This window comes from Lygodium microphyllum, chromosome 6 (genome assembly GCF_053477565.2).
Source record: "Lygodium microphyllum isolate KBCC chromosome 6, Lygodium_microphyllum_v1.1.10, whole genome shotgun sequence".
Taxonomy (NCBI): domain Eukaryota; kingdom Viridiplantae; phylum Streptophyta; class Polypodiopsida; order Schizaeales; family Lygodiaceae; genus Lygodium; species Lygodium microphyllum.
The window spans coordinates 155,688,430-155,832,608 of NC_141140.1; positions in this window are offsets into that span (position 1 = coordinate 155,688,430).

The following is a 144,179-nucleotide window of genomic DNA, read 5'->3' on the forward strand; positions in this document are numbered from 1 at the left end:
GAAGACATTGCTTGCACTCTTAAGTGTGCAAGCAAAATACGGTTGGAGCGATACGAGTGTGACTGAGTTATTCAGGTACCTTGCACATAGGCTTCATTGATTTTTTTAAAAACAGTATTATTGCAAACATTTGTGTTTTTTCAAGGTGTTTTATGATTTTCCAGGTTATTGAAATATCATATATTACCACCCGCAAATACCATGCCTGAGTCTCGTGATGATGCACGACATGTTTTACGGAAGCTTGGCATGGACTACAATAACATCCATGCATATATCAACGACTGCATATTGTTTCGAGATGAATACGAGACTATGGAGACATGTCCAAAGTGTGGTGCTCACAGGTATCGACAGGACTTGCAAGGGCAAACCATCCCTCAAAAAGTTCTCAGACACTTTCCGCTCATCCCCCGCATAAACCACATGTTTCGCACGTCTGCCATGGCAAGCTTGACATGGCATGTGCAGAATAGGTCCACGGATGGAGTTCAACGAATATTAGCGGATTCGCGCGCATGGAGCCACATTGACTCTACCTTCCCAGGCTTTGCGCGAGAGCCAAGGAATCTTCGGCTCGGTCTCGCCATGGATGGTGTGAACCCATTTGGTCTGCGCTCGACTTCTTACAGTGTGTGGCCTATAGTGCTTGTCAACTACAACATTCCTCCATGGCTTTCTACGAAGAAATGACATCTCATCCTTAGCTTGCTCATCCCGGGCCACTACAAAGTAAAAGATATGGATGTGTATCTTCGTTCACTACTCGATGAGCTTAAGATTTTGTGGGAGGAGGGGGTCATTGTGCAAGATATGAGCAGGCGCAATGGTCGGCGGCGGTCAGCCAACATTCGAGCCATTCTCATGTGGACGATGCATGACTTTCCGGGATTGGGAGAGTGCTCAGGTGAGCAGACCTTTGTTCTCGCTGGTAATATCTATATTTTATTTCATTCAATCAAGTATTCACTAGGTCATGGCTCGCCTTACAGGTCTGGTTACCTCAGGTTATCATGCACGTCCATTATGTGGGCCACAGTTAGACTCCCGAAGGTCACGAACCATGAAGAAGATGGTATATCAAGGACACACCGCTTTCTTGCCGGAGGATCATAAACTCAGGGAAGGTTTTCTTGGACGACCTCCAGCACGTATGAATGCTGCAAGGTGGTATGAGCTGAAAATGGTAAACCCGGAATCACATCCAAATGGAATGCGACGGTTCTCAGTTTTCTACCAGTTGCCATATTGGACCCACTTACAGGTCAACCACTTGTTGGATTCCATGCATATTTTCAAGAATGTGGGCAGCTTGCTATGGGACCACATCACAGGAAAGAGAGACATTATAGGGTCACGAATGGATTTAAAGGAGGTAGGTAAGATGGAGGCACTTTGGTCCCGCAGTCGAGTGCTGAAGGGGGAGTGCAGCTTCCTCGCGCTCCCTGGGTTTTGTCTACCAAAGTAGACGCATTGTGAAGCAAGTAATCAAGTCTATCCGCACTCCGACGGGTATGATGCATTCTCTCAGGTCCGCATTTTCTAAAGATGACCAAATGTCTGGGCTAAAATCCCATGATTGGCATAAGATATGTCAGGTTTGTGAACAGAATAGATTTTAATTAGCGTGGACATTTTGCAATTTGAAAAGTGACCATTATTCATAATGCTTTCTCATTTGTGGCAGTTTGTCCTACCAATCGCGATCGCAGGATACCTTACTCCAGAAATTCGCGGGGCCATTTACAAGTTGTCGACTTTGGTGCAATGAATCTCACAGAAAGAGATTAAGACGTCCTCTATTGAATCCGCAAGGTGGGGAGCAGTTGAGACGGTCTGTCTCTTTGAGAAATACCTGCCCACTAGCATGCTCACGATACAAGTTCACCTTCTTGTGCATCTTGTGGACGAAGTGGAGATTGCTGGACCTGTCCATACGCGATGGATGTTCTTCCTAGAGAGCTTCATGAAAACCCTGAAAGGCTTTGTGCGACAACGAGCTCGTCCAGAAGGTAGCATGGCGGAAGGTTGGTTGGTGTCAGAGGCGTTAGTGCATATCTCACAATGGCTACCAATGGTGGAACCAGACAATGAAATGCTATGGACGCTGAAGGACAATGATAGGTTGACTGGAGATGTGGTGGTTGGAAATGGGGTAGAAAAAAGAATGGGATCCGAACACAGTTGTGGATGAGATGGAGTATTTTGGAAACTTGCAAAGTATTATTACGGTGGATTACGGTAGCTTCTCCATGATACTATTCGATGTGCAGTGGTTCAAAGTGGTACTTGGAAGACCTAGAGCAACAGTTCAACGAGGTCCATCTGGATTTCTCGAAATAGATTCCGAAAAAAATGGACGGATTTGCATGACACCTTTGTGTTGCCAGATGTGGTGGTTGGAAATGGGGTAGAAAAAAGAATGGGATCCGAACACAGTTGTGGATGAGATGGAGTATTTTGGAAACTTGCAAAGTATTATTACGGTGGATTACGGTAGCTTCTCCATGATACTATTCGATGTGCAGTGGTTCAAAGTGGTTCTTGGAGGACCTAGAGCAACAGTTCAACGAGGTCCATCTAGATTTCTCGAAATAGATTCCGAAAAAAAATGGACGGATTTGCGCGACACCTTTGTGTTGCCGGCCCATTGTGAAGAGGTGCAAATAGTCATTTGCTTGCTAATTGTAAAACGACATGGTTTATGTCACAATGGTTTGAACTCGCTTTGTAAGTGTTTGTGAACAGGTAATCTTCTATCCAAACCCCCGACAACCTCGATGGTGGTATGTTATATCTTCAACTCCTCGAGGTGCGAGAGTATATGATCAAAGCGATGTTCTAGGCATAGATGAAGAAAATATGCAAATAGAGGGGTCGATATTACAAGGGGTGGAGGCCACCGCAAGCTTGGAGCCCGCATCGGCTAACAATGATGGAAATATAGAAGTCGTAGAATTTTTTGAGAACGAGGCAAACTCGTTCTTTTGTGGTGACATGTATATCGACCTTCCAGTGTATGCAGAGTTGTGTCAGGAGATTAATATGGGACCATAGAATACTTCATTCTTGGAGAATTGTATTACTCAATTCGTTGTTTTGATCTTCCATAAAGGTAGATAAGATATGCATTTTAAGAGGGATTTTTCAAAAATGATTTATATTATTGTGCTTTGTATAGTTTAAATTGATTATTCTAATATCATTTTTTATCTGTGCAGGTGACATTTTCAGGATGAGTCGAGGGATGAGCGATGAGGAGTTTCAGGACATGATGGCATGCATGTCTCCAGATCAGCTCATGAGATTCAGAGAGATGGCAGACGAGGAGCTGTCTCGTTCTTCGTCAGGGCACTCTGCTAGATCTGCTTCAGTGCGATCAGATTCTTCAGCTTCGAGCAGACGATCTCGACGCTTACGACTTGGGCCAGAGGGAGGGACTGCAGGAGGATCAGGGGGGTGCAGCTGTGGAGACACGGATGTGGTGTCTCCGTCTCGTCATTTAGCTGGAGCTGCATCACCTCCAGGATTTGTCACACCTGTGGGGACGTCTACTCTAGTTACTCCGGCTTTTGCACAGCCGTCGGCAGGTGGCACGCCTTTTGGTGGCACTCCTTTTGGTGGCACCCTCTTTGGTGGCACCCCTTTGCGTGGCACTCCGGGAGAGGGTACCCCCGTCGGTACACCAGATGTATAGGGGTCTCCTGGATATGCCCAGGAGCGTGGACAGAGATGGGAGAGGGCCCATCTTAGGCAGACTCCTAGGGGTTATGGATACCTAGTGGATAGTAGGTCAGGAGCCATCATCATGAATGATGAGGGGAGGAGGGTGATGGCTCACATGAGGGAGTTGTGCCAACAAGTTTTTCGGCACAACTACTTGGAGCATTGGAGGAACATACCGGAGGGGAGCAAGGACTACATAGTAGCATCCTTGTACAAGGAGTTTCCGGTGCCAGCCGCAGTAGATAGATTCTCTACGGGCTGGATGATGGATTGCATGCGTGCATACATGTCACATAGACGATCCGACGCACGCAAGGCAATCAAGAGTGGGGCTCCAAAGCCCGAGTGGTTAGATGCAGACGATTGGCGCAGACTAAGGGAGGAGGCTACAGATTCGCCAGGATGTTGGAGTCAACAGAGCGGGAGGCAGCGAGGGCACGAATCGAGGCCGGTGCGGTGCATCATCTTGGGAGTGGCGGCCACAGGACATATTTGGAGGACTTTGTAAGTTTCTCTTTTGTTTTGCTTATTTGTTTTTTTAAAATATTCTTTGTACTGACAATCATGTTTCTAACAGTTAGCATTTTGTTTTCTTTGTAGCACTCCATTACAAATCGCGATCCGCAAGGCCTTGAGACTCGATATGCAGAGAGGGACGGTCTCAGGGCATTGATCGATCGATTGTATAGACGCATCGGCCCTGTAAGTCACTCATCTTTCTTGTCCGTAGTTACCATGAGATATTTGAATGCATTATTGTATGGTGGATTGATATGTTGTTTCTTTTTCTGCAGAATCCGTTTGATGCTCCTTTGCGGCGGGACGAGCTTTCGGGGGACGAGGATTTGTAGCTCGCCCTTGGATCCTTAGAGCTCACACACCTTTAGTTTTTAGTGGCATGATCTATGTAGACAGTTTCTATGTATTAGTGATATCGTTTCATGATTGTACCAATCGCATTTTATGAGATCATGTATTTATTTCATGTATCAGTTTTATGATTTCAGTATACATTATTTTTGTTTGCAAGCGCTTTGTATGCAGCAGTGCAAAAACTATTTTTTATGGCTCTCATACAGCACACAGTGCTATATGCAAGCTGCCCTGCCACAATTTTTTTTTTCTCTGTTACCGTCGCTATTTGCGTCGCAAATTTTCTGCTTGCGTCGCTATTGGCGTCACTATGAGCGTCTTAACTTTACTGGTTGCGTCGCTATATGTGTCGCTATTTGTGTCGCATTTGCGATGCATATAGCGATGCAAATAGCGACGATTCTATGGCGTCGTCAATAACGACGCTTTTTGCGACGACGACCAAAGATGTCGAAGGGTTTGTGAAAGCAATGTCGCAACCACAGAGGATCTTGACTAATTTCAGGATAGAAGATCAATCAAGCAAATAATCAAGATGAGAAAATGATGTCAACTCTGTTTTACTTTTTGTCAATAATTGAAGATGAATAGAAAGCCAATTCAGTTTACAGTGGCAATCTCCACAACACGTTCTTCACTCTCTAAAGTTTCCAAATTAACCTGTTATGACTCCAATGACCTGTGAACACACTGTTTGATTTTCTTGCTGTATTTCTAGGATTGATGACATCAACAGCTCTGACATTGTTGCTGTGCCATAATCTTAATTCTTTAGACCAAGGCCTTCCGTGTCTTTCCACAAAAAGGTCTTTATTCTTCAGCAAGCCTGACAATCAGCCAATAATGGTTGCATAAAAGGGTAACTGTATAACAGCAACATTCAGAACTTTCTGATTAAGCAATTCAAGCTTTTCCACTCCACAAGAGCTCAAAACAGAGCTCATGCAATATCAACATGATCCAAAATCCATCCCTCCTGAATAGAGCATGGGATGGCATCTTCCTCTGTTATACCCAATAAGTTTGCAACATCATTAACTCTTATGAATGATTATGCTGTAGATAGCAGTTTCAAGATCTTCAGTGAATAAAATCCCATGGACATATTTCCACACACATTTCCAATTTCCCACACAGTAACAAGTTCTGGACTGTTCTGTATTATAGTTATGGGTTTATGCTTCTACAAATACCCTGCACTATTCAGTTCAGAGACAAGTAGATAGACCAGACAGAGAAGTACAGGTGTGTGCTCTTGAGTTAAAATATTTATCTCATTAGCTACCACAAATGGGAAAGCCCTGTTCACACCAGTAAGTAGAGCAGATAACAAACGTGAGTCCGTCTCAACTGCATTCTCAACATTAGTAACAAGCTGTTTCTGATTTTGACTGTCAAGACTCTTGGTTTTCTTCCTCTGTTTCCCATCCTTTCTTTCACATATTACTTCACGATACTTTATGTTGCTTGTGACAGATACATCAGGCCAGCTTAATGTAGTAGTAACACAAAACATCCATCACGGAGGGTCTGCCATTATGCTGAACTGCACAGCAAATCAAGCCGATTTCCTGTACATGATTGTGCCATCGTCATCACACGCTCTTGATTTAAACAAGTGGTGTTGTAATCATCAATGTGAGGCTTTTGCAGAGTCAATCGTCCTCGTTGCTTCCAAAGAAAGATTTTTCATATCCTCGCCAGACCTGTCCTCCATCTCTGCGTCTCTCACGTATTACTTTGTATTGCCTTTGAGACCATGTAGCTTGTGCAATTTTGTCCTTCAAGTCAAAGGCCTCCTTTGAGAGCCATCTGAGAGGCTCAGCCTGTTTCCAACAACAGGTAATGAATCACCATACATTCTTCTAAATTCTTCATCGGTGTCTGATTCCCAGGGAGACATGCCAATCCCATATCTTCATCCTTTCAGTTCATCACTTGACTAACGTCAATTCAGTTTCAGGTCGACCAGGCAACACTCCTCCTTCATCTTTTCTAAGCTCGCCAAAGTTCTTCTGTTCTCCGTTTTCACTTTCGATCCGTTTCTCCTCAGTCGCAGCAGCGTGTGCACTTTATAATTCCTCTGATTCAACAACAATGGTTTCATTGCAGCCTTCTGATCTCCTTGTTCTGTCGCTCCTCCTCCGATTTCCTTCTTTTCTGTTAATCTCCTCGAAGTTGCAGAGTTCTCTGAGAAAACCAAGCTCTCAACAAGGGAATTGGGATCATCCTGATAAAATCCTGCTTCATGTTATCGAAGTTACCACAGTGCTGTGCCTTTTTTCGGCCATGGGAAGACATTCAATGTCAGCTGCAGATGAGAAGGCTGCCATGCTCCCACCTCCCTCATCAAAGGCATAAATTAACTCATTTATCACTATGACTGCCTCTGCCGTCGCTCGAGTACCTGCAATCTGTGGCCATGATCATCTTCTTCCGCATTCTCATTCCCAAAAAACGCCCAAAAAAAAACTTAATGTCCTCTTTTTTTAGTCGATCTTCCCCCCCCAAATTCACCGAGAAAAATTCTCCCTTTTCTTTCTGTCGCATTATGTCCCTGCTTTCCAAAGCCAGCTGAAACTGATCATATCCTGAATACAAATCACCCAAAGAATAGATGGCACATCCAGCAAATGCCTCTGCAAACTCATCCACAACTGGACCTATACCAACATTCCTGATAGTAACTCTGTTCACTGGCTCAATATCCTGAATAAATCGAAGAGTACCATTCTTCTTTGGAACTGTAAACCACCTGTTTGAGTATGGTGCAGATGAAGGCTCAAGGATTCCCATCCTGATTTTCTCATTCAATAAATCAATCAGCTTTGGCAAGTGTGCCTTAGGCACTGGAATAGGTCGGAGATTCCATGGAATATGAGGAATAGTAAAAATGACCATAGGAGCAACAATATCAGGATTCACACATCCAATCTCATGTGGGACAAAAGCAAATCCCCTTCCATGACGCTCAAGCATATCCTGAAAGCATTGCTTCTCTATGGGTAGCAAGAAATCACAATTTCCAATTTTCAATTCAGCAAGAGTCTCTGCTGAAAATTTATGACCAATATGCTCCGGATTCCTCAAAATTTGCTGTTTAGCAGCCCTCTCTATTTGCTGATCACTGTCAGGTGGAAGCGGTACGGCAACCAGCTTCACCTTCTTATCCACAGTTTTGTATTTCGTGTCAACCCTGGCTTCATTATGCTCTTCTGCATTACATAAACCTTGCTGTAAATCAGCAATTTTGCACTCCAATGGCTGAATATTCTCAGCCCTCTGCTCTATGGACTGCACAGAAACAGCCCCAAACTCTGAATGCTGAAATATTTCAGCAGTAAACTCAGTTGGCTGAAAATTTTCAGCCCTCTGTCTCTCTGAAAGCTGATCATAACCAGTTGGAAACTCTTTTTGCTGAATTTCTTCAGCACTCAACACTCTTTGCTGAGTTACCTCAGCCTCTGACTCAATCTGTGACATAAAATCTGCAATTTCATGAAACATATCCAGGGACTGCACTAATACATTACCATGACAATTCAGCATATCAGTTTTCAGCATATCTCCCATCTCTGTCATCGTATCTGCACAAATCACACTGTCATACATCCCATCTATGTGCTCATCATCCTCCAAAATTCTTGCATTTTTCAAAATTTTCTCCTTCCTGCATATATACTGCCTGGCAGCTCTAGACAACCTAGAAGTCTTCTGATAACTCATCAAACTGTTTGCTGAAATTCCAACATAACCGGAGGAGAAAACACCGCTGCCAGGAGGCGAGAACTCCAATCTCCTCTGCTCTGTACCACCGTCGTCTCGCGAAATGGCGGTACCTAATGAAAACCCGAATCTCTCACAGTGGGCAAAGGTGCATCTCTGAGAGTATCCCTGTTTCTAACATGGTTCACACATACAGTCATAAACTGAACTGCTCTCATACCATCTTTACTGCGAATCCGTGCATAAGCAGATCCATCATCCATGACCTTTGTTTCCATGCGCATCTCTGTAATGAATGGTTGACCAAGAATTATGGGATAAGAGCATGAATCCTGCACAAAGAAATGAAAATCCTCCTCTACATCACCAATAGAAACCCTGACACTAGGGCATGCAGCATACAAATCACCTGCAGTATTATTGGCGGCTCTCATACGCCACCCATGCTCTACATCCATAGGCCATCTGTTACTCTCATAAACTCCACGAACTATGAGATTAATCTCTGAACCATGATCAACCAATGCAACATAAGGCACCTGTTTCTCTCCAATCTTTACCATCGTCTCTGTAGTTGCCCTAGCCCAATGGCTCCGCGAAAAGTGACTACGCGGTATCATGACAGGCTCATCAATTTCAGCATAATGCATAGGCTGAACCCTCTTCTCTACCTGCGGAAAAACAGAAGCATTATCAACCATAACCTCATCCTCATCCTCATCCAACTCTCCAATCAAAACTCCCTGTGTATCAGTGGTAGCCAATGCATGTCTTTTCCTCTTCAGGACCTCCTGAAACTGATCCTGAAATTCTCTTTTTGAGATGCCCAAAATCTCAGAAATAGTGAAAGTCACCTCACTGCCAAGTATCTTATCATTAAAGATTTTCTTCATGTCTGTAGATGTCTCAATATCGGACATCAATCTGAATCCTGGCTGCTTTCTCTCTCTAGGCTCTTGCCTCTTTTCTCTCTTTTGAGCATCCTCCATCTGTCGATCTGGCCCTGGTCTTGAAGACGGTCTTGCAGTAGGTGGAGTAACAAACTCACCCCCTCTAGTCTTCTTAGCTGCACTTGGATTTTCTTCATCCCTCTTACGCTTCTCCTCAACAAATACATCTGCACCATGAGATTTAGCCAAATAAGCATAAATAGAGTACCTGTCAATAGGCGAGTCCCAATCTGTCTCTGATCTGATGCTAGAGCCTGCACTAGTCAAAACTGTTTGCTGAATTTTCCCCTTGTTTGCAGTCTCCATAGCATAAGTCCATAGCATTGAGTGAGTCTCTGATCCCTTCTCAATCTGTACTCCATATGCAGAAGCATCACCTCTAGCTGTCACATAAGAAGTACGCGCAGCCATGTCCTCCACTAACTTCTTCATTCCACCTTTACCAAAGTTGGTAGCAAGTGGAGCTCTTGTCTCAGTCAACCAAATCTTACCATCTTGCCCCCAATATACCAAATTCTGCCTCCTTGCATCCTGGAAAGAGTCACAATCCCTGCAATGCTGATGCTCCGTACTATCACACCAAATACATCTCCGATCTCTCCTAGGTGCACTAGGAGCACTCCTAGGTGCAGTAGGAGCACTAGAAGAAGTAGTAGGCACAGTTGAAGCAAACTGCTCTTTCAACTTTCCCACTAACTCCGCTTTGACTGACTCAAGTGTCAAATCTGTGATGCCTTTGATTATGTCATCAAGAGAGGTAGGCACCGATGGAGCGGATGGTTTTGGAGCAGAAGGTGTAGGCATCGGTCTTGGAACAGGAGGAATAGGTGGAGTGGAAACAGTAGGCACTGGCATAGGCCAAGAAACTGGCTGAGGAGGAGAAGAAATAACAGGGATAGAAGTAGGCATAGGAGCAGATGATGGTGTAGGTGTCATGGAACCATTCTGTAGGCGAGTCTTCCATATCCTCCTCTTAGTCAAAGTCGAGACTGCATCTTGAGCATCCTGCCAATCAGTTTTAAGACCCATAGGCTTCGTGCGATCTTCAAGAAGCTCACCCAATTCTTCTTGAAGAGCAGGATCTGCAGCTTGCAAGAAAAGCTCAACTTTTTCAACATCCAATGCTCTTTGTTCAATGGCATCAAGCTGACTATACCTTTCCTCAAATTCTCGAATCAACTCCGAAGCAGCGAGACCTTTGTTTGGCATGTAGACCCACTCTCGGAATGACCGCCGAGTAGCCATACCAAAGTCCTCAAGAAAGTATTCTTCTTTTAAGGCCCTCTTAAAATCTTGCCAATGTGTATTTTGAATAAAAAGATCAGTCACTTTTGTCCTCAAAGCAGGTGTGACAAGACGAAGGAAGTACTTACTCATAAGTCCAGCAGGAACTCCAAAAAACCCCATCTTGATCTCATATGTCTTCAAATATGCTGAAACATTACGCCCGTCAAATAGCTTCTTCTCACTCTCAACTGCTTCAATAGCCTTAGTCACGCTGTTTGCATTCTCCTGCTCTGAATAGAGTTGCCTTTGCTAAGACAACTGCTGTTGATGCAATTGTTGTTGCTGCTGCATATACAATTGTGTTTGCTGATTTTGGAGCTGCATATACATGGACATATTTTGCAAAATCTGTTTTAGATCCTCCGTTGAAGTACTTGACGCAACAGTCATTGATGGAGCTGAAGTAGACATAGCTGGAGTTGTAGAAGAAGCTGAAATAGATGCTGAAGTATCTCCCATCCTAAAATTTCTGCGACGCTTTCACGTCAGGTTCACCAAAGATGTCGAAGGGTTTGTGAAAGCAATGTCGCAACCACAGAGGATCTTGACTAATTTCAGGATAGAAGATCAATCAAGCAAATAATCAAGATGAGAAAATGATGTCAACTCTGTTTTACTTTTTGTCAATAATTGAAGATGAATAGAAAGCCAATTCAGTTTACAGTGGCAATCTCCACAACACGTTCTTCACTCTCTAAAGTTTCCAAATTAACCTGTTATGACTCCAATGACCTGTGAACACACTGTTTGATTTTCTTGCTGTATTTCTAGGATTGATGACATCAACAGCTCTGACATTGTTGCTGTGCCATAATCTTAATTCTTTAGACCAAGGCCTTCCGTGTCTTTCCACAAAAAGGTCTTTATTCTTCAGCAAGCCTGACAATCAGCCAATAATGGTTGCATAAAAGGGTAACTGTATAACAGCAACATTCAAAACTTTCTGATTAAGCAATTCAAGCTTTTCCACTCCACAAGAGCTCAAAACAGAGCTCATGCAATATCAACATGATCCAAAATCCATCCCTCCTGAATAGAGCATGGGATGGCATCTTCCTCTGTTATACCCAATAAGTTTGCAACATCATTAACTCTTATGAATGATTATGCTGTAGATAGCAGTTTCAAGATCTTCAGTGAATAAAATCCCATGGACATATTTCCACACACATTGTCCAATTTCCCACACAGTAACAAGTTCTGGACTGTTCTGTATTATAGTTATGGGTTTATGCTTCTACAAATACCCTGCACTATTCAGTTCAGAGACAAGTAGATAGACCAGACAGAGAAGTACAGGTGTGTGCTCTTGAGTTAAAATATTTATCTCATTAGCTACCACAAATGGGAAAGCCCTGTTCATACCAATAAGTAGAGCAGATAACAAACGTGAGTCCGTCTCAACTGCATTCTCAACATTAGTAACAAGCTGTTTCTGATTTTGACTGTCAAGACTCTTGGTTTTCTTCCTCTGTTTCCCATCCTTTCTTTCACATATTACTTCACGATACTTTATGTTGCTTGTGACAGATACATCAGGCCAGCTTAATGTAGTAGTAACACAAAACATCCATCACGGAGGGTCTGCCATTATGCTGAACTGCACAGCAAATCAAGCCGATTTCCTGTACATGATTGTGCCATCGTCATCACACGCTCTTGATTTAAACAAGTGGTGTTGTAATCATCAATGTGAGGCTTTTGCAGAGTCAATCGTCCTCGTTGCTTCCAAAGCAAGATTTTTCATATCCTCGCCAGACCTGTCCTCCATCTCTGCGTCTCTCACGTATTACTTTGTATTGCCTTTGAGACCATGTAGCTTGTGCAATTTTGTCCTACAAGTCAAAGGCCTCCTTTGAGAGCCATCTGAGAGGCTCAGACTGTTTCCAACAACATGTAATGAATCACCATACACTCTTCTAAATTCTTCATCGGTGTCTGATTCCCAGGGAGACATGCCAATCCCATATCTTCATCCTTTCAGTTCATCACTTGACTAACGTCAATTCAGTTTCAGGTCGACCAGGCAACACTCCTCCTTCATCTTTTCTAAGCTCGCCAAAGTTCTTATGTTCTCCGTTTTCACTTTCGATCCGTTTCTCCTCAGTCGCAGCAGCGTGTGCACTTTATAATTCCTCTGATTCAACAACAATGGTTTCATTGCAGCCTTCTGATCTCCTTGTTCTGTCGCTCCTCCTCCGATTTTCTTCTTTTCTGTTAATCTCCTCGAAGTTGCAGAGTTCTCTGAGAAAACCAAGCTCTCAACAAGAGAATTGGGATCATCCTGATAAAATCCTGCTTCACGTTATCGAAGTTACCACAGTGCTGTGCCTTTTTTTGGCCATGGGAAGACATTCAATGTCAGCTGTAGATGAGAAGGCTGCCATGCTCCCACCTCCCTCATCAAAGGCATAAATTAACTCATTTATCACTATGACTGCCTCTGCCGTCGCTCGAGTACCTGCAATCTGTGGCCATGATCATCTTCTTCCGCATTCTGATTCCCAAAAAACGCCCAAAAAAAAACTTAATGTCCTCTTTTTTTAGTTGATCTTTCCCCCCCCCAAATTCACCGAGAAAAATTCTCCCTTTTCTTTCTGTCGCATTCCACCATCGATTTTTCCTTCATTACTGCCCCAAAGCTCTCTCCTTTTTCGAATCACTTTTTCCCTCCCAAAATTAGCTTTTTTGCTTTTCTTCCCTTTTTAGACCCTGTTCCTCCTCCGAAATATAGGTTGAAGGATAAAAACAAACAAGCACTGTCATATGAGCACGATCCGAACCAAATCTTTTTGGATTATCATTACATCACAAGATGGTGACCAAAGGACCAGTCGTCAACCAAATCATTATCCTTTGCATCAAAGCAATTTCTTAGTCACAACAACATATAACAATGAACTTTGACAAGAAGCAGCAGAACCACGATATGACCAATTGGGTCACAAGTGAGGTTTTCTTCTATATCTTCCTCGGACTACCCTGTATCCCAACTTCATTAAGTTTACCTACATGTATGACATTCAAAACCAAACTGGCTTCGTTCCCCTATTTCGAAAGTCTGTCAAATACTTGATAAGCTTCATCCAGTTGTAGACAAAGCCTATAATCGACATATCTTGAAATAAGTGTAGCCATGAGATTGCATCTCAAGCCCAAAAACTCCTTGATCTTCTTCGTCTTCAGCATAAAATAAAAGAGCAAACATAACATCTAAATATGTACAAAGTATCAAATCACACACACAACTTTTGGGTGGTTTTCACACCTCGAATGCGCAGCAATACGACAACGGGGGAAAATTTTGTTGTTTGTATTTTTGTCGCTTTAAACGTCGGTATAAGGTCTATATCTTGTAGTGATGGTGCCTTACTACCCCATCCAACGCAGTCCTCCTTCTTGCCACCCCACCATGACCTCCCCCCCAAGCCCCTTATCACTTTGGCAAATAATTTCTAATACCTAACTATACTAACCATTAGTCTTGGATCATTTTACTCTTCTCTCTACTCTTCTTGGTCTTCCCTTTGCTCTTTCAACTCTTTTCATTCTTTCTTCATGATATTTTCAAATTCATGTTAGAATATCAAGCTCCTATTACTCTTTAGTCAGTCTATCTTTATGCATGTGACCGACATTAGCTGGATACAGTTGTACATGTGTGTGACATTCAATAAATCGGTGTAGTTAATGACTTAACCACAGTTAGTCTTGGTTAGTTATACTTATGTGTGTAAGTCTCTTTTAGTGAGTATGATAGAAGAATAATGGAAGAAGAATAATATTGAGCTGAAGCTCATCTTCTACTCCACTCTGTCTCTCTCCCTCTCTTCCAACATGGTATCAGAGCTTGAACGCCTAAAGCCTGAAGGGTTGGCAGTGGCCATTTGACATCAAGGTATCAGATCTAAAGAAAACATGAACAAAGGAGACTGTGCCTGCAGCCCATTTTTTTATGCAAGATATATATTGCTATAGAAATGGTTTTTGGAGAAATGGTCTGCTAGTCCTAACTGTTTCGACGTGCTCTACAACTTTGCAGAAGAAAGTTTTTTCAAATTCCTTAGATTTTGAGATATTCAGCATAGACACGTGTAGACTGGTTGTTTACTATAATAGACAGCAGGTGATAGCATCATTGCTTGACTAAGAGCTTGACTAAGAGCTCGTCTGGGAGCTAGAAGAACTGATTACAGATCTGAAATAATAGTGGTCTGTTGTATATAGTCAACCTACAACATGTATGCACCTCTGACATGAGCTTGGAGCTCTCAAACTTGTTTAGGAGTACCATTAGGAGGAACATGATGATCTCTCAATCGATCTCTATTCCGGTGATGATTTACACATATAGTAAAAAATTGGACAGCTTTGTCATTATCCTTACTTCTTATCCGAGCATATGATGAACCATTATCAAGGGCCTTTGTCTCTAAACGAGAGTCATAAATAAAAGGTTGTCCAAGAATGATAGGATAACTGCAGGAATCTTGAACAAAGAAATGAAATTCATCTTTTACATTACCAATAGTAACTTGTACATAAGGGCATGCTGCATAAAGATCGCCAGAGGAGTTATTGGCTGCTTTCATGTGCCATCTTGGGTCCACATCAATGGGCCATCCGCCATTCTCGTAGAGACTTCTTGATATGACATTAATTTCCGAGCCATGGTCTATAAGGGCAATGCATGGAGTCTCTTTTTCTCCAATCTTAACAATGGTTTCGGTGGTCGCCCTTGCCCAATGGGTACGAGAGTAGTGACTACTAGGAATAAAGTGAGCATCACTTTCTTCTTGCATCTTGTGAAGATGAGCTTCTTTCTTATGCACGGGCTGCACTTTGGATTGAGAAGACCCCACCATAACATTTTTTGCAATAGCTTCTTCAGTTTCTGCTTCATAGCTGTCTTCATCTTTGGCTTCTATGGATGCAATCAATTCTTTGATTGCCTCCAATCGAATCCCTTAAGTTTTTAGCTTCTCTTCATCCTCCAAATACACATGAAGTGCTTGCAAAAAAGCATGCACGGATTCTTCAGTTTCCTCACCAACATATTGTCTTTTTCGTTTAATTACATCAATTATTACATCATGAAATCCTCGTTTTGCAATTCCGAGAATTTCACCTAATGTAAATTCAATTCTACTTCCAAGAATCCTTTCTTCTAGGATCCGCTTAAGATCCGTTGTAGTCTCTATGTCAGACTGCAACTTGTAGCTGGGATGCTTGCTTTTTCTTTTTCCTTCTATCTTCTTTGCTTGAGGGGCATCTCGCATATCAAGCTCTGGCGGTGGTGGATTTTCAGTAGCCTTTTGCTGATCTGGTTTACTTCTTGTCACGTGTTTAGTTGGCCCCGAAGAAGAGGAACCAACAACATCTTCATCTCTTCTTCTCTTTTCTTCTATCATAGCTTCATGATTATTAATTTCAGCTAATCGAGCAAAAGCTAAAAATGAATCAACTGGCTCAGTCCATCTAGTTCTTCCTCGGATGCATTGACTGGCAGTAGTTAAATAATCTTCGGTTGCCTTGCCTTGCTCCATGCGATCTAAGGCCTACATCCACACTTTAGATTTTGCATCAGTTTTACATGCTTTAACAATTTCATTAGTTGGCTCAATTTGCAGCCCATAGGTTGCTACATCAATAGCTGCATAGGATGTTCTTGTTGCCAAATCCTATAGTCTTTTCTTCATGCCACCCTTACCAAAATTTGGCTCAAGAGGAAGCCCGGTTTCGGTTGCATGAATTTTTCCATCCTTCCAAAAGACTAATTTTTGTGCTTCAGCTTCATGGAATGCACCGCACTCCCTCTTATCATGTTGTAGGCTATCACACCACATACAATGTCTTTTGAAGCCTTCTCGTACGGGTCTTTGGGCAATTGACCGTCCCCTTTCTTTCACTTTCACATCAAGTCTTTCCACCTTGGAATTAATCTCTGTTAGATTAAGATGGAGATACCACATGCTCTTAATTAGCTCGTCCATGACATCCTTCTTTGGAGATGGAACAGCAGGATTTCTTGGTTGCTCAACCATAGAGATAGGAGGTCGACATACAGGAACAGGCTCCTTCATGGATTCAGTTGGTGCTGAGGTAGATCCCCATCTTAGGCGCAACCGCTCTCTTCGAGCGATCATATTAACTGCTTCAGTGACATCAGTCCAAGAAGTCTTCAATCCCGTCTGAGAGTCAGGATCTTCAAGCCGATTAGTTAGCTTCTCTTGAAGGAAAGGATCTGCAGCCTTTAGAAATAATTCAATCTTCTGGCTTTCCATACCCTGCTAATTGTCAGGATCTAGTAGAGAAAATTTGCTTTCAAATTTGCCGTGAAGAGCAGAAAAAATTCTTCTCGAAGAGCCTTCTTGAATGCCGACCATCCCGCGTCTTTTTGGAAAAGACTATGAATTCGGTCCTGGAGGCCATGGACGGCCAAACGAGCAAAATATTGGCTCCAGGCATGATGAGGAACTCCGAAGAAGACCATCTTGTCACTATAGAGACGGATAAAAGAGGACACATTTTGCCCATTAAATTGCTTGAGCTCTTGCCCTACTGCTTCTAAAGCTTTAATTGCGGCGGCATCATTCCGCTCTTCTTCTTGTCTCCGTTGTTGTTGCAATTGCAATTGGTGCTGAAATTGCAATTGTTGTTGTTGGCTTTCTTGCATCAGATGAACCAACTATTACAAGGCATCTCCTCCCGAACTTGACGATTCTCCCATTGTACTTCTTCCGCAACGGACCTTCACATCGGGTTCACCACTGTCGTCGTGTTAGGGGCTTAAGGTCTACCAAAGGGCTTAGAGCAGAAGAAGAGTGTGGGATTCAAGGTTTGGAGAAGGGGAAAAGAATGGGGTTTGACGAGATTCGAGTTTTAGAAATGACTTAGTTGAAGAAGAAGATATCAAGCTTTTTCTTTGTTTTTAGCATACATGAATGGAATGAATGACTTTGACTTGATCACATCAAATGCATTTGAGAAAAATATGCCATTACATAAGGGATAATCTTAGATTTAATCCAAATGCATATACCAAATGCAAGCTCAAATGGTTTTTATTTCATGTACATGGACAGATTTCAACTCCAAGAAACAAGTATTTGGATGTTAGACTCAAGTACATTCAAGACATAGATCAATAGCTCATGAAATGCATTGATTGAGCATAAATTTAACTTCAGCCCTGTTTTAAAACAGAAATTTCCAGCCCATAATCAAGCTCAAAAAGTGTACATAAACTCAAGAATAAGCTCCTCTAATCATTCATGAGTAAAGCCCTGATGTTAAGAGGTCAATTTCTTCTATTACAACCACATGGATCACTTGCTTACTCATCAAAATGGACAAGAACAGTGGGCTGGCCTGTTTATGACTGGTTTTTTCAGCCCATAACAGCCCATACACCTTCAAAATCCTCCCCCTTTGCTTGCCCCAAAGCCACTCAAGTACTTGGGTACAAGACGGGCTTCATTGGACCATGAATAATGTAAAAAGATGAGAGAAGACGTACATAAGAGTAGGCTGAATACTTTTCTCTCAGGTTTCCCCCTTTTATAGACTGTCATACCATTCATTTTCATCATACCAAATGGACGGGTAAGAGGAGCTCTCACCTTTCTTGTTTGTATATCCTTCTTTAGCTCCAGTTTGCCTTCAGTTTGCATACTTTGGAGCATGCACCATAGCTCACAGTTCTTCTTCAGTTGCTATAGGTATGCAGGCCCGCTTTTTGCATCGAAAAATGGGGCTGCATCCTGCTCAGCTCCCACTTATCTTTTTGACCTACTTAGGTCACTTTCAGGTCACTTAAGTTTATTATTTCTGGTCCCCCATGAACCTAGTAGACTTTTGGCATTTTTCTTGAGTTCTAACCGTATTTTCCACTTGAATCAATGTGGTTTAGCCTGCAGACTGTCAATTACTTCCTGCTGATCAAGTTGTAATTCCCATAGACTTAATTTTTAATCAATATACATGGTACAACTGAAAATTGTATGCCAAATACAAAAGAACTTATGTAACTAAGTGATATCTAAACTAGTTGTTGGGTAACAATGACTGAGTTATGTATGCAAATTCCTCATATAAATCCTAGTAAAGTTCTGTGTTCATAAGAATCCCATAATTTATATTATGAACAATAAACTCTTTGACAACACGTCATTAACGAAATAATAAATATCACGAAATAAACCATAATTACGATATTTTCTTCATGATAGGCATATAATCCTTTTTCAAGTAAAAGAGTCTTTTCACTAAATAGTTTATTATTATATTACTTGGGTCATTCTCCTAAGCAATAGTTCATATGCATCTTTAAAATGTGTTTATAATCATTTTCAGCAAAATATAGCAATAAGATTATAAAAAATTATTTTTTTCCAAACCGACGAGATGTTACCTCTATCAATTTTGTAGTAACAGGGGTTTTGCCAATTCCTACCGTATCATTTTTTCTATCGACCGTGTTTCTTGCTTCTTTTGCTTCAAATGAGCTTCTTGAATTTTTGCGACCTCGTGGAGCCATGGATGTCAAGGCGAAATTAACATGGTAGATCAGGGAGAGTTGGTGGTCGTCTAGAAAAATTTCGCCAACATTTTGCTTAGTGACATGGCTGTATGGAAGAAAGGCGTAACAGGGGGTAGAGAAAATGGAAATGAGGTAGAAGAGGGGTATTTTCCTTCTTCAAGGCTCAAGCTAGAATGAAAAAGAGATGTAGAGAAAAATTTCCATCATCAAGAGGTCTTCCTTCTTGCTTTCTTTGTGAAGGAGAGGGGTTGTATTTATAGCCATGAGGGGGAACTATGCAGTCACACATTCTTTTGGCTACTTGTCAAGAGGTAAGTAAGCTTGATAGAAAATGATTTTTGATTGCCTACCTATTGGATGGTGGCATGGGGATGATTTTAAAATGCTTTCTCTCCCTCTAGACGTAAAAAACGTCATGATTTTTTTCCCTATTTTTTCAAAAACGTCTTTTTTTTCATCAAAACAACTTCATCTGGTAGTTCATGGCTAAGTTACCTCATGACTTATCTAGTTTATAAAGTCATGCCATACTCTTTGATACTTAAATTAATCAATATCATGCTTGTTCTTGCGCGTTCTTTGTCTACCGATTAAGGCTTTTGCGATTTGTCTTGCTGTTGCGAAATCAATGCGATCTTTGATGCTAAATCAAATATAATACGAAAAATATTATGATGAAGCCGTTGTAATATTATTTACGAGAAGTATTTGCTTTTTTATTGGCTGGGTTCATTGAGGCGTCTTCTTGTGTCAGATTGTAGAATTGTGTAACGTGTCCACTAGAATCATCTAGGACACGTCTTAGTAGTCCATCGGGAAGAATGTCTAGAAAACTCCGCCCGGCACTCCCTTGGAATGTTACGGGTTTTGCAATCTAGGTCTTCTCGCGTCTACCACGTAGCGGAAGTATCCTGGCCGTTTCCCACTTAGGATCGACCGGAATTAGGGTTTCCCTGTTTGGTCATTAGCTAACAGCAACTAGCGTCAGACCCGAGCGAACTACTTTACGCAGGAACACCAGGTCCGAAGCGGATTCACGCTGCACTTGGTTCAAGAAGAATGGGAAACGAGAGGGATGCAAGGCTCAACCTCTCTGCCATAAAGCATAGTCCCATTCCGTTCCCCTAAAACAGCGTAAATCGGGTAGGATGTAACTCTAGGTCATCGTTCTCATTATTAGCTTTGATGATGATGATCATCCCGCTATTCGTCGAGTGATTTTGAGAAAAGTTCCCGGCTAACCGGGACCACCCATCCATAGGACGGACCCATGGTCCATCCTCTGCACTTTCCTCGGTTTGTTTTAGTTATGTAATTACCTAACACATTAATTTTACATATATCAAACAGCTTCTTTGATTAGCCCTGTTAAGCACTGGTTCCTTCACGTAATCTTATCACGTGACATAGAAAAACAATATCAAACAACTTCTTTATTATCATATCATCATTTTATCTTTGAAATACAGAGGGTCCCGCCCGTAGGCTTGTTCATAAACCGCCCGAAGGCTATCACTGATCTGCTAGGGATCACTATTCCAAGTTTCTGCCCGTAGACTAGTATACGGGCCTCGAGATCCAATCCCGAGTCACGTTAGTCTCTTGTGCAGGACTCGGAAGGCGAGGGATTTACGGCCAGAGCCCCCCCTGGCACCCAAGCGTCCTCCTGCTCCAAGTAGAGCTCAACGGAAAGAGCTCTCGCGGCGGGTTCGGTCCACGTTCCCGGCGCGGTCAACAACCCCCTTGGTTAGGGTCAGGCAGGCAGTCGGGGGTAACTGAAGCTGCCCCTCCCTTCAGGCCTTCAACCTGAGGCATTTATATATCTTTTCATCCTTTAGTTCCTTGAACAAATAATGCAAACAGTGCCTTCTAAACTGTTACAAGCACAATCAATTCCAGTGGTCGTTTATTTGGCAAACAGTTAAGGAGTGAATTCTTCTCTCCGAATGCATCCAGCATTCGATCCGGAATCAGTTGCAACTTGGCAAGTTTCCTATTGTCTTTGGGTTAGGGTCATACCCTGTTAACCCAACTTAACCAATGCTTTAGGTTTTGTTAATAGTAAATCCTGGCGGCCATGTCGCTTTAATTTATTGATTAATCATTTGTGTCCGAGAAATTACTTAACTTCCCTTAACTTGGCAAATTTTCCCTAATGAGGGCGATGTAACAGGATGACTAACCATCCCCTTGCAAGTTAAACTTGCGCAAGAACCTGCCAACCTCATTCCAAGGAATGGCAAAACTTTCTTGCGACCAAACCACAAGGCTATGCGACGTTGCAACTTGTTGCACAAGTGTCGCCTCCATTCCAAGAGATCATTTCACCTATTGAATGGCGTTTTCTGGTCACGGAATTATCTTCAGACGAGAAGCAGGGTTTAGGGTGTCTTTTTACCCAACCCATCCCTAATTTCACTAGATCGACAACGTTTAGTCCTAGGGTTCCAACTCAATTCGAGTTTCATCATTTTGAACGATTGGTCCTTAGGGTAGGAACCCTGGATTATTGTTTGCATGAGCACCCAATTGACTCAACATTTCGGGAATGTGGTTAGGGCCATTGGGCATGAAGGTTTCGACTTAGCGACAATTGGAAAACTTGGCCGAATCCTTAACGTGCTAATACCTAGTTAGTGTTTGGGGTATCTATCGTATTGACTGAACCATGCCATACGAATCCCTTGCGGCCAGGTGATTTGGGTAATTCACTATGCTTGTCTCGCGACAAGGATGAATCCTTCCCTAGAGATAATAAACTAGATCTAAAGAAGAAAAATAGTTTCGACTATCACCATACATGTAAACATGCGACTCACTCTATCTTTCATTGGTAAAGTAAAAATACATGATAAGCTGGATACCAACTTTCTTAGGACCTACTAGGACTTACTTCAAATAATCATGTCTACTACCTTGTTATCTACACTTTAGAATCTCATGCTTTGTTTAAATCCTGCAAACTTTCCCAAATGCAACACTTGATGAATGAATTTTATGCACGATGAAAGTGCAACATGCAACCCTTTCATAACTACAACGTAGTTAAATGAGGTTATTGTAGAGTTAGTGTTGGTATATTCTTTCTTGCAAGCACATGCCACATGCCAATCCATAGATTCATTTTTGATACACCACCATTACTTTTCGGATAACCTCCTACGGGTGTTGACAATTTTTCCCCATGAACCATTACAATAAAGATTTTTCCTAAATTGCGACATAAGCTTATTCTTTCCATGTCTAGTCAAAAATACACTTAATAACTTCAGCCTTATAATGATAGGCGGTAGGTGTTCTAGGCTCGTCACTTTGAAATGCATGTTAAGGCAACTTAATACTAAGGTCGTAAGACGGATAGACAACTTACATTCATCATATTGAAAATGCTAATAACTCCATTTCATGTCATGAGATAATTCTAGTAATCGATCAAATAGACAAATTTTCCTCAATTGCCTTTTAATTCGGCTTGGTAAATTTGAACATGCATAGGTGCTTTCATTTCATAACTTTATAGATGCATGATATGCACGGACCCTTTATCTATATTTTATCGAATGTACTATTAACACTACCCATGAATTAATGATAACGTAGTATGAATTTCCCTATGGAGTTAAGCGTATTTAAAACATCTCTTCATGTGGAAATATATTTACGGAACCTGGATTTGTGGATCCGCGGTGATATCCACGTGTAAGTCCGGGGAAGAACCTCCGGTGGGTGTGCCTTGCGTCTTCTTGGGAGCCATTGTAGACGTGATTACGGACTCCACGGATTCCTTCTAGCCTTTGTTCAGGCTCTGCAAGGTTGCGTGTAGGTCGATACCTTTCCTCCTTGCGTAGGAGATGGAGCTACGAGTGTGGGTTTTCAACACCCGGGGTGCAACCCGTGTGCACAAGGCCTAAAATAGCCTTATCCTTAGAAGGTTCTAAGGGAGATTCTTCAGCATGTCACAGACGTGACGTGGGAGGAAAAAGGGGGTAATGATTAGAGTAGAGGTCGACGACAGAAAAGGGGGGAAAATTAATCGCTATAGCGATGATGGCAGGGAGTATGGATGGCAGCCCAACGCCGTAGACGGACCGTGGCACAGCAGGCGGCGGAATGGCAATGGCAGCGGCAGACACGTCTGATCCTTCCCCTTTCCTCACAGCAGCGTTCGGCCTCTCCACTCAAATCGTGCCTTCCCGTGCCTTTGTTTCTCAGAGCGGCAGCCTCCTCACCCGTTCGTCTGATCCTCTAGCATGCAGCCTTCCCTCTCCCTTCGTCTGATCCTCCTCTCAGCACGGCGACGTGTATCCGAGCCTCCTCCTCCTTAGCACGTAACGGTTGTTTATATAGGCATGGGGGGGAGAGAAGGGCTCCACCACGTGGCCACTGCATGGGTTCCCCCCCCCTCCCATGCAGCCCACGACTCTTCCTTGACCCATTCCCCCACACTCCCTCTTCTCCAGCCGTGCATTGGCTGGGGAAAAGGGATAAAAATAAAAAAATTTGCTTTAATAATAACTATTTTGCCCCTCCAATACGCGGGAATTTCGGTTTTGAACCCTCGGCTCGCTTTGCCAATGCGAATGGTCTCGATTTCTCACGTGCAGGTTACACATTATACTGCCGGTAAATCCAATATGTGGGATAACCTTTGTACAAAGTTTACGCAGTGTGCGGAAAGTCAATGTTCACGGGTGGGAATATTACATTCTCTCCCCCTTAGAAGAATCGAGATGTCCTCATCTCGAGATAAACTGGGGATATTGATGATTGAGAGAGCTTTCATCCATCCAGGTAGCATCCTCTTCGGGGTAATCTTTCCACTGGACGAGGCATTCCTTCAAGGTTCTAGATCTTAATTGTCTCTCCCTGACATCTAAAATCTTTTCCGGTCTTAGTTCAAGGGCTCCTTGACTAGGCATTACAATTTGTTGGTCATCGAGTACATGATTAGGGTTGGGCACATATTTTTTTAAGAGACTAATATGGAATACATTGTGAACTTTTAGGTTATCCGGAAGTTGCAATTTATAAGCATTGGGTCCCAGGCATTTGAGGATTTTATACGGCCCACAATACCTTGGACTTAGCTTCTTGCATTCTCCTAGAGATAGAGAACTCCTTTTTGGGCGTACACGAATGAAGACCATGTCTCCTTCTCTGAAGACCCTCTCCTGGCGTTTCAAATCTGCATATTCCTTTTGTCTATCTTTGGCTGCTTGTATGTCTTGTCTTATTGACCTTATTTGGTCATCCATGTCCTCCAACATTTGTTTTGAAGCTTCCACTCTTAGGGTTGGATCAGAAAAGTTTAGGGGACTTCGACAATCATGACCATACAATGCTTGGAAAGGGGTCATTTGAATGCTCTGCTGGTAAGAAGCATTGTAGGCAAATTCTACTAACGGCAAGTACTGAATCCACCTCTTCGGCTCCCGACAGCAGTATGCCCTAAGCATATCCTCAATGATTTGATTTACTCGCTCTGTTTGTCCATCCGTTTGGGGATGGTAGGCGGTGCTAAAACAGAGTTGAGTTCCAATAGCTTCAAAGATAGCTCTCCAGAAGTGTGAAGTGAAGAGAGAATCTCGATCGCTAATGATCCTTCTAGGTAACCCATGTAGCTTGAATATCTCCTTGATAAACACTCTTGCAATGTCGGAGGCTTTATAGTTTGTCTTCACTGGAATCAGGTGTGCCACCTTAGTAAGCATGTCAACTACAACCATAAGGGAGTTATATCCTCCTTGGACTTGGGGTAAGCCCACCACAAAATCCATACTGATGAATTCCCATTTCATTTGGGGAATGTCAAGTGGTTGCAATTTTCCTGGCATCATGACATGTTCAGCCTTGATACGTTGGCAAGACAAACATTCAGTGACATATTTGAGAACGTCACCTTTGAGCCTCTCCCAATGGTAGCTCTTCCTAACTGCATTAAGAGTTTTTGCATAGCCAGGATGTCCTGCGAAAGGGGAATCATGAGCTTCCCATAATATCTTCTGCTTAAGTGACTGGCTTGTTGGTATACATAGCCTTGTTCTGTAGTAGACAAGTCCATTATCAATGGAAAATTCCCGATACTTAGCTAGTGACTTCAGGTTCTGCTCCTTGGTAGATATTTCTTTTATCATGGTTTGGTAGGCCAAATCATGGCATGCTTCCTCTCTAGCTAGTTCGAGTATAGGGTTGCTTGGCATAGATACCTTTGTAGCCAGAGATCTGGCCGTTGATGGATTCTGCAAGATTAGGGAATTTAGGAATGCCTTGCGACTGAGTGCATCGGCAACTACATTCTCTTTCCCTGGTCGATACTTGATTTCAAAATCATACTCCTCCAATACTTCAATCCATCGACGTTGCCTCATGTTGAGCTCGTTTTGGGTAAAAATCCATTTGAGACTCTTATGATCGATTACTAGAGTAAACCTGTTACCCAACAGGTAATGTCTCCAAAGCTTTAGAGCATGGATGACAGCTAATAACTCCAGATCATGCGTGGCATAATTCTTTTCATGACTCTTCAATTTCCTTGAAGAATATGCTACTGGATGACCTTCCTGCATAAGTACACACCCCAAGGCAAGAATGCTGGCATCAGTTACTACCTCGAGCTCCTTATTGAGGTCAGGAATTTTTAGAATAGGTGCTGATACCAAACATTGCTTCAATTGGTCGAAGCTATTTTGTTCGGGAGTTGACCATGTAATAGAAGTCTGCTTCTTTAGTAAGTCGGTAAGAGGTGCTGCGATCAAAGCATAGTTTTTGATAAAGACCCTATACCATCCTGTCAAGCCAAGAAAACTGCGTATTTCTTTGACGGATATTGGTATTGGCCATTCAAGCACATCCCTGACTTTGACTGGGTCTACTGATATCCCTTCTGATGATACTATGAATCCTAGATATTCAATCTGACGTTTGAAGAATGCACACTTCTTCATTTTTGCATACAGCTTATGAGACCTCATTGTTTCAAGGACAATCCGAAGTTGAGGCTCATGATCTTCTTCCTGTTTAGAATAAACTAAAGTGTCATCGAAGAATACAAGCACGAAATCATCAAGATATGGTCTAAAAATATCCTGCATTAATCTATTGAAGGTGGCAGGTGCATTTGTAAGCTCGAATGACATAACCAAGAACTCGAAGTGCCCATATCTTGTATTGAAGGCCGTTTTTGGAATATCTTCATCCTTGATCCTGATTTGATAGTAACCTGACCTGAGATCAATTTTGGAGAAGATCTTTGCACCTTGAAGACGATCAAGAAGCTCATCTATTCTAGGAATAGGATACTTATTCTTGACTGTTGATTGATTCAGCCCACGGTAATCAATACATAGTCGAAGTGTCCCATCTTTCTTTTTCTGGAATAGTACTGGAGCTCCCCATGGTGAGTTGCTAGGCCGGATGTAACCCTGATCTAACAGTTCCTTGAGTTGTTCCTTCAACTCAATAGCTTCTGGTATGGACATTCTATAAGGTCTCTTTGCAATTGGCGCAGCTCCAGGCATTAGCCTTATTTCATGATCAACTTCTCTTGGAGGTGGAAGTTCAGTTAATTCCTCAGGGAATACGTCAGCGTATTCCTTTAGCCAAGAGGGTCCCTCATGAAACTCTTGCCTTTGATCTAATTTGTTAAGTTTGATCAGGTAAACAGGTAAACCTTTTCTAACCCCTTTTATGATCCGCGATACTTTGGCTAACTGGATTCTTGGCACTCCTGCCTCACCTTGAGTCGTAACAAACTCTCTTTCAGAGTTTCGAAAGGAAACTTGACCCTTCCCACAGTGGATGTGAGCGTCATTAGGCTTAAGCCAATCCATCCCGAGTAGACTCTCATGGATTCCTAAATTCATGACTCTGAATTTGACTGAGGTTTTCTTTCCTCCCAGATAGAACTCCTCCTTAGCAGTTTGCCTGGTACAAGTTACCTCACGACCGTTTGCCAATTCCACAAGTAGGGTAGGAGCTTCTACTGTGGCTATTCCTAATCTTTTAGCACACGCTGGTGAAATAAAGGAATGTGTACTGCCACAATCAATCAAGGTTTTGAAACCTTTACCTTGATAGTCCGACGGTGTTTGAATCACCGAGAACTGGCGATTCGGCCCCTTCTTGTGTAAAGCGGCATGGACTGTCGCTCTTTCGAATTCCGCTTCCATAGTCGGATCTTCCTCTCCTTCTGCATCACATCTTTGCCTATTGGTAATGCAGGCAGTTCTCCCTCTTCCACGGGTGGCGGCTCCTTGACCGCGGCCTGCACCTTGACGATGTCCCTCGCTGAGCTTGGGACATTGCCTTTTGAAGTGACCGAGTTCATTGCAGTGGAAACATCGGAGGTTTCGGCCATTACTGTGAGTAGGAACAAAGTTATTGACATTATTTGTCCTTGCTTTCTTCCTTTGTCCCTGATTGTGGCCTTGAACTCTCTTAACTTGGGGTCTGAATGCTCCTCTGTTCGGGTCGCTATAGGACCAATTCTTAATACCCCTTGGTTTAGCTTGCACTTCCTGAATTATAGGTGCCGCTCGAATGAGTGCATCCTGAAGATCTGATGGTCGCATAGATTCGAGACGAGTATTTACAGGTGGATTTAAGCCCGCGCAAAATTTGGACACCTGCTGCGTCGTGTCCATTTGTGGCGCATACTTTAAGAGTGAGACAAATTTAGAGTAGTATGCGTCAAGGGTGAGTCCTAACTGTTTTAGCTCATAGAACTCATTCATTTTCTGTGTACGATATGCAGGTGGCAAATATCTCCCCTGCACGGCTTGTTTTAACTTCTCCCAGGTAACGGACCCCTCTGAAGTCCCTTGATCCCTGCACCATTGTTTCCACCATAATCTAGCTTCACCGGTGAGTTTTAATTTGGCGAGCATGGCCTGATTGGTGGGAGCAGTACCAGCTGCTTCGAAGTAATCCTCCATAGATTCAATCCAAATTTCAGCATCAGACTGGACGAATCTGCCTTTCCCGTCAAACTCGGGTGGCTTTATCTGCTTGAGGAGGAACTTCTTCTCCTGGATCACATCAGTACTTGATGTAGGGGGCGAATTTGGAACCTGTACCTGGGGTTGTGCCTGAGTAAAAATTTTCTTAACATTATTGTATGATAATTGACATTAGCTTATCTTTAGTTCAGCTATCTCGTAAATCATGAAGCTACTTAACTTTTCGTAACAATCCCTGATGCACAATCGGATATTGATAAAAAAAGTCCTTATTTATATTTACATGGGCGTAGCCTTATACAACATCTCGTGCAATGATAATCCAATCATTACATTTAGTTTGGGGAGAACAACATTGTATTGGACTTTTCTACAGGAACTGTGTAATAGTAGGGCTTTGGGTCATGGATCTTTAGGAATCGATACTTCATTGGAAGTTCAGGATATCCTTTCCGCTGGAATCCATATTTCCCATGGCGGCCCAACACCTTAATCCTGTCGGCTGGGATTACACGGGTTACTTCCTCATATACATATGAGTTCAATTCAACCCTCCGACCTTGAATATGCAGAGTCAAATTTACGTGAGCTTCCACAAAAATGAACAGCTTCACGATTTTCAAATCTTCCAACCACTTGATCCTCTTTAGGTTGGTTTGTAGATACGCGAACCGGTGGGCAGCTATGTAGTAGATTCCTGAAGACCCGGTCCATCTTCGTTCTATAAATAAAGGTGATGGATTATAAATCTGCTCCAGGATGTTCATCATTTCAATTCTCTGCCTATAATGCGGAGAATGCATTGCAGTCATAAACATGATCCGGAACACCAAAAACTTGTTCCACGCTTCATAGTTCTGCAAGACAGTATTGAAGATGAGGAAATGTTTGGACAGCAACAATTTCTTTACTTCATTTTTATTGAGATCTCACGAAGACAATTCCGTTGTTGGTCGGCTCTGATACCAACTGTAACGTGTCCACTAGAATCATCTAGGACACGTCTTAGTAGTCCATCGGGAAGAATGTCTAGAAAACTCCGCCCGGCACTCCCTTGGAATGTTACGGGTTTTGCAATCTAGGTCTTCCCGCGTCTACCACGTAGCGGAAGTATCCTGGCCGTTTCCCACTTAGGATCGACCGGAATTAGGGTTTCCCTGTTTGGTCATTAGCTAACAGCAACTAGCGTCAGACCCGAGCGAACTACTTTACGCAGGAACACCAGGTCCGAAGCGGATTCACGCTGCACTTGGTTCAAGAAGAATGGGAAACGAGAGGGATGCAAGGCTCAACCTCTCTGCCATAAAGCATAGTCCCATTCCGTTCCCCTAAAACAGCGTAAATCGGGTAGGATGTAACTCTAGGTCATCGTTCTCATTATTAGCTTTGATGATGATGATCATCCCGCTATTCGTCGAGTGATTTTGAGAAAAGTTCCCGGCTAACCGGGACCACCCATCCATAGGACGGACCCATGGTCATCCTCCGCACTTTCCTCGGTTTGTTTTAGTTATGTAATTACCTAACACATTAATTTTACATATATCAAACAGCTTCTTTGATTAGCCTTGTTAAGCACTGGTTCCTTCACGTAATCTTATCACGTGACATAGAAAAACAATATCAAACAACTTCTTTATTATCATATCATCATTTTATCTTTGAAATACAGAGGGTCCCACCCGTAGGCTTGTTCATAAACCGCCCGAAGGCTATCAGTGATCCGCTAGGGATCACTATTCCAAGTTTCTGCCCGTAGACTAGTATGCGGGCCTCGAGATCCAATCCCGAGTCACGTTAGTCTCTTGTGCAGGACCCGGAAGGCGAGGGATTTACGGCCAGAGCCCCCCCTGGCACCCAAGCGTCCTCCTGCTCCAAGTAGAGCTCAACGGAAAGAGCTCTCACGGCGGGTTCGGTCCACGTTCCCGGCGCGGTCAACAACCCCCTTGGTTAGGGTCAGGCAGGCAGTCGGGGGTAACTGAAGCTACCCCTCCCTTCAGGCCTTCAACCTGAGGCATTTATATATCTTTTCATCCTTTAGTTCCTTGAACAAACAATGCAAACAGTGCCTTCTAAACTGTTACAAGCACAATCAATTCCAGTGGTCGTTTATTTGGCAAACAGTTAAGGAGTGAATCCTTCTCTCCGAATGCATCCAGCATTCGATCCGGAATCAGTTGCAACTTGGCAAGATTCCTATTGTCTTTGGGTTAGGGTCATACCCTGTTAACCCAACTTAACCAATGCTTTAGGTTTTGTTAATAGTAAATCCTGGCGGCCATGTCGCTTTAATTTATTGATTAATCATTTGCGTCCGAGCAATTACTTAACTTCCCTTAACTTGGCAAATTTTCCCTAATGAGGGCGATGTAACAGGATGACTAACCATCCCCTTGCAAGTTAAACTTGCGCAAGAACCTGCCAACCTCATTCCAAGGAATGGCAAAACTTTCTTGCGACCAAACCACAAGGCTATGCGACGTTGCAACTTGTTGCACAAGTGTCGCCTCCATTCCAAGAGATCATTTCACCTATTGAATGGCGTTTTCTGGTCACGGAATTATCTTCAGACGAGAAGCAGGGTTTAGGGTGTCTTTTTACCCAACCCATCCCTAATTTCACTAGATCGACAACGTTTAGTCCTAGGGTTCCAACTCAATTCGAGTTTCATCATTTTGAACGATTGGTCCTTAGGGTAGGAACCCTGGATTATTGTTTGCATGAGCACCCAATTGACTCAACATTTTGGGAATGTGGTTAGGGCCATTGGGCATGAAGGTTTCGACTTAACGACAATTGGAAAACTTGGCCGAATCCTTAACGTGCTAATACCTAGTTAGTGTTTGGGGTATCTATCGTATTGACTGAACCATGCCATACGAATCCCTTGCGGCCAGGTGATTTGGGTAATTCACTATGCTTGTCTCGCGACAAGGATGAATCCTTCCCTAGAGATAATAAACTAGATCTAAAGAAGAAAAATAGTTTCGACTGTCACCATACATGTAAACATGCGACTCACTCTATCTTTCATTGGTAAAGTAAAAATACATGATAAGCTGGATACCAACTTTCTTAGGACCTACTAGGACTTACTTCAAATAATCATGTCTACTACCTTGTTATCTACACTTTAGAATCTCATGCTTTGTTTAAATCCTGCAAACTTTCCCAAATGCAACACTTGATGAATGAATTTTATGCACGATGAAAGTGCAACATGCAACCCTTTCATAACTACAACATAGTTAAATGAGGTTATTGTTGGTATATTCTTTCTTGCAAGCACATGCCACATGCCAATCCATAGATTCATTTTTGATACACCACCATTACTTTTCGGATAACCTCCTACGGGTGTTGACAATTTTTCCCCATGAACCATTACAATAAAGATTTTTCCTAAATTGCGACATAAGCTTATTCTTTCCATGTCTAGTCAAAAATACACTTAATAACTTCAGCCTTATAATGATAGGCGGTAGGTGTTCTAGGCTCGTCACTTTGAAATGCATGTTAAGGCAACTTAATACTAAGGTCGTAAGACGGATAGACAACTTACATTCATCATATTGAAAATGCTAATAACTCCATTTCATGTCATGAGATAATTCTAGTAATCGATCAAATAGACAAATTTTCCTCAATTGCCTTTTAATTCGGCTTGGTAAATTTGAACATGCATAGGTGCTTTCATTTCATAACTTTATAGATGCATGATATGCACGGACCCTTTATCTATATTTTATCGAATGTACTATTAACACTACCCATGAATTAATGATAACGTAGTATGAATTTCCCTATGGAGTTAAGCGTATTTAAAACATCTCTTCATGTGGAAATATATTTACGGAACCTGGATTTGTGGATCCGCGGTGATATCCACGTGTAAGTCCGGGGAAGAACCTCCGGTGGGTACGCCTTGTGTCTTCTTGGGAGCCATTGTAGACGTGATTACGGACTCCACGGATTCCTTCTAGCCTTTGTTCAGGCTCTGCAAGGTTGCGTGTAGGTCGATACCTTTCCTCCTTGTGTAGGAGATGGAGCTACGAGTGTGGGTTTTCAACACCCGGGGTGCAACCCGTGTGCACAAGGCCTAAAATAGCCTTATCCTTAGAAGGTTCTAAGGGAGCTTCTTCAGCATGTCACAGACGTGACGTGGGAGGAAAAAGCGGGTAATGATTAGAGTAGAGGTCGACGACAGAAAAGGGGGGAAAATTAATCGCTATAGCGATGATGGCAGGGAGTATGGATGGCAGCCCAACGCCGTAGACGGACCGTGGCACAGCAGGCGGCGGAATGGCAATGGCAGCGGCAGACACGTCTGATCCTTCCCCTTTCCTCACAGCAGCGTTCGGCCTCTCCACTCAAATCGTGCCTTCCCGTGCCTTTGTTTCTCAGAGCGGCAGCCTCCTCACCCGTTCGTCTGATCCTCTAGCATGCAGCCTTCCCTCTCCCTTCGTCTGATCCTCCTCTCAGCACGGCGACGTGTATCCGAGCCTCCTCCTCCTTAGCACGTAGCGGTTGTTTATATAGGCATGGGGGGGGAGAGAAGGGCTCCACCACGTGGCCACTGCATGGGTTCCCCCCCCCTCCCATGCAGCCCACGACTCTTCCTTGACCCATTCCCCCACACTCCCTCTTCTCCAGCCGTGCATTGGCTGGGGAAAAGGGATAAAAATAAAAAAATTTGCTTTAATAATAACTATTTTGCCCCTCCCAAGAGGGTGTTTACGCGGGAATTTCGGTTTTGAACCCTCGGCTCGCTTTGCCAATGCGAATGGTCTCGATTTCTCACGTGCAGGTTACACATTATACTGCCGGTAAATCCAATATGTGGGATAACCTTTGTAAAAGTTTACGCAGTGTGCGGAAAGTCAATGTTCACGGGTGGGAATATTACAAATTGATTTAATGCAAGATTTGATATTACACGGTCACTTATATGATAACTCAACGAGTAATTTTTAAAACATTTCAAGCCTGAATTTATTTTATGAAGTGTTATGACAATAATATTACATCACGCGAATCTTTTCATTTAGAAAATCCATTATCTTTGGTAATTTATAAGCTTTAGGCAGCACTCAAATAGGCCTCAAGTTCCATGGTACATGTGGCACAGTAAATATTACCATAGGAGAGACAACATTCAGATCCACACAATGTGTTTGAGTTGGCTGAAATGCAAATGCTTTTCCATGCCTTGCCAATATCTACTTAAAATAGTCTCTTTCAACATGTAAAAGAAATCCTTCTACACCAACTTTCAATTCCTGTAATGTTTCAACTGTAAACGGATGACCTATATCTTTAGGATCCCAAAAGCTTGATTGCCTTGACACTTTTTCATATAGACCCTCACTTTCTGGTGGAACCGGCAAGCAACAGGTTTCACCTTTTTTGTCAACTATCTTATACTTTATCTCCACAATTTCTTCAATCCATTGTAATCCTTCATGTTGAGCAAACAATGCTATAACATCATACATGTCTAAAGAACATACTGATAACACTCTATTTTTAGCCTCATTTTTTGCATGTATAGTTGTTGGAATTTCAATCATTGTGTCATTAACATTAAACCCACAAAAGATGCTTGAAATGCCTTCATTTTCAACTGAAAATCCTAGTACTCTCAGTTTCTTAGTAGCCCATTTCATAGATATGCGTTCATCCTTACACATAGCTTCCATAGGCTTAAACCACATGAATTGTTTGCTATAAATTGAGAATAACCAATAGTAAATACATGCTTCTTTCCATCAAGAGGTGCGTACATCCTATGAACAACACTACTATAGCCCCACATTACAAGAATGCTTAGTGGGAATCCAAGTTGTTGAATTCCCTTGCATTTGGAGGCAAAGGAAACTCTTGAAGCATATCCTGATTCCTAGGATGATTAACACAAACTGTAAGAAATTAGACTGCTTTTCTCCCATTCTTACTTTTGACTCTTGCATAAGTAGAACCATCATCAAGCACACTTGTTTCCATATGCACTCCTTTAATATAGGGTTGTCCCAATATCATTGCATATGAGTAACTATCTTGCACAAAAAAGTGTTGCTCTTCTTATACATCACCAATTGTCACTTTTACAGTAGGACATGCAGCATAGAGCTCCCTCAAAGAATTATTTGCAGCCCTCATATGCCAACCATGATTAGTGTGTCCACAGGCCATGCACCATTCTCATACAATCCATGCTCCATGACATTAATCCTAGACCCATGGTCAAGCAAAGAAACATAAGGAGTTTCACACTTTTCTATTTTCACTACCATTTGAGTGGTAGCCTAGCCCAATGATTTCTTTTGCAATGACTTTGAGGAATAAATTCTAGATTCTCTTATCCATATTGTTTCATATGCCTTACTCCACCATGCATATTGCTACAAGACAATGCATTTTCATCCACTTTGTTCTATTTTCCACATGCTGTCCACTGATTAGTAGCATCCTACATAGATAATCTAGTACTTGCATCATGCTCATATTCAGCCCGAATACCCAACCAACTAGTTTCCTCTTCAAATTGTAGCAATGCATTAGTGGTATCACCAAGAAATTGATGTTTCCTCAATGATTTCATCATGAAATTCTTGCATGGCAATGCCAAGAACCTCTCCCAAGGTGAATTCCACCCAATTGTTTAAGATCCGTTCTTCAAGAACCTTCTTAAGATCTATGGTTGTCCCAATATTAGACTACAACTCATATCCTCATTGCTTGCCCTTCTTTTGCCCTCTTGTTTGCTATTCTGTTTTTGCTCCTTAGTAACATGTTCCATAACCTGCTCAGTAGGTGGCTGATTTGTAGTCTTAAGGATGATCCACACTTTTTCTTGTCACTCTTTTAGATGTCCCTGTATTATCTTCATCACTCTTTTGTTTCTCTTTCACAAGTATATCCGTGTTTTTATACCTTTACTAACTATGCATACACTGAATATGCATCTACCGATGATTCCCAACCAGTTATGTCATGAATGTCTTGCCTTGCATGAGATATTTCACTATCAGTAACATTTCTCTTTTCAGTTGCATGCAAAGCATGTGTCCATATTGCAGCCTTTAGACCAACCATCACTTGGCCATGCATTCTATCCAACTATAGACCAAAAGTAGAAGCATGTATAGCCACATAAGCATTTTGCATAGCTAAGTCTTCCAACAACTTCAACATACCTCCCTTGAATTCCAAAATTCAAAGAAACAAGAAATCCTGTTTCTTATGCATGGATCTTGCTATCTTTCCAAAAGATGAGCTATCATGCCAAGGCCTCCTGATAAGTAGCACAATCCTTTCTCTCATGCTGCAAACTATCACACCACATGCATATTTTCCGTGGTTTAGGGGTTGCTACCCATCCCCTTTCCTCTTATTCTTTTTCATCCAATTTTGCAACCTTCAAGTGAAGATCACGCCTGCCTTTGACCAATTCATCTAATACATCCTCCCTAACATTGGGAACAATAGGTACATCCATAGGTTTAGCCATAGAAGTGGGTGGCCGTGCAATTTTTCTCTTCTTCTATTCTTTTTCACTAGTGCAGTAACAACTTCCTTGACATGCCTCCACTCTGTTTTAAGCCATGTCTCTATAGTTTGATCCTCTAACAAATCATCAAGATTCTTTTGAAGCTCACGATCTACTGCTTGAAGAAACAATTCAATTTTCTAACTTGCAAGGGCTTGTTGTTCTACAAGATCTAATAGCTCAAATTGACTTTCAAATTCTCTTAATAACTCTGTAGTAGTCACAAGACCCTTATTGGGTTGTAAAACCCACTCCTAGAAAGTCTTTCGGGTAATCAAGCTGGTGTCTTCAATGTAAAATTCTTCCCTGAGTGTCTTCTTAAAAGCTACCCAGTCAGTATCCTGCATGTATAATTCCGTAACTCGAGCTTTCAATTCATGTATAATGATCCAAACAAAATATTGGCTCCATGCAAGTTGAGCCACCCCAAAGAATTCCATCTTTTGAGCATAGGTATATACATATACAGATACATTCCTACCATTAAACAACTTCATCTCATGCTCAAATTCTTGCAGAGCATTCATCACAACAATTTATGTTTGAGTAGAAGCTTGCATCACATGTTGTTGTTGTTGTACTTGCATAAGCATGTCCATATTCTGCACTAACTCTTGCAAAAAATCATTGGAAATTATACTCAAAGGTTCTCCCATCTTGTATTTCCTTCTGATGACCTTTCACATTGGGTTCACCAATGCAGAGGAATTTTAGTTGAAAGGTCATATCCATCGAGGATCATAGATAAATTGAAGTAGAGAATAGGAGATGAAAGAGAAGAAAAATAATAGACAAGAGGCACACAAGATAAACAAAAAGCACAATGAATCAAAGCACTATGTATTGATAGAACCTAAAATTCCTTGTCTAGTACTAATTAGAAGCAATCTCCAAGCATTAGATCTCCTAGAGCTCCCTTGTAGACTAAAAACATGCACCAAACAACAACTTCTTGTCGACTACTCAGACCAAAAATTGGATGGCTCCATTGGATCCGAAAGGGGGGTAAAAATGCAGGACACCTATTCAGAAATCTCCCAAATCACTCCTTCTTCCCCCAGTTCAGAGTGTCGTTTGTTGCCTATAAACTGTGATTGCGACATGCATTTTTTCGCCAATCCTCCTTTTTGCATGAAATCTCCCAAACTAGCAAAAAAAGGCACTTTCTTTTTGCATGCCACCCTATTCTAGAATTTTTCTATAGCTTTTCAAGATATTTACAAGAAATAAGATCAAAAATAGGCTAAACTTGTCCAAAAATCTAGTATTTTTGAACCATCCATACTATAGACACTAGCACTAATGACTAAGATGACATTGACTCTCTAGATCATTAAGAAAGTCAGATGATGATGCACTCTAGAGTTTTTCACACTCTATTCATGTAATGGCACAATAGTGTATAAGCACCTAGTGAAACAAGAAGGTTCTATGGATGAAAATATATTCGTGTGCAAAATAGATAGCAATGGTGGATTCCAATATATAGATGATTGAGCTTGATTATGTAACTTATGTAACTTATGATGTTTTGAGGAAACTTTGGGATATATGCATGAGGAATATTGCAGTGTATAATTAATAACAATGGGTGAAACATGAAGAGGAACAACAAAGGATGTGGGAAGAGAAACAAATAAGGATGCAAATGTAGTTAGAGTAGGATGAACATTGTAACATGTCCACCTGTTATCTTCAGGACATGTCTTAGCAGTCCATCAGAAAGGATGTCTAGAAAGCTCCGCCCGGCACCCCCATGGAATGTTACGGGGTTTGCGATCTAGGACTTTCCGCGTTTGCCATGTAGCGGAAGTATTCCGGCCGTTCCCACTTAGGACCGACCTAAATTAGGGTTTTCCCTATTGGTCATTTCCTAACGACAACTAGCATCGAACCCGAGCGAACTACTTTACGCAGAAACGCCAGGTCCGAAGCGGATTCACGCCGCACTTGGTTCAAGGAGAATGGGAAATGAGAGGGATGCAAGGCTAGACCTCTCTACCATAAGGCATAGTCACATTCCGTTCCCCTAAAATAGCGTAAATCGGGATTATTGTAACTTAGATTTAGGTCAACGCTCTTGTTGTTTGTGTTCTTTGAACGATCTTCTTGTTGTCCATCATGATTGAGAAAAGTTCCCGGCCAACCGGGACCACCCATTTGTAGGACGGACCTATGGCCACATCCTCCGTACTTTCCTCTGGTTGTTTTAGTTACTTGATTACCTAACACATTTAGTTGGACATGTATCAATCATCTTCCTTAATTAGCCCGTTAGGCACTGGTTCCTTCATGTAATCATAGCACTTGACATAGAAAAGCAATGTCAAACAAGTTCCTTTTAAACAGGTTATCATATTTATCTTTGAAATACATAAAGTCCAGCCCGTAGGCTTATCCATAATCCACCCGAAGGCTATCCAGCAATCCACAGGGATTACTAATCCAAGATTTCACCCGTAGACTAGTATGCGGGCCTTGAGATCCAATCCCAAGTCACATTGGCCTCTTGTGCAGGGCCCTGAAGGCAAGGGATTTAAGGCCAGAGCCCCCTTTGGCACCGAAGCATCCTCCTGCTCCAAGTAGCGCTCAACGGAGAGACCTCTTGTGACGGGTTCAGTCCACCTTCCCGACGCGGTTAACAACCCCCTTAGTTAGCGTCAGGCAGGTAGTCGCGGGTAACTGAAGCTGCCTCTCCCTTCAGGCCTTCAACCTGAAGCATTAGATATCTTTTCATCCTTTAATTCTTTGAGCAAACAAAGCAAAACAGTGCTTTGAAAACTGTTACAAGCACAATCATTTCCATTGGTCGTTATTGTTTTTGCCAACTGCTAAGGAGCAACTCCTTCTTTCCGAATGCATCCAGCACTCGATCCGGGACCAATTGCAACTTGGCAAGATCCCCAAGGGTTTATTTGTTAACCCTATATCCTGGGTTAGGGCCATACCCTATTAACCCGACTTAGTCATTACCTTAAGTTCATATATTATTCCAATTTATTGATTGGTCTTTTTCTTCCAAGAAAATATCTCATCCCCGTATCTTGGTCACTTTACCCAAGAAAGGTACTATATCAGGACAATTATTCATCCTCTTGCAATATAAACTTGCGTAAGAATCTGCCAATCTCATTCCGCAGAATTGGCCATTCCCTTGTGATCAAATCACAAGATCATGCGACTCTGCAACTTATTGCACAAGTGTCACATCAAACTATGGGACTATTCTACCCATCAACGGTGTCTTCTAATCACGGTATCATGATTAGATATAACAATCCGTTCCTGATTGCATTAGGCCGACATTGTCGGTCGTAGGGTTCCAAGTTTTATCTTTTTAGCGAGAGATTCTTAGGAAAAATCCTAGATCACTTCTCGCAAGCATGTTCCAATGTCCCTACATTCCGTGAATGTGGGCAAGTCTTTAGGGTATAGGAGTTTCAGCTTTGGTAATATGAGCGACTAGGTAATGTCCTCAACATGCTAACCCTAGTTAGCTCTTTGGGATATATTGAATTGAATTAACCCTTCCTAAACGAGTACTTCACGGTTTTAGGTGTTTAGGTTTAAAGCAATTTAAGTTGTCTATTCTTGAAGATAATTACGCTACCATTTCCGTAACCACATGATTCATTGTCTACGTATAAGTTGAATTACAAACCCTAACTTTTCGGGTTAAGATCAAAGCATAGGTTGAGTTATAGCATAATTCCAATTGATCATCCTATAACATGCAAACAAGATTCATGCTACTAAGGTTTAGGATTTTATGTTTAAACATGCAGCCTTTTTCTACTTTCTTTTCTGAATGGATTTGTTGTATGCTGAACTTACCATCTTTTTGTTGATTTAAGTTTTTAGGCCAGTTGCCTAAAGTTAAATCTTCTTCATGCAGCCCTAGTAATCTCCTACGGTTGCTAGCAACTTTCTATAACGAATCATTTCGAAGAAAATATGTTCAATAATGTGATATGTGGTTTATTCCTTCCATGCTGAAGTGTACTATCATAATTCTGTTTTGTAAAGATGGGCATTAATTAATCTAATTAATGCATAAATCCCACTTGCTAGAAATGCATAGAAATCTTATGCTCACTTTATTTTGTTCGTTTTATTGAAAAATACTAATGACCGAATCCCTCAATTGTGATCTATTAGCCATAGTATTTTCAAAAAACATGCATCCTTATTCCTCAAATGATCCATGAATAATTGAAATATTATGATGTTAATCAAATTTAGGAAGAAGAACCTGGACTTGTGGTGAAATGTCCACATGGATGTTAGGAGACGATCCTCCTACGGTTGCGCCTTGTGCTTTCTTAGGAGCCATCACGAATTCGGCCTTTCCACCTCCGACGTTGATTTATGATGTTGGGCCATCTCCTTTGCATGCGAAACTCCCTTTTTGATTCCACCGTCCTTCAAAATCGAACCTTAAAAATGGAACTTATTAATTTCTTCTTCCTTTCGTAGAAGCTTCGGGGTGCAAATTGTCTACACGGGAAGGGGTTTAGCACTTGGGCTAATTGGGAGATTGTAGGAAATCCAAGGGGAAAAAAAAGAGTTAACGAGCCTTTTTTAAAGGCCTCGGGTAGGACCCACGGGAAAGGGGGTACTAACTGGACTTTAGTGGATTGAAAAAGGGGGCAAAGGGTATAAAAAACCTTAAAAAGGGATATTTCCGTGGAGGGGGGGAAGAATCCCACGTGAATGGGGTTTAAATCCCGGGGAGGGGATAGTTTAGGACGCACTTGGTGGACAAAAGGGGGGAAAAGGGGAGTATGAGAACCACAATTGGACCTTCGGATTCCGGGGGGGGGGGGGGTTTATCAAGCCCGCATGAACAAGGGCTAGGAGGAAGCCCACAAGGACAATTTTGGGGGGGGGGACAATATGAAAGGGGACTTATGGCAGCCCGCTTTCAAGCTTTAAGAAGCTTCCAAAAAGGCACGTGGAAGGAGTATGGCGGCAGCTGGCGGTTCGATGGCGGCAGGGCAAACTGGCAAATGCCAGCGGTGGCTTCCTACTCGACAGAGATGGTGACCTTCAGCATCTTCTTCCCTCCATTCTCAATGGGGCGTCCGTCACGAAGATTATCGCCTCCTCCTCTCTGTCAATTGCTAGAGTGACGGCTCCCACTATCCTCTTTTTCTCCTCAAGTCCCCCCACACGGTTTATATAGGTGAGGGGAGGGGATCCTTCCCGCCCCCACGCGGCCATAATGCATGGCCTTCTCCCTTCAACAAGCTCCAATAAGGAGATTGCTCACCCTTGCTATTCCCTTCTCCTCCAGCACGACAGTTGGCTAGAGGAGAGAGTGATAATTAATTTTTTTAATAAAAGAAATTGCCATTATTCCCCCATGCATTATCCTTTTGGCCTCCTAAGAGGCAGTTCATATTAAGAATGCGTGATTTTTTGAAATCGAGAATGTTACATTCTCTCCCCCTTGGAGGAATCGAGATGTCCTCAGCTCGAGATAAACTGGGGATATTGATGGTTGAGAGTGCTTTCATTTATCCATGTGGCATCCTCCTCGGGATAATCTTTCCACTAGACGAGGCATTCTCTCAAGGTCCTGGATCTCAGTTGTCTCTCCCTAACATCTAAGATCCTGTCAGGCCTTAGTTCAAGGACTCCTTGACTAGGGATTACAACTTGTTGGTCATCAAGTACATGGTTAGGATTAGATACATACTTCTTCAATAAGCTGATATGGAATACATTATGAACCTTTAGGTTCTCCGGGAGTTGCAGTCTATAGGCATTAGGTCCTAGGAACTTGAGGATCTTGTATGGTCCACAATACCTTGGACTTAGCTTCTTGCAATCTCCTAAGGATAGAGAACTCTTCTTTGGACGTATAGGAATGAAGACTATGTCTCCTTCCTCAAAGATTCTATCTTGACGCTTCAAATCGGCGTATGCCTTCTGTCTATCCTTGGTGGCTTGGATGTCCTGTCTTATTGACTTTATTTGGTCATCCATCTCTTCCAACATCTGCCTTGAAGCTTCAACCCTTAAGGTTGGATCTGAGAAGTTTAGGGGACTTCGACAGTCATGACCATACAATGCTTGGAAAGGGGTCATCTGAATGCTTTGTTGGTAAGAAGCATTGTAGGCAAATTCAACCAAAGGCAAATATTGGATCTACCTTTTTGGCTCACGACAGCAGTGTGCCCTAAGCATATCCTCGATAACTTGATTGACTCGCTCTGTGTGACCATCAGTTTGGGGATGGTAAGCTGTGCTAAAACAGATTTGAGTCCCAATGGCTTCAAAGATGGCTCTCCAGAAGTGTGATGTGAAGAGAGAATCACGATCACTAATGATTCTTCTGGCTAGCCCATGTAGCTTGAATATCTCCTTGATAAACAACCTTGCAATGTCAGAGGCTTTATAGTTTGTCTTTACTGGAATAAGGTGTGCGACCTTAGTTAGCATGTCAACCACAGCCATAATGGAGTTGTATCCTCCTTGAACTTGGGGTAGGCTAACAACAAAGTCCATACTGATGAATTCCCATTTCATTTGGGAAATATCAAGTGGTTGTAACTTCCCTCACATCTTGACATGTTTGGCTTTGATACGTTGACAAGACAAACACTCAGTGACATATTTGAGAATGTCACCTTTAAGCCTCTCCTAATATAGCTCTTCCTAACTGCATTGAGAGTCTTGGCATAGCCAGGATGTCTTGAGAAAGGGGAATCATGAGCTTCCCACAATATTTTTTGCTTAAGTGAGACTGGCTTGCCGGTATATAGAGCCTCGTTCTATAGTAGACAGGTCCACTATTGACAGAGAATTCATGATACTTAGACTATAGCTTTTGATCCTGGTCCTTGATAGAGATCTCCCTTAGCATCTTTTGATATGCTGGATCATGGCATGCTTCCTCTCTAGCTAACTCAAGTATTGGATTGTTTGGCATAGATACCTTTGTAGCTAGAGATCTAGCTGTTGATGGATTTTGCAAGATTAGAAAATTAAGGAATGCCTTGCGACTGAGTGCATCAGCAACTACATTCTCCTTTCCAAGTCGGTCCTGATTTCAAAGTCATACTCCTCTAGCACTTCAATCCATCGACGTTGCCTCATGTTGAGCTCGTTTTGGGTAAAGATCTACTTGAGACTCTTATGATCAGTCACTAGAGTAAACTTGTTACCCAACAGGTAGTGTCTCCAAAGCTTTAGAGCATGGATGATAGCTAACAATTCTAGATCATGCGTAGCATAATTCTTCTCATGACTCTTCAGCTTCCTTGAAGAGTATGCTACAGGATGACTTTCCTGCATGAGCACACATCCTAAGGCAAGTGCGCTAGCATCAGTTACTACCTCGAACTCCTTAATGAGGTCTGAAAGCTTTAGGATAGGTGCTGATACCAAACTTTGCTTCAATTTGTCGAAGCTAGTTTGTTCGAGAGTTGACCATGCAATGGAAGTTTGCTTCTTCAGTAAGTCCGTCAGAGGTGCTGCAATCAAGGCATAGTTTTTTATGAAGACCCTATACCATCCTGTCAATCTAAGAAAATTGTGTATTTCTTTGACAGTTGTTGGTATTGGCCATTCTAGCATATCTCTGACCTTGGCTGGGTCCATTGAGGTTCCTTCGGCCAATACGATGAGTCCCAGATATTAAATCTGATGTTTGAAAAATGCACACTTCTTCATTCTAGTATACAGCTTATGTGACCTCATTGTATCAAGGACAATCCGAAGTTGGGGCTCATGATCTTCTTCCTGTTTAGAATAGACTAGAGTGTCGTCGAAGAAGACGAGTACGAAGTCATCAAGATATGGCCTAAAGATATCCTGCATTAACCTGTTGAAGGTGGCAGGCGCATTCGTAAGCCCGAATGACATAACTAGGAACTCAAAGTGCCCATATCTTGTGTTGAAGGCCGTCTTTGGGATATCTTCATCCTTGATTCTTATCTGATAGTAACCAGACCTGAGATCAATCTTGGAGAAGATCTTTGCACCCTAAAGACGATCAAGAAGCCCATCTATTCTAGGAATAGGGTACTTATTCTTGACAGTTGATTGATTCAACCCTCTGTAATCAATACATGAAGCGTTCCATCTTTCTTTTTTTGGAACAGTACGGGAGCTCCCGATGGTGAACTGCTAGGACAGATGTAGCCCTGATCTAGCAGTTGCTTAAGTTGTTCCTTCAGCTCAATTGCTTCCGATATGGACATTTTCTAAGGTCTCTTTGCAATTGGCGCAGCTCCTTTTGATCTCATGATCCACTTCTCTTTGAGGCGGGAGTTCTGTCAAGTCTTCAGAAAATACATCCGCATATTCCTTTAGCCATGAAGGTCCTTCACTAGACTCCTGCTTCTAATCTAACGTATTGAGCTTAATCAAGTAGACAGGTAGTCCTTTTTTGCCTCCCTTTATGATCCAAGATGCTTTGGCCAATTGGATTTTTGGATTTCCAATTTCCTGGTACAAGTAACCTCACGACCATTTGCCAATTCCACAAGCAAGGTAGGTGCTTCTACTGTGGCTATTCCTAATCTTTTTCCACAAGATGGTGAGATAAAGGAGTGTGTACTGCCACAATCAATCAAGGTCTTGAAACCTTTACCTTGATAGTTCGACGGTGTTTGAATCATTGAGAACTAGCGATTCGGCCCTTTCTTGTGAAGAGCGGCATGGACTGTCGCCCTTTCAAACTCTGCTTCCATGGTCGGATCTTCTTCTTCTTCACACATTTTCCTATTGGCAATGTAGGCGGTTCTTCCTCTGCCTCAGGTAGCAGCTCCCTGTCCATGGCGTTCCTTGGAAAGGTGCTTGGCGGTGTCCTCCTCCAAGCTTGGGACATTGCCTCTTGAAATGACCGGGCTTGTTGCAGTGGAAACAATGGAGGTTTCGGCCATTGCTTTGAGTAGGAACAAAGTTGTTGACATTATTAGTCCTTGCTTTCTTTCTTTATCCCTGATTTTGACCTTGAACTCTCTTCATTTGAGGCCTAAATGCCCCTCTGTTCGGGTCATTATAAGACCAAGTTTTATTACCTCTTGGTCTAGCTTGCACCTCCTAAATTATAGGGGTAGCTGGAATGAGTGCGTCCTGAAGATGTGATGGGCGCATAGATTCGCGACGGGTATTCACTGGTGGATTTAAACCAGCATAAAATTTTGACACATGGTGTGTCATATCCATCTGTGGCGCATACTTAATAAGTGAGACGAATTTAGAGTAGTATGCGTCAAGAGTGAGCCCTAGCTGTTTTAGCTTGTAGAACTCATTCATTTTCTGCGTGCGATACGCAGGTGGTAAGTATCTTCCCTGCACAGCTTTCTTCAGCTTCTCCCAGGTAACGAATCCTTCTGTGATCCCTTGATCTCCGAACCATTCCTTCTACTAAAGCCTGGGTTCGCCGCTGAGCTTTAGCTTGGCGAGCATAGCCTGGTTGGCGGGTGCAGTACCAGTTGTTGCAAAGTAATCCTCCATGGATTCAATCCAAATTTCAGCATCTGCTTGGATGGACCTGCCTCTCCCATCAAATTCGGGCAGCTGAATCTGCTTGAGAAGAAACTTCTTCTCCTGGATTACGACAGTACTTGATGTAGGAGGCGAACTGGGATTCTGTGCCTGGGGTTGTGCCTGGATAAAGGTTTCTTAATGTTATTACTCGTTAATAGTTACGATTTACATTTCATCTCCATTTCAACTATCAACCAAGCAATCTAATCGCTTAACTTCTTATCAATTCTCATGCACAAACAGTCATTGATAAAAAGAAGTCTTATTGTATTTATATGGGCATAGCCCTTTCGGAATACAACATTTCTTGCGATGATAAGCCAATTGTTTACATTTAGTTTGAGGAGAATAATGTTGTATTACATTTATCTATAGGAATTGGATAATAGTATGGTTTCGGGTCATGGATCTTCAGAAATTGGTAAATCATTGGAAGGTCAGGGTATCCTTTCCTTTGGAACCCATTCTTCTCATAGCGCCCCAACACTTTGAACCTATCGACGGGGATTACACAGGTTACTTCCTCATATACATATGAGTTAAACTCAACCCTCCAACCTCGAATATGTAAGGTTGAATTCACGTAAGCTTTCACAAAAATGAACAGCTTCACGACTTTCAGGTCTTCCAACCACTTGATCCTCTTTAGGTTGATTTGGAGGTATGCAAACTAGTGGGCAGCTATATAGTAGATTCCTGAGGCACCCGTCTATCTTCGTTGCATGTACAAAGGTGATGGATTATAGATACGCTCTAGGATGTTCATCATCCCAACCCTTTGTTGATAATTCGGGGAATGCATCACAGTCATAAACATGACTCGGAACACTAAAAACCTGTTCCATGCTTCGTAATTCTGTAAGACAGCATCGAAAGTAAGGAAATGTTTGGAACAACAACATTTGCTTCACTTCATCTTATTAAGATTTCATAAAAACAAATCCTTTGTTGGTTCACTCTGATACCAACTTTAACGTGTCCACCTATTATCTTCAGGACACATCTTAGCAGTCCATCGGAAAGGATGTCTAGAAAGCTCCGCCCGGCACTCCCATAGAATGTTACGGGGTTTGCGATCTAGGACTTTCCGCGTCTGCCACGTAGCAGAAGTATTCTGACCGTTCCCACTTAGGACCGACCTGAATTAGGGTTTTTCCTATTGGTCATTTCCTAACGGCAACTAGCGTTGAACCCGAGCGAACTACTTTACGCAGAAACACCAGGTTCGAAGCGGATTCACGCTGCACTTGGTTTAAGGAGAATGGAAAACGAGAGGGATGCAAGGCTCGACCTCTCTGGCATAAGGCATAGTCCCATTCCGTTCCCCTAAAACAACGTAAATTGAGATTATTGTAACTTAGATTTAGGTCAATCTTCTTGATGTTCATGTTCTTTGAATGATCTTCTTGCTGTCCATCATGATTGAGAAAAGCTCCTGGCCAACCAGGACCACCCATCCATAGGACGGACCTATGGCCACATCCTCCGCACTTTCCTCTGGTTGTTTTAGTTATTTAATTACCTAACACATTTAGTTGGACATGTATCAATTAGCTTCCTTAATTAGTTAGTCAGTCACAAGTTCCTTCACGTAATCATAGCACTTGATATAGAAAAGCAATGTCAAACAAGTTCCTTTTCAACATGTTATCATATTTATCTTTGAAATACATAAAGTCCAACCCGTAGGCTTATCCATAATCCGCCTAAAGGCTATCCATCAATCCATAGGGATTACTAATCCAAGATTCCGCCCGTAGACTAGTATGCGGGCCTCGAGATCTAATCCCGAGTCACGTTGGCCTCTTGTGCAGGGCCTGGAAGGCAAGGGATTTACGGCCAGAGCCCCCTCTGGCATCCAAGCGTCCTCTTGCTCCAAGTAGCGCTCAACAGAGAGACCTCTTGCGGCGGGTTCGGTCCACCTTCCTGGTGCGGTTAACAACCCCCTTGGTTAGGGTCAAGCAGGCAATCGAGGGTAACTGAAGCTGCCTCTCCCTTCAGGCATTCAACCTGAAGCATTAGATATCTTTTCATCCTTTAATTCTTTCAGAAAACAAAGAAAAACAATGCTCTTAAAACTGTTACAAGCACAATCATTTCAATTGGTCGTTATTTTTTTTGCCAACTGCTAAGGAGCGACTCCTTCTTTCCGAATGCATCCAACACTCGATTCGGGACCAATTGCGACTTGGCAAGATCCCCAAAGGTTTATTTGTTAACCCTATATCCTGGGTTAGGGACGTACCCTATTAACCCGACTTAGTCATTACCTTAAGTTCATATATTATTCCAATTTATTGATTGGTCTTTTGCTTCCAAGCAAATATCTCATCCCCGTATCTTGGTCACTTTACCCAAGAAAGGTACTATATCAGGACAATTATTCATCCTCTTGCAATATAAACTTGCGTAAGAATCTGCCAATCTCATTCCGCGGAATTGGCCATTCCCTTGTGATCAAATCACAAGATCATGCGACTCTGCAACTTATTGCACAAGTGTCACATCAAACTATGGGACTATTCTACCCATCAACGGTGTCTTCTAATCACGGTATCATGATTAGATATAACAATCCGTTCCTGATTGCATTAGGCCGACATTGTCGGTCGTAGGGTTCCAAGTTTTATCTTTTTAGCGAGAGATTCTTAGGAAAAATCCTAGATCACTTCTCGCAAGCATGTTCCAATGTCCCTACATTCCGTGAATGTGGGCAAGTCTTTAGGGTATAGGAGTTTCAGCTTTGGTAATATGAGCGACTAGGTAATGTCCTCAACATGCTAACCCTAGTTAGCTCTTTGGGATATATTGCATTGAATTAACCCTTCCTAAACGAGTACTTCATGGTTTTAGGTGTTTAGGTTTAAAACAATTTAACTTGTCTATTCTTGAAGATAATTACGCTACCATTTCCGTAACCACATGATTCATTGTCTACGTACAAGTTGAATTACAAATCCTAACTTTTTGGGTTAAGATCAAAGCATAGGTTAAGTTATAGCATAATTCCAATTGATCATCCTATAACATGCAAACAAGATTCATGCTACTAAGCTTTAGGATTTTATGTTTAAACATGCAGCCTTTTTCTACTTTCTTTTCTGAATGGATTTGTTGTATGCTAAACTTACCACCCTTTCATTAATTTAAGTTTTTAGGCCACTTTCCTAGAGTTAAATCTTCTTCATGCAGCCCTAGCAATCTCCTACGGTTGCTAGCAACTTTCTATAACGAATAATTTCGAAGAAAATATGTTCAATAATGTGATATGCGGTTTATTCCTTCCATGCTGAAGTGTACTATCATAATTCCGTTTTGTAAAGATGGGCATTAATTAATCTAATTAGTGCATAAAACCCACTTGCTAGAAATGCATAGAAATCTTATGCCCACTTTATTTTGTTCATTTTATTGAAAAATACTAATGACCGAATCCCTCAATTGTGATCTATTAGCCAAAGTATTTTCAGAAAACATGCATCCTTATTTCTCAAATGATCCATGCATAATTGAAATATTACGATGTTAATCAAATTTAAGAAGAAGAACCTGGACTTGTGATGAAATGTCCACATGGATTTTAGGAGACGATCCTCGTGTGGTTGCACCTTGTGCTTTCTTAGGAGGCATCGCGAATTCGGCCTTTCCACCTCGGACACCGATTTATGATGTTGGCTGTCTCCTTTGCATGCGAAACTCCTTTTGTGATTCCACCATCCTTCAGAATCGAACCTTAGAAATGGAACTTATTAATTTCTCCTTCCTTTCGTAGAAGCTTCGGGGTGCAAATTGTCTACACGGGAAGGGATTTAGCACTTGGGCTAATTGGGAGATTGTAGGAAATCCAAGGGGAAAAAAAAACTTAATGAGGCTTTTTTAAAGGCCTCGGGTAGGACCCACGGGAAGGGGGGTACTAAATGGACTTTAACGGATTGAAAAAGGGGGCAAAGGGTATAAAAAACCTTAAAAAGAGATATTTCCGTGGAGGGGGGGCAGAATCCCACGCGAATGGGGTTTAAATCCTAGGGAGGGGATAGTTTAGGATACACTTGGTGGACAAAAGGGGGAAAAAGGGGAGTATGAGAACCACAATAGGACCTTGGGGGGGGGGGGGGGGGGGGGCGCGGTGCAATATGAAAGGGGGCTTATGACAGCCCCCTTTCAAGCTTCAAGAAGCTTCCAAAAAGGCATGTTGAAGGAGTATGGCGGCAGCTGGTGGTTCGATGGAGGCAGGGCAAAATGGCAAATGGCAGCGGTGGCTTCCTCCTCGATAGAGATGGCGACCTTCGGCGTCTTCTTCCCTCCATTCTCAACGGGGCGTCTGTCACGAAGATTATCGCCTCCTCTCTATCAATCGTCAGAGTGACGGCTCCCACTATCCTCTTTTTCTCCTCACGTCCCCCCAAACAGTTTATATAGGTGAGGGGAGGGGATCCTTCCCGCCCCCACACGGCCATAATGCATGGCCTTCTTCCTTCAGCAAGCTCCAGCAAGGAGCTTGCTCACCCTTGTTATTCCCTTCTCCTCCAGCACGACAGTCGGCTAGAGGAGAGAGGGATAATTAATTTTTTCAAAAAAAAAAGACATTATTCCCCCATGCATTATCCTTTTGGCCTCCTAAGAGGCGGTTCATATTAAGAATGCGTGATTTTTAGAAAATCGAGAATGTTACAAACATATAAAAGAGGCACAATATTTTTTCGAGGTTTCATTACTTCATATACTAAGGCTCAGATTAGCCATGCTACAGATGTTTCTAATGAAGCTACTAAGGTTATGAGTTCTTATGCTGCAAATGCTTATGTTGAAAATACTAAGGCTATGATTAGCCCTACAAAGAGTGCCTATGCAAAGGATATGTATCCAATCTTGCTTATCATTTAGACAAAATTATATATTGTATGAGTAGGTCACCTTTCAGCACATATGAGATGGCATCTAGGTTGATGATGGAGTTCTTTTGCATGTCAATCTTGATTCTAACTATCTTAATGCGACTACCAAATTATATCAAGCCATTATCCTAGTCATCCATTACATATACATTCCTAATCCATAGTTTACGTAGGAGAATGTCATAATCAACTTCCTTCAGGAAAGTATAGTTCACTAAGAATTTGGATACCTATGAACTTGATTGGCCAAGCCTTCAACACTTCAACTAGTCTAACTTTCATCCCATTGGTCAATGTGACACGAAAGTGATTAGTTTTCAACAAGTGGGCTATCCCATGCCTATAAAACTATGTGGCTAAGGATGTTAACTCCCACCCTAATGCTAATAATTTTCTTTCTAGTTGTGACACCTAACACTAGGAGGTCTGCATGCATTTTCGTTCCTTCCTAGAAGGCGTTTACTTGCAAGGTTCCTAGCATAAAGTTAGGAGTTAGGCTCAATATGTGTGTTTCAACTTCATGTCCTTGCATTACTCCTACTACATTTGCCCTTCCATCCACTCATTTAGTACCTTCCAAAGAATAGGACTTTCTTTTAACAAATATTCAAGTGGTAGAGAGACCAAAGTTGAGATTAGAGTGACTAGCAAATTCACGCCTAGTTTTTCACATTTGTTCCCTCTAATGCCCTATCACCATTATTCAAGGCATAGAGCTACATTAATGCTTGCCTCTTGATCAGGCTCATCAAGTGATCAAATTTTCTCTGATCTAATGTAAGTACGAGAGGAAATTGGACATCATGCTTGTGAAATCATATAGTTTGTTGTCCCATTATCAATTCAACATCTTGGAGATGTACTTGCGCTTTTTTTACCCAACTTCTAGCTTTTTCTACTCACAACTCCAACTACTACAATAAGAAAAGTACCCGCTGCAAAAACACAAACCTTTGCACTAGAAATCAAGGAAAAGGGAAGTTTTGAAGTTCCAGAGCAGGATAAGGAAGGTTTTGCGAACATAAGTTTCTAGATTCACTCAGACAAGGAAGAGGAGAGAGCACTACTACAATGACCCCCCTATAGTGAGGCATAAAGCGACGGATTGTCGTCACATAAGTGATGTAAAAAGACATCGCTTTCCTCGTCGCTACTATACATCGCTTATGCGATGAGTATAGCAAGGATATTAGCGATGAAAAAGTGTCACATAAGTGGCTTAAAATTTTCAACATGACTTTAGTTGCTTAATCGAGGTAAATTTTTTTTGCCATTGCTTAAGAAACCATACCATGCAGACAAAACCCAAGCTATCTGTTTTCATCTCCTTTTTTTCTCCCCCACCATTTTTTTCTACACCCCCTCTCTCCCTCTCTTTCTCTGTCATGCATCTCTCTCTCAATCCCTCTTGTGCTTACACACAAACACACTCACTCACACACACACACACACACACACACACTCTCTCTCTCTCTCTCTCTCTCTCTCTCTCTCTCTCTCTCTCTCTCTCTCTCTCTCTCTCTCTCTCTCTCTCTCTCTCTCAGAAATTCCTTCCTTGCACTCGCTCTAGACATTGTGCACTTCTGTCCCCGGTCTATGCATAGCTGATTCTTTTCAAGATTTTCGGGCTAATCACAACTTATCACGAACATGGATTATGGTACACAACTATCTCTATTTTCTTGATAATTTATAAAATAAAATTATTAAATAGAATGAAAAATGAATCTTTGTGTTTTTTAATTGATTATTTTAAAAATAACATAATTGAATAAGATTAAAAAATAGAATTTTGTACTTGTTTTAATGATCAAAATTCTTAATACATGTATATGTATATAAAGAGAGAGAGGAGACTTGCCATGAAGTCTTGAATTACCTTGAAAAGATTTTATTTTTCTAAATGTTGAATTACTTTTAAGATTCATTAAGTTGTTGTATACATTCACAAAGTGAATTTGAGAGGTAGGACTCATGATGCTTGTGCTATTTTTCTCAACCTATTCCTGCCTGTAAAGATTGTTGTTGCATCTAGTAGTTCTTCAACATTTTTATGAAGGAGAGTGTGGTGCTTAGTGAAGAAGAAGTAATATAATGTTAAGAATAGTGCAGAACCATGAGGTTTTTTCCAAAGGATTGGGTATTTGTGTGATCCTTCTTGGGTGCATATGAGATTCGAACTAGTTTTTTGGTATGGAGTGGGTTCCTTGTAGCTTGATGTTTATATGATTTAGTATACTATCTAGTTATATTTTCCCATTGGTTGCATAAGTGGCTCTCTTTGGAAAAGAAAAGAAGTAAATTCATGTGAAGCATCTAGGGTCTTCTTAACTCTTTGTAATTGGTGAAGGAAAACATGGTGCGCAGATCGGTCGCAGATAGCTCACGTAGTGAATCCCTGAAGGTCCCCAAGAACAATGAACTCTACCTTTTTGCACAAAAAACAATGTAAAAGCATGCACGACAAGAAGTAAGAGACAAATTGGGTTCAATCTCCCCCATGCCTTGTGTGAGCGCTTCACAAAGCATGTATTTTATGTATATTTCAATCTTCATGCTCAATAATAGCCCAATTTACAAAAATATGACAAACTTTTAGCTTTTGAGTTTGCTTTCTACAAAAATAGGAAAATAAAGCTAATGGACGGTGCCCATAGAGTCTGGCACGCCCAATCTCAATGTCCAAATAGAAATAACATATCCATGCGCATAGGCGCATACAAAATAATAATCAATAATCAATGTCTCAATAGACATAACAAAATATAGGCGTGGCGCCTATCAAAATATAATCCAAAGGTCGAATACTCGCTAGACTCCAATGCTTTCCTCCGCCACTGCTGCTATCTCTACACATCAATTGAAGTATTCACAATCGTTAGTAAAATAATACAATTAAACCGACAAAAGTGAATACCTAGCAGTCTTCAGCTACATAAATAAATCAACTGGTTAGAAATAAATCCTAACCTTAATTTATTACGAGTGCGCACTCTAAACTCATAAACGTTTATTAATTTAGTATGCATTTTGCGGAATCACCCGCTATGGAATCACCCACGTACACACTAAATTAATGAAACGCCCGAAAAGGACAGGCGTCCCCATCAACTTCTCGCACAAAGAATCCTCTTTGTGTATGAGCCCCGGTCATCTAAGTTTACGGAATCCACCGTAAAACCTCACGGAATCCACCGTGGCACGGAATCCACCGTGGAATATGCCTCCTGGCATCATACCCCCGGGGTGGGATAGCAATTGACCTCAATTGCTATTAGCTCAATGTGGAGCTAACAGAGTGGGGAAAGCATTTAAGTCTCTAGCGTGCATCCATTGTGCTTCCTCTACAGGATGGTTCTTAAATTTTACTAGATATCTAGAATACCTTCGGCCAGTTCTAGTGGTCGTGTAATCAGTGTCTATGATGGCTTCTGGTTCAAGTATTTCGGTCTCTTCCTCTAATAAAGGTGGGTTTTCATAAACAGGGTGGATAGGTAATTGGCCTCTAAATGGTCTCAATAAACTAATATGAAATGTATTGTGAATTTTCCAATGAGATGGCAATTCTAACTTGAAGGCATTGTCATTAATCTTATGAATGATTCTAAATGGTCCATAAAATCTAGGAGCTAATTTGACAACTGGATGTCTATTTACACTTTGTAGTCTACGCTTTTCTATTCTAAGCCAAACATAATCATCAACTTTGAAATTCATGGCTTGTCTTTTCTTGTTGGCTTGTTTGGTATATGATTGTTGGGCTTTAGCAATCATATCCTTAACCTCATCAAAAATACTGTTATGCATAGTAGCAATATCATCAGCACTCTGAATTCTATTAGACAAAGATGCAACAGGTGTAGATAATCTATATCCATAAATGACTTCAAAAGGTGCTTTCTTTGTAGATGTGTGCGGTGTATTGTTATATGCAAACTGTAATAAATGCAAATGAGTATCCCATGTCTGAGGTTTAGAGATAGTATATGCACGTAAAAGATCTAAAATAGTGCTATTTGTGGCTTCTGTTTGTCCATTTGTTTCTGGATGAAATGCAGATGAGAAATCAATCTTTGTGCCTAGATTTGCAAACAGTGTGATCCAAAAATTATTACAAAATCTAGAATCTCGATCTGAAATAATCACTTTTGGCAATCCATGGTTAGTAAAAATAGTTTTCAAAAATAACTGTGCTGCTTGTGATGCTGTTAAAGTTTTCTTACATGCAATGAAATATGCTTGCTTACTAAATCTATCTACAATTGTCCAAATCATGTCATGGTTAGATTTAGTATTTGGTAAACCAGTAATGAAATCCATAGAAATATGTTCCCAAGGTTTAGATGGAATAGACAAAGGCATTAATAATCCATACTGTTTACCATGATGTCTCTTTATTCTTTGACAAATCAAACATTCAGAAACAAAATTAGATACATCTGCATCCATATGCGACCAATAAAAATCTTCAGTTAACATGCGTAATGTAGATATGATACCTCGATGACCTTGAAATGGGGGACAATGAATTTCATTCAAAACAAAAGATCGGAATGGAATAGGAACACACAGTCTCTTTTCAAAAAACATAAATCCATCATTATATGACAATGAATCAACACGAATGAAATTATTTTGAACTAATTTTTGCCAATCAGAATGAAAAGTAATATCCTGGTGATATGTGTCTTTCATAGCATTCAAAGAATCAAAAGATATGATAGAAATATTATGAATTGCAGGTCTTCTACTCAATGCATCATGAACTACATTTTCTTTTCCAGGTTGGTATTGAATGATAGGATGAAAACTTTGAATGAAGGAAGCCCATTTGATATGACGGACAGAAATTTGGGGTTGGCTAAGTAGATGTCTAATGCTTTGCTGGTCGGTCTTTATCATGAATTATGAACCCATTAAATAATGCTTCCACTGTTTTAATGCTTGTACAACTGCTAATAGTTCTTTGTCATAAGTGGAATATTTGAGCTCAGAGGGTTTCAGCTTAGAACTAGAATATGCTATTGGATGATTGTCTTGCATTAATACGGCTCCTATTCCTGATCCGCTAGCATCGGTCACAACTAGAAAGAATGGTCTGTTAAAGTCAGGCAATTGTAAAATAGGGGGCATTGGTTAATGCACGTTTCAGTAAATCAAAGGATTTCTGCTGATTTTCAGTCCATTGATAAACAATTCCTTTCTTAAGAAGTTTGGTTAATGGTAAAGCAAGTAATGAAAAATTACGTACAAACTTCCTATAGAAACTAGCAAGACCAAGGAATGAGCATAATTCATGTACATTTTTAGGAATAGGCCAATGCAATATTGCATCAATTTTCTTAGGATCAACTTTAATTCCTTCTTTTGATACAATATGACCTAGATATTCTATTTCTGTCTTAAAGAATTCACTCTTTTCAGGATTTGCAAACAATTGATTTTCTTTCAGTAATTGAAAAACTAATGATAAATGCTCATAATGCTCTTTTTCACTTTGATTAAACACCAAAATATCATCAAAGAAAACAATCACACAATACTGATATTTCAAAAAAATACGGTTCATCATTCTACTGAGAGTAGCAGGTGCATTGGTCAATCCGAATGGCATAACTAAGAATTCGTAATGGCCAAACTGTGTTCTGAATGCGGTCTTAAATATGTCGGTTCTATCTAACCTCAGCTGATGATATCCAGACTTAAGGTCAATTTTACTAAATATAGAAGATCCTTGCAGTTTGTCCATAAGGTCATCAACTCTAGGTATAGGATACCTATTCTTTACAGTGATCTTATTTAATGCTCGGTAGTCAATACACATACGATAGGTATTATTCTTTTTCTTGACTAAGAGTACAGGTGCACCGAATGGATAATTGCTAGGTCGAATTAAGCCTCTATTTAGTAATTCTTCAACTTGACTCTGGATTTCTTTTGCTCTATTTGATTGTGCCTATATGGTGCTTTGCAAGGTGGTTGTGTGCCAGGAATTAAATCAATCTTATGGTCTTCTGGACGTGAAGGTCGTAAAACTGGTGGTAGGTCTTTTGCAAAACAGTCCTTAAAATATGCAAGAAATTCCTTATGCCTAGGGTGCATATGATTTTCCTTTGCGTGCAATTCATTCACCCAAATGAGATATGATTTAGTATTCTTGCGTAGTGCACGTTTTGCTTGAGTATGCGAAAGCAGTGGAAAAATATTAGATGCATGCATACCATATAATGTAATAGATTTTCCTTGAAAATTAATATTCATTGTGTGCGTGGAATAATCTATATTTGGATTATGCTGGTGTCTCCATGGCATTCCTAAAATAATGTCGCTTGACTGTAATGGGACAACTAAGAAATTTCTTTTTTCAATGTATGCACCAATTTGAATTTCTAAATTTTGTACTTCTTGTGTGCCATTGTACCTAGTGCCTAAAAATGCAGCTTTTATGCGATAATGCGTAGGTACTGTATGCAATTTCAATTCCTTTACCAATTTTGCTGAAATAAAGTCATGGGTACTACCGTCATCATGCAAGATAGTTCTTTCCTTTCCATGCACCATACATCTCATAGTCAATAATGAATGTGGAGTAGGCATACCTGGTAAAGTGTCGGAAGTAGTAGTAAGATCATCCTCATCTTCAGTGAAATCTGGCATATCCTCATGCTCGTCTTCGTCCATGGCTCCAAGATAGTTGATATGTGTTGGTGGCTTCTTTGAATGACAATTTGCTGCGAGATGCCCTGGCTGGTGACACTTGTAGCATACTATTGGCTTGTCTTTGGTCACATTATTTGCAATGGCTGGAAGTCTGGGTACATTTGGATTTGCTTGTGGAATAGGCTTTGGATTTGGATTGACAGTGGATGGTAATGCAGGTGGTTTAGGCCAATTCTTGCGGAAAGATGGTGATGAGAAACGACCTGGATTAAACCTTCTAAAATTGGAATTGAATTGTTTAGATCCATAATTACCGTTGGCTTGGAATTGATGTGGTCGTCTGTCTCTTCCGTGTAACTTATCTTCAGTGTCGTGAGCTAAGGAGATGGCGTCTTCAAGGGTAGCAGGCTTGAACATGTTCACTTCAGCGTAGTAATGTCCAAGAAGTCTAGACATATACTTCCGCTTATGTGTCGTCTCTGGTACGTCTTCAAGCATGCGTAACTGTAGGAGTGCATTCCAAAAACGCTCTGTATACTGTGGAATAGGCTCACGATCCCGTTGTTGAAGTAAATCCCATTGCTTGATAGCCTTCTCATGAAATTGCGGTGGAAGGAAATTCTGCATGAACTTCTTCTTGAAATCTTCCCAAGTAGCAGGACATTCTATGCTCTTGCGGACTACAGTCCACCATAGTGATGCTCTGTCTATCAGATGGTTAGTAACACACTTGATTTTAACTTTTTCTGGATAAGTTTCCTTATGGAAATAGTCATCAAATTGGCTAATGAATGATAAAACAGTCTTTCCTTCTCGTATGCCATTGAAAGTGCGAAACTTGAAACTTCGTTTACTTATCTTGGATTCCTTGCGAATGGTTTGTGCTTCAAGAGTGGCGTCGATGGTACGGCGAATCAAATCTTCAGCTTGAGGTTCTTCTTTATTGGTGGACGCTCTTTGTAGTTTTGTCAATTGCGCTTGCAATGCTTGCCTAGCCCTTCGCTCTTCTTCCAATTGTAGCATGATTAGATCCAGCTTTTGTTCCATGGTAGGCTCAGGTAAGTCGTCTTCAGCCATAGGATCATCCATATGTGGGGTCGTCATCCTGTAAAACTCAATAAACCTTTCTCACTCAAAATCAGGTTAGCGGGATGAGCGTAGCTCAAATTTGGGGTTACAAGGCTATGTATTTTTGGGTATTTCTTTGTATATTTTCAGAAAATCTGCAATATTTCTGTATCCATTTGCTGAAAGTACTTCAACAAACTTGTAGGTAGGTAGAACAGCTTGCTGCGAACAACTTTCCAGTTCAGAATTTTTGCATACGAACAAGTCTTCTAGGAGTTTTAAGCATTAGTCAGTTCTGACTTGCAGAGTTGCAGACTTAGCGACTTGCAGAGTTGCAGACTTAGCGACTTGCAGAATTGTTGACTTGCTGAACTTAGGGAACTTGTAGAACTTAGGCCAACTTATGGAACTTGCAGTACTTCAACTTGATAAACTTGCCAAATCTGACTGAATGTGTGTGACCTGTGTAGCTTGTGACTTAGTTTGATTATGGAACTTATGGCTTAGTAAGCCCAATGTGGATTTGAGGTATCGCGGTATGTTGACGTCGCGATTGAACCCGGTGAGAAGATACTGACACCGCCCGAGATTGAATTTGTGAGGCTAAGCTTATTAAAGCTTAAAACTAAGCTTTATAACTTTTGATTTTTTTGAAGCTTTTAGGCTTATAGTCATGAAACTTAGCTCTGGTTTTTTTTTGACGACTTGTATGTGAGAATGTAGGAGTGGTCCTCCGCCTGTAGAGCCTGGTCCTTCGCGATCTGACAGTGGAAACAGGGGTTCTTGATCGCCAGAAGTCTGCCTGTATCGACGGTTCGCGACGAGATTGACTGTAGAGCCCGTTTGTTCCTGGAGCTCCGCCTTCGCCCGAGATTGATAGCGATTGGAAGCTCTTGATCTCTGCTCCGCTCTGATACCACTGGTGCGCAGATCGGTCGCAGATAGCTCATGTAGTGAATCCCTGAAGGTCTGCAAGAACAATGAACTCTACCTTTTGCACAAAAAACAATGTAAAAGCATGCATGACAAGAAGCAAGAGACAAATTGGGTTCAATCTCCCCCATGCCTTGTGTGAGCGCTTCACAAAGCATGTATTTTATGTATATTTCAATCTTCATGCTCAATAATAGCCCAATTTACAAAAATATGACAAGCTTTTAGCTTTTGAGTTTGCTTTCTACAAAAATAGGAAAATAAAGCTAATGGACGGTGCCCATAGAGTCTGGCACGCCCAATCTCAATGTCCAAATAGAAATAACATATCCGTGCGCATAGGCGCATACAAAATAATAATCAATAATCAATGTCTCAATAGACATAACAAAATATAGGCGTGGCGCCTATCAAAATATAATCCAAAGGTCGAATACTCGCTAGGCTCCAATGCTTTCCTCCACCACTGCTGCTATCTCTACACATCAACTGAAGCATTCACAATCATTAGTAAAATAATACAATTAAACCGACAAAAGTGAATACCTAGCAGTCTTCAGCTACATAAATAAATCAACTGGTTAGAAATAAATCCTAACCTTAATTTATTACGAGTGCGCACTCTAAACTCATAAACGTTTATTAATTTAATATGCATTTTGCGGAATCACCCGCTATGGAATCACCCACGTACACACTAAATTAATGAAACGCCCGAAAAGGACAGGCGTCCCCATCAACTTCTCGCACAAAGAATCCTCTTTGTGTATGAGCCCCGGTCATCTAAGTTTACGGAATCCACCGTAAAACCTCACGGAATCCACCGTGGCACGGAATCCACCGTGGAATATGCCTCCTGGTATCAAAACATAAGAGGGGAGTCAAAGCACTTGAAAGTTCTTGGAACTCTTAATTGAGTGGATCATTTCCTATGGTGATATTTGGAAGGGTCTTAAGTCAGGATATTGATAAGGGTCTTAGGCTAGGACATCATCCCTAAGTTGACTAAAGGTACCCTTTGATTGTGAGTTTATATGGTTGGGTGTTGAGGTAAAATGGCCATGCATAACAATACATATTGAGACCCTAACTTAAAGTCAATATTGACCTACACGACCCTCTCTCACCCATCCATCTTGCCTCTAACCTCGAGATTTCTAACATGTAATGGTTTCCCCAATGTAATGGTGTGCGTGCTCATTGAGGGTGCTCGCTCATCAGTACATGTGCAATTAAAAGTTATCAAAAACATTACTCTTTTGAATAGTACTCTATGTTGTTATCGTGAGACAAACCTTTTTATCTCCTAGATACCCATCTTTTTGGTAGCCCATAATACCTTCTAGACACCCATCTTCTCAACGCACTATACAACAATCTAAATTATAATAAGCAGACTCAACTAATGACTGAATGTTTTACCTTGATACTTGGGTACAAGGTGCTTTGGAACTTGATACTTTGCAAACCGGTAGTCTTATGGAGTCACGTACTTTTGAACTTCGCCCATTGGACCTTCGTACCTAGGAACGAGTTGTCACATAGTGTTGAATTCGATACCTTAGGAAATAACATTGAAGCCACAAACTTGTTAATATTAGAGCGTGACATGGAAATAAGATGGGTAGGGACTTCAATCTAAGAAAGGGGCTTTGCGAGGCCTCAACCCAAATGTCTAACTTTGTTAGCTTTGTACCAATGAAATAGGTGCTTTGGAACTTGATAATTTAAAACCAAGTACTCTTATGGAACCACGTACTTTCATACTTCATTTAGGTTCTTGGTACTTGGGGACGAGTTGATACATAGTTTTCAATTTGGTATCTTAGTGAAAAACATGGAAATTGTGAACTTGCTGACGTTAGAGCCTAACATGGAAAACCACAAAGTTGTTAATGTTAGAGCATAACAAGGAAATAAGGCAGGTAAGAAGTTCAACCCAAGAGAGGGATTTTGCGATTTCTTGATCCAAATGTCTAACTTCATTATCTTGGTACTAATGAAAGAGGTACTTCAGAACTTCATTCCTTAAAACCAGGTACTCTTATGGAACCACGTACTTTGGAACTTGAAACCGCGAGGTTGTTGGCGTTAGAGCCATGTGTATCCTGCATAAAGGGGAAGCAACATAGGGATGCAATTCCCAAGAAGACTTCTAGGCAGTCTACTTCACCTTTGAAGATGGTGTCTACCAATCTTTGTGGGCCAATGCGGATGGAGTCCATAAAGGGGAGTCTTTATTTTATGCTCATTGTTGATTGTTTTAGCAAGATGGATTGGGCCTACTTATTATAGCTGAAGTCAGAGGCATTATCTCACTTTAAGGATTGGTTGCTCTTTGAGGAGTCTTGTCTTTTGCAGGATTAGGATCCCACCTTCGTGAAGAAGGCTTTGCAATCTGAGCATTGGCAGAAGGCAATGGAGTGAGTGACCATGCACAAAAGTTCAAGGAGACAAAGGTAGCTTTGCATGAGAAGTTCAAGATGACAAACTTGGGACTTCTTTATTTCTTCTTGGGCCATGAGATCTATCAGACACATTGAGGGGGATTTTCATCTCCCAACAGTGGTATGTGGAGGAACTCTTGGTGACATTTGAGATGGAGGCATGTCAGACCATTTCTACTCCTATGGATCCGAACTGGAAGGCCACTTTACCCTCCAACTCTCCTTTGGTGGATGCTACCCGCTACCGTCAGTTGATTGGGTCGTTGATTTGGCTCGCCAACACCCATGTTGATCTATGCTATGTTATAGGGCTCTTTGTTGGGTTCATGAGTGAGCCCAAGATGGTGCATAGGTAGGCTGCTCAAAGGATACTGTGGTTCTTGAGGGAAACCTCCAATCTTGGGATTTTTTATCTAGTAGGTATAGGTAGTTCAGCCTTGGTACTCACAAGTTGGAGTGATTCAAATTGGGCTAGTGATGTGGACCACTGGCAGTCTACTACAGGATATTGCTTTACCTTGGGTGCTGGTGCTATTTCAAAAGGAGCAATAAGAAGTAGCCCATGGTTGCCCTATCTTTGACAGAGGTTAAGTATTGGACTGTGTCTTTCACCACATGTGAGCTTTTTTGGCTTCAAAGATTGTTGGAGGAGCTTGGTTGCCCGCAGTCTACTACATTGCGATGAGATAATGAGACTTGCATTGCCTTGGCACGAAATGCAGTGTTCCATGCTAGGATGAAGCATATTGAGATCTACTACCACTTCATTAAAGAGAAGCTTCTAGATGAGATGATTGATGTTGTGTATTGCAAAACGGAGGACAATCTTGCAGATTTGTTTACAAAGGTGCTCCCTCAAGCTTTCGTCAACATTCCAGATCCCTCAGCTTGATGCCTCATCCAAGATGATCTGAGAGGGGTTGTTAGAGGTAGAGTCATCCCCTGGAAAGGCTAAGTTAGGGTTTCTACACAGTTAGGATTTGATACAGCAATTTAAATCATTTTTTCTCAGCCAGGCAGTCATTCAAGAGCATCTCGATGTGTGAAGCAAGTGGGGACATCTGTCATTCTTGACATATCTGTCCAGTGATGCCACGTTAGTAGCTAGGTGGTACATGTGCCATGTCAATGGCCAGACATGTCAACAAGTTGACTACGTAGAGTGCCATGTGGCAGAGGAGTAGTCCATGTATATATCTACATTCCTTTGTATTCAGCATTCTTCATACATCAGATCTTCTTGTTCTACTGTCTCTTTCTCTCTCTTTCTCTCTTCTCTCTGTGTTCACCCTACTGTCTTAGTCTCATGCCATATGCTTCTACATTGCTGCACTCTCACAGAAATGTCAGAAGATATGGTTCAAGAGGAGCAACCTAAAGTAGAGGAATTAGATGAGATTCTAGTTCCTAAGCAAATTCTGGCACACAAGGATAGGAAAGTGAAAGGTAAAGTTGTAAGAAGATTTTTGGTGAAGTTCAAGAACTATTCACCAATGGGTGCCAAATGGATGGAAGAGACTGAATTGGCTAATTCACCTCAGTTATTGTAACTTTATAGAGATGCTTTCTTGCTGGAACCTACAGTGGCATAGAATGCTTTTTGTAGCAATGAATATTCTCTGTTGTACAGCTAAACAGTGCATCTCATTGCGTAATGCACAAGGTATGGTTTACACTTAGAATTGACATGTGTATCACTGAATGAAATGCCCTCTAGTTAATTTTCTTTCTCTAAGTAGAAATGCCTTACATGATGGGCTGATTCAATCAAATGAATAGTTCTATGTGTACTTTGCAAATGAAGTCTAAATGATTCAATCAATGGAACTAGGCACCCAAGACAACTTGTCTAAATGAAGTCTTAAGAGTTATTAGGCTGAAGTAGAGAATTATTTATACATACCATATAGCTGAATTTGTGATAATTTATAAATTATTTGTGATTATACATGTCATATAGGCTGAAATATTCTCTCTCTTTCACCCACCAGTGCACAATTACAAAGTTCTACCAAGCATTGACTACCATCCCTACCAGTGAACCCCATCCAGCCCTGTTGGTCCCCCCATCACCATGGGGGACCACTCTTGACATAGCCACCGCAAGGTTCCAAACCTGGCAACTGCACCCAGTGGGCCCCTACCCCCGTAGGAGACACATGGTGCAGATCCAAAGGATACTATAATGCCACCGGGAGGCCATACCCGGATGCTTCAGCCTCTCTTCTCTATGCTAGAGAGGCCCATGCGGGACATGTTAGGATGACCACACTCCATTAGTAGTTCCACACTACACTTGAAGTGCATCGAGATTGTATATAGTCCATATAACATTTTGTACCTACCTACTCACTTAGTTTACCATAGCACTAGATAGTTGCTTTATTGGACTTGGAAAACTTTCTAGACATTCTATATGTAACTTTTTGGACTCATTGGCCAACTTGGCCATTTCTAGACATTAATATAACTTTCTTTGTTCTTTCTTTCTTTCTCTCGCACACATATACACACTCACATGTTCATATCAAATCTTCTCACTATGGATGGTTGTGTTGATGGTCCATAAGAGTAGACATCTCCCCACAAAGCCACTTATGGCTCCATCCTGTCCCATACTCTGTCTCTAGTATGCTAATGACATATTTCTTGTCATCCTCACGTTGATCACTGCATTGAAAAAAAAGGCCCATTAGTAGTTTTAAATAAACACAATTTATCATTTTATATTAATTAATACTCACCCCCATGAAATGTGGACGCATGGCATATAGGAGTAGCATAGCTCTCCCTCCTCGGGGAAGTTACTATATGTATATCCTCTACATCACGTGCATTCAAGTTCTATTTATAAATATCCTTACTTGTGAATTTTTTTAAATAAAACATAACCCTTTTTTATTCAATCTATAAATAACCCCTTTATATTGCACCCTTCTATATGTAAATGCACACATATATTCATGAGTAACTTACCCAAGATCTCTCCCATCGGACATTGAAAGGCAATGCCTGCTCCTAAGTAGTCAATGGAACTGTCAGGCACAATGTAGCAGGTAACACCTCGGGTGCTGGTACAAGGTTGCGGCAGGACTCCAATTGCGGATAGCAGTGGCTAAGACTACTGGGCTCCGTCATCGCCTATCAAGCGATCAGGTGGTGTGCTACTCTATCAACACCTGCATGCAATAGAAAAATAAGAGAGTGAATTCCTAATTATTGAAAAAAGCACTTAACTTCATTCATGATCGTTATAAAGGATATACCTCTGTGTCTTTTGAGTAATAGTAGGTGCACCAAGAGGTACAGGCTAGCTCGATGGCCCTAGAAAAGGTATAGGAAACCTAATGTATACACAAACATCAAGGAGACATTAAGATTTATAGATTAATATTTTTATTGTTTGAGATGCTTTCTATTTTATCGTTTGAGATGCTTACCGATATGCTCTAGCGATACCTCTAGTGGAAGAGGTGCCTCCTCCCGTAGGTGGGTGAGACAACGTGCCCTCCCCAGGCCGCATAGGTAGCAATGTCCTCCCCACCAATAACTCAATCCCAGTGTCTAATTCTCCATTGGACAACTCCTCGCTGTCCGCCATGGCCACGTGTAGATCATCACGTGACAATCCACCAACTGGTAGCATAGTCTTTATGGTCACTAGCCTTGCTCTACAGCCACGGTCACTCATAGTGCCTGCATATTAAAACAACCATTAATAAAAAATAAAATAGATTGCTCTCTTCCAATAAAATTAATGAAATACTATGAGATAGCATGCTCAATATTATAGGTAACACTTGTATTGAGTGCTTATTGCTCATTTGATAGGCTTATGTGATACTGATTTGATGCTAACATATTGATAAGTGTTTGGTCCTTGCTTGGAGTTTCTTTCTAAGCTATGTTGCTCACTTATTTATATGTGCAAGTATATGCCTATGGCTACTTGATGCTTCTTGGTCACTTTGGATGCAACATAGGTATTTAATGTATAAATCACTTATTTATATTTTGATTGTATATAGTTTAGAGAGCAAAGATTGTTGTTTGTATGATCCTCTTACTCGAAATATTTATCTCAATGGAGAAATCATTTTCGCTGAAAATGTTGCTTGTTCTCAGGATCAATTTGAGATGCCAGCCACCTATGAGTCTAGTGATGTCTTTGAGGGTCTTTTGCCACTTGTATTGGGATCTGAGCCTGCTATAAATGCAAAAATAGATGTAGTACAGCAAGCTGTTGCTGCTCCACCTGCCCCAGATCAGCCCTTGGTTGATCACGTTTTTGCCTGCAGCAGTGGACTAAGTAGTTGGGCAAGAAAGGGATGTTATAAATGCAGCAAAACAGTCCTGAGATGGTTATTACCAACTAGCAAGAAGGCTATTGGCACTAAATGAGTTTTTAAAATCAAGCACAAGGTTGGTGGTTAAATGGATAGGTACTATGCACTTGATCTTGAAAACTCTACCTTCCTGATCTTGAAAAATCTACCTTTCTCATCACTATGCTTGCAAAAGAGACTGACTTGATATATTGAGAAACCTTCCCTTTTTGCATTCAAATAGCTCCAGTAGCATTTGTCCCCATTGCAAGATTCACATAAAAGTATTTCTTTCAATTTGGAGTTTGAAAATTATCCAAGTTTTCCAGTACCTCTTTCACCAAGGGAAACACCTCACACTCCATCCACACAAATGCCCAAGTTTGAAATCAATTTTAGATGTTGATGCCTCTTCCTCATCCATTTCATCTAAAACAAAGTTTTAGCTTTTATTTTCTTCCTCCTCTTCCCTTTCATCCTCCATTGGTTTATGTACATCCGACAAAGCAAACAAAAAACATATGAGAGTAACAAATGCAATACCCAAATGACATCGAAGATTAAAACTAGAGGGGGTGATTGGTCTAATCGAGAGTAGTCTCTATACATTTTGCTATGGGTGAATTGTTGGAAGAGAGGGAGAGAGACAGAGTGGAGTAGAAGATGAGCCTCATCTCAATGTTATTCTTCTTCCATTATTCTTCTATCATACTCACTGAAAGAGACTTACACACATAAGTATGACTAGCCAAGAGTAAGTCACTGACTACACTGACTTATTGAATGTCACACACGTGTACAGTTGTATCGAGCTAATGCTGGTCACACACATAAAGATAGATTGACTGAAGAGTAACGAGAGCTTGATATTTTAACACTCCCCCTCAAGCTCAAACCATCTAATAAACTCCAAGTAGTTGTCTGAAGTATATGAACTTTTCTTTACCAAGAGATAAATATGTCTACTATACCTGGTCTTCAGTCTTCACATGAATCAAGTCAATTTATCATGTAAGAACCATTTCTCTCATGAAATGGTAGTGAACCTCAATATGTTTGGACCTACCATGGTAGACAGGATTGCTAGCTAACATAACATTGTTGAGGTTATCACAATGCAATCTCACTCTACTTTCTAGCTATATTCCCAAGTCTTTCAGCAATTTTATCAACCAAAGTGCTCCGCAAGCCGCTAAGGAAACTCCTATGTACTCAGCTTCTATACTAGAAAATGCAACAATAGGCTATTTCTTACTTTGCCAACTGATCATACTACTGTCCAATCCAAATGCAATAGCATTGGTTGACCTCCTGTCATAGGCACAACCATTCCAATCAGGATTAGTAAACCCTATCCAGTCAAGAGATTTTTCATATGCATAAAACAGCCCATAATCTGTAGTACCCTTTACATATCTCATGATCCTCCTCACTGCATGTAAATGTGGTTTGCGAGGCTTCTGCATGAACTTACTAATCAGCCCCATTGCATAACACAAGTCAGGACGGCGGGTAATAGTCAAGTATAGCAAGCTGCCCACCATCTGTCGATACATGGTCACATTCTCTATGTCATTCTGAACATTAATCTACAGCTTCACATTCTGATCAAGGGGTGTCTTCATGGGCTTGCATTTAGCCATGGCATACTTCTATAACATGGCATGAGCATACTGCTTATGTAGCAACCATATACCTTGATGGGTAGATACTACCTCAATTCCAAGAAAATACTTGAGCTCACCAAGGTCTTTAACTTTGAATTCAACATGTAAACATGATTTAATTTCAGCAATGCCCTCTTCATCATCTCCAATGATTATAAGATCATCTACATAAACCATTAGAAACACATATCCATGATCTATCTTCTTCGTGAACAGACTATGATCTGCATCACCCAATCTAAATCCATGTTGTTGTAAATAATTGTTGATCCGAGCATTCCATGCTCTAGGTGTCTATTTCAGCCCATATAAAGCATTTTTCTGCTTATATACATGTGTAGGAAAGTCCGGGTGAACATAGCCTTTAGGCTGCTCCATATATATACTTCCTCAACCAAATCACCTTTCAAGAAAGCATTCTTGATGTCCATTTACCATAATTTCCAGCCTTTGCATGCTGCCAAAGCAATGAGAGTTCTAACTATTGCCATTTTAGCCACACCGAGCTAAAAGTCTCCTCATAGTCAAGGCCATATTGTTGTGCATACCCTTTTGCGACCAACCTTGCCTTATGGCATTCTAACAAACCATCTAACACTTGCACTTAACCTTGTATATCCATTTTTAGCCAATGGGGACTTTACCTTCAAGAAACTCAACCAATTCTGATGTCTCATTTTTCAGCCAGGGCTGCATACTCCTCATCCATGGTAGCACAATAGTTATCATCTGTAACTGCATCATCAAACTCTGTAGGTTCTTTGTAACCTATCATACTAGCCATATATGCATAATGGCGGGCTGAATAACCAGTGTATGTAAACCTGTCAGTTGGTTTTTTGACTTTCTCAGATCTCCATAACTGTGGCTCACTTTGAGCTTGCCTCTCATGAGGCGGTACATAACGACTCTGCCTTTGCTCCAGGTGTCATAATAGACGGAATGCCCAACTCACTATCCAAACTATCACTACTCGATGACTCATAACCTGCTATAAGTGGGCTTGTCACATCCTGAAGGATGGATTTTAGGGCCCGGAACATGCCTAAAAATAGGAGAAAAATATGGAAATGCGGGGGAAAATGCTCAACCACGAAGGCGGCAGCTCGACCTAGGACGATTTTAAGCATTAAGTGCTTGACGGGCGCCCATGCGACACTCCGTGAATTTTCATAATTTTTCCGTGCGTCCGTGCCAGTCAGTGAAGCCGCAGGCCTGTCCGAGGGTCCGAGACGAACTCACAGAAATTTCCAGAACTCAGTTTTGATGCCGGATGCTCAAGATTGCCCAAAACCGGCCGACCGCCCGCAAGAAGGGCCAAAATTTGTGGAATGAAAAGGCATAGTAAGTGGGGGGTGCCCTTTGGGGGCTCCCCCCCCACAAAATTTCGTGTGAGGACGAGAGGAGGTTGTCGACCTGCACGCGCCGAAAAAAACGCGCCCCCCCCCCCCCAATCGATTGCAGGGCTTGTAAAGAAGCCATAGTGATGAACCTCCAGGCCTGGTCAAAGCATCATGCAGAGTGAATCGCCGGTCTCCGCTCCCGCAATGGTGGACTGGTTGGAGAGAGAGAAAATCAGTATTTCTCTCTCCTCTCTCTCTCTCCTCTTAGCCCCCGTTCGTGCTTGAAGGAATAGGATGGAGATGGACGGCCGGATGGATGCCGATTCTTGACGGGATGAAAGAGCAATGCAAAACCATTGTAGATTGCTGATTCCAAGCAGAATTCATGGCTGGAAATCAATCGTGGGACGTGCCAAATTTAATGAAAAAACCCGCAAGACACGGTAATAATTGTTTTTACAAAGAAAATGGTCTTTTGATGCAAATTTGGTTGATAAAAATGTGTTCATATGGATTGAGTTTTGAGTATGTCGTGCTTTGAGTTGGTTTCTAGCTGTTCATCAATTAAAAATCAGGAAGACATGTGTGGGTTAGCAGAAAATAGGGAACCGAGACACGAAAAACCATAAAAATGAAGGAAAATAGGGTTTTTGGGCTAAAATGATGCAATAAATTAATCCACACCTACTAAAATTTCTGTTTCTGCTGAAATGAACTAAGGGACACAGCCCATAAACTGAACTTAATTTTTAGCAATTAAAAAATGGGAGAAAATGGAGAAATTTGCAAGAAAATGATAAAAACACCATGAAAAATAGGGGAAAAATACATTTGGGGCTACGAAAAATATAGAAAAATAGGATTTATGTTTGTTGATGTATAGCAAGGCTGGGGCATGAAGTTATGCTTCAGTTCAGCCTTGTTTATATGTTTTAGTGCGTGTTTCCTTCCTTTCTCCACATAAAATGACAAGGAAACCCTAAAAGAACTGAATGCAATGATGCACTATCAACGGGGAAGGGTAGAGTTGTGGAAAAAATGGTTAAATGCCGCTGAGCATGAGGAATAATTTGCTGATTTTATATGCATCGCATCTAGGACGGAATAATAATGATAAAAATTAAAACCTAGTAGCACGAAGATCACTTCGGTGCTAGGTGTTGCAGCGAAGCACAAAGCGGTTAGAAAGAAAAGCATGAAAGAGATGTTTTGCACTTGCACGCTGCTGGTTTTTTAAATGTTTGAGCACTAGGCATCCACCTCTTTGCATGATCATTTAGAGGAAATTAAAAGTATCAGAGTCAGCTCCTGGATACGCATAGCAATTGTTTTCAGTAGGCCTTTGACCCACCGTTGAGAGCGTGAGGTTCCTATGCTGTAGGCTAGTCGTGGGATCATAAAGGGGAAGTCAAGTAAGGACAATGGTACATTCCTGGATACGTTTATTTGGTGCCTTGAGCGACGTTTGTGCGAAATGTCTAAGTGTTGAGCGACGCATCGAGGGGCCAATCCCCAAGGTGTAGGAGAGTCGCAGAGGGTTGACGGCATTCAGCCGTAGGAGGAACCCCATGTGTATGTGATTCGAGCCTTTTGGCTATGTGAAAGGGACTCCCTCTGAGGAGTAATATTGGGTTAGGATCAGTTGGACTACAACGTATTACAAACGCAATGTTTAGGAAGGCAGAGATTTTGATAGACGCTCCTGGCCGCGAGGCCGAGGGGTTGTCTTGTGCATAGTGACGAGGTCCGGCTAGTGCATGAGCCAGTGCCGGCCCGTTTTTAGGTCCATCAGTGGTGCGTCTGCCGGGAGCTGCTCAAAAGTGGCGGTTCTCGAATCCTGGTTGTTTAGGGACCAACTAGCAGTTTATGCCAAAGGATACTGAGATTGATCCGTTATTTATTGATAAGCATCGTCTAGCAGAAATCCAAAAGCAAGAAAGAGACGAAAGAGCTAGGCGACGTGCTGAAATTTTTAGGAGATATTCCCCTAAGCGTAGCGGTGCTGAACCCTTACGAGGGAGTGGATCTAGTGGTCTTAGGACCACAAGCAACAAGTTAGGAGAAGGTGGAAGCTCTAGTGCTCCCCTTCCTTCTATAAGCCAATCCACGTCAAGTACGGGAGGTGTAACCCCACCGGTCTTTATTCCTAGTGCAAATCCAATCCGCGTCATGGCGCAGCCTATTGCAATTCCAGCAGGAACGATGGATTTGCCGGCTCTAGGTTACCCGCTACCCATTTTTAATGGGCTAGTTGAGGAAGAAGCGGAACTCCACATTAGGGAGTTTCAAAAGCTGATGTTTAACTGTCGCATTCAAGAGGAAGGACATTTAATGATGTTCTTCAACATGACTCTCAAAGGAAGAGCCGCTATATGGTATCATGGTTTAGAAGACGGAACCATATTGAACATTGATGCATTTTATGGAGCTTTTCGAAGGGAGTTTGCCCCTGAAAGGGGTGGGCAATATTGGTTGCGTGTACTCAACGTGACCCGCCAAGATCCACACGAGGATATTCGTGCTTATGCGAAGAAGATAAAAGAGGTCTTCCGTAAGTTGGACACCTCTATTCCTATCCCCGCAGCTGCCCAATTGCAATATTTCCTACATGGGTTGGACTTCAATATCCAATTGCAGTTGAGTAGTGTCCCCTTGGGGGATATAGATACTGCCATTACACGAGCACAAGAGGTGGAATCCCGACTACAAGCAGCCTATGCTTCTAGAGGCAATTCGAACATGGGTTTAGTATTGGGAAACAATATGGCAATAGCCAATGGCAGTAGTGGCCAAGGGATAGCGATGGCTAACCCTAATGGGAGAGGGAACATGATACAGAATGTCCCTTTATTACCAGCTCCCCCTAGCATGTCGATGCCTACGGGCAGTCAAATGGCTCCAAGTAGTGGAGGCCAGGCGGTCAATTCTAATACCATGCCTCTAGCTCAACAGCCTGTGCCTAATCGGATTGTTAGGCCGATGGAGCGACATGGTAATGACCAAGGCTATGAGTCGAGTTCTTCCAATGTTCTTGGCGAGGTTAAGGACATGATGAAGCATTATACCGACATGATTACGGAGCAGTATCGACAAATAGCCGTTGATGTCAACTTCCTTAAAAAACAACAAAATTTGATAGGAAGTAGATACCCAGAGGAGGGTGCACCGTCGAGGTTTAGTTGTAAATGGTGTGGCGGGCAGCACTATCCAAGAAATTGCCCAAATGTTAAGTGCGACATTTGTGGAAAATCTGGCCATCTAGCAGCTACTTGCTGGAGTAAGATCAGTTCTCTCCAGCGTGGTAGTCGGCAACCAGGGCCTGTTAATCATCGTGCCCAAGGAAATGATTCCCAGCCAGAAAACGGGCCTAAACAAATACTTCAACGACCAAAGACTACAGTGGAAGAGCTACCAAGTGGTAGTGGGGTTAGTTTGATTGAGCTGTACGTGTTAATGATGTTGAAACCTCTAATTTGCGTGCTGTTCTTACAAGGGGTCAAAAGGGTAGAGAAGCCGACAAGGATAAGCCTGTCGACGGGAACCCTAAACAAGGCGACAAAGGAACGCAAGTTTTGGATCCTGCCCTAGAAGGGGGACCTTTGAAGCCCGTAGAAAGTAAAGCCGATAAGGAAGCACCAAAGAAGAAGGTGAAAGTTAAGAAAGAGGCAATAAAGCCAGTTCAGCGACCTAAAGAGCGGATGGTTTGGTGTGAAAAGCGAGCTCTATCGAACTATCATGAATTCGATTTGGCAAGCTCTCTTTGCGAAGTCAAGCCGGATGTGAACCTCTTACAGCTTATTAAGCTTTCCCCAGGAGTACGCAAGGAATTTAGAAAGATCCTACGTACCGGGTATATTGTAGAACCTTTGGGTATTGCGCGAGTTGGTGATGACTGGTTCGAGCATGCTGAGAAGCATTGCCCAAGGGTTGCAGCCTATGTCGATGGGATATTAGTAGATTATGCTATTGTCGACACGGGATCATCGGTCAACATTATGAGTTCTGAACTGATGGAAAGGTTGGGTCTTGCGATCCAGAAAGATACCTCCACAATTCTCAGAATGGCAGATGACAGTTTGAGACAGTCGGAAGGCTGCATTACTAAGGTCCATGTCACTGTTGCAAATGTAGAATGCCTGTTGGATTTTAGGGTGATTCGTTTTGCAGGGCGGCCAAGTTACCAAGTATTACTTGGACGACCTTGGATCTTGCAAGCGGATTGCCAAGTGGATATACCCGCCGGTCGATTGATATTCGGCAGAGGTGCCCAGCGTGTGGTGGTTGATGCTTACCCTGAGTCCCTGCAGAGTGAGAGAGCTCCTCTATCTTCTACAGAATTGGAGACATTAGAAGATTTATCTGCTAGTGAGACATCATCGAGTGATGAGTCCAAAGAGGGATCCACCACGGAGGACATCTATCAGATCACTTTGAACGAGCCGATAGAGGCCCAAGATCGTATAAGGGATGCAGATGTTATCGAGCTAGACCTTGGTACGCTTGGTGATTCGCGGCCAATCAAATTAGGCTCTATGCTCAGCACAGCAGAAAGGGAGGACTATGTGGCCTTGATCCAGGAATTCCGTGATATTTTTGCCTGGAGTTATGATGAGTTGAGAGGCATTCCTCCTAGTCTTGCTGTTCATACAATTCCGTTGAAAGAGGGCAGTCGTCCTGTATGGCAGAAAGTAAGGCGTATGCCTTTCGAATTGAGGGACGGGCTGTTTGAAGAGTTACAGAAGCTTCGAAAAGCGGGTTTGATTTTTCCTGTGCAACACACGGAATGGTGTTCGCCAGTTGTGATTAGAAAGAAGAAGAATAATCAAATCCGTTTATGTGTAGACTTTAGGGAGCTGAATAAGCAGACAGTTAAGGACTACTACCCATTACCATTTATTGACCAGATTTTGGATCAATTAGCGGGTAGGGAGATATATTCGTTTATGGATTGCTTTGCAGGATACAACCAAATGGCAATTGCAGAAGAGGACAAGTTGAAAACAACTTTTATCACTGTATTTGGCACTTTTGCTTACCACGTGATGGCTTTTGGTTTATGCAATGCGCCTGGTTCGTGGCAACGAACAGCCGATAAGACATTCGGTGACATATCCCCTGAAGAGTTGAGGGTGTTTATTGATGACTTAGGGGCCGCCACCGTGAGAGAAAGGCAGTTGATCATTTTGAGAAAATGCTTTGAGCGCTGTAGACAATTTTGCATCGCCCTAAACCCACGGAAGTGTGCTTTTGGAGTACCTTATGGGCTATTGTTGGGTCATGTGGTCAGTTCGGTAGGAATTGCGACAGACCCCGAGAAGGTCAAAGTTATAGTTGCCATGGGTCCACCACGCACTCCGAAAGAAGTTCATAGCTTTCTGTCTTCGGTTGGTTACTACCGTAGATTCATTAACGCCTTAGCAGAAAGAACGTTGCCACTTACAAATTTATTGTCCTTTAGCTGTTCGTTTGTATGGGGTGACCCTTGCAAGGTAGCATTCGAGGACGTGAAACAAGAGCTAGCAAGAGCACCCGTTTTAAAAGCACCTAAAAGAGGTGAGGTGTTCTATATATTTTCAGCAGCTACCATGTATAGTATCAGCTGCTGTTTAGCCCAATTTTGGGAAGAGAAGTGGTACCACCCGATTGCTTTTGCTAGTCGGAAGCTGGGGGTATCCGAAATCAATTACACCTACATGGAGAAGCTGTGTCTAGCGATGGTCTTTGGGACCAAGAAGTTCAGGCATTACATTCTCTATGAGAAAGTCGTGCTTTATACGAAGGCGGAGGGACTTCGACTATTGATGAATAAGTTACAGCCGCCTGATCGTTTAGCGAAGTGGTTGATCACTTTGCAGGAATTTGATTATGAAATCAAGAGTAAGCCACTAAGGTTGCAAGGCATCGTGGAATGTCTAGTGGACTTTGGGGAGCCGAAAGAATCTGTGGCTGAAGGTAGTGACATGGAGATGATATTTAAAATAGATACGGCATCTATTTCCTCCTGGTATGCTGCAATAACGCATTATTTATCAACGGGAGAGGCGGGATCCGAACTATCTAAGGCTGAGAAAAGGAAAACTAAGCAGCAAGCGTTAAAGTTTGCCTTGATCGCAGGTACATTATATCGGCAAGGGGTTGATGATATCTATCGCCGAGGTGTGACGCCTGCCGAGGTGCCATTCATTTTGGAAGAGTGCCATGATTCTGCTTGCGGTGGCCATTTTGCTGGACGGCTTACAGCACAGAAGGCTTTAAGAGCAGGTTATTGGTGGCCTGCCATCTTCCAGGATGCGTTTGCGTATGTTAAGCGATGCGATATTTGCCAACGACATGATAGTCGAGAGAATAGGAAACGACCACTCACCCCTATTATGGCGATACTTCCATTTGAGAAGTGGGGAATAGACTTTGTGGGTCCTATTACTCCGTCATCGACTACGCAAAAGCGATACATCATTGTAGCAACTGACTACTTCACAAAGTGGTCAGAAGCACGAGCAACAAGGAAAGATGATGCTAAAGAAACTGCTAGTTTCCTTTTAGAGCAGATAATATGCCGGTTTGGTCCGCCGAAAGAATTAGTGTCGGACCGCGGAACCCATTTCCTGAATAAGGTGATCAAAGGTTTGACAGAGTTGTGGAACATCAAGCATAACAAGACAACCCCATATAATCCGCAAGCCAATGGGCAAGTCGAAAGTACCAACAAGCAGCTTGTGGGCATCCTGTCCAAAATTGTGTCAGAAAAGAAATGGGATTGGGATAAAAAGTTATATGTGGCAGTGTGGGCTTATAATACGACTTTCAAACGAGCCACTGGCCATACCCCGTTCAAGTTAGTATATGGGGAGGAGTGTGTCTTGCCTCTAGAAATCGAGCTGCCGACTATTCGGTTTGCCATCAATCATTCTTTGAGCGATGAGGACGCTCTTTTTGAGCGCTTGACGACACTGGCACATTTAGATGAGCTTAAGTTGCAAAGCTTATTGCACCAAGAAGTGGCGAAGCGCCGAATGAAGAAGCTACACGACCTTAAAGCCAAGAAATACACCTTCAAGAAAGGACAGCTTGTTCTGTATTATGACGCACGACGAGAATTATTCCCAGGCAAGCTAGAACCCAAATGGGATGGGCCTTATAAGATCGTTAGAATAGGAAAGAATAAATCTACAGTGTTGTTAGCTGACCTTGAGGGGATAGAATTTAAAAATAAGGTTAATCTTAATAAGATTAAACCTTATTACTTCTGATTTTTCTAATGCTATGACTGCCTTGCAGGTCTAGGCAAGATTGATCAAACATCTGCAAGGAAATCGTGATAGAGGTTGATGGGTCGTCTGATCCCTTACTTAGAACACCCATATTTGGAACAGAGATATCATCAGGGAAAGCTCATTTGGTGGAGCAAAGGATACAAGGTGATTGAGCAAGAAGGCGGGACATTTATTTGGGAAATCAAGGTCTTCTGCCATCACTGCCTACAAATTTTGACGAGCATCCCTGTTGAATTCAATGATGAAGGAGGGATGGAGCCTACAGTCCACCCGTTGAATATGCTGAATTTCGATTACCAAAATTACGAGTAGAGTCCGGGATGGCGGGATATGTAAACCCTTTATGGACGTACACCTTGTACTTTGATGGGGCGTCCAGGGGTGCATCCAAAAAAGGAAGTGTAGGAGTTGTCATCCGAGATCCCCGACGACACATTGTCATGAAGTTAGCTGCTTATCTCGGGGTGAATTTTACCAATAATATGGCAAAATACAAAGCCCTGATTATGGGTTTGAATATTGCAAAGAAGGGTGGTATCCGCCAGTTGTTGGTGAAAGGGGACTCTCAGTTGGTTTTAAATCAACTCAATGGGACGTACATGGTACGGAACCCCATCCTTTGTATGTACCATCATACTGCCATAGCCCTGCTAGACGAATTTGATAGAGTGTCTTTTCAGCTGATTCCACGGAATTGGAATCAGTTTGCCGATTCATTGGCTAATCTTGCGTATGAAGAGGACCTCTTCTTTAATTGTGGCCCTTGTCCCGATATATCTATTGATGGTGAGACAGGACCTGGTCGTTTGTGGGGTATGCTTTCTGAACATGCCCTCTTTGGCAGACGATGGTTGATTTGGGTGATGCAGAGGGTAAGCGAGACTCATCTATCTTTATTATCGGGGACCCATAGACTGATTCGACGCCATGTGATGCGAACACCTCTTGCGATATACGCAGGAGGGATAGGTCATAATTTAATGCACCTAGTTTAGGGCTATGCGCCTTTGTTCCCCTGGGAATAGTATGCTTTGATGTCTATCATGGTTGTTTCCAGGTGGATGTTCTGCATAGTATTGTTTGATTTCATTAGGCCAAGAGGGCCGATTCAGTTTTGTAGAAAAGTCATGTCTGAATTCATTAGGCCAAGAGGGCCATTTCCCTGTCTAGTGCGGGTGCGTTTAATTGGGTTTTTGTTTAGTGTTGTGTTGGACAGGTTTCGCGGGTTGTGGAATTTTGAGGAGCCTGGAGGAGCCTTTGCTGCGATGGAAGCTTCTTGTGGCCACTCGAGGTGATATTTCTCCTTTACGAGTACCTTTCTTTCCTGTTATATGTGTATTTGTACTTGTCGAGGGGATCTATTTTTTTTGGGGACCGGCAACCAAGGCATGAAGTCCCAGGTTTAGGCTAAGTATGTTTGAGGGAGGTCGGAGTAGTCATTGCCTCCTGTAAAGACATTGTTAGACATTGAAAGACCTGTTTTAGAAGGAAGCCCTAGTGGCTCTGTTCTGCTAGCCTGCTAGGCAGCCGTTCTAGGAGTTTCTGTTAGTAGTGAGGCAGCTAGAGAAGCCTGCCAGAAGATAATAATGATGATATCAAGAAATCCTGAATATCCTAAAAGATGAATATAAATGCGAAGGTGTGTAAAAAGGGGTTCTAACCCCTATCAAAGAAATGAAATGAAATAAAAAAATATATATAAGCAGTTGCGCATTGCCTTGCGAAGGCCTGGTAGGTTCCTGGGGACGAGTCAGACCCGGGGCCGATACCTTGTCTTCCTAGGGGTGGCTTCTTGCTGGAGAAAATTGACAAAACAAGGAAGGTTGGAGCGAAAATAAAAGTGAGCATTAGAAAAGGATTAAGTGTCGCCTTGCGAGGGCTTGGTAGGTTCTTGGGTGCCGAGACAGGTCCTGAGGCCGATGCCCTGTTCTCCTTGGGTCGCTACGCTCAGCTCCCTCCTTTTTACATGCCCAAGTATGTTCATCCAATAAAAACCCTAAAAGAAGACATGTACTGAACGAAAATATTCCTTGATCAGGCTATAGGAGTCCTCGCCTTGTAGGAGCTCCTAGTTGTGTTGTCTTTAGTTGGTCAGTAGTTCAGACTACTACTTAGGGCAACCTCTTTGACAGTTCTTTTTAGTTTGGCTGTGTTGGAGCAGCTGGTTAGTGACTCGCTTCGGATCTTCTATTAAATGATGCTAGGCCTATTCCTTGTGGATGTCATGCCTTGGTTCTGTCCAGGGGTAGGGGGAGCATTGTGCTGAGTTTTATTATATATTTGTTTTGTATCAGTTTGATGCTTCTTTGGTTGTTTATGTGCAGATATGTTCGTGGGTTCGACGGACTGAGTCGTCCTATCCCGTGGTCGCCAATGAAGGATGGATTTTAGGGCCCGGAACATGCCTAAAAATAGGAGAAAAATATGGAAATGCGGGGGAAAATGCTCAACCACGAAGGCGGCAGCTCGACCTAGGATGATTTTAAGCATTAAGTGCTTGATGGCCCGGAACATGCCTAAAAATAGGAGAAAAATATGGAAATGCGGGGGAAAATGCTCAACCACGAAGGCGGCAGCTCGACCTAGGACGATTTTAAGCATTAAGTGCTTGACGGGCGCCCATGCGACACTCCGTGAATTTTCATAATTTTTCCGTGCGTCCGTGCCAGTCAATGAAGCCGCAGGCCTGTCCGAGGGTCCGAGACGAACTCACAGAAATTTCCAGAACTCAGTTTCGATGCCGGATGCTCAAGATTGCCTAAAACCGGCCGACCGCCCGCAAGAAGGGCCAAAATTTGTGGAATGAAAAGGCATAGTAAGTGGGGGGTGCCCTTTGGGGGCTCCCCCCCCACAAAATTTCGCGTGAGGACGAGAGGAGGTTGTCGACCTGCACGCGCCGAAAAAAACGCGCCCCCCCCCCCCAATCGATTGCAGGGCTTGTAAAGAAGCCATAGTGATGAACCTCCAGGCCTGGTCAAAGCATCATGCAGAGTGAATCGCCGGTCTCCACTCCCGCAATGGTGGACTGGTTGGAGAGAGAGAAAATCATTCTTTCTCTCTCCTCTCTCTCTCTCCTCTTAGCCCCCGTTCGTGCTTGAAGGAATAGGATGGAGATGGACGGCCGGATGGATGCCGATTCTTGACGGGATGAAAGAGCAATGCAAAACCATTGTAGATTGCTGATTCCAAGCAGAATTCATGGCTGGAAATCAATCGTGGGACGTGCCAAATTTAATGAAAAAACCCGCAAGACACGGTAATAATTGTTTTTACAAAGAAAATGGTCTTTTGATGCAAATTTGGTTGATAAAAATGTGTTCATATGGATTGAGTTTTGAGTATGTCGTGCTTTGAGTTGGTTTCTAGCTGTTCATCAATTAAAAATCAGGAAGACATGTGTGGGTTAGCAGAAAATAGGGAACCGAGACACGAAAAACCATAAAAATGAAGGAAAATAGGGTTTTTGGGCTAAAATGATGCAATAAATTAATCCACACCTACTAAAATTTCTGTTTCTGCTGAAATGAACTAAGGGACACAGCCCATAAACTGAACTTAATTTTTAGCAATTAAAAAATGGGAGAAAATGGAGAAATTTGCAAGAAAATGATAAAAACACCATGAAAAATAGGGGAAAAATACATTTGGGGCTACGAAAAATATAGAAAAATAGGATTTATGTTTGTTGATGTATAGCAAGGCTGGGGCATGAAGTTATGCTTCAGTTCAGCCTTGTTTATATGTTTTAGTGCGTGTTTCCTTCCTTTCTCCACATAAAATGACAAGGAAACCCTAAAAGAACTGAATGCAATGATGCACTATCAACGGGGAAGGGTAGAGTTGTGGAAAAAATGGTTAAATGCCGCTGAGCATGAGGAATAATTTGCTGATTTTATATGCATCGCATCTAGGACGGAATAATAATGATAAAAATTAAAACCTAGTAGCACGAAGATCACTTCGGTGCTAGGTGTTGCAGCGAAGCACAAAGCGGTTAGAAAGAAAAGCATGAAAGAGATGTTTTGCACTTGCACGCTGCTGGTTTTTTAAATGTTTGAGCACTAGGCATCCACCTCTTTGCATGATCATTTAGAGGAAATTAAAAGTATCAGAGTCAGCTCCTGGATACGCATAGCAATTGTTTTCAGTAGGCCTTTGACCCACCGTTGAGAGCGTGAGGTTCCTATGCTGTAGGCTAGTCGTGGGATCATAAAGGGGAAGTCAAGTAAGGACAATGGTACATTCCTGGATACGTTTATTTGGTGCCTTGAGCGACGTTTGTGCGAAATGTCTAAGTGTTGAGCGACGCATCGAGGGGCCAATCCCCAAGGTGTAGGAGAGTCGCAGAGGGTTGACGGCATTCAGCCGTAGGAGGAACCCCATGTGTATGTGATTCGAGCCTTTTGGCTATGTGAAAGGGACTCCCTCTGAGGAGTAATATTGGGTTAGGATCAGTTGGACTACAACGTATTACAAACGCAATGTTTAGGAAGGCAGAGATTTTGATAGACGCTCCTGGCCGCGAGGCCGAGGGGTTGTCTTGTGCATAGTGATGAGGTCCGGCTAGTGCATGAGCCAGTGCCGGCCCGTTTTTAGGTCCATCACATCCTCAAGCATCTTTTCTTTTCCCTTATCCAATCTCCCCCTGACTGACATATCCGTGTTAGTGGAGGACTCTCTCAATTCTCCATAACTATGGCTCACTCTGAGCTTGCCTCTCATGAGGCGATACATAACAACTTTGGCTTTGCTTCAGGTGTCATAATAGACGGAATGCCCAACTCACTATCCAAACTATCATTACTGGATGACTCATAACCTGTTGTAAGTGGGCATGTCACATTGTCAAGCATATTTTCTTTTCCCTTATCCAATCTCTCCCTCACTGACATATCTGTGTCAGTGGACGTAAGAGTACGATTCCGCAAGCATCCTGACCAAGGACTTACTCTAGGTGAATCATCACATGTAGGGCCACTCATAGATGTACTCATTGTAGGTGTATTTTTAGCATTACTAGTGTTGGCTGATCCATCAGTAGCCATTGCAACAGGATTACCATATCACGATGCCAGCTCATAAAAAGCAATATCTTTGCTAATCAATGTCTCATGTGTAGATGGTACATAACACTTGTAAGCTTTCCGGTCTTGTGCATAACCAAGAAACACACTCTTGACAGCTTTAGGATCCAATTTCTTCCTCTTTTCATTAGGGACATGCACATATGCTATGCTACCAAATACCTTCAAGTGTGAAATATTAGGCTTATGACCACACAACCTCTAATATGGAGTTACATCATGAATCCCTGTTGTAGGGGTTCTATTCAGCACATAGACAATAGTCACTACTGCTTCAGTCCAATAACCATTTGGTAAACTCTTCTCGTTCAATATAGCTCTTGCTAATTCCATGAGTACCCTATTTTTCCTTTCTCCTACACCATTTTGTTGCGGTGTATAGCTACAAGTTAACTATCTTTTGATCCCATATTTAGCAAGGTACCTTTCAAAGTAATTAGAGACATATTCTCCACCTCCATCTGATCTATGACATGAAATTTTACAGCTCAACTCATTTTCAACATGCTTCTTGAAGTCCTTGAATGCATCAAACACATCATCCTTATATTTCAGTATGTAAAGCCAGGTGCACCTACTGAAATCATCAATGAAGAATACATAGTAACGAGCACAACCAAACAAAGCATTATGAGACGGACCCCATACATCTGAATGTACCAACTGCAAGGGTCGTGAGCTATTCCATACATGTCTCATAAATGGAAACCTTGCCTGCTTTCCAAACTAACATGCATCACATACATGTCCAAATTCATGATACTTGAACTTAACAGTCCAAACATAATCTCCTTCTATTGCATAGATTTCAGCTTTTGTACATTCACATGGCCAATCTGCTTATGCCATATCTCACCATCCCATATAGCACCATCAACATGTGCAAACATGGCTGCGTTCAACTCTGGAATTGATGCATCAAGAGTAAACATTATGTCATCTCTTCGGCCTTTAGCAATCAATTTGCAACCATTACCACATTCTTCAACAAAGCATCCATCTCTAGTAAATCTCACATGCAGATTCTATTATGTGTCCAACTGACAAAAGATTCTTGGTTATTGTAGGTACATTTAGTACATCATGCAAGCTCTTTTTCTTGCCATCAGGCATCATCAACGGAACAATTTTTGTATGCTGGGTGTCATCCCCAGTACACACGTAACCATGTGAACTTGCAACCATCTCATCAAACCATTCTCCATGAGGTGTCATATGATTTGAAGCCCCTAAATCAATGTACCATCTCTCATCTCTATTCTGCCTCGATGCATTCTTAGACACACGCTGCATGGTAAACAATCTATCAACTTGCTCATCATGGCCACTGCTAGAAGATGCATAGTGTCCATGATGTTTTTCCTTTGCCTTCATATCTCCCTGCTTCTTGTAACAATCATTTGCAATGTGTCCATATCTGCCATAGTAATGATAGTCTTTATCTCTGTTTGACTAATCATTCGACTGCCATGAACCAAATCCACCACCTCTACCACGGGGTGATCTCCCTCGGCCTCTAAAGCTGCAAATCCATGCTAACCCTGTGTATTTGTCCCATGTTGGGCATTATGCTGATGCTGCCCAAAAGCATTTTGAGTGTCTCCTCAATCTCAAAAAGAGCCACAGCCTCTGCCACCTCTACCATGTTGGCTAGAGTAAAGAATAGTGTCTATGCTTTGAGACGTACTAGAACATATATTCAACCCAATCTTAACTTCCTTATTTAGCACCAAAGCAATCAGGTCATCCCAATCAGGGATTCAACTCTCACAAAAATAGACGTATCAAATGCTTTATACTCTTTGCCAAGTCCATTCAATGTCACTGCAATCATATCATCCTCAGACACTGAAGATCTAATGGTGGCAAGTTGATCTGCTATGTTCTTGGTCTCTGTGGTGTAGGCCTAAATGCTTCTGCCATTCCTAGACATGTTATTGAACTGTTGCTTTAGTTGAATTTTTCTTGCATGTGATATATTTCCATAATTCTTCATGAGTATGTCCCATGCATCTTTTGGGAAACTGCATCCAGTAATCTGTATAACCATAGTATCTAATATACATAAGGAAAACTAATGTAACACATTGCATGCTTTCTCAGTCTATAGCTTATGAGCCCTTTTCTAATCATTTGTCGAATTTCTTTCAGGCATTTCAGGTTCAGCCTCATCTCCTGTACATAAGTCCCAATAACCTCTACCAACCAAAAAAATTCTTCATAGGAACTTCCATAAGTCCCAATAACCTCTGCCAACCAAAAAATTCGTCATAGGAACTTCCATAAAGCAAATTTTTTTTTTTCCAGCTTTTCTCCCACAATTTGAGTAATATTATCAATGCCTTGAGCATTTGCCATAGTTACAGCTTAGGTATTCAATGATGTATACAACTTGTAAGTATCTCGCTCCTTTTCCTACAATTCAGGACCAATTTCCTACTATTTAGGACAGTTTCCTGCAATTCATGATAGTTTTCTGTAGATTAGGACAGTTTCTTACAATTCAAGACAGTTTCTTGCAATTTAGGACAATTTCATGTAGATCAAGACAATTTCCTACAATTCAAGACAGTTTCTTGCAGATCATGACAAATTTCTGCAATTCATAACAGTTTCTTGCAAATCAAGACAGTTTTCTACAATTCATGAGAGTTTCCTGTGATAATTTTCTACACCAAAGAAACATGGTATTTCAACCCTTTACAACCTCAGAAACATCCACAAGCATGTGGGATAACTCATAGGTGTTTTAGTCAATACATAGACTCCGAAAGCATTGTATCTCTGTCTCATGTATTCTTACTACAGTGAAGAGAATACACAGTCTAAAACCTGCAACTTGACATTCAGGAAATCAACTCCTTTGAGATCGTGAGTGATAAATGATGTTATTTTCTTCAAAAGTGTAGAGAGGCAATGTCATACACTGCATTTATTGTAAATGACCAGCCAAGTAGATATCAAGGCATTTGTTTCGTCTCCAGATTTTAATCCTTAGTTGCATCCAATGCTCTCTTGATTCTTCCAAGTATTCAACATACATATGGCATGTCATACAAATAACAGGAGCTCCAAAATGACATGTAATGCTTCAGTAAGAGACAATGCTTGTTGCCTACATTCAATGACAGTTTCTAGACATTAAAAATTTCCAAATCTGAATATTTTTCAGCATAAAATCCCAGCTCCAATGCATGAAATCAAGTCCATATGATTTCCCAGGATATACCGCCTCCACATATAAAGGGGGCAATGCCAAAAGTTGACTTGCAGGTTTTTATGGCCAACAGTGTGGGTTGTTATAAATAGTTTTTTGCCATGAATAGGGCTAAAAGAAAGCATTTATGTCATGTGGAACAAGAATTGAAGCAAATTGATGTTTTGCCTAAAGATGAAGAAATTTTAGGGCTATTCTATGGGCTGATTTATAATGATACATTGGTTGAAATATATGCAGCTGTTCATGTAGAAAATCAAGCTGAAAATCAGTCCATTCAGGTATGCACATTGGATATGTTTGACATAATTCAAGAATTTGCAGATCAAGAAGCTTTTGGATAGCCAAACAAGGATGAGGTAAGAGTAGAAACAAAGTATAAGATAGTTGACAAAAAGGTCAAGCCGGTGGCTACTCCTCTACCACCCGAAAGTGAAGGACTGGTAGAAAAGGCATCCAAACAGTCAAGCCTTCGTGATCCCAAAGATATTGGTCACCAATTTACAGCAAAAAGTCTACAAGAGCTGAAAATTGGTGAAGACTCTTTTCTCTTGCCAATAGAAAAGCAAATCTTCATGCAGATGTTAAAGAAACATGGCAAAGCTTTTTCATTTCAGCCACATGAAATTGGTTGTGTGGATCCAAGTGTTGTGGCACCAATGGTGATTTTCACAGTCCCACACGTTCCTTGGAATCTTAAACCAATTCCGGTACCAAGGGCTCGTTTGCCTAAGTTACTGGAGCTTTTAAATGAAAAGATAAAAATGTGAATATTGGAGCCATCTTCAGCTCCATATTCCAACCGATGGTTTACCGTGCCTAAGAAGAATGGATCTTTGCGATTCATTCAAGATTTACAGCCTGCCAATAAAGTCACTATTAGAAATGTTGGTTCGGGGCCAATTGTTGATGAGTTTGCTGAGGCTTTTGCAGGTAGAGCAATTTATTCCATGGGAGATTTATATTCAGGCTATGACCAATTTCAGCTTGCTTTGGAGAGCCGAGACATTACCACAATGAAGATGCCTCTTGGTTTAGTCCGCATGTGTACTCTACCTCAAGGAGCTACAAATTCAGTAGCTCACATGATGAATGCCATGCATAAAGTATTGAGAGATTATATTCCCCAACTAACTCTTCCTTTCCTTGATGATGTACCAATCAAAGGATGTGAAGTTCATGAGAAGAATGAAGAACTCAATGAACTTGGATGTCGCAAGTTTGTTTCCGATCATATTAATGATTGTGCTCAAATCTTGTCTAAATTAGAAGAAGTCCATCTTACTCTTTCAGGTGCTAAATCTGTTTTTGGAGTCGAAGAAGTTCTTGCGGTAGGGCATATGTGTGGTCCATATGGCCGAAAGCCTTCTCTAACCAAGATTGATGCTATCAGCAAAATGCAGGAAATATGCACAAATGTTTCGGAGGTGAGAAGATTTCTTGGAGCATGTGTCTTCTACCTTATTTGGATCCCACATTTTGCTCATGTTGTTGAAAATCTTTATCAACTGCTAAGAAAAGGCCAAAGGTTTATATGGAAAAAAGAACATACTCAAGCTATTCAGAAATTGAAGAAATTGCTGATTTTAGCCCCCACCTTAAAGAGGGCTAATTACTCTAATGGACAGCCTATCATACTCACAGTAGACACAAGTCCTATTGGAATAGGATGGGCAGTCAGTCAAGATGACCTTGAAGGCAACAGATATGCAATTCACTTTGGAGCAAAGGTTCTTAATGAATGACAAAGAAGGTATGCTCAAATTAAAAGAGAACTTTGGGGAGTAGTAAATGCATTGAAATGTGACCAGGAGTACTTCATGGGTGCACATGTAATAGTTGAAACAGATTGTCTTCCACTCTTGGGCATGATTGCCAACTGTTCCACTCCCGACATAGCCATGCTAAGATGGATAACCTATATTAAATCCTTAAATCCTGATTTAAAACATATTGTAGGAAGAGATAATCAGGTTGCTGACATGCTTTCGCATGCTAGATATAAGGATGAAGAAGAGATGATGGATGAGGAAGAATCAGAGTCTATGTTTGCTAAAAATGATGTTGTAATTGCAGGTTCAGATATGAAAACAGCAAGTACAGCTGTACCTAATGATGGCTCAGCTGTCAAAAATGCAAGTGCAACATTAATTACAGCAAGTACAACAGGTTCAACTGGTAAAACAAATTTTACATTAGCAAAGAAGGAAGAAACAACCATAGAAGGACAGTGGGCAGCTGATAGACAACATGCTCAATGTTTTGTTATGGTTTGTTCACACTTTAAAGAAGAATATTATTGCAGGTGATTGGCTAAAAATTGGCCAATTTTTGAGCACTATGACAAAGAAGAAAGATTGGACTAATGAAGAGTTCAAGAGAATCAAGAGAAAAGCTTATGTCTTTTTTCTTAAAGATGGCTACCTTTGGAGGCATGCGAAAAAGAAAGGAAGAGCACCTGTTCGTGTCTTAGGAGACAAAAAGACTCAAAGACAGGTCATGCAAGAATTTTATGAAAGCCTATTGGCTGGTCATAGAGGAATATGGGGCACTTTTGCCAAAATAAAAGAGAAATTTTGGTGGCAAAACATGTATAAAGACATTGAGCATTTTGTTGAGTCTTGTCATGTTTGTCAAATGTACTGTATGGTTAAGCATAGAGATGGGCTTCAGCCTACCTTTCCTTTATCCATTCACTAGGGTTATTGATTTAGTAACCATGCCTACAGGAATTTGGAACATGAGATATCTAGTACTTGCTAGAGAAGATCTCACAAATCAAGTGGAAGGAAAAGCCTTGACAACAAAGTCTACTCAAGCCGTTTGTAGATTTTTACTTGAAGAAGTATTTTGCAGGTATGGCTGTGTTGCCAAAGTAACTGCTGATAGAGGAGAATTGGATGCCGATGAGGCTCGCCATTTCTTTGCTCAATTTGGAATCAAGCTATCTCTTACATCAGCCTACAACCCTGAAAGCAATGGTAAGAGTGAAAGAGGTCATCAACCAATTCTTAAAGCATTGGCGAAATCTTGCAAAGGAAAGATGAGGGAATGGCCTAGAATGCTACCATTCGCATTATGGGCTGATAGAACTACCCATAGTGCAGTAACAGGTTATATGCCGGCTGAACTAATATATGGACATCCACCTATTATGCCTATTGAGGAGTCTATTGTCACATGGAGTATCTTGCCTTGGGATGAAGGCATGAATAGAGAAGATTTGCTGACTTTGCACATAAGGCAACTTGAAAGAAGGCCAAAAGATGTCAAGACAACCATTGAAAGACTGAAGGCAGCAAGATTAAAGAATAAGAAGAGGTTTGACAAGCATCATCGACTCCATCCGAGAGCTATTCAAGAGAATGATTGGGTACTTGTCTATGATGGCAGCCTAGACAATCAATATAGTGCTCATAGGAAGCTAGCCAAGTGATGGTTTGGTCCATATGTAGTGAAAGTAGTACATGATAATGCTACTTATACTTTGGCAGAAATGGATGGAACCATAGTAAAAGTACCAATAGCCGGTAAACGTATCAAGATCTTCAAATGAAGAGAATCTTCAACTTATGAGCTTGATGACTTGGATATGAGCCATCTACTTGAAGACAAGCAGGAAGAAGAAGACTTAGAGGATGAAGATGAAGATATGTGAAGACCCTCCTTAAGCCTGTAATCTTGTGAAATGGCACATGCCGAAGGATGTGCAGGTTAGGAGGGGGTGAATGTCAAAGAGTTTATTGTTCATAATATAAATTATGGGATTTTTATGAACACAGAAGAACTTTACTAAAATTTATATGAGGAATTTGGATACATAACTCAGTCATTGTTACCCAACAACCAACTTAGATATCACTTAGTTACATAAGTTCTTTTGTATTTGGCATACAATTTTCAGTTGTACCATGTATATTGATAAAAAAATAAGTCTATGGGAACTTACAACTTGATCAGCTCTGCAAGTAATTGACAGTCTGTAGGCTAAACCACATTGATTCAAGTGGAAAATACGGTTAGAACTCAAGAAAAATACCAAAAGTCCACTAGGTTCATGGGGGACCTGAAATAATGAACTTAAGTGATCTGTAAGTGACCTAAGTAGGTCAAAAAGATAAGTGGGAGCTGAGGAGGATGCAACTCATATTTTTCGGTGCAAAAAGCGGGCCTGCATACCTGTAGTAACTGGAGAAGAACTGTGAGCTATGGTGCATGCTCCAAAGCATGCAAACTGAAGGCAAATTGGAGCTGAAGAAGGACATACAAACAAGAAAGGTGAGAGCTCCTCTTACCCGTCCATTTGGTATGACGAAAATGAATGGTATGACAGTCTATAAAAGGGGGAAACCTGAGAGAAAAGTATTCAACCTGCTCTTATGTACGTCTTCTCTCATCTTTTTACATTATTCATGGTCCAATGAAGCCCGTCTTGTACCCAAGTACTTGAGTGACTTTGAGGCAAGCAAAGGGGGAGGATTTTGAAGGTGTATGGGCTGTTATGGGCTGAAAAAACCAGTCATAAACAGGGCAGCCCACTGTTCTTGTCCATTTTGATGAGTAAACAAGTGATCCATGTGGTTGTAATAGAAAAAATTGACCTCTTAACATCAAGGCTTTACTCTCATGAATGATTAGAGGAGCTTATTCTTGAGTTTATGTACACTTTTTGAGCTTGATTATGGGCTGGAAATTTCTATTTTAAAACATGGCTGAAGTTAAATTTATGCTCAATCAATGCATTTCATGAGCTATTGATCTATGTCTTGAATGTACTTGAGTCTACCATCCAAATACTTGTTTCTTGGAGTTGAAATCTGTCCATGTACATGAAATAAAAACCATTTGAGCTTGCATTTGGTATATGCATTTGGATTAAATCTAAGATTATCCCTTATGTAATGGCTTATTTTTCCCAAACGCATTTGATGTGATCAAGTCAAAGTCATTCATTCCATTCATATATGCTAAAAACACAGAAAAAGCTTGATATCTTCTTCTTCAACTAAGTCATTTCTAAAACCCGAATCTTATCAAACCCCATTCTTTTCCCCTTCTCCAAACCTTGAATCCCACACTCTTCTTCTGCTCTAAGCCCTGGTGGTAGACCTTCAGCCCCTAACAGGACGACAGCGTGTAATTATAATAACTAAAAAAAGGTAGACGGTGTTGGGAAACAGAATATTTTATAATTTTTCTGTGAAAGTGACTTTTTCTATTTCATTTTGCTAATGATAAACGGACACATATGAGTCTTATAATAATTTATAGAAAATCATTTAGATAATATCATGAAATAATCAATGCATTAAATCAACAGAAAATTGTATAGGAAAATATATACTAGACACGCATAAACTAGGTGCATAGTAATATAATTCGATGTCTGAAAGCTGAAAGAAAAATTACACTTATGACTTTTACATTGCTAAGAATAAAGTTTTTAGAAAAACAATTAGCATTGCATTTATGACATAGCTAAATGAAAATTGTTCTTCCTAGATAATGTTGAAAGTTCGACAAATGGTCGGACATCGTCGATTAAACCATATAGTAGCAAGAGTGTCAATATCATGAGTTGACCCACATATGAGTCAACGAGAAAACCTTACCTAAAATATTGAGAATGTTGAAGCAAAAACAACTATGAAATACTCAACAACCATGAAACTATGAGTATCAGGAAATTAAATAAATATCGAAAGTCTGTAAGACTTATTGGACATTGATAAGAATTTAACGATACAAATTCTAATGTATAAACAGACTTGGAAAAGCATTTGAAATCCTGCTAAGTGTGGGTTAGGGCAAGGCAGTGCATGAATTTCCTACCATAGGTTTTAATGCCCATATTATCTTTTAGGGCAAAAATACCAAGTTGTCATAAGGATAAAATAGACTTTAAATTTGCGAAATAACTTGCGGATTCGAAAAAAAGAGTTGCAAGTAGGAAGCGAAACCCTAAGAATAAGGTGGGACCTTAAAAGACAAACCCTAGAATTGGGTGGGGCTGCTTCCTATGCTAGAAACACTTGTTGCCGTTTCTTTTTTTAATTTGTGCATGTATTGATGGTTGCACAAGAATGATTAATTATGCTTGTAGCAGTTAGATCCAATTGTAAATATATAATTAGGATAATAAGAGGAAAGATCGCGCTATGCCTCCCCCATGGCTAAACGTGGAACCCTACTCCAAGGGGGATTGTTTTGTACCACCGCGAGGAGCTTTGGACTGGCCCCAATGGCGAGAGGTCACTTGATGAGGAATCCATTAGGCAGGAGGAGGCGGGAGTGCTAGGGGGCTCTCGCCGTAAATCTCTCGATCGCTCCTAAGAACTGCTTGACCCTCATGCAAATCAGGATGGGATCTTGGAGTCCTCGGTACTAGTAAAGGGACAAAAATCTTGGAGGGTTTGTTTTCTTCTACATAGACAGAAGGGATTTTCCGATGAATGGAGGTTTTATCTTCTGCATAGGCAGAAGGGAAAAAGCATTGTAAATAACTTTTGCAAAATAGTAAATAAATATGTTTTTCCAAAAGATTGTTTTTCTTTGTCTTTGTGTTGTGTCGTAAAATTTCGCAAAGGAACCTATGATAACGGGTTAATTAACGAAGCTGCTTTTATATGTCATAACTTAATGTGATAGGCAATTAGAAAACTAAAGAAAACCATTTGTGGAAAGCAGGTGGGCGAGATCACTGACGGATTCGTCCTATGGATAGGCGGTTTTGATAAGCTGGGAGCTTCTTTCAAGAGATTGAATGAAACGTTAATTAGGAGAAATTAGGTAGAGCCAAGCATTGACTTACCTAGGGTCGGGTCTTAAAACCTTGATTAATAATTATCTGAGGGGAAAGGTGCAACGGCTGTGCCAGAACTCCGTTAAGGTTCCCTGAATCCTAACTAGTTTTTGGAAAAAAGCATTGCACTCCATGAACCAAGGGTAACTATGATCGCTCAAATCGGAGAAGAAGCCCTTGTGGGACACCTCCGATGGAGCTAGCTGATGCATCAAGACCTCAGTTGTCAAATTAGAACCCCGAGCTTGCAGGTTGATCCTCGTGAGGACGGCCGGTACCTTCCGTTACGGGGTGGACTCTAGGAAACCTAGACAATAGACCCTGTCCATTCTCGCGAGTGCCAGACGAAGCCATCTAGGATAATTCCCCGATGGACCAGTAAACCGTGCTACTAGGGAACTATTAGGTAGGCACGTGACACGTGGTATTAGAGCCTAATAGAAATTAAAAATATCTATGGTTTTTAAGATTAACTGTTCTAAGTAATAATCAGTGTGTTGATTGTTAAGGGATAAACTTTGGCAGAATAATAAAGCCTGGAACCAATTCCTTGTTTTTCGAGCAATGTACACATCTGCATTGAACTCCACGGATGACGAGTGGAGAAGAGAAATGATGAGGATACTTGATTGCCCATATGATCCATCCCCCATGAATTGCGAATGAAGATGGTTCTGGGATGATCATTATTGGTACATCGAAGCCGATCGATTCTTTGACATGCACACTAATCTAATACGCCTTGAATGGATGGAAAATTTAAAAGTAGTTGAGGCATTTATCTTTTGTCTATCCAGAAGGAATCCACTTATGATTACATGTGGTCGACAGATACTTCTAGACCGTTATGTCTACGACAAGGTACTGGAGGTAATCCCAGTCGACATGATTATAATACAAGGACGTTGAAAGTATCGAGATTACTGTATCCATGGTTTTCTAGATCTGCCATTTCCACAGTATAGGTTTCTGGACATAGACAGCAATTGGCCTACTTTCTTCTACATGAATGTAATTGATATCCATCCCTGAAAAAGAAAGACATAATGATATTCTATTTTGGAAATGATACATAGTATCTAGCCTATCCTTTCGATCCTGATGTATATCTACTTGTAAACATCTACCATCTGTAAATATTCCTTACTTATAAAAATCATAGCATATGGCTACTGATTATAAAATATAACAACGACTAGATTTTGTAAAAACATTGTGCTCTTTGGCCCATCATTGTTTTACAAAACTAGTAAGATATGTTAATGTGGAAACGAAGCTGAAAAGTTTAAAGCACTAAACTAATTTGTGAAACTTATGATAACCCAGGGTAATACGACTATCGCTAGTCCGACTAAAACTCAGGAGAAGAAGTATCTCCTTAAGCAAGTTAAGCCACCAGAATTTGATAGCAAGGGCAAAGACGTTGAAGCTGAGGCAGAGATTTGGATTGAGACCATGGAGGACTACTTTACTGCCGTGGGAAATAGCCTTGCTAATCAGGCTATTATCGCCAAGTTGAAATTTACCGGTGAGGCACGCTTGTGGTGGAAACAGTGATGTAAAGACCAAGGACTTACTGAGACAGCTATCACCTGGGAAAAGTTGAAAGAAGCTATGCATGGTCGATATTTGCCACCAACTTATTGCACGCTAAAAATGAATGAGTTCTTTAACTTAAGACAACTGGGAATGAGCTTGGAGGCATATTACTCAAAGTTTATCTCATTGCTTAAATATGCGCCTTCCATGACTATTGCTCAGTAAGTGTCTAAGTTTTATCACGGATTGAATGCTCCTCTAAACACACGCCTTGAATCTATGCGCCCAACTGATTTGCAAGATGCTTTGATTCGTGCACCAAATATCTCCTGCAATGTTTGCTTCTCTAAATTACCTCGGTGATCATGCAAATCTCAAAAATGGTGATATGTTTGCTTGAGGGGGACATGAAGACTGAAGCAAGAAAAGTTAATGAAGCAGAAAACTAGAAAGACCAAAAAGAAGAAGACCAAGAAAAAGAAGACCATAAACAAGACTAGAAAGACCATAAAGAAAAAGACCAAGGAAAAGAAGACCATGAGGACAAAAAGAGCATCAAAGAAAGCAAAGTGGACTACATAAAAGAAGAGGACAAAGAAAAGAAGATATGTTATGCCTACCATGACATATCTAATGAGGAAAACCACAAGGGCCTGTCATTCTTTGTCTCCACTTTTTACTGGAACCTTTTATTATATGTACCTGCGATTCATGCTTTGTCATCATAAGCCTTGTAAAACTCCTCATGTAGCCTATGCGTAACAACATCTACACACTTAATGAGGCCTTATAATAGTCTCTAGATGTTTTCCATGTTTGGATGTACCCACACTTAGAAGGATGTTTAGTTTTTCCTACAAATAGCCTCTGGATGCTTCACCTATTTGTGATATGCCCACACTTAGCAAGGTTCTACTCATGACAACCTCTATACACTTAGTGCTTTCTTTACAATTGTGATTGAGGAGCAGTGTTCAGAGTTATGCAATCACACCCATGTGATAATCTCTTTGTATGGAGAATTACGGCAAGACTCATATAGTTTACTAGATAAAGATGCCTAAAATTTAGGATGCATGAATCCCATAGGCACATTAGAGAAAAAGGGAACCATCATGAGCCTATAAAGTATTTTCTTTCTTATCATTCAATGATGGAATACCATTGTACCTTGTCATTTCAGTCATAATCAATGTCATACTCAAGATTTTGTTTATGAGTCCAAGCTTCCACCTTGGAACCTAATTCACTTGAGTAATAGTCATTTCTCCCTATCTATGTCATCACAAGTCTTATCTTTCTCTTCCATCCAACTTAGCCATGCTCTAGATCCATGCTTCTCAACAGCATCATTTGCATGGGTACTCAAAGCATGAGTAAGTAATAGCTATATAGACCTCCTCTGTAGTATGGTGACTCATAGCATCAATAGTATCTGTATAGACATCATCTGAATGGTGACTCAAAACCTCACTAGCTTCTTCATAGGCACACTTTGTAGGGCTAATCATAGCCTGAACATTTTAGAATAAGCATTCGCTACATAAGAACTCAAAACCTCATTAGAAACATTTGTAGCATAGTTATTTTGAGCCTCATTAGAAAGTAATGAAGCATGGGAAAAATCATGTGTCTCTTTTAGATGTTCATCCTCCTCTAACTGCATTTACATCCTTATTTGTTGCTCATTCCAGATCCTCTATTCCTCCTCTTCATGTTTCGCCCATTGTTGATAATTATACACACTAAAATGTGCCTCATGCATGCATCCCAAAGTTTGTTCAAAAAATTATTAGTTACATAAGTTCCATACTCAAGCTCAAACCTTTGTGTTTCACTAGGTGCTTATATGCTGCAATGAGCTTCAAAAGTTGCTTCCACAACGACATCATTTATATAGCTAAGCTAAAGAAACTGTATAATATATTCAAGGACATGATGTATATCTTGCCAAGAGAGCATATGTCCATTTGTATCCATACTTGAGTCTTCACCCCCTCTTGACCTTCACATTGGGTTCAAAAAATATATGAGAGCATTGTAGTTGTGATGGTGAGAAAGATGCAAGGTCTCGTAAAGAAGACATGTCAAGATAAAAGCTAGCACTTGGACAAGTAAGATGGAAATCAAGAAAAACATTGGAGTAATTATCTGTAATATATCAAATACTGAAAAGGTTAATGGGAATTTTTTTTTTCTTCTTCTTCTCCCATCGGCGACATTCGTGCTAGAAGGGGAGAGGGAAATAGAAGGGCCAGCAAGCTCCTCGCTGGAGCTTGCCCAGCCTTAGGGCAATGCCGCCTGATACGTTAGGTGAGGGAGGATCCCTCCCCTCCCCTATTTAACCAAAAGGGGGGGTTGCTATCGAGTAAGGGAAAGGAAGGAAGCTGAGCGCCGTCATGTTGATCGAAAGGAGGGAGTAAGTCCCCCTGTTTAATTTGTGAGAGAGGGAGTGAAGTCTGTTGCCGTTGAGTACAAAAGGAGGAAGGGAGGGCCGCCACAAGCCGTGTTGCACGTGCTAGCGAGAAGCTGCCAAGTGGCCGCCGGGCTTGGACATCGTCGCCTTTGTTGTGGCCGCGCTAGCCGTCAGAACGCCAATACGGCGTTGAATTTTCCCCCCCTCCTGCCACATACCAAAAAAAGAAACTGTAGAAGCTTCTAAGTGAAGCTTCTAAGGGGGCTAGATAAGCCCCCTTTCCCCTGGCTTCGAAACCACCCCCCCGGTTTTAAAATCCCCTTAGCCCCCATTCCCTTGGCCTCAAAACCACCATCTCCCCCCCCCCGGTTTTAATCCTCTTAAGGGCCTTTTACCCCCTTGTTGTGTCTTTCAAAAACATTATTATTACCCCCGTGTCCTAAAAACCCCCAAGGCCCCCTTCTTATATTTTTTGGAACCTCACCCCCCCTCGTGTTTAAAGGATCATAAGCCCCTTTTTCCACAATAAAGAGTGGGCTTAGAGGTCCTATTATTACTCCTCTCCCCCCCCCGCCCCCCCCCCCCCCCCCCCCCCCCCCCCCCGTGCTTTTAAAAGTCACATAGCCCCTTTCCTTAAGCCCTTTTTCATATTTTATAAATCCTCAAGCCCCCTTTTCCTTGGAACCACACCCCCCGTGTTAATCCCTTAAACCCCTATCCCTTTCTTTGGAACCACCCCTCTTTCCTCCGTATTTATACCTTCCCTAGCCCTCCCCTTGTGGCATATTGAAACCCCCTTTTTAGTTTGACTTAAGGGTCCTTCGACCTTATTTATAACCTTACGGTTACTATATCCCCTTAGAAGTTCTTTCGTGCACCTTGTGTTTTTTTCCATCCCTTTTCATTCCTCGTTTGAGCGAGTCATTAAAAGGCCATTAAGCCTTCCCCATGGCTTCAATGGGTCTTAATCGTAGAAGACTTTGAAACACCCTTTCAAATTTCCCTGACTTCCAAGGAGGGAGCCTTCCAAAAACTACTATCGACAAGCAGTGCAAGGAAGCAACGGTGGAATTTCCTAGGAGGAGTTGTAGAGCTGCTTCCACGTTTGAAAAACTACAATTGTGATGCCTCCTAAGAAAGTCCAAGGCGTAGCCGTGGGAGGGTCATCTCCTGGTATCCATGTGGATATCTCACCCCAAAACCAGGTTTTTCTTCTTGGCTTTAATTCGGTTTTAAGTCAATCATGCAAAGAGAAATCGTTAGGGATATGATATATTTGTCCGAGTTATTTGTAATGAAGGATTTTAGCTTATTTGAATGAATGATAATGTATAGAACTTAGTTTCCTTCGAATTGCATCAAGCATTATAAATTACGAGCAAGATTATCTATTTACTATAGTAGTATATTTTAGTTAAATCCTAAAGGTATGGAAATTATATCTTGCACCATTAGTCTTATTCCTTTCGCAACGAATCATTGTAAATGATTAAATTCATGAAAGTTTTCTTTCGTTGCTCAAATTACTAGGAAGTTATCATTGCTAATTGCACATCTTAGCAAGGAAAATGTTTGTTATTTGGCATAAGTTCATCTGCAAGGAAAAAAGAAGTTTAAATTGAACTGTATTGACTGAAAAGTAAATTGTCACAAGGATAGCAAAACTGTGACAAGACGATTAATATTACCTTCCAAAAGTTATCCAAACCAATCTAAACATAGAAATATTCATACCCTAAGCACTTGACTACTTTCCTTATTGTAGGGTCAAAAATAATTCGTAAAGATAAAGAACTAGGGCTGTCCCCGAGATCCTTAAAAAGAAACCCTAGGCCCAACATACGTCAGCTTAAAGGATCTAAAATGGATTATTCCATCGCAAGACTTGCGTAACAAGTACGAAATCATTTAGTCTTGAGATTGATTCACAAGGAGAAAGGGTAAAAACCCTCAATAAGGATGGCAGATCCCTACACAAGTTATCTTGCAAAAGGACGTATTTTTGGATATCCTTCTAAATAAGGAAAGTTGTAAACCGGAAACTAGCATATCTAAGGAACTTTAGGGTTGACCAAGTTGGGTTAATAACGTACGCCCTACACTGGAATGTAAAGGATCTTGCCAATTTACAAGACACCTTGGGAACGAGTGCTGATACACTCAAAAAGGAAAGAACACTTCCTTAGCAGTTTGCCAAACAATACGGTTGATTAATGGAAATGTTTGTGCTTGCTAGAGATTTTAGGGCTCTGTTTGAATTATGAATTACAAATTAAATGAGTACCTATACTTCAGGTTAAAGGCTGAAGGAAGAGGCAGTTTCAGTTACCCCCGACTACCTGCCTAACCCTAACCAAGGGTGTTGTTCACCACGCCAGGAACGTGGACCGAACCCGCCGCGAGAGGTCTCTTCGTTGAGCTCTACTTGGAGTAGGAGGACGCTTGGGTGCCAGGGGGGGCTCTGGCCGTAAATCCCTCGCATTCCGGGTCCTGCACAAGAGGCTAACGTGACTCGGGATTGGATCTCGAGGCCCGCATACTAGTTTACGGGCGGAAGCTTGGAATAGTGATCCCTGGGGATCACTAGATAGCCTTCGGGCGGATTATGGACAAGCCTACGGGCGGAACTCCTTGTATTTCAAAGATAAAATGATGAAATGTTTAAAAAAAAAGAGAACTTGCTTGATATTGTTTTTCTATGTCATGTGATAAGATTACGTGAAGGAACTAGTGCTTAACAGGATTAATTAAAGAAGCTGATTGTTATATGTCAAATTAATGTGTTAGATAATTACATAACTAAAACAAACCGAGGAAAGTGCGGAGGATGGGCCATGGGTCCGTCCTACAGTTGGGTGGTCTTGGTTAGTCGGGAACTTTTCTCAAAAATCTCGAAGAACAGCGGGATGATCATCATCGTCAAAACGAATAATGAGAGCGATGACCTAGAGTTACGTCTTACCCGATTTATGCTGTTTTAGGGGAACGGAATGGGACTATGCCTTATGGCAGAGAGATTGAGCCTTGCATCCCTCTCGTTTCCCATTCTCCTTGAACCAAGTGCAGCGTGAATCCGCTTTGGACCTAGTGTTTCTGCGTAAAGTAGTTCGCTCGGGTCTGACGCTAGTTGCTGTTAGCTAATGACCAATTAGGAAAATCCTAATTCCGGTCGATCCTAAGTGGGAACGGCCAGGATACTTCCGCTACGTGGCAGACGCGGGAAGACCTAGATCGCAAAACCCGTAATATTCCATGGGAGTGCCGGGCAGAGTTTTCTAGACGTCCTTTCCGATGGACTACTAAGACGTGTCCTGGATGATACTAGTGGACACGTTACATTATCATCTCAGATCATGAAAAATAACTTGAAACACATAACAATATAGCTAGGAAATTGTCCTATAATTCAACCACTCTCTCGACATTTCACTTTCAAGAGAACTTTGACTCCGGTAAAAACACATAGGAATTTAGCTTACATAGGTTCTAGTAGTGGAATACTTTTTGATGTAATCCCTAGCTCTTATCCCTTAGAACTTCTAGATACAATATCTCACCCATATAATGTCAAAGAATCACGAGGATGAACATCTATGAGAGGCACAAGATGTTTCCCAGGTTTCATTACTTCCTATTGAGGCTTAGAATAACCATGCTACAAATGTTTTTGATGAGCCTACTCAGGTTTTTAGTTCTTATGCAATGAATGCTTATGCTAAAAATATTGTGGCTATGATTAGCTCTAGAAAGGGTGCCTATGCAGAGACTAGTGATGTTTTGAGTCACCATTTAGATGATGTCTATATACAAATAATATTGATGCTATGAGTCACATATAGAGGAGGTCTATACAGATACTATTGATGCTTTGAATACCCATGCAGATGATGCCTTGAATGAGCCTAAAGAGGATGAGTGTACAATGCATATGAAAATTTTCTAAGTGCTTATGATGAGGAAGCCTATGTGGCTCATGTACTACTTGATGCCGCAAATCAAAAAGAGATAGTAGAGACTATCGATGATTTGAAGAGCCATACCACGAATGCCTTGAAAGAGCCCAAAGTGGAAGACACAACTATTGCATATGTAGATTATGCAGATTTTGTCACTTCTTACATATGGGGAGGCTTGTGAAGCTCATGTTTTATTGGATGCAAGGACTAAGGAAGAGATTGGTAACTTGATGGACATCTTTCATGAGCCAAACTTGAAGGTTGGGTTGAAGAGTTAGGTATGCATGTAAATGAAAATATGCTTTCTTGGCAAGATATATAATAGGTCTTGGATTATATTATAGAGTTTCTTGAGCTTAGATATATAGATGATTGAGTGGGGAAGAAACTTTTGGATGTCTCTCACAAGCTCGTTGCAATATAAAAGCACCTAGTGAAACATGAAGGTTCTATGGATGAAAATATACTTTGTGCACAAAATGTATAGCAAGTGGTGGATTCTAGTATATGGATGATTGATCTTGGGTATGTAACTGACAAATTTTGGAAGGAACTTGGGGATGTATGCACGAGGCTTGTTGTAGCATATAATTATCAACAATGGGTGAAACAGGAAGAGGAAGAACAAAGGATGTGGAAAGACGATCAAATAAGGATGTAGATGTAGCTAGAGGAGGATGAACTTGTAGAAGAGGCACAACATTTTTCCAAGGTGTCATTACTTCCTCTTGAGGCTAAGAATAGCCTTGGTATGGATGTTTCTAATGAGCCTATTATGGTTTTGAGTACTTATGCAGTGAATGCCTATGTAGAAAATATTGAGGTTGTGATTAGCCCTACAAAGGATGCCTATGCAGAGACTAGTGATATTTTGACTCGCTATCCAAATGATATCTATATAGATACTATGGATTCTATGAGTTGCCATGCAGAGGAGGTCTAAACATCTATTATTGATTCTTTGAATACTCATGTAGATGATGCCTTGAATGGGCTTAAAGCAGATGAGCTAGACAATGCATATGTAGATTTTTTGAGTGCTTATGAGGAAGCCTATGTGGCTCATGTACTACTTGATGCATAACTAATAGAGTACTTCAATCAACCCAAAAGCAAGGTGTAGGCACACCATAACCACCATTTTCATCAATGTTGCATATATATTGTCTACATCACCCAAGTTGGCAATGCAATGTCCCAAAATATGCAATTTTTCATCAAGTTTAGTTCTACCAATTGTTGAGATTATCTATGGCACCTTTCTTTCTTTAATGGTGAGCTCATTCCTTGTTTGTGATGAAGCATGATGCACAAAATTATGTTTGCCCATTGTTATAGTAGCAAAATTTGGACTATGTCCTCATCCAAAATTACAAAGGGATCCACTTGCTTTGAATGCTTTTTACTAACACTACACAAATCTACACTTGAATGCTATATCTTAGGGGAGCCCACACCCATTTCCTTCATTGGAGCAACGTGTGCCAAAATCAGTAGTCACTTGTGAGAGGTAGAAGAAGTAACTCAAGCATGAATTTTTTTTGACATTGTTGCACCACTAGGCTAGTGCCATATCTATTTCCTTTAGAGTATGCACTATACCTTACAAATTACAACAATCTCAAGGACATATCCAATTGTGATGGTTTGAAAAAAGTTGGCTACTCATTATATCCAACAATGGCCCTCATCCTAGCATGTTTTAGCTATCAAATTTTGTATGTGGCACAAAAGTATCTGACTCATGCTGACTCATCTTAGGCTTAAAAACTTGATCCCCAATGAAATACTTGTGTGTCCAACCATGCTAACCATGTCTCAAGAGTAGGGATCTCATCATCAGGTGCATGCCCTACATTCTAGAAATTTCTTTGCTTGCACATGACAATTGTACTCTCACATGATACATTTTTTCATTTTTGCCACAAGTTTTTATGATATTTTCTTATGATGAAGAATTGATATATCTCCTTATATCATTAGGGGAAATATAGAGTCAGAAAGGTTCCTTTAGCTTAGCATTTAATCTCTTTCCTTATCACAAAAGATTTGAGGGGGATCCATAGGAGAGGGTGTAGTGTGCACATTTAATCCAATTTAGGGGAAGAAAAAGTGGTTTTCTTGAAAATGTGAGTGGTTTTCAAAAATTTTAAATGCTCAATTTCAGTACCTTTTGGGCAAGTGGCCTAATAGAATCTTGGAGTTCAAAATTCCAAAACCTATTTTATAAAAGAATTTGTTTTTGGATGGGCAGGATTGAATTGGGAGGTGACACATGGTAGGATGTCATATACTTTTTGTTTTCACAAAAAAAATTGAATTTTGGGTAGCTCCTAAGAGGCATGATTAAATCCTAGACTCCCACATGGCAAACCGACCCCACACCTTCATGATGCAAAGTTGTTCCTCTTCATGGGCCATTGAGTCACATAAGTAGGATTTGAATCCACTAGCTTCGAGTTATAGGCCCCACCTCTTACCACTAAGGTAAGAGCCAATTGTTGAAATCCACACCCATAAAATCCAATTATTCATATCATGTTTGATATTTTTGAAGGTGTTTTAAAATCCAAAATAACATCTCTCTGGAAAAAACCAAATTTGGCTATTATCATGGCTTCTAGGTCCACCACTTGCTTTGGATTAGAAAAAGCAATTGCATCCCTGATCTCATCCTGACGAGGCCCTTTTCTAGTCCATATTCCCCCTAATGGCTATGCTTTGCTCCCAATGAAAAATGTCACTTCTTTCTTTCTTTGGCATTATATTTTTTGAACCTCCAAAGTAAACATTACAAAAAATAATGCACTTTTCTTGCACCTTGTCAACCATAAACCCTCGAAACTCAATCTTCTCAAAACCTCTCTTTAGGAAACATTATTTATCATATTCCAAAATGTGATTCGAGAAAATTTATCTTGCACTTGGAACTCACATGTTGCTATTGTGAGAAGCTCTCGAATGTAAGCATCGTAAACATGGGTAGATAGTGTTAGCAATCCTTGAGCCCTATGCATATGATTGAAATGAATCCACACATGCTACAAGCTCCCTCTAAGTGTCATTCTATTCACCCAGTCTAATTCACTACCTTGTCCCGTTGACATTTTACAAACATGAGGCAAGCCTCTAGTGCCTATCTACCTCAAAAATAATACTTTACGGATGAAAGGATACTTGTATCTATTTTTTAGGTCTTGCCTCCAAGACATTGGAGGTAACACTTTGTGACTACTTGACATCTCCTTGGCATAGTTTAGAAACTTTCCTAATCTATTTTTATTGGAGGGTGGAGAGGTATATTTGAAAATCTTGCCAGCTCCTCTTCTTCAATCTCAATATTATTTGCAATAGTCTCCCTTATCAACATCTCAAAAATCATGTCCCTTGCAATGATGATTTCCAACTACTTTGTTGCAGTTAAAGGATTGTCTTTAGCTTCAAAGATCACCCTCTTCTCCACTCTTTCAATATGTAATCTATCTCTACCATCTTCCAATAGTCTACAAGGTTCATCTCCTACCACCCTTGATCCATCGTCTACTCCCCAGTCCCTGATCACATCCTCTCTCTTCCATCCATTGACATGATGGCTTACGAGATAGGTGCACACAATATCTAGGAGAGCCTATATCATAGCAACCATTTATCCTATAAAAACCGCTCTCCTAGTCCAAGGCATGTGCGTCACATAAGCTTAAGATGCCCATGACTCCTAACTTCTCATACTTAATCAATGACTAGACATATTAGCACATCATGAACATGCAAATCACTCTCACTTTCTTGATGCAAGGATTCCAAATCAATTGACAATTTTGTAGATAATGTATTGTATAGATTAAAATATCCCAATTATCTCAAGGATATGGCACCCTCATGTTAATCTCTTCTTTTTCATGCTTCCAAACATCAAATTTTACATTATTTAGAGTCTCTTTACACTATGCTACACCCAAACTCACTTACTATATGCTATGTTTCTATGTACTAAGCCTTGAATGCACTCACAAGATTCAAACCATGCCAAATCAAACCAAGTAAATTTTTGGAGCGTGTTGTAGACTAGCTCTACTCTCGAGTAACAAAAAACTTGGATTTTAAGGTCCATTTATGCGTGCTTGTAAAGTCCATATCCAAAAGACTATTTCTATGGACCCAAAGCATTGTAGAGAGGTTGTAGGCACTCCATCAACAACGAGCAATCATTGAAGCTAAGGCTCAACGTGAGGTAGAAGTGCAACATGAAGAACCCCCAAAACTTGAACAACTTGAAGATACATGAGTTGCATGCCAACTTGAGGTTGTGGCTATACCTCATAATAATGATGGATGGAAAGACAAAAATCAAGTTGGATGTAGTAATAAAATAATATTTATTCATCTTTGAAACTTTCTCAAAATTTAATAATTTTCTTAATTATTTTTGTGATCTTTCACAATAATAACAAGCTTGGATTTTAAGGTCTGTTCATGCGTGCTTGTAAAAATCATATCCAAAAGACTATTTCTATGGCCCCAAAGCATTATAGAGAGATTGTAGGCACTCCATCAACAAAAAAGGGAACATTGAAGATGAGGCACAAATTGAGGTTAAAGTGCAACATGAAAAATCCTCAAAACTTGTAGAACCCAAAGATACATGAGTTGCATGCCAACTCAAGGTTGTGGCCATACTGCATACTAATGATGGATAGACAGATGATAGAAATCATGTTTGGTATAATAATTAAAGGGTATTATTTATTTTTAAAATTTCTAAAAAAAATTATGATTTATTTAACTTTTTGTTTCACGATAACTAAAATAAGAATGAGAGCGGAATTTTGGTGCCAGAAAGTGCTTAAAAATAGCTAAAAATTATGAATATCAAGGGAAACATATTCATCGTCAAAGGTGGCGGTTCGATCTAGGACGATTTTAAGCGTCAAGCAGTCGACGGGCGCCCAAGTGACACGTCCGGATTTTTAGTAATTTTTCTGTCAGTTGGGATGGGATGCGGGTGCTGTAGGCCTGTCCGGGATGTCGAGACAGACGCCCAGAATTTTACAGCACGTCAATCGGAGCTCGGACGAGGAAGATAGCCAAAAACCGGCCGGGATGCCCAAGAGAGTGGCCAAATTGGAGAAATGAAAAGGCATGACTAGTGGGGGGGGGTGCCCTTTGGCTTCCCCACCCCCAATTTTTTCGTGGAGGTCAAGGAAGTGCCGCGATCTGATCAGTGCCGAAAAAAACGGCGCCCCCCCTCCCCCCCCCCACAAATCGATGTGCAGGCTGTAAGTAAGCCATAGATCCAATCACAGAAGACCACTGCACTTGATTCCCGCTCCGCATCGCCGCCCCTCGCGCGATATATGGTGGCCCGGATTGAAACCTGCAATTTCAGTCTTTCTCTCTCCTCCTCTCTCCTCTTAAACCCCGTTCGTACATAGAAGAATAGAATGGAAATGGACGGCTGGATGGATGCCGATTCTTGATGAGATTGAAGGGCAATGTCAAATCATTGTAGATTTTTGATTCCAAGTAGAATTCATGGCTGGAAATCAGTCGTGGGATGCGCCAAATTAAATACAAAAACCCGCAAATCACGGTAATAATAACTTTTATAAAAAAAATGGTCTTTGGATGCAATTTTGGTTTATGAAAATGTGTTCATATGGAATGAGATTTGAGTATATCATTGTTTGAGTTGTTTTCTGTCCGTCTATCATTTAAAAATCAGAAATACATGTGTCGGATGGCGGAAAACGGTAAACCAAAACACGTAAAATGCTAAAAAACAAAGGAAAATGGGGTTTTTTGGGGAGAAAAATGATGAAATAATTAATCCACATAAACTAAAATTTTATTTTTGCTGAAAGGAACTAAGGGCCACAGCCCATAAATTGATCTCAATTTTCAGTAATTAAAAAATGAAGGAAAATGGGAAAAATAGCAAGAAAATAGGGGAAACCCCTTTAAAAATAGGGAAAAATACATTTCGGGCTTCGGAAAAATAATGATAAATAAGGGAAATGTCCGTGGATGTATAGTAGGGCTGAGGCATGAGGATCTGGTTCAGATCAGCCCTACTTTCGTGGTTTAGTGCGTTCTTCCCGGTTTTTTTATATACAAAATAATGGCAAAATACCCTATAAATCTATGCAACGATGCAATATTTAAACGAGGGAGGGTAGGGAAGTTGAAATATGTCTAAATGCCGTGTGAGATGATGGAAAAGTTGCTGATTTCTATGCATAGCATTTAGGACGGAAAATAATTAAAATTAAGAGCCTAGTAGCACGAGGATCACCTCGGTGCTAGGTCCATGCAACGAAACACGAACGCTAGAGAAAGGAAACCATTAAAAGAATAATTTTGCATTTGTGCACGATACTGTTTTGCTAAATGTTTGAGCACTAGGCATCCACCAAATGCATAGAGCATGAAAAGAATTTAAAGGTATTAGAGACCAGCTCCTGGACATGCATTGCAATTGGTTTATTAGGACATGACCTACGTTGAGGGGCAGTGAGGTACCCATGCTGTAGATAGACGCGGGTCCTCCCAAGGGGAAAGAAAGCGAGGAAGAAATGGTACACTCCTGGACACGCTTATATGGTACCTTGAGTGGATTTTGTGCGAAATGTTTATATGTTGAGCGACGCACTGAGGGGCCAATCCCCAAAGTGTAGGAGAGTCGTAGAGGGTCGACAGCATTCAGCCGTAGGAGGAACCCCATGTGTATGTGATTCGAGCCTTTTGGCTATGTGAAAGGGACTCCCTCTGAGGAGTAATATTGGGTTAGGATCAGTTGGACTACAACGTATTATAAACGCAATGTTTAGGAAGGCAGAGATTTTGATAGACGCTCCTGGCCGCGAGGCCGAGGGGTTGTCTTGTGCGTAGTGATGAGGCCCGGCTAGTGCACGAGCCAGTGCTGGCCCGTTTTTAGGTCCATCAAAGAATCCTAGGTCGATGGTATAAAAATGACGTAGGACGAGTCATATACTTCTTAAAATTGAATATAGCTACTAATTACTTGAAATTATAGTAAACGAATGTAAAAATACCTCAAAATATCTTATTTATATTTTAAATGAAAATATCATAGGATTAAAAAGAGTAATTCTATGCATGTAGATATTAAAAGTACTCTAAAAATAAAATTTTAGGTCTATGATTGCTTTTATTTTGGAGAAGTGGTGAGAATATTTTATCTTATGGTTCCCTACTTATAATAGCCAAATAGATTGAGGACAATTCAAGACATTAGGATCCTTGGCCCAATGCTCCTTCTATGGAATGCTAGAAACTCACCTCTAGTTTGGTGAAACTACATTCCCAACGAAGGTAAATGTTTTTTACTTTCTTGATCACTCATGTACCTAAGAAGGCAAAGGACTGAGTGATAAGTTTGTCTATTATGTAAGATGTCCTTGGAGGCATAAAGAAGCTTACAGGCGATTTGAGATGGTAAATATCATGTGGCCATAGAAGGAGTGTGGAGAGACAAATTTTGTACCACTTTGCGGAGTGAAAGTTTTGATTTGATTATTATAAAACAAAGTATTGGTTTCCAAATTATTTGTCCTATGATAATGATTGGATTTAACAAATCCCATTTAATAGATTAATCAAAGCAAGTTGCTCTTATGTATTAAAACAGTGTGGTAGCATAGTCTTCTTAATTATAAAACTAAAGCAAACCCAATTGAGGAAGTGAAATGCTTCAATTGTAATGATCAAATGCCTACGGCTGGGTGGATTTTGATAAGTCGATAGGTAACTTTTGAACACTGGCTAGAGTTGTTTACTTCATGACCTTCCCAAATTTGATAGGACTAGTTATGAGGTTCAATATCATCTTTATGGACCAAAGTTGAGATTTTTCCTTATGGGTAGGGAAATAGAATAACTCTCTTTGAAAAAAAATGTGGTGTTAACCCTACTCTCACCTTTGATTGATTACAAAGTGATATTCTTAGGTAGGTGGTAGACTTGTGCTAGGGGTGACTGCCCATGCTTCCCTTGTGAAGTAAAATCAAGATTTCCATGTTCAAATAAGTTGGAAATATCCTATGGGGAGATTGAGCGGCATTGTACATGGACATGAAGCATAGTCGTCTACTAGAGGACTCCTTCAAGCCTAATGGAAGAGGAACCTTAGACATAGACCCTAAGTCTACTTGATCATTTGTTTGAACACCCAAAGAATTAAGTGTATACTTTGCCTACTATTCTTAGTACTTGTGGCTAAAATTTCACCATCTCATCCATTTTAGATTTGTCTACTTGTTGATACCTAAGGCTTTTTGTCTTTTGGCCTCACCTATTAGACCTCCTTGGCCACTTCTACTCAACCCTCATGACATTGGAGACTTTTATCCTTGAGACACATCCAACTACGGCTTTAATCCCTCAGCCAATTGATGGCCTTCCCAGACCTCAATGAACTATGTATGATAACTCAGATGCCCTCTTTCCTCCCTTGCCTACAAGCATGGTATTTATACGACCTAAGTAGGTGACTACATAATCCACAAAATTCGAGTAGCTCAAGGCCAAAAATTTCTAGTAGACATGTTGTGTGGCACATGTTGACTTCATATGGTTAAAAATGGCAACAATCATGTGACCCTATAACTCCCTACTTTCTTGTCTAAAAATTGCTAAATCAAGGCCGCTTTCAAACCTTGGTTTAAAATTATCAAACTTGACTAATTAGAATACAATGACTTAGATGCCACCACTCAAGGCTTAAATGGCGAACTATGTACATTTGAACTAAAATCATCAATTTGGACTTGATTCCATGGCCAAATTTTAGGTCTTACCCATGGACATCGGTGCTTATGGTTGTATTAGATAGTTCAAGTAAAGTTTAGTTTGCCACATCACTTGGAAAGTCAATGCCATATTGAGAATGTGCAGTGCTACTTGATGAAGGCAATGTTACTTCTTAGCTCTGGGAAGTTACTATATATATATTCTCTACATCACGTGCATTCAACCCCTATTTATAAATATCCTTATTTGTGAATTTTTCTTGAATAAAAAAAAGTCATTTTCTATTCAATCTGTAAATAACACCTTTATATTACACCTTTTTGTATGTAAAAAATGGTATTTTAAAAATATTTTTTTTTGAATCCACGTGATGCACATATATATTCATGAGTAACTTACCCAAGCTCCTTAGAAAGCTAGTAAGGTTAGGCCTTAACAATAAGACATTGTTGTGGTTGCAAGACATCAATGATGAAGAAGGCATCCTCATTTTAATAATTTGAGGCTCATTTTGTTTTGCAATATCTTGAACACACACTCATGGGTGGTTGATGAACATCATGTTGTCGAACCACCAAACCCTATGCCAAGAGTGTGGCGAGTGGTGGCTAAGGCCACAAGTTTGCTTCATAAGATATAATGATGCTTCAAAACAATGGATTTATATTGCAAAATGTTGGTCTTGCTATCTACTAGACTCTAGCTACATATATTTCTGCAAGTATCCCTCGTGGATATTGCTCTAGATATCAAGACAACATTTGTAAGGGTACAACTCTCAAAGCTTGCATTATTCAAGAGGCCATGTATTATGCAATGAGTCGAATGTATTCTATGTTATCATAAAAGGGAGTAATTCTTTGGTTGTTAATTAGTCTTAGATATGAATTATAGAATTTCCTTGTTGCACATGAAATGATTTTTGAAAGAGAGAAAGCAAGCATCATGTTTAGGTTCCCTACAAGCATACCTATTATGTATTCTTAAATGCTGTAAGGTTGCGCCCTTCTCACATGAGTTTATTCATCAAGTTGCTTTGGCAAAGGTTAAATTGTTTCAAGCTTTGGGAGGACAAAGGATCAATGTGTCTTCTTAGCGAGACATTTGGTGCAATGGTGATACCTATATTTTGTAGTGCATTTTTAATTGTATGGGGTTTGAGTGATTTTGACTACTTGCAAAGAGATGCTATGCTATCACCTTAAACCTACTCAGATAGATATGCAATACTATGACATTATATAACTATGATTTTCCTCCTTTGTATCTATTGTGTATTTTATATGCGGATATTTTGAAGATTACATCTAGAGGCATGCTTCTTGCTCATGATATGTTGTCCGTCCCTACTTTAGTTTAAACAATCCAACCTTAAAGTGTGCTTCTTGTTGATGAAGCTATAATTTTGGCAGTTTAAAACATAATATTACTTTCATGAACTCACCTTAGTATCCTTCAAGATGTTGTGCATGTGTGGCTCAATTATGGTAGTCAATATAATGTTGCGACAATGGAGAGGTCATTGAGTTTTGAGAGAGCTTGTACTTTGCCACCTGCTTCTTGGTTTTTGTTTTGTGCTCCAAATGCTTACTTGGAAAAATGGATTATTTTAACATTCTTAATCAATCAATATGTTCATCTTTTTTGCGTGAATTCATAAGGGGCATGTGTGTGTGTGTGTGTGATGTTCCTTTTTTTAAAGGACAAAAACATATAGGTAGGGATGGATTGTAATGATGTGCTTAACAACTACTTGAACATTTTGAACATATATTTCATAATTATTTTGGTGCCACTATGTTCCAAGTCTAAAAGGATGTAAGACGCTCATTTTCATTGTAGGAACATGAATACATCTCTTCATCTTCTACCTTCTTATTGGATTTTATGGCTTCCATGTCTACTTCTCTCTTCTCTTGTTCTATTCTCTTTCATGTTCTTGAATGTTTGAGTCATATTCTCTCTACTTATTAGCTCCATTCATTACATAATGGCAAAGTGAGGCTCTTCAATGGTTTGCCAGTCTTGATACATATCAGTCTTCTAACACAACAACAACATTGACAAAAAAGAAAACGACAATAAGCATCTTTAAGGATTACTTCCACAAATATCCTACAAAAATAACAATAATAACAATATTTAAATTCTATATGCCAGCCACATCAAGGAAGGATCCTTTATATTGTTAATTTCCTATCAAATTTCCTTTGCATGTGAGGCCTTTAGGACCATCGTAACATCATATTTCCTCACACATCCTTAATAAAGCTCTTATATTAGAAAGAATATATGAAACTATTCACATAGCAATGCATAAGGACGTGACTACAGCAAGATCTCTCTTTCTTTTTGTATTTACATTAGTTGGATATTGAGTGGTACTAAAAAGGCTAGCACAATCAATGTATGAAGGGGTTGTCATCTTAGAATGAAGACTGATGTATCTAAAAGAATAATCTCCACATCTCTATAGAGATCAAAGACCTTGAAAGCATGTTTTAGATCAAGTAAGAAAAGCCTCCATTCCTAAAAATTTTCTATAGTTAGGATATTTCTTTCAAGAATTCTCTAATAGTTTGTTCATATTTTAGATTTTATAACCCAATTTTGTCATTTGGCCACATTATTAGTCTATGATTATTCATTACCTTTTAATAAATTTAGTTTAGATTTTATTCTCTAAACCCTAGTCAAGGTAAAGGATCAATAGTTTTATGGAAAATTAGTAGTATGCTTAGTGGGACCTTAATCACAAAGTTCTACATTTTAGTGGTACCTAAATGTTGATATAAGATGCACCTCAACGTTGTCCATTCTCAACACTATAGGATGCAATTTAAGATCAATAATAGATTAAATACTTTGACATCTAAAAAAGGATACTAATAAAGGCTTTAGGACCATTGATCTATCAACAGCTTTAGTGCAATGACTCAATTCAATTCAATTTCCCTTACTAGACTAGAGTGCACTATGACTATCAAATTGATGTTAAAGTAGTTTGAAGCCACAACTTAGTTTAAGTTGATCTATTCAAATCTTATAGGATACAATTTGATATCATTTTGTTATCACTTTCCACTTTGACATTGACATGAGAATTACTTTACATTATACTTAGATTTATATCAAGTTACTTAGAAATCGGTGTACTTTGATCTAAGTCAAGTCCCCTTACAATAGGATACACATTAACACTTCAATGTCACTTTTCTATCATTTTCCACTTTGACATTGACATAAAAATCACTTTAACATTCTACTCAGATTTTTGTCAAGTTATATACTTAGAAATAAGTGTACTTTGACCTAAGTCATGTCAAGTCCCTTTAGAATATGGTATAGTTGACATATTTAATCAAAGTGAATATACAATGCATAGAATGAAACTTAAAATTATTCCACTTAGAATGGGTACACTTTGACATCTTGACTCAAATTTCAGATTGAGTATGGATAATCAAATCTTATGAATGATTTCAAATTGATAAAATATTTATTCAATATGATACATTTAGTAATTACAAGAGATTTGTAGAAAGCTAGAATATTGATCATGATCATTAATAATGTGTGATTATAGACATTTTTTGTGGCCTTGGTAAATATTCTAATATTGAAGATTCATATGTTGAAAGACTTTCACTTATAGTCTTCTTTATGCAATCTTATAGGAGTATTTGATGACTTCCTACTCATGGTAGACTATCTTATGGCCTTTTTGTCAAGTACTTCATTATTGAAGAGTCTTTTGTAAGACATTTTCAAACTAACATCTTCATAATCATACTATTTTTATAGTCCCTTAAAATGTCATCTATAAATGTTCTGTAAATTTTCACAATACTATGTGTGCCATTACTATGTTAAGAAAAATTTGTAGAATATTTTGGCTTGTGACTATAATATGACTTCACTTATCAAAGGATTCTCAAGGCATTATATAAATCTTCTGGGTGTTTTGAAGAAGTGATCTATAATTAGGTTTGTGTTGCATAGTGCTCTCCAATCATGTGTAATAATATATCAAGTGGTACTATAGAGTGTTAGTGTCAAAATTTGTTTACTTTTTAATGTGGATGTGCGTAAAGCTTTTTACTTTCATGACTACATACTTGTATGTCAAGGTAAGATGCTTCCTTCTTTATAGCCAATGCATTTATCATTGCCTTCACAAAACTATATTACAAAGTGGCATATTGATTATCTTTTTTTTTTGTGTCAAGAATCACGTGGTGGGGGGACTTGCTTGAGCTGTTGTGCCAAACACACAGCATACACATAGGAGAAAGCTCACTCAAGAGCATAAGAAGAGAGGTGGAGGCCAAAATGTTTTCTTGCTGGTTTTTTATTCTTCTTCCTCACACAATACAATGTGCACAAAAGTATTGGTAAGACAAAATATAAAGGAAAGTGGCCTACTAAGCCAAACAATGCATAACTGACTATACTAATTGACTAGTGCTATAACTATACTAGCCATAGGTAGGTCCAACAAACTAAGTGTAATAAGTGATAAGTTAGTGGCCATGTGAGGATCATAATGACTACCGACGTGCTAAGTGTAGATGTGCGGATCCATCTAGCTAAGGCAGTCCATCATCAATGCTCGTACATGCTGAGCTTGCCATCTCAACGCTCCCCCTCAAGCTCAACTATATCTATGCAACTCCAAGTAAGCTTGAAAACATTCAAAGCTTCTTTGCATCCAATGTCTTTGTAAAATTGTTAGCTATCTGATCGTGTGTGCTAATTTATACCAAGTCAATCTCTCCTACAAGTACCTTCTTTCTCAAAAAGTGGTAATGCACCTCAATGTGTTTTGTTCTAGCATGGAAAATTGGGTTCTTAGCTAGTTATATGTTGCTCATGTTTTCATAGTGAATGAAAACTCAATCATCTCCCTGTACATCCAAATCACCCAATAACTTCTGCAACCATAGCACCTCACATGCTGCCATAGCAACACCTCTATACTCAACCTCTATACTTGATAAAGAAACTGTAGGTTACTTATTGCTACTCCATGTAACTGTTATACTACTAAGGGAAAACATGCATCCACTAGTAGATCCTTTGTTTAACGTGCTACCATCCCAATCTGCATCTATGTATCCAAACATATGCACATCCTTACCAGCCTCATAAAAAAGTCTATAATGTAAAGTGGACTTCACATACCTCAATATGCATCTAATTGCATCCAAATAAGGCTTTTTAGGCATTTGCATAAAGTGACTTACAAGGCCAACAACATAGCTCAAGTCTGGCCTTGTGATAGTCATGTAGATCAGACACCCTACTATCCTCCTAAATATAGTAGGGTCTTCTATCTCATCCCCAACATTAGTACTTAACTTCACATTTTTCTCCAATTGTACTGAAAGAGGCTTAAATGCCATCATACCATACTTGGATAGCATATCCAAGCCATATTGCCTTTGGGATAGCCATATACCATCATTACATCTAATGACCTCAATGCCAATTCAGTATCTTAGCTCACCCAAATCCTTCCTCTCAAACTTCTTATTTAAAAATTAACTTCAGCAATTCTATTGTCACTGTCACATGTAATAGTCAAGTCATTTGCATAGATGACTATGATGACCAAACTTGCATCTTCCCTTCTCACTTAAAGTGAGTGATCAACATAAAAAATATAGAAGCCAATATTAACAAGATGCTTTATGATCTTCTCAGACCATGCTCTAGGTGCTTGCTTGAGCCCATAGAGCACCTTCTTTAACTTGCACACATATGTGGGATGCTCTAAATCCTCATAACTTGCTATCTACTCCATGTATATCTCTTCTTGCAATTCATCATGCAAGAAGGCATTCTTCACATCCATTTACTATTGCAAGCTCCAACATTTTGTTGCTCCCAAAGCAATCATACATTTAAGGGTTGCTATCCTAGAACAATTGGATTGAATGTGTCCTCATAATCTATGGCATATTTTTTACCATAGCCTTTTGCAACTAGCCTATCCTTATATCTACTAACCGAACCATCTATATTACACTTGATTTTCTAAACCCGCTTTGTAATGTGCCCGCCTATCCAAGCATATTATAACGGTCCATTTAGAAACGAATCTAAGCATCGTTGCTTGGCACTCCCATGGAATGTTTCGAGGTTTATCGCGTAGGGTTTCCAGAGTCTGCCTTGGAATAGAACGTTCGTGGTCAAACCCATTAGGATCAACCTAAAGTCTGGGTTCCTAGGGGTCAAGATCTCTTGATAGCATTCTAGCGTTGGGTTTTGGACATCCTACTTTATGCAAGGATACCCAACCCAAAGCACACCCATACCACACTTGGTTGAAAGAGAATGGGAAATGAGAGAGATGTGCCACTTAACCTCTCTACCCGTAGGGCATAGTCCCATTTCAGTCTCCTAAATTGGCATGAATTGGGTTCTAATTTACTATTACCTAAAGATCATATGATCGTAGAACCTTGTGAGAAGCCTCCCTATCTTCTAGGACCACCCTTCTGTAGGGCAAACCCGTCACGGGTTTTGCCCACCCGCTTCCCTCAATAGGCGTTCTTTAGTTACCTAATTAGGTCCTATCACATTTATGAGCAACATTTAAAACCAACTTCCTTAATTAAGCCTTTAGGGAATAGGGTTTGTTCACCCAACTTACACAACAGACACGAAAACAGAGCAAGCAAAACAAGTTCAATCCAATTCCTTAACTTATCTTCATGTTGATCTTCGTCTCCTTCCTATACAGGAGAAATTATGTATTCCCTTCTGTCCAATAGAAGTACCCCGTCCAAATCACATGGCACCATAATTTCCATCCATTATCTAGAATAGGATCTTCCAACACCCTAGATGTTGGGTTCATAGCAATCTACAACTCCGTCTCAGACTTGGCAAGGAGCGTCCAGAGCTCCACTCACCCCAAGCGATCTAAGAGCGAGACACAATTTCCGTGGTTGGCCTTTTCACCACTCGACCTTCGGCCCATGAATCGAGCAGTGTCCTCTTGGGTTGAAATGCGATGTGACCTTGGAGATGATCCGCTCGCGCAAATATCCTTTCTTAATTAATTCAATTAAGAAGCAAGTGCAATCAAGGCATTTAGCCCTAATATCACCTTCCAAGAAAGCATTCCTTTATTCCCCATGATGCCAATTTGTTATCACAGACCCCCGCCATGAATTTACCATCAATCACAAGCACTTGGAGTAATCATCCAAACCACAATCCACAAATCGGTTGAATGTACAATCATTTAGGGAGTTGTTCAATCAACTAAAAAAAAACCAATTGTATTTTTTCCAAACAATACAAGAATAGATGCGATAACAATTCCATCACATATTCACTCTCTCCCTTGGGATCAAATAGCGATTCTATATACAAAATTTACTTAACACTTGTATAAATATTTTTTTTAGTGTCATTCTTTTTACTATTATGCCATTCATAACCCTTGATCAATTCTTCCTTATAGTTGCTCTATTAACAAATAAGTCATATGCAACTAGGTGCAATTAACTTCCCTTTATACATGCACTTTGCAAGCTCCATCTTTCGAATATGTGAGATGAAGTTTATTTTTTTCGATGACCTATACTCATGCATCATAGTATGGGGTCTAACATATCTCATAGGAGAATCTTTTTTAGAAAGGGGGGTAAAACTCCAAGAATCTTTTTTTCGCTCCAAAAGGGGGGTAAAACTCCAAGACACTTTTTTAGAAATCTTTCAGATCACTCCTTCTTTTTCTCCATGTTCGAAGTGTTGTCTACTGCTTGCAAACTATGATTGCGGCGCGGGATTTCGCCAATCTCTCTCTTTTTCTTTTCTTTTTAATTAACTAAAACATCACTTGTCTTTTTCTAAAATAACATTCAGTTCTAGAAATCTCCATATCTTTTTAGGACAATATCTAAAATATGCTAGTTTTTTCCCAAAAATCTAATATTTTTAGACAATCCACACTATACACATTAATACTAGTGATTAATATGGCTCATAACTCTCATTCACGTTGTAACTTCTCTGAAGGGTGGCTACGATCATTGTCTATCTGAGAAAAATGTCAGATTACGACTCTCGTTTTTTAAAAATATATATTTTAATTAAATAAAAATCATTATTAGTTAACATTAGTTAGTTTTTACTTTAGTTAGTCTTTAGTTAGTAATCTTACTAACTTATTAATTGACTAGCTAACTTTTAAAATAACCAACTAACTTTTAATTGTGTGAACATCCAATAACTTTCTTGCCCTTAGGCAAGGGTACTAAATCCCAAGTCTTATTGGCTTCTAATGCAACTATTCCTCATCCTTGGTGCATCCCAATGAGCATGACTAATAGCATAATGGTGAGTTGCATAACTTTCAAAACCAAATCTTTTAATAGGGTATCTAGCCCTGCTAGACCTATGTACCATTGGATTAGTTAATGGAGTCTTTACATTACCATGTGCTCTTTGTACACCTAGTCTCTTGACTAAAGGAATACCAAACTTATCATCCAAACTCTCTGAACCACTAGAATCTCCATAAAATCTAAAATGACTAGTAAATGCATCATTACCATCCAACACTTTCTTCTTTTCTTTGTCTTTACCTGCAACACTTATAGATACGCCAGAAGATGTGGGGCTACTCCTTAGTCTCCCAAACTAAGAGCTAACTGTAAGTGTAGTACCAATTGATGTTTCTGGTCCACTAAGGCTCCATTATTCATTCTTTTCTTTCTACACATAGCTATCATGATCATTATCATCATCTAATACATCTCCAGTAGATGCATCCCAACTACTCATCTCATAAAAAATAACGTCCATGCTCACTCTAAACTCACTTGTGATAGGGTTATAATAATGATACCCTTTTTTCTCTAAAGGGTATCCAATAAAAATACAATTTTCAACCTTTGGATCAAGCTCCTTTCACAACTCATTTGGCACATGAACATGTACAATACAACCAAACACTTTCAAGTGTGACACATCGGGCTTCTTGCTTGTAAAGCATTCTTCAAGGGTCATCCCATGAACTGTAGTTGTGGGAGTTATGTTTATAATATAGACAACAATATGAACAACCTTCAGAGAAAAAATTATTTGGTATATTCTTCTTAGCTATCAATGCCGTGCAATTTCTGCAACTCCATTTTATTGTGGGATATACTTGCAAGTAAACTGTCTCTTTATTCCATGAGACCTCAAGAAGCCAGCAAACTCATTAAAGAGATAATATCTCCCTCCATTTGATCTCTGGCACTTTTGTTTTTGTTTCAATAGCTGCCTTGAAAGATTTGAAGTGCTCAAATATATCACTCTTTTTCTTCATGAAATATACCCATAGCTTCCTTGAATAATAATCAATAAACATGATAAAATATTTGTTGCCACCAAGAGGGATACATTTTTTGTAGGCTCCCAAAAATTTGTATGGACAACATCAAGTATATTTATGCTCACATCGCTATCATGCAAAAAGGGTTGTCTTGCTTGCTTTTAGAGTTGCAAAATTTCATAAAGTATGTAAAGTATCTTAATTTGGTAAGTAGAGGGTTTTCTTGCTTGCTTACCAAACTGACATCTTTCACATACTTTATGAAATTTTGCAAGTCTAAAAGAAAGAAATGCTTGCTTTTAGAGTTGCAAAATTTCATAAAGTATGTGAAGCATGTCAGTTTGGTAAGTAGAGGGTTGTCTTGCTTGCTTACCAAACTGACATGCTTCACATACTTTATGAAATTTTGCAACTCTAAAAGAAAGAAATCCTATAATCAATCCTTTTGACTACATTAATTTCAACCTTTGCACATTTTCATGTCTGATACATTTATGTCATATTTCAATGCTTCTAACCACTCCCTTTCCTTTAGCAAACATAGCAGGATTCATTGCAGAAATTCCAGTATCTAAAGTGAATATGCAGCCAACTCTACTTCCTTTTGTGACTAACATGCACTTATCATTAAAGTCTTGAAGCTCTACCATTTGGCCAACATATACTAAATTCTTTGTGATTTGATGGCACATGTAATATATCCGACATACTCTTTGTCTAGCTATCATGCAAGGACAAGAGAATCTTTCTAATGTGTGAAATTTGGTAGCATGAATCATCACCCATCTACACATAACTTGGATTTCGTAAGTCTTACATCTCTCCAAACCATTCAACATGATTGGTCATATTATTAGATACACTTCAATTGACATACATACATCATCATGTGTTCCCTTTCCTGTAACAACATTTATCATATGTTGTACAACAAACAGACACTCATTTTTATCTTTTTTCTTTTGTAAAGATGATGCATACTTTCCTTACTGCAATTTACTACTGCAAATATCATCCTTCTTAGCATAACAATGGGTTGTAATATGACATATTTTTCCATAATAATGACAAACAATAGCAGAATTTCTAGAACCTTTGTCTTGTGATCCACATCTTTCTCTAGAGCATCCCTTACCCCTAAAGTTTCCACGGCCTCCTGAAACCTACATTTTACCAAGTTGGCAATTTAACTTGATTTGCTAGTTATCACTAGCACGTCCCATGCCATGGCCTCTCAAAGTGAATTTATCATGTCCCCTTTCTCAACTTGAGTAAAATGATTAGACTTGTTTACCATTTCCTTCAAATGATTCACTTGGCATATTGATCTCTTTGATAATCATGAGAGAGACCAACTCATCAAAATCTAGATATGGCTTCCGTACATATACAGAAGTGACAAAAGATTTCCAAGACTTCTCATTATTAATGCCACCCAAAGTAGATGATGAAACCAAATCATCATCATCAAGCATTGCATCAATTGTTGTTAAAGCATCTACAATGCTCCTCACCTTCAAAACATACTCATTGGCAGACATTTTCCTTTCTTCAAGGTATTCAACTCTCACTTGAGTTGAATTTTTCGTGCCTTTGCATTTACTAAAAACTTGTTCTAAAAAATTATCCAAGATGTATGTGAAGTCTCCACATTCCTGATATGTCCCAACATAGTATTATCTGACTCTACAAATAGCCAATACATAACCTTTTTGTATTTTTGCATTCCATTCTTTCCATGCCTTTAATTCATCTACGGTCACATGAATACTCAGCTCTGGCTCCTTTCTTCACCTAAAATGTACCCATAAAGACTCTTTCTAATGAGGAAGTTTGTCACGTAAAACTTCCATGAAGGGTAGTCATTCTTATCCAACTTTTGAATGATGGGATTTCCACTATTATCTACCATTATCACAAAAAATGATACAAAATAGCAAGTCTGTCTTCTGCAACCTTTCACAACAAGTACACAATAATATACCACATAATCTTTTTCACTGATTGCTCAATAGTATCTCTAATATGGAACTTGTTTACAGATAAAACTTATGTTTTCTTCTTGGCAAAAATCTAAAAAATTACAGATTCAAAATCTGCAATTTGTGCGCCCACTTTCGATCAATATAGCCGAAATTGCAATATATCCTGAAATTGTTGTTTGCAACCTTCTGGCTCTCCAACAGGGCCCGAAACGGTCTGAGATGCCCAAAAAGACTGTGGTTAAGACCTTATAGGCTTACTTATAGAAATATACACTACTTTTCTCACATACCAAATCTATGAGAAATCAGATATTTTCACTCTGCCCTACTTTCAATGCCTCTATAGACACTATCCAAGAGAAAGAGTTGAATAATGTGAGAGCTTCTTATCCATTGCTTGCTTGCTCAAATCGTTGCTTCTTCTCCTTCACTTTAGCTTTCAAAATTATCCTCTCTCAGTGGAACTGTTTTGATACCATATCAAGAATCGCATGGCAGGGGGACTTGCTTGAGTTGTTGCACTAAACACACACCATACACAGACTCAAGAACATAAGAAGAGAGATGGAGGCCAACAAATTTTCTTGTTGGTTTTTTCTTCTTCTTTGTCATACAATACAATGTACACAACATATAGATAAGATACACCATAAAGAAAAGTGGCCTACTAAGTCAAGCATTGCATAATTAACTATATTAATCAAATGGCACTATAACTATATCAATCATAGGTAGGTACAAGAAACTAAATGTAATAAGTGATAAGTTAGTGGCCATGTGAGGATCAGAATGACCCTCGACATACACGTGTAGACCCATCTAGCTAGGTAGTCCATTATCAATGTCCACACGTATTGAGCTTGCCATCTCGAGATTTTGTTGGTATTTGTTTTATAAAATTGATAATAATATGTAACAAACTAGTCAAAAAACTTATACACTCTAATTTCAACATGTGAGTTTGATAGTGAGTTGAGCGAGTAAGCTCTTTTCTCATAGAGATCCATTGAAACAAGGGTCTAATTCTTGCTACATCAAGCATACCAAATTTTTGAATCAATAAGATTTTTTATTATATAGATCGATTGAAACAATAGTACTTTGATCATTGCAATCATACACATCAAAATTTTGAATTAACAATTATTAACATCTAAACTATATATGTTGAATTTTTGAAAGTCAAATGATAGTACCTATCATTTGTAAGAAAAAATTAGTTCATTAAAGTTATTGAGATTGTAATGTCTAAAATATTTATCAACTTGAAGACCTAATTGCAAGGTAGTGATAGTAATGGATCTAAAACTAGTAGATTGTTTTGTTTCTCCAAGTGTTAATTCTAACCTTAGAATCTTGTATTTTATTTTATACTAAATCAAAACCTAGATGTTTGATTCATATAATAAGAATGTGAGATTTAAAAAGTACAATGTTAATGTTTTATCTCAACGAAAGATTATAGGTATTCTCACCTTGCAATATGCACAGATCAACCTCCCACAACTCTACTTTGATCATTTCAAATATGTCACATATCTCTATTGTTATGGCACGAGAAAGTTAATCTAGATCCCCCATAACATTATTTGATAGAAATATGATGAAATATACGTCTTTTTAGTGGTCAAATCATAAATTCAAACTTTGAGGTAGAGCTTGGCCATTTACTTATATCAAGCTTATATAAACCATCTTTCTTTGAGATCTCTTTGAGGTAAAGCTTGATCATGTGCTTAAGCTTATATTGATCTCTCTTTGAGATCTATTTGAGGTAGATCTTAGTTCTATGGTAATATAGTTTCAAATTTCTCATTGAGATCTCTAAGGTAGAGGTTAGTCATGCACTCAAGCTTGTATCAACCATTTCTCTTCAATGATATCTCTTTGAGGAAGATCCTAACCATGTGCTAAGCTTGGCAAAGCTTGGCCATGTGCTAAAGCTTTTGTCAACCCTCTATTTGAGATACAAGCAAATATATCATACACATTATTAACAAATACATGATTTAAGAGAAAGCGTTTCTTTGCTACATCTTTAAGAATCTGTTGAAGACTCCTTGATTGATTTTATCTAATATAACTATGTTTGTGTTGCACACACACATAGAGTCATAATGGTGGATGAGGATATGCAACTGCCAAGTTGATAAGCTATAGATTTAACAAGTTTTTGATGAAAACTCACACATTTGATAGAAATGCATATGAAATACTCAACATTTCTCCTACTAGAAGGCCCAAGGAATCTAAGAAGTCCTTTAATGGAGATGTGCATATTGTGTTAAGACGGCAAGCTCAACACGTGTGGTCATTGATGATGGACCGCCTGGCTAGATGGGTCTGTACGTCTACACTTAGCACGTTGGTGGTCATTATGACACTCACATGGCCACTGACTGATCACTTATTATATTTATTTTGTTACACCTACCTATAGCTGGCAAAGATATAGCACCAGTTGATTAGTGTAGTCGGTTATGCACTATTTGACTTAGAAGACCACTTTTCTTTATGTTGCATCTTATCTATACTTTGTGTACATTGTATTGTGTGTGGAAGAAGAAGAAAAAATTAGAAAGAAAACGTTTTGGCCTCCATCTCTCTACTTGTGTTCTTGAGTGAGCTTCCTCTTGTGTATACAGTGTGTGTTTGGTGCAGCAGCTCAAGCAAATCCCCCTATCACGTGATTCTTAACATGGTATCAGAGCCGCGCCACTGGGAGAGGCTGATTTTGAAGGCTGAAGTGAAGGAGAAGAAGCAAAGTTTGCGCAAGAAAGCAATGGGTAAGAAGCTCTCCCATTCTTCCACTCTCTCTCTCTTGGATAGTGCCTGTGGAGACACCTGAAGTAGGGTAGAGCGAAAATTTCAAATTGCTGTATGATTTGGTATGTGAGTAGAGAATTGCATTCTTTGTAGATAAGCTCTTTATGGCTTGTCCGCAGTTATTTTGGGCATTTGAGGCCGTCATTTAAGGCCGTTTCAAGCCCCATTTTGGAGCCGCAAGGTTGCAGACAACAGTTTCAGGGCACACTATGATTTCAGCTATATTGACCGAAAGTGGGCGTACAGGGTGTAGATTTTGAATCTATAATTTTTAAGGTGTTTGCAAAAAGTAAACATAAGGTTTATTTGCAAACATGTTGCAGATTATATTACTATTGAGCAATCAGTGAAAAAGGTTACTTGGTGTATTGCTGTGCACATGTTGTGAAAGATTGATAAATAGTAGCTTGCTGTGTTGTATCCTTGTTTGTGATAATGGTAGAGAATAGTGGAAATCCCATTATTGAGAAGTTCGATAAGAACAACTACCCTTCATGGAAGTTTTGTGTGACCAACTTCCTCATTGGAAAGGGCCTTTATGAGTTTGTTTCAGGTGAAGAAAAGGAAGAGCGGGGTATCCCTCTGACTGCAGATGAATTAAAAGCATGGAAAGAATGGAATGCGAAAGATAAAAAGGTGATGTATTGGCTATCTACAATCATTGATAATATGATGTTGGGACATATCAGAAATGCAGAAACTTCACATGAAGCTTGGAAAATTTTTGAGAATATGTTTTCGGTAAATATAAAGGTACGAAAGATTCAATTCAAACAAGAGTTGAATGCCTTGAAGAAAGGGAAAATGTATGTCAATGAGTATGTGTTGAAGGTGAGGAGCATTGCAGATGCTTTAGCAGCGATTCATGCAATGCCTGGTGATGATGATTTAGTTTCATCCACTTTGAGTGGTCTTAATAATGAGAAGGCATGGAAATCATTTGTTACTTCAGTATATGTACGGAAGCCATTTCCAAATTTTGATGAGCTGATCTCTCTCATGATTATCGAAGAGATCAACATGCAGGGTGATTCGTCTGAAATAAATGGAATAGATCCAAGCATTTTACTCAGGTTCAGGAAGGGGACGTGGTAGATCCTCTTTGAGAGGCTGTGGTATGGGATGTGTTGGCGATAGCCAACAAAATAGGCTCAATAAAAAATTTGGTGAAATGCAAGTTTTAGGAGGTCGAGGAAACTTTAGAGGAAAGGGGAGATCTAGAGAAAGAGGTGGATGGCAGAATAGAGGTTCTGAAAATTCTGCTATTATTTGCCATTATTATGGCAAAACAGACCATATTGCAGCCCATTGCTATGTTAAGAAGGATAATATTTGCAGTGGCAAATTGCAACAAGGAAACTATGCATCGTCTTCACGACAGAATGAAGAAAAAAATGAGCGTTTGTTTGTTATGTAGTATATGATGAATGTAGTTATAGGAAAGGGGACACATGATGATGATGTATGGTATGTCGATTCAGGTGCATCTAATCATATAACCAGTCATGTTGAATGGTTTGAAGAGATGCAAGACTTACAAAATCCAGGTTATGTGCAGACGGGTGATGATTCATGCCACCCAATTTCACGCATTGAAAAGGTTCCCCTGTCCTTGTATGATGGCCAGACAAAGAGTCTAACAGATGTATTACATGTGCCATCAATCACAAAGAATCTAGTGTCTATTGTCCAAATGGTAGAGCAGGGGTTGCAGGTCTGATTCAATGCAAAAGTTTGTTTTATAGAATACTTTAATGATAAGTGCAGGTTGGTTGCAAAAGGAAGTAGAGTTGGCCAAATGTTCACTTTAGATACTAGGATTCTTGCAATAGATGCTGCTATGTATGCTAAAGAAAAATGAGTAGTTGTAGATATCAAAATATGGCATAAACGTATTAGACATGCAAATGTGCAAAGGCTAAAATTAATGCAGTCTAGAGGATTGGTTACAGGGTTGCCTTCATTTAGAGTTACAAAATTGCATAAAGTTTGTGAAGCATGCCAGTTTGGTAAGCATGCAAGACAACCCTTCTCGCATGACATAGAAGCAAGTAGAAAAATACTTGATGTAGTGCATACAGATGTTTGAGGGTCTACACAGAATGTATCTCTTGGTGGCAGCAAATACTTTGTCACATTTATTGATGACTACTTGAAGGGGAGCTACAAGCTCTACCCCGAGACCTACAGACCGCTTATTGATCAAGCATTTCAAGTTGAGCGGCCATGGCTACCTCTCACATAGCCGACGCGCCATGCCTACCTTACGAGTGTAGTGAGCTTACCTTGATGCTCGATCGAGTACCCTCCTCTCTCTTGCACACCGGTAGCTCCACGATCCTTGTGGCAAGCTCAAGCAACCTCAATCCCTCTCCCATGAGCTCCATCCTCCATAGCCATGCGCGAGACAAGGGAAGAGAAGAGAAGAGAAGAAGATGGAGAGAGGAGATGGAGAGTTTCTTCTCCACGATCCCTCACTCTCACACACTCACTCCCTCACCCTCTCACACTCCCTCACTCTCTTTCTCAAGCACAAGCAAGAAGGCAAGAAACAAGAGAAGAAGAAGAAGAAGCTTTAGGCACACACAAGAATGAGCTTCTCATTCACTTTGGAACTTTATATATATGCCCTCCCTTCTTTGGGTTATCATCCCCTTTTTTACATGGCCGGCCATTGGCCTAAGCCCATTTCTCATTTCCCACCATTCTAATTTATCATATTCCCAACTAATGCATACAATTTGCACAGGAGAGATCGTGGCACTCTTTTACAAGGATTCGGGAGCGCTTCCACATTTAATAGTGTGCTTTTTACTCTTTTGCTTTCTCGGGGCGACACTGAGACTTTCTGGGGGTCGTGCCCGAACATTTAAATTTTTCAGGGTCTGATTACCAGTCAAGGATTCTTTTCCTTCTTTTATCCTGCGTCTTTTTTGCTATTTCCTTTTTTCCATTTTTTCGCTCCTCTGCTCCATTTTCCCGCTCCTTTGTGCTGTGGTAAACACGGTAAACATTACCCCCCTCCTAGCCAAGTGCCAGTCCCATGGCACTGCAATGGGAAGTAGTGGGATAGTTGAGTCTGCTACTAAGCAAAACTGGTGGGTAGATGACACTAATTCAAAGGTGAGGGTGTGAATGAGAGGTGATGGAGTTTAATGACGATGACCAAGAGAGATTCCGGCATGCTTTAGGCTTCATGAAGATGCTCGGCATTTCTCACACAGTTGTGGCTTCCATTCTACGAGGACTGATAGGGGTTCCAGTTGGCTGGTGAAAAATATGTAGCCAGTCATCCCTTGAGCATAAAAAACGCTTGATCAATAAGCAATCCCTTAGGAGGATGGTGTTGGAGGGATTTATCCTGCAGAAGCCCCCCCGAACTCTGCCTTGACAAAGATATACTTCGTCTTCACATTGAAGATCTGTGTCTTTGATTTGAAGATCTTTGTCTTTTATTTGAAGATCTTTGTCTGTGATTTCAAGATCTTCAGTGTGCATTGAAGATATTCAACCTTGCATTGAAAATCTTCAGGCTTGTGGAATCAATAAGCGATCCATAGGTCTTGAGGCGTTAGGCATGCATCTTTGGAAGATGAGGTTCCAAAATCTATGCCAATGGCAGATCTATTATTGAGTACTCCTTTTGTTTGATTTGGTTCAGTCATGGTAGCCATCAGCAGGCAGATGGTTGGCGACATGAAGCATGTTGGTCTGTCCAATCCAATGCAGAAAAGCTCCTGAAACAACAGCAATGGTGTCATGTCCGACACATGAAAAAAAAATTGGTCATTAAAGGATGTTGTGGATGATCTTCTTTAGTTGAGTAGCCAGTTCTTGAAACACGAACATAACCTACAAGAAAAGTTGTGCACTCCCTAAGGGGTGTGTCTATCTCACCATGTAGTGCATGGTGCCCGTAGCAGTGGAACTGGGAGATGGGTCTAACCTTGGGCAAGCCCTTGGTAATGTCCCACACTTGAGGACCTAGTTTGTGTGTCATTGAAGGTGCGGTGAAAATCTTAGGGTGACAGGTCTGAAAGTCCTGCCCTTGGTGTGCCCTAAGTGTGAAGTGGGGAAGGGGCTAGGGAGAACCCTAGATGCAGTGACTGTGGTGCACAACAAGGCGAAGGGAAGTTGCAAGCTCATCATGTGAAGTCTTCTCTCTCTTATCTTTGCTTAGTAGTAGATTCATCCCTTGGCTTTGCTATTCTTTGTTGTTGTCTATTCTTTCCACTTCACCTTTTCTTTTGTTGCCTTGTGGCTTTTTTTTAAAAAAAAAAGAGGTTATACATAGATGCATGTGATACAAGGGCATGACGGGAGTTTAATCCTCGTCATCCGAATGGCGGGTAGGGGATGGTGCAGGGTGAGGGGCTTTGTTAAGGAATTTGCGGCTCAGCAAGTAGCCCTTGAGATTGAGGCGGGTCTTGAGAGTGGTGGTGGAAAGGAAAGGGTGGTTGCACTGTGTGAATTTACTATCGCTCATATCCTCAAGCAGTGCAATACAGAAGGATGGCAAAAGAGTAGCGCGCATCATGAGGCGAGTCATGGTGCTGCTATATATGGCATTAGGGTCAAAGTAAAGGGGTGAAAGGTGGCGTTCTTGAGGTGCAAGCTCTTGGTAGATTAGGACCCTAATTAGTCTAAGATAATTACAGGTTGTTATGAAGGCAGGGTCAGGACAGGATGTGAACTCACTAAGGAATCTATCGATGGAACTGTACAAATTAGGGAGGGTAAATACAAGGGCATCTTTATAGAAGGTGCTATTGGTGTTATAGATAATAGGGAAGTCAAACCTGCCGTGGATGGATGGATTAAAATCCACGCCTACCCTTCGAGGATACGGCATGAATGTGGGGTCATTTCTCTCAGAAGGAAGGGTGTTACAAAACGCCATCCAAGCATCAAGGTTGACATAAAAAATGTGTCTTCTCCAGGTGAGTTGGCAATTATAGCCCTCCACCAATCTAGGCACCTGGAAGACTTTATCATGCCAAAATTCGCGGTCCTCGGTTCCCGAAGCAATTGGGTTGGCCTCTCGCTGCGCTAGACACTTGTCCTTGAGCCTTGCACCCATAGCGATTACATCGTTTACAACTTCAATGGGCATTACTCTATTTAGTTTAGTGGGAAGCTCGAAGCTCAAGTCCAAGGGGTTGCGAGCACATTCTTGCTCTTCCCAGATGATTAGCTCTGCATGGAATCCAACGGGGAGGTCCTCAGAGCGCGGTAGGAGAGGAGCAGGTTGCCTTGGGACAGGTCCAATGTTCAGCTTCTTCCTTTCCTTCTCCACCATTTCTCTTCTGTGCTTAGCCAGGGCTGCTTTTCTCTCAGCGGATGTGTCAGTGGGTTGCACTTCATCTTGTCATGAAGGAGAGGGTGGTGGGACATAGTCCTCCTCCTGAGGTCCCAGATCAAACTCTGGACCACCCCCTTCTGCTTGCACTTCTTCTAGCACCTTCTCTTCTGTGAAACCAAGTTCGTCAATTTCTTGCACCGTCAGGCCTACTTGTGTAAGGTATTTTCTTTGCTCCTCCAGGCTCTGCGGAGGGCCTCCTAGTTGCAGTGGTATGTGTAGGCCTGCTGTTAGGACTCTGCGTGCAATGGCTAGCTTCTTTTGCCAGCTGATCATTGGCCTCGTTTTCTTCTGTTTTGGTGGAGTGAAGCAGTGTGTTGAGGAAAGTATACTGCTGGGCCATCATAGAGAGCTGGGTAGCCTCTGCCGGATTTTCAGCCAACACTCTATCTCCTTCTGCTTTGGCCAATCGGCGTGCCAGGTCTCCTATCCTCCTTTCGTTGTGGTCAGCCCATTCCTTCGCTCTCTTCTCCATATCTTCTAGGCTCTCCCCCTAATGGAGGGTCATAGCCATGAGTTGTTCTCTTGGTCTTCGAGCTCGCGGTGTAGGCGGGACTGCTCTTGGTGTTCATTGGCGATCTGCGCACTGAGCTGATCCAGCTGCACCTCATTCTTCGCACATGCTCTTCTCTTAGTTTTTCTAGCTCTGTAGTCTCCTGTTTGATCTTCTTAGGCTGGTTTTGTGCCTCCTGGTTGACTGCAGTGAGCTGGTTGTTCTTGCACCGCAAGTGAGCAGTGGTCTCCCTCTCTCTGTTGAGGCAATCCATTAGGATTTTTCTTCTTCCCTCCTAGGCAGCATCATGTTCCTTTAGGGTTTTTGCTTCTTCTGCATCTCTATTGCTGGCTTCCTCCTTTAGCACATCAATCTCCTTTTGGTACTCTGCTATCTGTTTAGTTTTCTCCAGCTGGAGAGTGACTCTTGATTCTTGCTCTATTGCCAACTCTTCCATGGCAGTTCTCTTTCCTTCCTTGGCCTTTTCTAGCTGCGAGAGCAGCTCTTTAATGTACTCATCGTACTGGCCTGCTAGAGGTGGGGGATGGGACATGGTGGCGGCAGTGGTAGTAGCTTCTGTTTTCTATCTTTTAAGCTCTAGGCTTGGCTCCACATCAGCCGTGGCTGCCCTCTTCACTCCTGACACTGGGGTGGCTACACCAGGTTCTCTTGCTAACTCCCTTTCCACCAAGAACTATAGCCATGTGACCATATTGCTCTCATTGACCTTTGGCGAAGTTCCTAGGGCGGGGATGGTTATTACGGAAGCAACAGGGCTAGTTGGCACAAAACTGGTAGGGACAAGCATGATGGCCTCCTTGCCCTTGCCCTCTGCGCCGGTGGCAGGATGGGATCTGGCACATTCAAGCTCGTGTCCGGGTTCTCATCCTCCTGGAGCGGGATTTGCTTTCTTTGTCGTTGATGTTGTTACATAGATAGGCGAGTTGCAAGTTCTATATCTTCTTGTTCCTTCTTCCTCAAGGCTTCTTCCTCCTCCTCAGCCCTTCTTTTCCTCTCCTCTTCTGCCTTTCTAGACTCCTCTTCCAATCTTCGTGCATCCTCTTTTTCTTTCCTTTTCCTCTCTATTTCCTAGGCTCTTGACACTCTTTGCGCTTTTTGCAGTTCTTCTTTCTATTTCTTCCTCCTTTCTTCTTCCCTTTGCTGTTGAAAGTGCTTAGTGCACTGCTCTCTTTGCTGCTGCTGGTGCTCTTCTTCTTGCTTTTCTTCTTCATCACTACTCTCATCAGTTTCTCTTTCCTCGTCAGAGCCAGAGGATTCTTCGTTGTGTGGTGATGGTGGCGGTCTCTCCTACTCCTCCTCTGCTGCTCCTACCTCCTTTACTGCTTCTTCAATTAGGGCGGTTAGTACACCTCCATATCCAATGAATGATGCTTTGGAGGCGGCCTTCTTCCTATCTTTTGCTGCTGGGGATTCACCTCCAGCAGGTTGGCTTCCCAGATCAAGCACTACGACAGCCTTCTCGATTGTGTGTCTTACATAATCATTCCAGTCGATCTCTTTTGGTGCATTGGCCGCGAGCCTTTCAAGCACAGGCACATTTATTTTGCCCATATAGGCAGTGTATCGATGGCTAGAGAAGAGGGTGTGCATGACTTTAGCATGCATGCGGATTTCGTCATCAGGGATGTCTTGGATATTGACTCCGTCGTTGGACCACACCTGGCCTCTGTCCATTTTTAGCATGGCGAAGACATCCCTTCTTGGTCTCTTTACGGCCCTTGATTCCAGGCCCAGTGCCTTTTCTACTAGTTCCTTGCTTAAGGGTACCTTGACTTGCCTGGTAGCATCCCCCCTTCCCACATTCACCGTGGCACTCTTGGAGGCAAAGTTGAAAGTTCGTAAGAACTCAACACACGTTGAAGGATCCACATTTTGCTCTGCCTTCTCCACGTACTTGGTCATATTGCACTTTTCTATGACCTGCTTAACTGCTTCCTCCGTTTCCACGACCCTGGATAGGTTGTGGATAGTTCGGAAATTCAGCCATCCGTAAGCTTGAATTTCTAGACTCAGCATATATTTTTTCTTTTCTTCTTTCGTGAAGGGAAGCTTATGAGCGCGATCTTGATGAGCCATATTGGGTTCCTGCCCAGCAAAACAACTTTTCATTAATCACAAGTGGAAAAGGAAAACATGGCTAAATGAAGCTAAGCATGAAAAATACACAAAACATGAATGCAAAGAACTTGAAAAATTTTGCTAACTTTTTTTTTTTAAATCACTGAGTTCAACCTTTCAACAATTATTTATGCCTTCTTAGCCTTATTCCTCCCCATCGGAAAGATGAAAATCCTTCCTAGGATTGAACGAAGTGGTGAGGATATCAAAAGTGATTGTGATGGGGTGTTTCGACCAACAGCCACTCATAAAATGCAGGGTTGTACTCCAGTTGAGCGTGACGATCGAGTTCACAGGGTTGTACAGAAACTTGGGAGATATAGGTCAAGACATCGTGAAAAATATCTTCGGTATTAAGGTGGCTTGCAACATGCAGTTCTTCTTCCGTAAGGAATTGGTCAATGTAAGGATGGGCTAGGACCTGGTCATCTAAGTGTTGGTTCCGCGTAATGGCCAAAACTCTAAATGAAAGAGATGCCACATAAGTAGGATCGTACTCAATGGTCTTGATTGCCCTCCTTTGTTCAGGATTTGTCATGATACGACAGCCTTTCTTTTCCCATTGGGTCCGCAAAGTGAACCACTGCTGTAAGAACGAAGAAGTTGAGCTTGCAAGTTGCATGAGCTCATGTAATTCTTGTTCGGGAGCAGAACGAGGAGGCTTACGGTATGAGGTGATTAGTCGCCTGAGAACAGCTTGCTCCTTTGAGATTTCTTCATTTGCTATTAGTTCAGCACAGCAATCTTGGGGAATTTGACAATCATAAACTCATATTCCTCCCAAGTGCATGGTAATGCACGAACATCAAAAGCAAGTGGTTCATCAAGAAGACCTAGGTCCAACCGCTCATAACTCCTAGCAAATGTGGTGAAAGTGTGGTCTAACACCTTAATGCAGGTCACAAGGTCATCTCCTGAAGTTTCAGCAAGGTCTTTAGCCAAGGAAAGGAAAGATCGTACCGCATAGGAAGGCCTAAGACCTGCTGGTGGTGATGGTGCAATTGAGCTGGATAGCAGTGACTCCATTGCTGGTGTCACGGGTGTGGCTTTGCACTCCCAAGCACTTTGAAGTGCTATAGGAAGCTTTGGTGGCATGGAAGTTGTGTTGGGTTCTGAGTGCATAGTCACAGAAGTATTCAACTCTTTTGAGTGAGGTAAGCTTGAGGCTTTTAGCAATTGCTTTGGTCGATAAATTAGCTGGGACTTATTAGTCACAACCGGCATGGTTTGCTAACTACGGCCCGGGCGCTATGTTTGCAAGCCTCTCTCACTAGAGTGAGGTTGCTTGGAGATGAGCCTTTAGACTTGCCATTCTAAGACACCCAAATCCAGGGGTTGCCTTCATAGTAGCCTTGCGCTCGCAAGAGATCTTTGGGGATCCATCGCGGCGTGGTCATGCACGCTTTCTATGACTGCGTCTTGGCCTCCTAGGGTTAGAGTTTTTGGTCCTACAAGGATAGGAGTGTCAACTCCTAGGTGGCGGTTGCGGCTGTTTGGGCTTCCATTGAAATCTAGGCTATTGAGCCTAATGTTTTGCTACTGTGGGTTGTGATTCCTAAATTCTGGGAGGTGGCGGCCGCGCCTTACCCCCCTCCATAGATTTTGTCATGGAGAATTCTATCAATGGCTTTGTGGACAGTGATGAAGTCACGCAGCCCTTGCTGAAAGTTGTGACAATGCAAACGTTGCCTATTGCGAGGTGGATGCACTGCGACTCATAATCGACATTGCAGTGAGTCTTCTTTTTGAAAGTGCGTCCTAGCAGCGACTCCGTGCCTGTGTCTTTAGCATTTGGCAACACGTAAAAAATCATTGCGACAGTCTCAGACTCGATAGAAATGGCTACTTTGCACTTGCCAAGGAATGCATAGGAATGGACCCCATAGGGACTTAATTTAGCATTCATGGGCTGAAGTGGTGGGCTGCCAAGTTTGATCCAATGAAAGTGAGTTAGGACATTGAAGTCTGCTCCCTCATCGATCAGAGCGTTGAAAGTGCAGGTTTGTTTTGCAGTGACCATTATAGGGAGGTATGCATGCTCTACGGCTTCGTCATCCTCATCATCCACCTCAGTGATTGTGGCCACTCGTACTTTGACAGGCGGTTCTAACATCGGGGGCTCGTGCAAAGGATGGGTGGGTAGGTAGTACTTCTTGACACGACTGTCATTGAAGAAGCCTATTCCCTCACCGTCTAAGGTTTCGAGTTCGACATTGCCTGTGTAGCTGATCGCACGAACTTTGAAGGGTCCAAGGCCTCGAAATTTCATTTTCTGTTTATGTCCCTTAACAGAGTATAACAGAACGAGATCCCCGATCAAAGTCGCGTTGTTTGACATGCTTGTCAAACCACATTTTCCTCTGTGCTTTCTCACAAATCAGTGCATGGGTGGCCAAGAGCCGGGTTTCTGTGAGATGTTCTAGCTCTACCAAGCGATTTGTCCAAGCATCTCTTCCCTCCCAGTGCTCCTGCATTGCTATCCTTAAGCTAGGGACAAAAAACTCTAAGGGCAGAATGGCCTCCGTTCCATAAGTCATCCTAAAGGGCGTCTGGCCTATAGCCGTTTTATAAGCCGTACGATAGGCCCACAAGGCCGCCATTAACTTGTTGTCCCTGTCACTCCGAGATGTAGATACCACTTTTGTGAGTACATTGACTAGGATTTTATTGTTTGGTGGATTCTGCTTGGCCATTAGCCTGAGGATAATAGGGCGAGGATTTTCTGTGAATGATTAGAAAAGTAGAGAGCAGATGCGATATCACCTCATTAATGAAGTGTGTGCCCTGATCACTGACTAATTCTATTGGACACCCAAACCGTGAAATGACCTGCTCCCACAAGAACTTTGCAGTGGTTCTAGCATCATTCTTCCTTGTAGCTCTTGCCTTTGCCCACTTCGTTAGGTAATCAGTTGCCACTATGATGTAGCGAGCCTGAGAGTACTCTACCGTGGGACTGATAGGTCCAATGAAGTCGATGCCCCATTTTTCAAAGGGTTGTCGGGCTATGACTGGGTCAACTCCGTTTAATCTTTGCGCACGCGCACCTTGGTTCTTTGGCATTTGTCGCAGTGCTTCACAAATTTAACAGCATCACGGAATAGGGTGGGCCACCATAGTTGGGATTGTAGCACCTTTCGGGCTATTGTATCCTCGCTAAAGTGTCCTCCAACGATTCCGCCATGTGCTTCTTTCAATGCATCGTGCATCTCGTGCTCACACACGCATCTGCACAACAAACCATCTTGTCCTAACCTATAGAGTTGGCCGGTTGGATTTTCAAAATAAGTCTCCTCAGCCTGGCCTTCTCAATTGGTCTCTCAGGTAATCCGTTATCCAGCACACCTGAACTACATCATCGGCCCAATATGGTGTCAGATCAGCTTTAAACAATTCTCTCTCACTAGACAAGTTAAAGAGATGAGCATCCGGTAAATCGTTAGGTATCCCTTGTCTAGCAGCTTCTCTTGTGGGTATGCGAGACATATGGTCAGCCATGTAATGCTACTTTCCTTTGCGTACAACCACAGAGAAGTCAAATTCCAATAGGAGAAGTAACCATCTAGCTATGCATCCTGTAGCGCAAGGCTTGTTCACAAGATAGAGAAAGGCTTGATGGTCAACAAAGAAGACAAAGGGAGTGGCCAACAGATAATGTCTAAATTTCTTTACAGCAAATACCATGGCCAACCCCTCCCTTTCTATGGTGGAATAATTCATCTCGGTCTCTCTGAGCTGCCTACTAGCAAAACTCACCAGATAGTCTAAGTTATGTTCACCAGGCTGGCATAGCACGGCCCCAATAGCAAACTTAGAGGCGTCTATGTGCACATGAAACGTTATGTTCCAGTCTGGGGCTTGTAAGATTGGTGCAGTGGTAAGAGCCTTCTTTAACTCTTCATATGCACGCTGGCATTCCTCAATCCACTCGAACACGATCAACAGCTTGTACAATGGTCTAGCAATCAGTGCATAATTTAGTACAAAGCGGCGATAGTATCTAGTATGTCCTAAGAAACACTAAACTCCCTTGTAGTTATTGGGTGGTAGAATGTCGACAATGACTCTGACTTTTGAAAAGTCCGTGGCGATGCCGTTCTTTGACACCACATGCCCTAGGATACATCCGTGTTTCACCCAGAACTAGCACTTCAAGGGGTTCAACGAGAGGTTGTATAACCAACACCGTTCAAAGACAGCTCTCAATTTCTCTAAGTGTTCAGCCCAACTAGAGTGTATGCATAAGTCGTCTACAAACACCTCTAGCTCGCGCCTAAGCATATCTTTGAAGATAGTGCACATTAAGCGTTGGAAAGTCACAGGCGTATTCATCAGCCCAAAGGGCATGACAATGTAGGCGAATAAACCCCATTTCGTGGTGAAGGCAGTCTTGTGCCTGTCATCGGGGTGCACTTGCACTTGATTGTAGCCTGAGAAGCCGTCTAGAAAACTGTAGGCCTCTTTACCTGCTACCCTCTCAAGCATGTGCTCGGTGTATGGTAAAGGGTAGTTATCCCTCTTCGTAGCGGCATTAACTTTCTTGTAATTAACACACAAAGATTTTTCCATTCTTCTTCATCATGATCACAATCGGTGATACCCAGTCCGTGTGCTCAATCTCATATATGAATCCTGCCTTCATGAGCTTATCAATCTCCTCTTTTACTGCATGGGGATGTTTGGGATTCATGGGGTAAGGTCGTTGCTTTGTTGGCACTACATGAGAGGACCATTGGGATATTATGAGTCACAACCCTAGGGTTGACCCCTTTAAGTTCTTCCAATGTCCAAGCAAATACATCAATATATTCTTGCAAGACTGCAACAAGTTTGGCCTCCTCATCCTCGGTCAAATCGTCTGCAATGAATACAGGTCTTGGCTTTTCGCTCTCCCCAACTAAGTTGACTTCCTTGACTTTGGCGGGTCCTTCGATCAGTTCACTAGTTTGGCCCTGCCTCTTTGCACCTAGCAGAATCACTACTCTGTCACCCTTTTTAAATTTTGTAAACCATTTGGGTAGATCCTGCAGTTTCTTTTGCCTCTCTACTTCTGAGTCCTTTGCTCGCATCCTGGCCTCCTCCTTTAATCTCTTGCACCTTAGATGGACTGGCAAGTCCCCTTTTGTACGTTTGACCTTAGAGGGTTGGGGTATCTCGGGATCACTCTCAGTGCTGACTTCCGACTCCGAGTTAAACTCGCATCCCTCGCTCGAGGAAGCAATTTCCCTAGGGGGTCGTAGTTCAGTAGGTGCATCCGTCTTGAGCACTGGGATCACCCATGGTCGTGCTACTCCGGCTTGCTCGTAATCCACGGCTCCTATTTGTTCTAGCCAGGATCTATCGCACTCCATCGGCATGACTCCTTTTTCACTCCAATTCGCCTTTTCCTTCCTGGGTCTCGAGTCTGCCTTGATTTGTTCTATCGTTCTCCCTTCTGTGTCATACTCTACTGTATCTATCTCTTCGTCACTTTCATCTCCTGTAGAGTGGCAGTCCTTATATTCCTTGTCGTCAGAGTCTTGCTCTTCCGACTGTTCATAATCACCTAAGCTTTCCTCTTCAGTCTCCTTGTCGTCAATAACTAAAGCCCAATTGTATAACAAATTTAGATCGTGGACTTTGGTCCATTTCCATTCTGGCTTAGTCAACAGATCACGTAGAGGCTTTAGGTTGGCAGCCAAGTTGCCCTTCAGTGTGTCTGTCAGATACTCTACGATTTCCTGAAGCTCTAGCTTATTGCTAGGAATATGGAACGAGACAGGTTTCCTTGGGTTGAGCGAGTTTCTTGCCATCATGCAGAGTGGCACAGTTGGCTCCTCTATTGGCATGGTTGCGGCCTTAGCAGCCTGCCGTTATAGTTCTTTCTCATCTGAGAATGGTAGGTCAATGGTTGCCAAGACGTGCATCCAATCCTGCTCATCCTGAGGGCAAGTAATATATTTAGTGAGTGATCCATAGGGTTTCGTCATTTGGGTATCGCCTTTCAGCATGGCTGAGATGGCATTTAGGTCAACGGGGGTTGTTTTCCAAGTGTCCATCTCCACCCTCACTGCTTCAGTTCTACTCCCTAGGAAGATCAAACCATTCCCCCAATCTTCAATGACTCGAGTATTTCTCATCCAAGGTCTGCCTGGCAGTATGTCGTAGTCCACTCCCTTCATGACAATGAAGTTCATGGAAAACTGCATACCTGCAATCTTTACTGGCCAGTTCTTTAAGACTCCGAATGGCCTTACCTTCATTCCATTTGCTAACGTGACATTGAACCTGGCAGTCTCTACAGGAGGGTTTCCCCATGCCTCTAAAACTGCATGGCTCAGTACGCTAACACCGGTGCCTATGTCTACAATTCCTTTCCGCGTCATATCTCTTAAGGCCAGAACAAGTAGGACTGCATGCATTTCAGTACCTTCCCAGAAAGCATTGATGTGCAATGACTTAGGAGTTGAGTGTAGATTTAGACTTGGGATTTGCGTAACTGCATCATGATCTTACTGATCAACATCCCTAAGTCCTGTATGTCCCTGCACCAAATCTTTTAACTCCTTCCATAAAGAAGGATTCTGCCTAATTAGGTCTTCTAAGCTTAGAGTTACTAGGGTGGACAGCAAGGTTGCAAGGAGACTACTGGGCTCTTGTCTTCCCCTAAGGCTAGCACTCCTGGGCCATGCATTCTGTCTGCCCTGGTAAGTCCCCCTTTGGCCTTGCCGCTGAGTTGCCCCCTGTGGCAAGGATACACTTTTAGTTTGTGGTTTTGTGGGTGAGACTGGTGTGCTCACGTTGGAAAAATCGTCCATTGGATCTTCTAGTATGGGTTTAGCATCCTTGAGGTGCTCCTGGGCATCCTTGACCCACTCCTTGACTTTGGCTATAGCTTCGAGTTGCCGTTTGGGATGGGGATATTCCCCTACCTCAGCACTCCCTAGCTCAGCTATCTTCGGGGCTGAGGTCTCTGCCTCTCCATCCGTGACTTTCTTTCCTGTCACTAACGTTGTGGCTTCCTCGGTTTTAAGGGTTATCTTCGTGTCTCTTCTCTTTTACCTTCTCCTTCGGCTTTTCTTTCCGATTGAGGCTGCGTCAAGGTTACTTGGTCCAGGCAAGGAGATACCTGCCTGCCTTGTTTGAGCTTGCATCATAACCTGTAGTGGGATAGGTGTGTCCTCACTATTAAAGGTTTCCACTCCAAACAACCCCAGAGGTACTGACGGTACGTTGGCAGAGCTAGCTGATGGTTTTCGCCTAGGACAATCAGGAAATAGGTGAGTGATCCCACATTCTGTGCATCGGAGATCCGCTTTGTCCTTGTTAGCCTGTTCCTTCTCTGGGCAACGAGATGAAATGTGGCTTGGATGGCCGCAGGTCCATCATGTGATCAGTGGCTTGGCCCTCCAAAGCATCTGCCTCTTCCTCTACCTAATGCCATCACCGGCACTCCATCAAGACTGGGTTGCCCTCCTCGTCATAGGATATGTATGGGTTGACATATGTCTCCTCTTCACTAGGCTCTTCCACATAGTGAACTGGAGCATCGCTCGGTGGGTGGGTTACAAAAGGCCCTGGTGGTCTTGGTATACCTATTGCGTTCATCTCTAGCCTAGGTACGACAGGTCTTGAGTCATTTGGTGCAGGAAGTGCCAATTGGGCTTCCCTCCCAAAGAAATTGGGTGGTCTATTACCTAAGTACAGAGGATTGTACTGCTGTGCATATGGGAATCTCCTCATCATCTTGTAATGCAATGCATCATGCCCGAATCTACCACAATTTGAGCATGGCCTAGATCTAGGATCTTGGCATTCAGCTGGGAGGTGATTGCTGCCACAGTATATACACTGTACATGCGATCACGCAGGCTTCCTTATCAGTTCCTGCAGTCGTGCAATCTTCATTCTCATCTCCGCCATCTCCTAGCCTTGGTCCATACTCTTTCCTACATAGTAGCGATTGCTTTTTCTCTCGAAATAGTTGATCTCTCTGGATCCCTCTGATTTTCACTTTCTCAGCTGGTAGTCCTCATGCTTTGTTTCCTAAGCTGATCATCTACATGTATTTCCTCTTCGAAAACTCTAGCTAGCACGTCTTGTTGCAAGGTCGAGTTACTGGCCAAAGCCTTGTAGAGCTCCTCACTCCGAATTCCGTTCATGAATACTGTAGACACTACTTTCTCAGTAGGTCGTTCATTGGCAGGGATCCTTTTGAAGAGGCTACGCACATGAGTGACGTAGTCCCTGATGTCTTCCTTCTCCCTTTGGCTGATATTCATCAACCAGGCGATGAGGTTGTCAGAATACCCTGCCTCCGAGAATCTCTTGATGAAGAGGCCCTTAAGGCAAGTAAAGCTTGTACGTTCTACGTCATCGAGGCTAGAATACCAGATTCTCCCCTTATCGCCTAAGCACAGGCCAAAAGCTTGAGAGTGTTGTGCAAGGTCAGTAAGACCGTTTGCTTCGCATACTTGCTCGAACTGCTCCATGAAGCTGTATGGGTCGCTGCTAGGCTCATACTTCGCTAGTTGTTTTGCATAGGGATTCTAGCCTGCCCTTTAGCCCCTTGCGTGACTCCCAATCCCAAGAGTAGTGTGGTGGCTAGGGCTATAACAGTCTACTCAACGGACGTATTGTCCATGAGTCGCTTGGCTACAAGTTCGCTCAATGTCATGTCAGCCTCTGTTGCCCATTCCCTCTCTTCATTCGGTCCAGATTTGGCTGCCCCAACTAGCACCCTTCTAGCCTCGTACATATCTACGTCTTGCTGTAGCTTTCTAGCCCTTTCTCGTGATTGTAGGAATTTATGCCTTCTAGCGCTCTCTTGATTGCTCTTCTCTCTTCTTCGAGGCTTGCTACCACTTCTTCTATAGGTCTGCCTTGAATCACGGTCCTAGTAAGTAAATCGTAGTCATGGACTAGTTCCTGTACTGAGATTGGGAATTCTCCTAGATCTAGCCGGTCCTCTTCTTGGTCGCCTCTTGATCCTGACATTGTTTCTGCCTCCAATTCCACAAGGCCGTCGATCAGTTTGAGTAGTTCTGGCAGCGCGCCCGATCCTCTATGCTGTCGTCTTCTGGATCCTCGCGTCCACTTAACGTCCTCCTGGGTCCTAATCATGTTTGTCTGCTAAGTCTTGGGGTTCACTCCTATTGGTGGGTTCCTTGAATGATTATGTTCAAGTGTATTGCTTGTTATTACAACCAATCCTCAAATTATGTACACTCAGTGTGGTGTCTGCGTTCGGTGCGAAATCAGGCTTTCTGCTCTTTCAGTGCACAACCAATGTGGCCTACTATGTGTGCGGGATTACGGCACTCAAGTGCGATGTCAATGCTACCTTCAACTCTTGGCCACTGGGTATGAGGTTAGCACATGGCTTTCTAGTTAAAATCTGGGTCTCTGCTGTATCTCTCGGGTATGTGGGGGTCTGATGTCTGGTCTGCTGTTGTGACTAGGCTGCGACAACACACTCTGCTCTCTTGCTCTCTCTCAACTAAGTCAGAATGCAAATGAGCTCTTCTTCCCTTACCCCAGCCTTACATAGCATTGCCAACCACTCTCTAACCTTAGAGCCTTTCCTCGTTGCGATTTCCCCCTTAAAAAACACGATTTTTGCCTTCTTTTTCTTATTGCAACCAGATTTATAGCAGCAAAAACCCTACCATTTCAGTTTCGAATCTTAATCCTATCCTACCTAATGCTAACAAAAAATCGCAAAACCAAGCATGGGTTGCATTTACCTACTCAAGCACTCATAAAAAAACTCAAAATACTTACTTGTTCCAACGATTAAACCTCCTAAATCTCCTATCTATCTCAAGCACCGTTTCGGGCAAAGGCCCTACTCCTATGCTCGATTTGATGCGCAAGGCGCTCAAGGCTTGATTCCCTCGGTCCCAGCAATGGAACCAAAATGAAGGGGAGCTACAAGCTCTACCCCGAGACCTACGGACCGCTTATTGATCAAGCGTTTCAAGCCGAGCGGCCATGGATACCTCTCATATAGCCGATGCGCCATGCCTACCTTACGAGTGTAGTGAGCTTACCTTGATGCTCGATCGAGTACCCTCCTCTCTCTTGCACACCGGTAGCTCCACGATCCTTGTGGCAAGCTCAAGCAACCTCAATCCCTCTCCCATGAGATCCATCCTCCATAGCCATGCACGAGACAAGGGAAGAGAAGAGAAGAGAAGAAGATGGAGAGAGGAGATGGAGAGCTTCTTCTCCACGATCCCTCACTCTCACACACTCACTCCCTCACCCTCTCACACTCCCTCACTCCCTTTCTCAAGCACAAGCAAGAAGGTAAGAAACAAGAGAAGAAGAAGAAGAAGCTTTAGCCACACACAAGAATGAGCTTCTCATTCACTTTTGAACTTTATATACATGCCCTCCCTTCTTTGGGCTGTCATCCCCTTTTTTACATGGCCGGCCATTGGCCTAAGCCCATTTCTCATTTTCCACCATTCTAATTTATCCTATTCCCAACTAATGTATACAATTTGCACAGAAGCAAGCCTGGCACTCTTTTACAAGGATTCGGGAGTGCTTCCACATTTAATGGTGCGCTTTTTACTATTTTTCTTTCTCGGGGCGACATTAAGACTTTCTAGGGGTCGTGCCCGAACATTTAAATTTTTCAGGGTCTGGTTACCGGTCAAGGTGCCTTTTCCTTCTTTTATCTTGCGCCTTTTTTGCTAACTCCTTTTTTCCATTTTCCCACTCCTCTGCTCCATTTTTCCACTCCTCTGTGGTGCGGTAAACACGGTAAACACTGCTCAAGGAAGTTATGGGTATACTTTATGAAGGAAAATAGTGATGTGTTTGAGCACTTCAAATCTTTTAAGGCAGCTGTTGAAATAGAAACAGGCTTAAAAATGAAGTGCTTGAGATTAGGTGGAGGGGGAGAGTACCTCTCTAACGAGTTGAGTGGCTTCTTGAGGACTCGGATAAAGAGGCAATTTACTTGTAGGTATACCCCACAGGAAAATGGGGTTGTAGAAAGAAAAAACAGGCATATTGCAGAAGTCGCATGGACATTAATGAATGAAAGGAATATGCCCAAACATTTTTAGTTTGAGGCTGTCCATACTGCTGTCTATATTATGAACAAAACCCCCACAACTACAGTTCATGGGATGACTCCTGAAGAATGCTTTATTGGCAAGAAGCCCGATGTATCGCACTTGAAGGTATTTGAATGTGTTGCATATGTTCATATGCTAGATGAGCTATGGAAGAAGCTTGATCCAAAGGCAAAAAAATATATTTTTATTGGATACTCTTTAGAGCAGAAAGGGTATCACTGTTATAACCCTGTCACAAGTGAGTTCAGAGTGAGCAAGGATGTTATCTTTGATGAGATGGCCAGCTGTTATGCTCCTGATGGTGATGTATTAGATGATGATAATGATTAGGACAACTATGTGCAGAAAGTAAAATTAGAATCACGGGGTCTTAGTGGACCAGAAGCATCGTCTAGTACTATACCTACAGTGAGCCCTTAGTCTGGGAGACTGAGTAGCCCCACATCTTCAGGTGGATCTATAAGTGTTGTAGGGAAGGACAAAGGAAAGGAGAAAGTGTTGGATGGTAATGATGCATCTACCAGTCATTTGGCATTTGATAGAGATTCTAGTGGTTCAGAGAGTTCGAATGATGAGCTTGGAATTCCTTTAGTTAGAACACCACGTGTACAGAGAGCTCATAGTAATGTAAAGGCTCCATTGAGTGATCGGATGGTACGTAGATCTAGGAGGGTCTGATACTCTTATAAAAGATTTGGTTTTGAAGGTTATACAACTCACCATTATGATTATATGGTGAAGGTAGTTGAGGATGTTGAGCCCACTTGTTTTGAGGATGCTGTTGGTCATGCTCATTGGGATGCAACAATGGATGACGAGATGGCTGTAGATGGTTCAATTAGCAGGTATAAAGCTAGGCTGGTTGCAAAAGGCTATGCTGAAACATATGGCATAGATTATGAAGAGACATTAAGTCCAGTTGCTAGGATGGCAACTGTTAGATGTGTGATTGCAATAGAAGGTGGACTATCCCTAATCTCCAAGGATTGATAATTATTTGGAAGCTTAGGGCACTCCAAGGGTTCATGGTTCTTCGACTTTAGGTACCCAATAAGATAAATTTTATCAAGATGGATAACTTTTGTATACTTTTCACACACCCATTTATTTGACCTTAAAAATTCCAATCTATTAGTTTGACCTCGTCCCTTCTAAGTGTTGAGATATTGAGCTCCACTCGTGATATGCCAGGGTGACCGTTGTGCATTTATGTCACCGACGTGTTAGTTGCAGATGTGGTTGGTACACCGCCCATGAATAATAGCTAGATGACAGCTATCCTTATCTACTCTAGTTCATGGCTCAGTTAGTATGCCACCTTAGTTATTTGAGTTTGGTTTAAGACCCATATATAGGGTTCTTCTATTTCTTTGTAAGAGAGTTCTTTTTGGCTTACACAACTAAGAAGAGGAAAATTGTTTTCAGCCTCCATCCTTGTGTGTATTCCCCCATTGTGCAAGCAAGAAAGCTACAAGTGAGACTCCTTCCTTCTCTCCCACAATCTTGACATGGTATCAGAGCCTTGTTCGTGGTAAGGAGCTCAAGAAAGCAAGCCAAGCTCGCGGTGTTCTGGTAAGAGGAGCAGTGTTGCTTTCATTTTCTGTTTTGGGAGCAGATCTCTGCAGGTAGCATAGCCGGAAAGTGCAGGAGTGCATTGTCTCAGGTTGAGACGCCCTTCGCGGTGAAGCAAGAGGGCAATATATGCTGCGGGGCAAGGGCTTTAGCCCTTGGCGACCTTGTTTTTTTTATTTGAGGCCATTTCGGGGCCTGTTTTGGAGGCGGAAGTTTTCTGCACGCACTCAGGAAAAGGTCCAGTTTTATGCTATGCAGCCACTATTCTACAGGTCGGTGAAAAGCTACTGTAGAAATTGCATCGTATGCTTGTGCGCAGAGACATTGGGAGTTACAGAATCATCCCTGTTGCCTGTTGATGCAAAATCGTCACTAGGAAGTGACTGTGTGGTCAAATACCACTTTCGTCAGTTTTGCAAATTTGCCTTTGTGAGGCTGAAGCTGTGTTATTTGCAGTGACAGAATTTTTTGCAGTGTTTTGTAATGGCGTCTGATTCTCTCTCACAGATTGTCACTGAAAAGCTTGACAAGAACAACTTCCAAGCATGGAAGTTTAGAATGACGAATTTCCTTATGGGAAAAGGATATTGGGAATTTGTTGCAGGAAATGAAGAAGAACCAGTTCTTCCTGATGTTCCCAATCAACAGCAAATGCAGGCATTTAAAGCATGGCATGAGAGAGCCAGAAAAGTTATGTACTGGTTGTCTATCAGCATTTCAGACTCTATGATTGTGCATATTCAAGATGCAAGTACGCCAAAGGAGGCATGGGATACTTTGTCAAAAATGTATAGCACAAATACGCAAGCCAGGAAAATGCAGCTCAAGCAAGAGTTGCACAATGTGCAAAGAGAAAATATGAGCATCAACGACTACCACATGAAGGTGAAGAAGATTGCAGATGCACTTGCTTCCATTGGGTCGCCAGTGGAAGATGATGATTTAGTTTCTGTGACCTTGAATGGTCTAGGAAAGGATTATGCATAGTTCCGAACATCCATTTCCGTCCGTGAAAGATTTCCTGATTTTGAGGAGTTGATTGCTCTTCTAATTTCTGAGGAGCAGAGAAATGGTGGTGCATCTTCTTCAGGAGGAACTTCAAAAGAAGCTGTCTTCTACTCAAATGCTGGAAGAGGTAGAGGCAGAGGTAGAGGAGGCCGTTTTGGAGGCCGTGGTAGAAATCAGAATATGTAGCAAACTCAAGAAAACCAGTCCTATGGAGGAGGACGTGGTAACTCTAGAGGCAGGGGGAGCCAAAGAGGTCGTGGTGGATGGCAAAGAGGCCAAAATGCAAACACTAATGTTGAATGCTACTACTGTGGTAAAATGGGTCATATGGCTAAAGACTGCTATAAAAAGCAGAATGACATCATGAATGGAAAACTGCAACAAGGGAATTATGCATCTTCTAGTAGACAGGGTGATGACAGAAATGAGCATTTGTTTATGGTGCAGCACATGAACAATTCTGTGACAAGTACAGAAGAAAGCAATGATGTATGGTATGTTGACTCAGGTGCATCAAACCACATGACAGGTCATGTAGAATGGATGGAGGATGCAAGGAATATGAAAAAACCAGGATTTGTGGAGACTGGTGATGATACTGCACATCCTATTGTGAAGATTGGAAAAATTCCTTTGTCTATGCAGGATGGGAAAAAGAAATACCTGTTCGATATATTTCATGTCCCGAATATCACCAAGAATCTAGTTTCTGTTGGTCAAATGGTTGAGCAGGGCTTGCAGGTCAGATTTAATCCTCATGGATGCTTTGTTGAGGATATGAAAAATAAAGGTCGCTTGATAGCAAAAGGAAAGAAGAAGGGCAGAATGTTTACATTGGATGCAGACATGTCTGAATTGAGTGCAGCAATGTTTGCACAT